General features: G+C 31.7%; 17 protein-coding genes, 1 long non-coding RNA gene, 1 other non-coding gene and 1 pseudogene across 28 annotated transcripts; 10 read left to right on the forward strand and 10 right to left on the reverse strand.

The window, feature by feature from the left end:
- The first annotated feature begins 3,310 nt into the window (after positions 1 to 3,310).
- LOC126657456 (U-box domain-containing protein 29-like) lies at positions 3,311 to 4,566 on the forward strand. The gene has a single exon (XM_050352149.2). The coding sequence runs from the start codon at positions 3,371 to 3,373 to the stop codon at positions 4,460 to 4,462; it is 1,092 nt and encodes a 363-aa protein (XP_050208106.1). The 5' UTR covers positions 3,311 to 3,370; the 3' UTR covers positions 4,463 to 4,566.
- Positions 4,567 to 6,904: 2,338 nt separating this feature from the next.
- LOC126657514 (protein MITOFERRINLIKE 1, chloroplastic-like) lies at positions 6,905 to 8,355 on the reverse strand (annotated as a pseudogene).
- A 140-nt stretch (positions 8,356 to 8,495) lies between these two features.
- On the forward strand, positions 8,496 to 11,224 carry LOC126657446 (L-type lectin-domain containing receptor kinase S.6). Its single transcript, XM_050352138.2, has one exon. The coding sequence runs from the start codon at positions 8,965 to 8,967 to the stop codon at positions 11,071 to 11,073; it is 2,109 nt and encodes a 702-aa protein (XP_050208095.1). The 5' UTR covers positions 8,496 to 8,964; the 3' UTR covers positions 11,074 to 11,224.
- Positions 11,225 to 11,409: 185 nt separating this feature from the next.
- Positions 11,410 to 20,402, forward strand: LOC126657359 (receptor-like protein EIX2). 4 transcript variants are annotated; one of them, XM_050352066.2, is made up of 9 exons: positions 11,411 to 11,582; positions 12,517 to 12,635; positions 12,722 to 13,020; positions 13,285 to 13,506; positions 13,581 to 13,705; positions 14,135 to 14,320; positions 14,619 to 15,572; positions 17,698 to 17,900; positions 18,033 to 20,402. In XM_050352066.2, the coding sequence occupies exons 2-9, from the start codon at positions 12,540 to 12,542 to the stop codon at positions 20,196 to 20,198; spliced, it is 4,251 nt and encodes a 1,416-aa protein (XP_050208023.1). In that variant the 5' UTR covers positions 11,411 to 11,582; positions 12,517 to 12,539; the 3' UTR covers positions 20,199 to 20,402. The 4 variants fall into 4 exon arrangements, with proteins under 4 accessions (XP_050208017.1, XP_050208023.1, XP_050207999.1 ...); XM_050352060.2 differs by having other exon boundaries at positions 11,410 to 11,582; positions 13,584 to 13,705; positions 17,698 to 20,402; XM_050352042.2 differs by having other exon boundaries at positions 12,485 to 12,635; positions 17,698 to 20,402.
- A 2,099-nt stretch (positions 20,403 to 22,501) lies between these two features.
- On the forward strand, positions 22,502 to 26,993 carry LOC126675511 (uncharacterized). Its single transcript, XM_056104369.1, has 6 exons — positions 22,502 to 22,690; positions 23,598 to 23,683; positions 24,664 to 25,761; positions 25,852 to 26,073; positions 26,172 to 26,296; positions 26,393 to 26,993. The coding sequence occupies exons 1-6, from the start codon at positions 22,688 to 22,690 to the stop codon at positions 26,602 to 26,604; spliced, it is 1,746 nt and encodes a 581-aa protein (XP_055960344.1). The 5' UTR covers positions 22,502 to 22,687; the 3' UTR covers positions 26,605 to 26,993.
- Positions 26,994 to 31,065: 4,072 nt separating this feature from the next.
- LOC126657490 (nuclear speckle RNA-binding protein B) lies at positions 31,066 to 32,259 on the reverse strand. The gene has a single exon (XM_050352191.2). The coding sequence runs from the start codon at positions 32,127 to 32,129 to the stop codon at positions 31,353 to 31,355; it is 777 nt and encodes a 258-aa protein (XP_050208148.1). The 5' UTR covers positions 32,130 to 32,259; the 3' UTR covers positions 31,066 to 31,352.
- Positions 32,260 to 46,133: 13,874 nt separating this feature from the next.
- On the reverse strand, positions 46,134 to 47,077 carry LOC130015011 (uncharacterized). The gene is made up of 2 exons (XR_008790009.1): positions 46,837 to 47,077; positions 46,134 to 46,745 (listed from the first exon to the last, which is right to left on the reverse strand). It is a non-coding gene; the product is annotated as an uncharacterized LOC130015011 (long non-coding RNA).
- Positions 47,078 to 51,315: 4,238 nt separating this feature from the next.
- Positions 51,316 to 52,779, forward strand: LOC126657464 (dof zinc finger protein DOF3.5). Its single transcript, XM_050352158.2, has one exon. The coding sequence runs from the start codon at positions 51,499 to 51,501 to the stop codon at positions 52,411 to 52,413; it is 915 nt and encodes a 304-aa protein (XP_050208115.1). The 5' UTR covers positions 51,316 to 51,498; the 3' UTR covers positions 52,414 to 52,779.
- Positions 52,780 to 60,103: 7,324 nt separating this feature from the next.
- LOC126657499 (uncharacterized) lies at positions 60,104 to 72,848 on the reverse strand. 5 transcript variants are annotated; one of them, XR_007633354.2, is made up of 12 exons: positions 72,568 to 72,843; positions 72,401 to 72,466; positions 70,406 to 70,486; positions 70,239 to 70,292; positions 70,088 to 70,156; positions 69,032 to 69,094; positions 68,749 to 68,831; positions 68,564 to 68,629; positions 68,370 to 68,467; positions 63,279 to 64,233; positions 61,252 to 63,191; positions 60,104 to 61,170 (listed from the first exon to the last, which is right to left on the reverse strand). XR_007633354.2 is itself a non-coding variant. In XM_050352200.2 (9 exons), the coding sequence occupies exons 1-9, from the start codon at positions 72,808 to 72,810 to the stop codon at positions 68,425 to 68,427; spliced, it is 768 nt and encodes a 255-aa protein (XP_050208157.1). In that variant the 5' UTR covers positions 72,811 to 72,848; the 3' UTR covers positions 68,103 to 68,424. The 5 variants fall into 5 exon arrangements, 1 of the variants encoding a protein (XP_050208157.1); XR_007633353.2 differs by having other exon boundaries at positions 60,104 to 63,191; XR_008790010.1 differs by lacking the exons at positions 61,252 to 63,191; positions 63,279 to 64,233 and having other exon boundaries at positions 72,568 to 72,844.
- LOC126657408 (LRR receptor-like serine/threonine-protein kinase RGI2) lies at positions 60,998 to 64,528 on the forward strand. 2 transcript variants are annotated; one of them, XM_050352094.2, is made up of 3 exons: positions 61,112 to 61,219; positions 61,320 to 63,803; positions 63,929 to 64,528. In XM_050352094.2, the coding sequence occupies exons 1-3, from the start codon at positions 61,147 to 61,149 to the stop codon at positions 64,375 to 64,377; spliced, it is 3,006 nt and encodes a 1,001-aa protein (XP_050208051.1). In that variant the 5' UTR covers positions 61,112 to 61,146; the 3' UTR covers positions 64,378 to 64,528. The 2 variants fall into 2 exon arrangements, with proteins under 2 accessions (XP_050208044.1, XP_050208051.1); XM_050352087.1 differs by having other exon boundaries at positions 60,998 to 63,803.
- A 10,466-nt stretch (positions 72,849 to 83,314) lies between the features above and the next one.
- On the forward strand, positions 83,315 to 86,609 carry LOC126666114 (glycolipid transfer protein 3). Its single transcript, XM_050359070.2, has 6 exons — positions 83,315 to 83,632; positions 83,731 to 83,786; positions 84,060 to 84,190; positions 85,848 to 85,983; positions 86,063 to 86,206; positions 86,423 to 86,609. Exons 1-6 carry the CDS (start codon positions 83,470 to 83,472, stop codon positions 86,456 to 86,458), a joined length of 666 nt encoding a protein of 221 aa, XP_050215027.1. The 5' UTR covers positions 83,315 to 83,469; the 3' UTR covers positions 86,459 to 86,609.
- A 51-nt stretch (positions 86,610 to 86,660) lies between these two features.
- LOC126666113 (endoglucanase 21-like) lies at positions 86,661 to 90,707 on the reverse strand. Its single transcript, XM_056104371.1, has 6 exons — positions 90,078 to 90,707; positions 89,633 to 89,958; positions 88,799 to 89,254; positions 88,581 to 88,713; positions 88,319 to 88,494; positions 86,661 to 87,130 (listed from the first exon to the last, which is right to left on the reverse strand). Exons 1-6 carry the CDS (start codon positions 90,415 to 90,417, stop codon positions 86,762 to 86,764), a joined length of 1,800 nt encoding a protein of 599 aa, XP_055960346.1. The 5' UTR covers positions 90,418 to 90,707; the 3' UTR covers positions 86,661 to 86,761.
- Positions 90,708 to 92,637: 1,930 nt separating this feature from the next.
- LOC126678959 (BURP domain-containing protein 5-like) lies at positions 92,638 to 94,837 on the reverse strand. The gene is made up of 3 exons (XM_050373883.2): positions 94,664 to 94,837; positions 94,469 to 94,571; positions 92,638 to 93,998 (listed from the first exon to the last, which is right to left on the reverse strand). The coding sequence occupies exons 1-3, from the start codon at positions 94,700 to 94,702 to the stop codon at positions 93,226 to 93,228; spliced, it is 915 nt and encodes a 304-aa protein (XP_050229840.1). The 5' UTR covers positions 94,703 to 94,837; the 3' UTR covers positions 92,638 to 93,225.
- Positions 94,838 to 95,857: 1,020 nt separating this feature from the next.
- LOC126664746 (uncharacterized protein C57A10.07) lies at positions 95,858 to 99,467 on the forward strand. Its single transcript, XM_050357283.2, has 3 exons — positions 95,858 to 96,882; positions 98,477 to 98,601; positions 98,844 to 99,467. Exons 1-3 carry the CDS (start codon positions 96,297 to 96,299, stop codon positions 99,168 to 99,170), a joined length of 1,038 nt encoding a protein of 345 aa, XP_050213240.1. The 5' UTR covers positions 95,858 to 96,296; the 3' UTR covers positions 99,171 to 99,467.
- A 1,227-nt stretch (positions 99,468 to 100,694) lies between these two features.
- LOC126666326 (pathogen-related protein) lies at positions 100,695 to 102,168 on the reverse strand. The gene is made up of 4 exons (XM_050359343.2): positions 101,970 to 102,168; positions 101,521 to 101,653; positions 101,148 to 101,449; positions 100,695 to 101,009 (listed from the first exon to the last, which is right to left on the reverse strand). Exons 1-4 carry the CDS (start codon positions 102,108 to 102,110, stop codon positions 100,860 to 100,862), a joined length of 726 nt encoding a protein of 241 aa, XP_050215300.1. The 5' UTR covers positions 102,111 to 102,168; the 3' UTR covers positions 100,695 to 100,859.
- Positions 102,169 to 106,546: 4,378 nt separating this feature from the next.
- LOC126666384 (small nucleolar RNA Z221/R21b) lies at positions 106,547 to 106,635 on the reverse strand. The gene has a single exon (XR_007637887.1). It is a non-coding gene; the product is annotated as a small nucleolar RNA Z221/R21b (small nucleolar RNA).
- An 800-nt stretch (positions 106,636 to 107,435) lies between these two features.
- LOC126664912 (protein LAZ1 homolog 1) lies at positions 107,436 to 112,633 on the reverse strand. Of its 2 annotated transcripts, none has more exons than XM_050357534.2 (9): positions 112,381 to 112,633; positions 111,334 to 111,729; positions 111,121 to 111,177; positions 110,121 to 110,229; positions 109,854 to 110,038; positions 109,673 to 109,761; positions 109,145 to 109,400; positions 108,187 to 108,432; positions 107,436 to 108,097 (listed from the first exon to the last, which is right to left on the reverse strand). In XM_050357534.2, the coding sequence occupies exons 2-9, from the start codon at positions 111,547 to 111,549 to the stop codon at positions 107,801 to 107,803; spliced, it is 1,455 nt and encodes a 484-aa protein (XP_050213491.1). In that variant the 5' UTR covers positions 111,550 to 111,729; positions 112,381 to 112,633; the 3' UTR covers positions 107,436 to 107,800. The 2 variants fall into 2 exon arrangements, with proteins under 2 accessions (XP_050213491.1, XP_050213490.1); XM_050357533.2 differs by lacking the exon at positions 112,381 to 112,633 and adding an exon at positions 112,266 to 112,372.
- A 1,845-nt stretch (positions 112,634 to 114,478) lies between these two features.
- Positions 114,479 to 117,376, forward strand: LOC126665168 (putative UDP-glucuronate:xylan alpha-glucuronosyltransferase 3). The gene is made up of 4 exons (XM_050357880.2): positions 114,479 to 114,701; positions 114,846 to 115,091; positions 115,203 to 115,831; positions 116,162 to 117,376. Exons 1-4 carry the CDS (start codon positions 114,616 to 114,618, stop codon positions 117,193 to 117,195), a joined length of 1,995 nt encoding a protein of 664 aa, XP_050213837.1. The 5' UTR covers positions 114,479 to 114,615; the 3' UTR covers positions 117,196 to 117,376.
- A 556-nt stretch (positions 117,377 to 117,932) lies between these two features.
- LOC126686622 (uncharacterized) lies at positions 117,933 to 120,621 on the forward strand. Its single transcript, XM_050380761.2, has 5 exons — positions 117,933 to 118,390; positions 118,635 to 118,702; positions 118,792 to 118,967; positions 119,580 to 119,688; positions 119,945 to 120,621. The coding sequence occupies exons 1-5, from the start codon at positions 118,129 to 118,131 to the stop codon at positions 120,251 to 120,253; spliced, it is 924 nt and encodes a 307-aa protein (XP_050236718.1). The 5' UTR covers positions 117,933 to 118,128; the 3' UTR covers positions 120,254 to 120,621.
- A 97-nt stretch (positions 120,622 to 120,718) lies between these two features.
- On the reverse strand, positions 120,719 to 126,300 carry LOC126686618 (vacuolar protein sorting-associated protein 45 homolog). Its single transcript, XM_050380753.2, has 13 exons — positions 126,034 to 126,300; positions 125,704 to 125,908; positions 125,535 to 125,614; positions 125,174 to 125,401; positions 124,674 to 124,799; positions 124,493 to 124,573; positions 124,256 to 124,397; positions 123,964 to 124,142; positions 123,579 to 123,734; positions 122,978 to 123,085; positions 122,738 to 122,859; positions 121,593 to 121,724; positions 120,719 to 121,312 (listed from the first exon to the last, which is right to left on the reverse strand). Exons 1-13 carry the CDS (start codon positions 126,121 to 126,123, stop codon positions 121,252 to 121,254), a joined length of 1,710 nt encoding a protein of 569 aa, XP_050236710.1. The 5' UTR covers positions 126,124 to 126,300; the 3' UTR covers positions 120,719 to 121,251.
- Positions 126,301 to 133,414: the final 7,114 nt, after the last annotated feature.

Consider the following 133,414-nt stretch of genomic DNA (forward strand, 5'->3'; position numbering starts at 1 on the left):
CTAGGTCAGGGTATAAACGAAATAAAGACTAAAGGTGGGGTTTTTTTAAGTAATTAAGCCTTCTTTTTAATTAGTAGTAGATTGTGATTATAATTTTCGAGCAAAAATAGAGAATCAAGAGAAATAGAAAATTTACTAATTTTTCGGTCTCAAAACAATAGTTCATTTTTTTGTTGTCCCAAATATTGTCCATATTCTTTGTAATTCACAATTTAAAGTGTTGATTTTTTTTCATGTTACTCTTATTTAAAAATTACTATCATTTATAGAAAAAATAAAGATAAAGTTATAAAAAAATTAGAACATTAATTGTGTTTTTTAAACTGCGTGAAAAGGAGATAATGTACTACTGTTTTGGAACATTACTTGTTGCATTTAGTTTTAACAAAAAAACTAAGAAACAATTAATATGTATTAATTTATAAATATTTTTTACTAAATTAAACCTATATTAATATTTGTTTACATTTATAATTATTAATTTTATTTGTTTATTGTCTTCTATCAATAAATTAATAAAGGGCAAATATAAAAAAAAAATTAATGTTTTTATAATATTCTAAAATGATAAATATTATGGACCAATTTTTTTTCCTGATGCAATAAATATTATGACGGAGGCAGCCACACTCATCCTGATCCCATCTAGTTTCGCTCATGATTATAATTATTTAAAATTAAAAGAGAGACATTATCAATCATCAGCATCAATTTCTGTTAAATATTATTGTATACTTTTTTTTCTGTCACTACAATAACAAGCTTGGACACCATTGACCAAACTTTAATTTGTTTTATCATTCCAAAATTTTCAATTTTTAATCTTCCTTATCAATGTACGTGAGCTGAAATTGTTTGTTAAAATACTAGCAATGCCACTTTATTCCCTTTTCCTAAGCCTAATTATTTGATCTATTTTTCTTTTCTTTTCTCTTTTGTTTAAACAGATTTTGGTAATGCCTTAATTATGACGGTCCAAACAATCGGGTGGCTCTTTTTAGTCCTTAAAAGTTTAGATCATTTGATAGGAAAGAGATTGGGCCTTCTGTTGGGTATCTGAATCCGTCGGAAGACATTCCCTTTGGGCCTATTACAGTTTCCTAGTCTTTCCCAATAAAGCAAAAGGAAAGATAAGACATAGACTGGGCTAGGTGGATTGTATATGAGTGGTGATATTCATGATTTTATTCGAGAAATTCAAGAACGTGATTAAATTAATAAAATTTATAAAATTTGTAATTTTTTGTGACATTATCTCTAATTTATATAATGTCTCAAATAAATGTACCAACTTTTATTTTGTATTAAATCGATATACATGTTCATAATCCAATATAATTTACATAAATGAAAACTATTTTTCTATATAATTTGTTGAGGTAGAAGTCGTTTTTAAATTGCCATCTCAGCAAAATTACATCGGAGTATAAACTGATGTATCAATGTGACACTAATTTTTTTTATTTGTATATATATTCAAGATGTTTTATAAGTTATTGATTAATTAAAATAAAAACGCATATAATTGGTAAATTTATATTACATTATCTCTAATAATTTTGGTTCATGAAGATGCTAATTAACTAAGCTAAAACCAAATATATATGAGCTATAGTTCAAACGGTATAAACGTAAACAACAGACTGCTAGGTCGTAGGTTCAAATCTTTTCAAAAACAACTCCTCTCTAATTATTAAAAAAGAAACAAATATTATAAATATCTTTGAAGAAACTTTGAGACTTAATATTGGCACCCACTTTTATAATCAAGATATAACCAAATTGTTGAATACAAAAAATATCATCCTTGTTAACGAGTTCTTTTTCTTCTTCTACGGGATTAATAAAGATTAAAATAGAATTTTATTTTTATAAGGTAATTTATGTTATTTTTTTAAATTCAGATACATTTATTTACCTGTTATGTTTATTTTAAAAAATGTCATCCTAACTTGTACAATAACTCAGTCAGCGTTTATTATAAAAAACAATTCACCCTAAAACAATTAGGTAAAGAAAATGATTAGGAAGATTTGTGGTGGCACATGTTATTAGGTTTGACTCTCTATATAATATGATCACAGCTAACAAATAGTCCACCAGTGGCCGGCTTATATGACTCACTTAAGTGAACGGTCCAAAGTGACTGGTTTATTTTAAATTATGAAAGCTAGTTAGCAGACTATTATTAATATCATTCATGAATTGAACAGTTGTTCTATTAAATTTATTTAAATTGGGCTCACTCGTTGTTTAAGCACTCTATACCGATTTGAAGCAATAAATGATGGCATAAAAACAGAGTTTGAACGAGTTGTAGAATAGTGGTTGCAGAGTTATAGATTGATAGGATAGGAGTAAAAGCAAATATAAATTGCAACTCAGCAAAGTTAAGAGTTAAGAGTCAAGAGTCAGGAATGCCGTGTTCGCAATTTCATGTTGTATGCATTTCAAACTTCCACACAAAGACCCTTTTTTTGTTCAAACTTTCATGTTTACCACCAATTTACTACACATAGGAGTCAATTAGTATATGATTGAGCTGTATATATTAATATTCCGAACAAAATACTTAAATGATTTATTTGATGGTCTTATTTTTTTTATATTTGGGAAAGAGAAAGCGTATGTGAGAGGATTTAACCCCATGATCTAGTAGAATTTCTACCTAGCGCTTATACTATTTGAGTTATAGCTCATTAGTTAACTAAAGGGCTATTTTATCAAATTATGTCTGAATAATTATTTTATTGATGAAACTCAGTAATTATAATTTGGCCTAATTACAACAAAAATCAAGATTCAACAATTATTTTAATTTGATCTTATGTTTTAATGTTTTCTATTTTTTTTCATAATTCTATATTCAATATTTACGTAAACTATTGATGTTAATATTTACATTCATGTTTTATAAAAATTTAGCATTTTTATTATTTTCTTTTACGTAAACTATTGATGTGATATTAAGTATTTTATAAATTAGTGACGAGTTATAATTAATGTTATTGTAAAATATCAAATCTAAACATAATTAATATTTTTCTACTTTATACGTTGTCTGTTTAAACTAAATAATTACTTTTAAATTATTATCTATAGCTATTAATAATAACAATAATAATATATTAATTTAATAAATAATTGAGTGAAATAAATTAGAAGAAAACATTTGTTTTGTGTTTATACATAATTAAAGAAATAAAACCGCGTTTGACTCACTGACCCAACCAAACAACTTTTGCCGGTTCAAAACGACGTCACGTCATCTCCCTTTGACTCTTTCCCCCTACAAAACCCACCTCTCTCTCTTTCCCTCTCACTAAACCATTTATTTTCTCTGTGTTGTGTAGTTTCTGAAAGAAAAAAAATGGGAAGAAACGAACTGTATATTACAGTACCAAAGCTTTTCCGTTGCCCAATCTCTCTCGACGTTATGAAATCTCCGGTCAGTCTCACCACCGGCGTCACTTATGATCGCTCCAGCATCCAGCACTGGCTCGACTCCGGTCACGACACATGTCCTGCCACTATGCAAGTCCTTTCCTCCAAAGACTTCATCCCTAATCTCACGCTCCACCGTATCATCAACCTCTGGCACCACAGCAGCCATCTCACTCCTTCTCCTCCTCCGCCGCCGGCGCCGTCGGAGAAGCAAGTCGGAGTTTGGATTGAAGATATTAAGAGTCAAAATTTGGGATCGATGATCAAAATTGTCGACTTCTTGAATTATTCCGATGAGAATAAACGATTTTTAGCCGGTTTTGATTATTTTATTGAGGAATTGATTCTGATTCTGAGCAAAAGCATCGGAGAATTAGATATTAAATATTTGGAGCTGATTGTTAGGGTTTTGGATTTAATTTTGGTTCAAAATGTAGCAAAGGAAAACCTACAAAAATTAACCAACAAAAACTGCTTAAACTCTCTTCTTTTCGTCCTCAAAACTGGAAATTCAACTTCAAACGACGCCGTTTTATCCTTACTAATCTCGCTAGCATCAACAACTCGGTCTGTCAAATCACAACTCATCCAGCTAAAACTCGTCGAAATCATATCAAAAATTCTCTCAAGCCAAAACGCTGCCGTTTCTTCAATATCAGAAAAGTCGTTGAAGCTGTTATCAATTGTGTCGACGAGCGCAGAAGGACGGTTAGCGATACGCGAGGACGAGAAATGCGTGGGGTGTATAGTAGAAAGACTAATGAAAGTGTCCAAAACGGCGACGGAGCATGGACTAACGGTGTTATGGAGCATGTGCTGCGTGTATAAAGATGAAAAAGTAACGGAGAAAGCCGTTACGGTTAAAGGGTTAACCAAGATTTTGTTAGTAATGCAAAGTGATCAATGTGATGGGCATGTGGTTAGGAGGATGTGTGTTGATTTGGTTAAGGTTTTGAGAGTTGATAGCGGTGGTGTTATGCGTTATGAAACTAAAACTACACATATTATGCCTTGTTAATTACCATGCTAATTAGATTAGCCTTGTTGTTAATTACCAGTTAACATGTACACATAGATACAAAACAGAATAGGAAAAGGAAATGAAATTCTTTTTGTTTTAAATTTTTCTATCTTGTTGTTGATGTTAAGATATCATTTACTTGATGAAACTAATTTACACAATTGTTTGAGATGATCATGTTCTAATTTTGTGTTTATAATTTGTTTCCCCTTTTTGTTGCTTAATAAGTTGATAAAAAGGAAAAAAAGATTTGGAAAAACTAAGCAACGAAAGTAGCGATGTTCTTTTCTTATAATAACTTTATGCTCGCTAGTTTGAAGTACGATTTGTACAACTATAGTGATTTTGATGTTAGGTCGAAATTATTATTATACTCAAACATTTAACTTTTTGATATTTTAATTTGATAATACATCATAGTTAATCGTTTATTTGAAAGAAATTGAACTTGATGAGATCAAACAATGAGTCCAGTCTAAGAAAAATGTGCACCACTATCTATATTTAGGTAAAGAAAGACAAAAAAAGTAATATTGGATAATTGGATTACTAGTAATAGATTGAAATTAATGACAAATGTATCTTTGAAAAGAGAAAGTATATTCTTCGAGATACTCGTTTTGGGGGCAATTGAAAATGTCAAAATTCGGCAATAGTTGTAGGGAAGGGGAATAGCACTAAGCAAATTTGCATATAATTTCCCCTTTGTATTTTTCGGACGGACCCTATAGTCCAAACTACACCAAAACTGCAGCCATTGTTTACTTTTTAGTATTTTCTTGGTAGAAGGTCCGAGAAAAATTCTTTAAAGTTATTCTAAAATAGAACTTAAGCCCTTTTATTATAAAATCCCTAGATGTTTTAAAACGGTATAAACAAGCTACAAAGTTAAACATCTTCAAAAATTAGTTGTTAACATGCTTATGTGAAAATAATTAACCATTTAATAATAGGTCATTAAAATTTTGATATGGACTTGTCAAATCAACTAATAAAACAATTATGTGAAAAAAATTGTTGCCGAGGAGAAAGAAGTTAGGACTGCTGCAAAAGTTGACTGCGTTAAAGGCGGCAAGGCTAGTGCAACAATATCGAGGGCTTATAAAATAAAAAAGGGTTTAAGTGCTCTTTCATAAAAATTGAAGGGCTCTTTAATACGTCTACCTATTTTCTTTATGACAAAGAGTTTATATGAATATAAATTTAGGCCCAGTTGTCCATAAGCTTATATTGGGTGTGTGAGCTGTGCAAGTGTGGATCTTTTGAAATTTCTCGAAACATATACATTATGTTTTGGTGCATCATAATGAACCTAGGGCACATACTGTCTTATGTAAGGTGGGAATGATTCAACTGGACCATTTGAGGCTTGAAAGTGACTGTAGAATCGCATTCTCTTCAAAAATAGATTTTGGGTTGAGATTCTTGAAGAAAACAGGACATTGCTCCTAGCTATGGCTTTGTACATTCTATGTGATCAACTACAACTAAAAAAGAATCTATAGGATTAGTTCCGTGACTGCAACGCAAGAGTAATCATCAAATAATCTAATAAGTAACGGTGGCTTCATCTATCGTTTTACTGCGATAAACAAGCATCCTCGCTGATTTGGAAGTTATCAGGGCAAGTTGCTGCTGCATTTTGACAGGGCAAGTTGCTGCTGCTTTACCCCATACGGATTTCCATAAGCACACTTATGTTAGTGTTAAAGGTCAAGATTATAAGCTCCAATCCAATAGATTGCATACAGGGCAGAAGGGCAAGGCAGGCAGCAATTGTTCCCTACACATTCCTACGTCATTTTCTCCTTTTAATCGCCTGATTTGTGACCCTTCTTCAGTCACTCGCTGTTTTCTATGTCTCCCGCCCCACCTCTTTTCATTTTCTGGTTATACCACCATTTTGCATCTACAGATGCAGGAAGCTCTCAGCTTTTACAAGTTCATGAAATTTTTCCCAAAGCCTAATTATACATGCTTGTACAAATGCAATAATATTTAATCTGTCTGTTCAGGGAGCTAAAATTTCGATAGGGCGGATATATGTAAGGACGCTTTGCAATTTTTTCCAAAAGAGAACTGAAACCTAGCAGTAGAGGATGATCAAAACCATTACAGATCACAAGTCAAATTTTCCTCCTTACTAAAACAACTCTTTTTGCAATTAGGTTCAGTTAATGTCTTGTTTGCAGCTCAGGCTCAACCTGATCATTTAAATTGGGAACTAAAAACTATACGAACGCAATTATACAACAAACAAAGTTTAGTCAATGTTATACAACTGCCAGTCTGCTGCAGTACCATGACAATGTTGGACGCAGAAGAAATACAACCAGTGTATCAATGAACAATGTGATGGAAAAATTATTACTATAACTTTATAAAAGCACATACATGTGAGAGCCAGTTATGATATAAACATCAAAATTTCACAACCCAAGTTAGAAATGTCATTTTTGTTCAACAAATAATTATTTCATACAAATAATAAATTTCTAACACAACAACTTGGGAGTTTATTTCTCTAGAATGTATACAAATTAACAAAAATTACCAGCAACTCATTCAAATAAAGCCAGATAATAAAGGATAAGAATGATTAGGCACCTAATCCACCATTTGAAGTCAAGAATCAAGAAGACTCGCGCAACTCATTCTACTTCAAATACTGATGCAAAAGAGTAAGCCTAGCAATCTCAAAAGCAAAGTAACCCAATGCTGAAAAACAAGCACTATGAATAACTCTAGGTCCCATTCCTCTAGTAAACCCAACCCAACCCAACCCTCCTCCTTCAAAATCTGCTTCACAGTTGAAGAACCCCAGTATACATGGCAGCTGATACCTTATCCAAAACCTCCTTATTCACCTGAGTCATCAATCTAGTTTTAACCACATCAAGTGGTGTAGTTATAGAAGCCGAAATCGCACCGGCCAACGCACCACAACGTATACTCTCAATTGGCTGCAAATAATTCTTATCAGTCTTGACCAAAACAGCAGCTTTCAGATACTCAAATGAAGAATAACTCAGCACACCAGCATGTAAATTTCTCAACAAAGTAGCAGAATAACCAGCATAAAGACTCAAAACACCATCTTTTTCCAAGATTTTTAACAAAACTTCCCATGATCTTCCTTGAGCACCAGCCTGCATTCTTTGTGTGATCAATTCTTTAGGCACCATAATAGCTGATGACACAATGTTACCCATTGCACCGGCAGTAGGACGGATAATCAAAGATGGGTAGTTTTCAAATTTGGATAAAATAGACTTCCCAAATTCACAAGTACCAAAATACAAAGCTGATGAAGTTGTAGAGCCAACAATCACAGCTGATACGCCACTGTAAAACCCTAAAATACCCTTATGTTGAAATGTTTTAACAATGGCATCGATTGTACTGCTGTAAATCTGGGAAGCCTCTTTTGTCTGCATCTTTGTTTTGATAGTGTCAAGCGGGTGTAAACACACGTAAGTAAATGCGCCGGCTATACCACCGCCTCCAGCGTCGATGAGTGCTCTCTCGAAAACTGAGAGGTTTTTTTATTAGAGTTTGAACCTTTGGACTGTTTCTTGAAGTGGGTTTGATCCATTTGGAGAAACCGGGGGCGGATTCAGGAGCTGAATAGAGAATTTGAAGCAAATGGATGGGTTTTGACGATGCAGGTTTTGGTGGGGTTTTGAGTGGTGTTAAAGTGATTGGTGAAGTCAGATTGAATTACAGAATGGTAGTGGTAATGTGGATCTGGTGCTGGTAGACCTAATGATGCACACAGATTAGCCTCCATTGTCATAGAGTAAGTTCTTCTCAATTTTGGCTATCTCTGCTGCTGTTGCGGTTCATCCAACACGGGAAGACTTTCGTGTGGTCGAGTGTAAAGAGTATTCAAATTCACCCCCCTCAACTTGCCTAGAAATATCATAAAGGTCTAAATTCGCAAAATCGGATCATTTTTACCCTGAATTTGATAAAACCGGACCGGTTTCACCCTTTTGCCAAAAAAGAGAGTTTATTTCACTATCATCAGGGGTGCGAGTGGGGGAGGGAATTTGATACGATTCGGCCAAATTAAGGGTAAAAATGATCCATTTCTGCAAATGTGGACTTTTTGATATTGTATGACAAGTTGAGGGGGTGAAATGATGCTTTGTTCAAAGAGTATCAGAATCAGACTCTACTAAGCGACGTCGTTCATTTTAGTTTGAGACGGAAACGGTGTCGTTTTAAGAAGAGCAGGGTGAGATGCTAGTTTACTAACAAACCGTCCATTTTCCCTCCAAATGTCTCAAATAAACAAGAAATCCAATTCTGGGTTGTTATTTCTTCCAAGAAATCTAAATAACATCCTCTGATTCTTTCAAGGATTACATATTAAAAAAAAAAAAAAAAAATCAAATCTTGGGTTCTTTATTTCAAGAAATCTCTTCTAAAACCCTAATTCATTAAAGATTATCTATACCCATTAACCAAGCTTTAATCTTTTCCATCCTCATGCAATGCAATTTCTTAATTCATCATTCTTTTGGGTTCAGATCTTTGTCTTCTTTAACATCAGTTACTATTTACTCGCAAACCCTACTTTGACATCAAACAACGTAACTCTTTACGAAGATGCACATTTTAGAAACAACGCCATTAGTCTCACTCAAGAACACGGCTGCTCACCTCCTCCGCCGTCTTCTTCTTCTTCTCCTACTACAACTTTCTTATTCTCTGATCCTTCTACATATTCTGGCGTTGGCAGAGCTTTTTATCTATACCCAATTAGGTTTCTTGATTCAACCACAAGTCTACCCGCTTCTTTTTCTTGCAAATTCTCATTCTCCATCATCAAATCCCCGCTTTGTTCTTTTGGTGATGGTTTGGCTTTCTTGATCACTTCCAATGCTCAGTCATTTAGTCTCTCTAATGGCTATATGGGCCTTCCCGGACCGGCTTTAAACCCTCAAGATTCTTTCATTGCTGTTGAATTTGATACGAATTATGACCCTTTTCTGTCTGATGTGAGTGGTGATCATATTGGTATTGATGTTAATACGGTTGCTTCTTTTGCTTCTGTTGATGCCTTGTCTAATGGGATTGATCTTAGAAGTGAGAAGCAAATGTTTGCTTGGATTGAGTATATGGATAATGTTAAGTTGATTCAGATTTGGGTTAGTTATTTTCCAACTAGGCCTTTACATCCTATTCTTGAAGCTAGGGTTGATTTATCTGAGAATTTTAAAGAGTTTATGCATATTGGTTTTACTGCCTCTAATGGGCAAGGCTCTGCTGTTCATCTTATTGATCATTGGAGATTTCGAACTTATTGGTCTTCTCCTTCTGGTAATAATGTTGAAGCAACTCAAGAAGGGGATTGTTTTATGTGTTATTTTCAGGATCCAAATGATGATGGTAACCCTATTAAGCTTGCTGCCAGGAAAAATAAAATGAAGGAGATAGCTTTGGGTTTAGGAGGTTTAGCTGCATTTATACTATCCATTGCTTTAATAATGGCTATCATCTTTTTCTTTGTGATAAAAAAGGAAAATGGATGTGGCTTGAGATATAAAGAAGGCCAGTTTTTGAGACATAAAGGAGGACCAACTAGATTCTCAATCTTTGAGATTAAGGCGGCTACAATGGGATTTCATAAAAACAGAATTATTGGCACAGGAGCTTCGGCTGTAGTTTATAAAGGGTCTCTTCCTAATACAGGAACAGTGGCAGTTAAAAGGTTTAAGAATGCAGAGATCGAATGTTGTCGAAATCCATTCATAACCGAGTTTGCAACAATCGTAGGTTGTTTGAAGCATAACAACTTGGTTCAGCTTCAAGGATGGTGCTGTGAAGAAGGAGAATTAGTCTTGGTTTATGAGTATTTGTCTAATGGTAGCCTTGCCAAATTTCTTCACAGTAATAACAGCAGCTCTGCTTATTTCCTGTCATGGAAACAAAGGATGAATGTAGTTGTTGGAGTTGCGTCTGCTCTTTCGTATCTACACGAAGAATGCAATCGACAGATAATTCATAGAGATGTCAAGACTTGTAATATAATGCTTGATGAAGAATTCAATGCTAAACTTGGAGATTTTGGTTTAGCAGAAATTTATGAACATAATTCTTTAGCAAGAGAAGCTACTATACCAGCAGGAACAATGGGCTATCTAGCTCCTGAATATGTTTATTCTGGCATACCATCTGTGAAAACTGATGTTTATAGCTTTGGTGTAGTGGTGCTAGAACTTGGCACAGGCAAAATGGCTGTGGATGATGATGGAACCGTGCTCGGCGATTGGGTTTGGGGGTTTTGGGAGCAAGGGAAGCTGATTGAAGCTGGTGATTCCAAGCTAAAAGGGAAGTTTAGTAAAGCAGAGATGCAAAGAATGCTGCTGGTGGGACTTTGCTGTGTGCATCCAAATCATGTGGAGAGACCTACAGTTAAGGAGGCTATTAAGATACTTAAAGGTGAAGCACCACTTCCTGTTCTGCCATCAAAAAAACCAAAAGTTGGGTTTCAGTATATTTTGCCTGAAGATTCTGATCCAAGGTTTGGTGGAGATCATAGTCCTGGTACTGATGATGTTTCTTGGATGACACCCAGAAGTCATTTTGGCTTTGATTAACTCAGAATTGCCAATGTCTTCTAATATGTGTAGAAATTTTGTGATTTTCATGAAGGATTTTGGGTTTGTAATATAATGAGGCATATTCTTGATGCCTGGAAAAAGTTTGTAATTGTTGTAAGAGCAAAGGTTTATATATTTTGTATTTTGTCTAAATAAAGAAAAACAGTCAAAACCAAAGTTGTTTCCATTAGACTAAAGTAGAGAAATTTTTAGACATGGTCAAAGGAGAAAATAGGCAGTAAAAACTTTTAAACTCTGATTGGTTGAAACTGGTTTTACTGCTACATGGCATTTGCATAGGGAGTGAGGTTTAATGCATGAAGAAGAATGAAAAAAAATGATCGGAGGAGAGATATGAATTATGAGTGTACATATGTGGTGCTTTTATCTCACTTCCATTTTCATTTACTACTAACTTTGCTGGTCGATTAGGTTCAGAAAATACAACAACTTTGCTGGTTGGTTGATCAGTTTTTCTGGGCTCATTTTCTAGTTCAGCTATCAAGGTGAAGCTTTTTTAACCTTTTTGTGTTTGGTTTCTCTGAAAATACTGAAAAACTCAGGAAAGTTCGCAACTTTTTTCTTTTTTTAAGATACCCAGTTGAGAAACTTTGCTATTCAGCATCAGTAGGTAGAAAAACCTCAACTCAAGCTTTTGCATTGCATCATTGCTTGCAGTGCTTTTGTTAGTCTTTTTTCTTTTATTTTCTGGGTCAGAAATTATTTGAAACTGAGTTAATAAATTACCTCCTTAGCTTTTTTTGGGTTAATGTCGTGCATGGTGTTACACTCAGCTCTAAAATTGTAGGGAAGTATAACCTTAGTTGCAAAAGTTTCTAGTTTAGGGTTTATCTTGCAATGTTGTGCATTTGTCTTCTTTACCTCTGATTTCTTAACATAATTTAAAACATTTATTTATTATGAATTGAAGATCTTATTTGATCAGAAACCTTTGGGGCTTCTCCTCTTTAAGATATGTTCATATGATCAATTTAATGATGACTTGATTGTGGCTCGTTGCAGAACAGTTTCTTTGATCTAATAGTAAACAAGTGTAATGAATATAACAAGATAAAAGAAAAAAAAATAGTAAAAGCCTTTGTATTATGCATTCAACACTGTAACTGAATTTTTTTGGGTCATTTAGTTGGTTCTTGAGAAGCTACTCTGTATGAACATCGACGAGAACATAATGTATAACATTGAATCAATTTTGTTTTGAGCCACATTTTTATGTCTGGAAATCCGCAATCTACCAAGTGGCTTGTGTCCTGTTATTTAATATATATTTTGTACATTTCTTTCAGACATCTTTCTCATGTTCTGTTACTTTTTCGTTTTCTGTTCTTTTACATTTTAAACTGTCTTTCTGGATTAAAATTCATGGACAAAGTTGTTGGGGTTGCAGAAAATGTGCCATTCCTGATATTAGTATTGCAGGTCCACAAAAATCTACTTGCAAAATGGTCAAGTCTGTCCTGTGCAAGAGCAGTAATGGCTTGACGAATCTCCAATCAAATCAACCCACAAGCTTGTGGAATTTGAACATCTTAAAGCAGGTAACAAATTCATGTTCCTCTCCGTGGTTCTATAGACCATGTATACCATTTCTCAGTTCACTAAGGTCTAGTTTCTTATTAAACAGGAGGATGATAAGTCCTGCAGAAAGCGTGGGAGCCCTCGAAATTTGATTCCACAGATTCAAGTTCTGAAGAGGCACAAATCTCAGTTGTATTGTAAAATGACTGAATCGAATAGTGCATATTCCTCATTGGATCAAAAGAAGAATGTGCATATTCACCGTAAACCTGGAAGACCGAGAAAAGTTAACTCAAATGATGATCAAAACAACAAAAAGTGTGTGGACAGACACGTGCAAACACCCAACATGGTTAATCAAAGTTTTAATGTTATTTCAGGACCAATAAGTCATCCAATCTGGAAGTAAGACTCTGTAGTACTTCTTTTTACTTGTCCAATTTGGCAAAGACTAAATACACTTGAAAAATGTTTTCTTACACTCTCTTCACGTGTTAATCAAAAGATAGAAAATACACTGTAGGGGAGTGTAAGAAACTATTAGTGGAGTGTATATAGTCTTTTCCGTCCAATTTAAATGAAAAGGTCTTGTTTGGAGCTTTTTATTTTTGCTTAACTGGAATAAACTATTTCTTTACTTGTTGAAGCTATTCCTTTTCTTCTTGACAGAGGAAGCATTTGTGTTTGTGGTGAAAATATTGGCATAGTAGAGCAACTTGCGGCTCACATTTCAACCAAAGCAAGTGTAAAAGTGTTTGAGATGGCACACCAGCTACCAAAATTACTTCATGCAGAAATGCTTCCCAGGAAAGATGTATGGCCTGCCAGTCTTGATGATTGTCCTCATACCGATGATATTATCGATCTGTACATTTTTCCGATGCATGGAAGGTGATTTTCATTTCGTCCTTTGGACCTCTCAGTTTCCTATCATTTAGATCTAATATATATTTCATTTATCACAGAAGTGAGAGAGCATTTCATGGCCTGCTAAACGAATTGACAGAAAATAACCTTGTTCTGAAAGCCTTTTTTGACAACGTTCCAATCTTTGTCTTTAGTTCCCTTCAATTTACATCCCGCTACTGGAGTGAGTACACGCATTCTTTCTTGTTATTTAATTAAGTAATTAATGTAAATGTAGGCTATTTTGATATAAGAAGCTCAATTTTCATTTTCTTGTGTAATTGAGATTTTAGATACTGTGGTAGATGTTCAATTATAAAACTCTTTGGCTAAGTATTTGCAGACTTGCTATTGACTATATATGTTCAAAAATTTCTTCATAATTATCTATAACCAGAAAACAAGGGGAGAAATATATTGATATAGTGTTCGAAGATATAAACACTTAAAAAAAATCACGAAGGTGTTCATATTTTAATCGATAAATTAAGTGTCATTTAGGGCATCTAAATTACAATTGAATTAGTATGGTTTGACCTAGCTAGAGTGTCAATGTTAATGAAGTGAATTCTTATATTACTTTTCCTTGCTAATTTATGCTGGCCAACTGCAGGAAAAACTTCTGGGAAGCCTTATTTATGGGCTGTGTTTGTGGGGAAAAATGCTTTCTTTCCACATGAACAGGAGGAACATAATCTTTTAAGTAACTCGAATTGCACTGTGTCCTTGAATCTTGGAAATGAACTGCAGCCTGTTACTGACGATCAGAGAACCGTTTCAAAGAATGGGGGTTCTAAAGGTAGTTCTCACCAAATTTGTTCTTTATAATAGTATGTTGTGTATGTCCAAAAATCTAAATTATTATGTCTTTGAATTTTGGAGTACAATGGAAATGAGAAGAGCTTAAGGTTTGTTTCTTGATATAATGTGCTAATTATGGCTGCTTCATGATTCTTATAGAGAAATTAAAAAACCCGACCTAATTGGCAGAAAAATAAATAACAGTTCCTGTAAAATGTATAGTTGCAGATTGTTTACTGGAACTACAGAATGTACCGTTTTCATTTCTGACATGATTTTTTCTCGACGAGAAACAGAGTATAGGGAAAAGATAGATAAAGTGGAGAATACAGCATCGATTTCCAAAAACAGTGAAAGCATTTTTACGGAAGAAGCTCCATGTGCTTTGGTTGGGAAATCGATTGAGCAGCCAACTGAAAGAGCGGTAAATGCAGGCCGCCTTACTGAAGAGGGAATTTGTGGAAGTACTGCTGATACCACCAGGCATGATGCTGATGCAACAGAAAGAACTGCTGTGGAAACACATGTTGAAAGAGAAAGCATGGAAATGATTGAAGAAGAGACTTATAGGAAGAATCCTGTCAATTCAGATTTTCCCGCATCTTCTCTGGCTAGCTTACTAGGAAATGTTTCAAAACCTGCTCCGCAATTGTGTAATCAAGAACATGTTGCATATAGCCCAGATAGAGCATGCAGTGAGAGCCTAAATGCATCGGTTCTTAACATAGCGAGTACTTTTGATGATCTAATGAGCATAGATGACATCGGATCAGCAAATCATCGTGTGGACTTCGTGAATTCTTATTCTGTACAACCAAGATATGCTCCAATTCTTGATGCCATCTTGGCCAAGTATGGTGACATTGCTCGAGATTTTCCTATCAGCTGCCGTAAAATTCTCACTTCTGCATTAGAGAGTGTTTGTGAAGCTATTCTGGATTTGAAAGCTGTAAGTTTTGTTGAGCTTCAGAGAAGTCACCTTCACTGCCTGTATTCTGTCATAATTGACGCGGAGTTTATGAAGCTGGATGTACAGTGGCTTCGCAAACGATATCTGGAACTCGCGGATGCAGTTGATACTAAGGAATACGAGAATATGCAAACTAGCATAAAAGCAGTTGAAAAAAATATTGCTGGTAAGAAAGCAACTCTGTCACTGAAGAAGACGGAGATGTCAAAGCTGCAATCGGAGATTGAGGCACTAGAAACTGAAGTTGCCGAAGGAGAAGCAAAGAGTGAAAGCCTAAAAGGTACAGTTGCAAATATTAAATCAAAAGTTAATCAGTTCCAGCATAATTCATTAGCACATGGGTTGCTTTAGTTCTTGTTGGTTTGAATGATTTAGCACTAATAGTTTTTCCCTAGTAAAGCTTTCATCATCATTTTAAGTTGTCACTTTTTGTGTTTGTTGTGGTCTTGTTTAATGCACAAGAGACCGCTTCATGAGCTACTACTAGTCAACTATGATCATCAAGTAACTCCACTCACTCGTTTACCCCGGAAAAAAAGAATTGACTTAAAAAGACCAAGTAATTTGCATTTGTTGAGGTCTATTAAACTAAATTACGATGGCTACCTATTTACTTATTACCTAAGTTGACTTGAGAATCTGGAAACATGTACATTTTATAAAAAAGATATTGGCATGTCTTTTTCCTTGCCAACATTATAGGTCCCAAAGCCTTTATGGTGACTCTGTTTTCCCTTTATGTTATCTATTAGATGAAGTTACCATGGAATTTCCCCTTTCATGAGGTTTGTCCGGTTCGATTGTGTGAAAAGAGCAGAGTTTACATTGGAATTTCTTTCTCCGACTTTCCTTCCCTTTTCTCTGCCTTAGAGTAGAGTGTGTGAAAGGAGTTGGACCCAATAGAAGGAAAGTAAACGCACATGAACTAAGTCTATTTAGAAAACCATTTACACGGTGCATCGTGCAAAAACCGAACTGAACCAACAAATTTGGTTCAGTTTGGTTTGATATTATAAATAAATTTTGATTTTTTTTTTTTGGTTCGGTTTTTGACATAGAATATTATAGTTAGGTTTTAGTGCAAATAGAACCGAAAAATCAACCGACCGATGAGTTTGGTTCGGTTTGATTTGAAAAGAGTGAAGGTTCAAAAAAAACCCCTAAACTTGACACGAAGTATCAAATAAGCCCAACTTCGCAAAAGTGGATCAAATCAACCAGAACTATGCAAAAACGTATCAAATACCCCCTTCCCCACTCTCACCTTAGAGAGTGAACACACTATCCGGTTTTTGGTGGTTTTAAATGATTAAAAGACTAAAATAGTTCTTAATATTTATTTTATTTACAAAATTTACATTTAATTATTTTTTTAAAACCTATTATTTTCTTTGTGATTTCAAAAGTTTAAAAATTACACTAATTTTTAATAAAAATATAGGAACCGTTTGTAATTTTAACCTCCTATTATTTTCCGGCCACCTCCTCGTCTCCGGAGGCGGCAGACCCATCGCCTCCAGAGACGGCAGTAAACAAGCAGACCCATCTGGGTCTGCCTTGTAACAGACCCTTTGAAACGGCAGATCCAGGGTCTGCTTTGAGATGGGTCTGCCTCGTAAACAGCAGACCCAGATGGGTCTGCCTTCTCCGGTGAAAGACAGACCCATCTGGGTCTGTCGCCTCGATGTAACAGACATTGGGTCTGCTTTGGAAACGTGGTGCGGGAGTAGCCGGAATTTTTGGTCGGTGGTGGTGGAGTTGCCAGAGGTTGATTGTGAAAGAAGAAGATTAGGATTAATTAATTAGGATTAGTTGTTAATTAGAAAAATTAAATTAATAATGAGAATAATTAACTTTAATTAGGAAAAAGGATAGAAAAAGCCCTCAATTTTGTGTTAATTAGATTTTAAATTACAAAAGATTAATTAATGTCTTAATTAAGATTAATTAGAGATAATTAGGATTAATTTTTAAAATTAGACTATTTCACTCTCTTTTTCGGTCAAAAGGGTGAAACCGATCCGGTTTTGCATAGTTGTGGGGTGAATTGATCCGGTTTTGCGAGGTTGGACTTATTTGATACTTCGTGCCAAGTTCAGGGGGTAAATTGAACCTTCACTCGATTTGAAAATTTTAATTCCTTAGAATTTTAGTTCGGTTTGATTTGAAGAAAAGTAACAGTTTGTTTCTATTCAATTCGGTTTGAATGGAATGCACACCCTTAGCCATGTTTGCCTTTAAAATATGTCATCAGTGTTTTAACCAGCCAATTTTCATCACTATGGTGATGATAGATGAGTTTTCCCTTCAGCTTCTCTATGCTCTTGTTGTGTTCTTGTTAATGCACAAAAAGCCAGCTTTTGGATTCAATCCAGGAGCTGAAAATAGCAATATTTTGTGCGTAGAGAGGGAAAAAACCGCACTGCTGAACATCAAATATGAGCTTATTGACGACAACGGTTATCTTGCTTCTTGGAGCAATGAAGGAAAATATAGAGATTGCTGTAAATGGAGAGGCATCACTTGCAGCAACTTGACAGGACATGTCACGGCGCTTGATCTTTGTTTCGGGACAGGCCTGTCCAATTTCAAGCCGCTGACAGGTAAGGTGAGTGATTCACTTCTTGAATTGAAACATCTTACTTATTTGGATTTAAGTAGTAATCATTTTGGAGGCAGTCGATTCCCTAATAAAAACGATGATTCCCTCGCTAAGCTACGCTACTTGAATCTCTTCCAGGCTAATTTTTCCGGCACCATTTCTTCTATAGTCAGGAATCTCTCCAGCTTAGAATCTCTTGATCTGAGTTATAACTATCTTCTGATCGACAATGGCGATTTCGAATGGGTCTCTCGTATTTCTTCTTTGACTTCCATTAATCTAAAAGGTAATCCTCTTTTAAATCCAAATTCCTGGTTGCAAATTATTAACAAGCTTCCTCACCTGGAAAACTTGACTTTGTCTTCTTGCTTTTCTGGAAATGAACTTCCTTTGTATCTGTCTCCTGTCAACTCTTCTTCGTCTCTTACAGTTCTTGACATTTCTCATAATAACTTCGCCATTCCGTCGATACAGCCATGGCTGGCTAACATTAGTCAGAATTTAATGCATCTTGACCTTGCTTTCAATACGCTTTTAGAAAGTTCTACTCTAGAGTTTATCGGAGATATGACTTCTCTGCGAGGTCTTCATCTTGCTAATACTTCGCTTGTCGGTGGAATTCCGAGATCCATCGGTAACATTTCTGGGCTGAGTTATTTAGACATGTCAAAGAACAATCTCGACGTAGAGATTTCTGGGTTTATAAAAAATTTGTCTGGGTGCGCAGCAAAATCATTACAGCATTTGTCCTTGGCTTACAATGAATTAACAGGTTCGTTACCTGATCTCAGTTTATTTTCGTCGTTGAAAAGGTTGTACCTTGGAAACAACAGATTGAACGGTAGTATTGATAAAAGTATTGGAGGACTGTACCAGCTAGAACGTTTGTTACTGCAATGGAATTCATTGAACGGTGTCGTTTCCGAAGAGCATATCTCGAATCTGACCAATCTAAAGGATTTGTTGCTATCTGGTAATTCTCTTACTTGGAATGTAAGCCTCGATTGGGTTCCTCCGTTTCGTTTAGGTATCATACATCTTCAGTCCTGCAAATTAGGACCACATTTTCCGAATTGGCTTCAAAGTCAAAAAGGTTATTATGAGCTTGATATTTCTGATAATGGAATCTCTGAGTCTATTCCAGAATGGTTTTGGGACTTGTCTTGTTCATCGTTTTACTTGAATCTCTCATATAATCTATTCTCTGGATCATTTCCTAATGGTTTTCTGCATTTTCACAATCTACTGTTCTTGAATTTGGCTAGCAACAATTTTTCTGGCCAACTTCCAACATCCATAGGATCGATTTCTAGACTTGAAACACTAAATGTAGCAGGCAATGTTTTTTCTGGAGAGTTACCTTTGTCTCTTAGAAATTGCACTATGTTGAGATTTCTCGACCTGAGCAGTAACAGGTTTTCCGGAAACATACCGGTTTGGATTGGAGAAACCCTTTTATCTCTGCAATTTCTTAGCCTACAGTCTAATCATTTCCAAGGAAGCTTACCCTTGCAACTGTGCCGATTAACGAATGTTCAAATCTTGGATCTTTCTGCAAACAATATTAATGGAACCATGCCGCATTGCCTTGGGAATTTGAAAGCGATGATCGATGGGGATTTGACAGGAACAATCTTTCATTCGTATTCTTGGTTTGATGGTTCTTCAACTCACAGAAATTATTATACTGACAAGGCATTGGTTCTTTGGAAGGGAAAGAAGTATGATTATGATAAAAATCTTGGACTTTTGAGAGTAATAGATTTTTCAGGAAATAATATAGGAGGAGAGATTCCAAGTGAAATATCAATCCTGACTGGGCTCAAACAATTGAACTTGTCGAATAACAAGTTGACAGGCGCAATCCCGTCAAAGATCGGTTTTCTGAAGCAATTGGAGGCACTTGATCTGTCTCGAAATCAGATATCAGGCCGAATTCCGGCTAGTATGGCTGGTTTGCATTTTCTGAATACGTTGAACTTGTCATTGAATGCTTTGTCAGGAAGAATTCCATCAAGCACTCAGCTTCAGAGCTTCAACGTAAACTCATTTGCTGGAAATCCTGCACTTTGTGGGTTGCCACTCTTGTCGAAAAGCCCTGAAGACGATAATGTTGAAGTTCCGGCAAGCGATGAAGAAGATGAGGATGAATGGAGGAAATGGTTTTATGCGGGTATGGGAATTGGATTCACTCTTTGCTTTTGTGGAGTTTCAGGGACAGTAGTGTTTTGCCGTTTCCAGGTGATTGACAAATTGATGCATTGGGTTGATGTGACCATTGCAGTGTACCGGAGAAGATTGTGACAGAAAACGGGTTCAAACTTTTTCTTTTTTGCAAATTTCAACATATTTTTTTATTATGTGTTTATGTAGTTTAGATTTATTTATTTCTGATTGGTTTGTTCATGTCGGACTTTTGTGAGTCTTTCAGCCAACGAGCAGATAATTTGTTGTAGTTTACCTAGTCAACAATATTTAGAAAAAAACAAGAAATTACTGTTTTTTCTTCGGACATAGACCTACTCTAGATTAATTGTTAGCGGAGGTTAACGGGAATTAGTAAATATTTTTTTAAAGTTAAATCAGACAAGTTACCGACCTCATGCATATCGAAGGACTTGGCATAAATGCACAAGAAACTACTGTTTACAAATGAATTAATAATATAAAAGATATTGTTTATTAATTTCTGTCTAGTGATTCAACTATTATTTGAGTGGGTGTTTGCAATATTGAAATAAAAAAAATGGATAGTTTGATCATTGTATAATATGAAAATTACCGGTGTGATATTAATAAAAAGGCTAAATGTATAATTCTGATCCTAGTGTTTGACTTGATTTTTAATTTGGATTTTAATAACGTTATCAAAAAAATGAAAAAAATGGACCCTCTTTTAAGGGATTTATTTTTCATTGTTACTCATGTTAACTTGGACATTGTGTGACATATACGCCGTATTGACAGATGGTCCAATTTGTAAATTTTTTTATAACAATAAGTTCCAAATTGAAAAAAATCACTCATGTTACTAGTGCTTGTATGCCATGTCGTCCATGTTGGTAGAGAAAACGATGAAAAAAATATGTTAAAAGAGGGTCTATTTTGTCATTTTTAATAACGTTAGATATCACTTTTAAACAACAAAATTATTAAGGTAAGTTAAAAATCCGAGTTTAACATAAAAGTCAAAATCGTACATTTTGCCAATAAAAAAATATATACTATTTTTGTTATAACTAATTATTAAAAAAAATAATTTAAGCGAATTTTATTCGATAAATAACTTAAGCGAAGTTTGAAAGGTTAAATAAGGATAAATTTAGTTTTATTTGGTTCACACTAATAACTTAGTTTGATTTTGTTCAAGCCTATGTGCGCTCCGATAACAATACAAAATTTTGATATATTCAAAAGTAAAATTGTATGCCTAAAAATAACATGCATTTACAGAATTTCTAACTTTTATGATATTGTTTTTAATGATTAAAATAACAGTCTTAGCATGAAATTTCTGTATAAAAATTCTTGCAAGACTAACCTATTTTTAAAAAGAAATATATATAAAAATAATGTAAATAACTTAAATTAAAAAGTGACATAAAAATAAAAATAATTTTAAAAATATTAACTTTGTTTTACTTAAAATTATCAACATTGCCCGCTGACAAATTGTCACCACTGACCATGTTGTAACATCGATACCGATTGTTTAATCTTAGATACTAATTGTCGTAACCGGTTAATAGTTATGTGATATGTTAAAAAGAGTTGTGCGAGAGCTACATTTTCCTTCTTTTCTTCAATTAAAAATGTATAATATGAAATGCCAAAACTTTTATGAAAATTTCATAAAAGTCCAAACTTTTCAATTTTATCAAATTTGTCATGAAACGCATGATTTCGTTTCAATTTTGTCCAATTATGTAATTTTACTCATGTTGGCGCCTACGTGGCGCTGATGTGGCATATGCCACACATCAGTGCCACATAAGTAAAATTGTGTAGTTGGACAAAATTGAAACGAAATCATGCGTTTCAGGACAAATTGGATAAAATTGAAAGATTTGGATTTGTGAAACTTTCATAAAAGGTTTGGCCCTTTTTAGTTATTTGGCCAATTTTTAAAGATATAAACATGTGTGATATTATTTTGAGCAAATTACTAACGAGACCCTTCATATATATCATAATTAACAGTTTAATATCATTTATTTTAAAATCATTATTAGTAGTTCTTCACTTTAAGACTTTCAGTTACGTTAACTATTAGGCCCTTTTGTTAGTTTAAGATACCAAAAAGTTAATGGAATTAAAAGTGAGGTACCAAATTATTAAATTAAAAGTGAGAGATCAAATTGTTAACAAAATTAAAACTGGAATACTAAAATGTTTGAAAGTAAGTGCCGAAGGCCTAATAGTTAACAAAAAGTGAGGAACTATTAAATAAAATTTTAAAATAAAAAATATAAAACCGTCAATTATGATATAACTGAGGGGTTTTAGAATAATTTGCTCTATTATTTTCATAAACATTTATAGGAATTTTTGTTTTTTTGAAATCATTTATAGGAATTTTTAGTTTTTTGAACAAAAATTAATCTTTATTAACCCTAAACAAAACACAAATAAAGAAATCGTCACATTATTTTTCTTCTCGAACATCTCCCCAGCTCCCCCCTTTGGTTTCAGTTCTGCATTCAACTCCAAACTATTTAGAATTTCTTGTCATCTTCTTCTGGGTCCTGCTTGCTCCTTCAATTTATGATCCAAAAGTTCCGTCTTTTTTGCTAATGGTTCGTTCCCCTTTTCTTTTCTTGGTGTAGGCTAATTTGATTTTACCCAAAATTTAATCCCTTTAGATATATGCTTTTTAACGTTCTAGCTTCATGGTTTAGTGTAAACTCGTTGGGCGATCTAAAATTTCATGATTTGAGGAGATTGCATGTCATTATATGGATTTAATTTAATCTTGACCTAAGGAGGCGAGTGATTTTGCTAGCTTCTTAATGTGATAGTTGTACAATTTTCTGTAGAATTAGATAAAATTTATGATTTAAGTGATGCAAAATGACACTGCTTGCGAGATTGTTTAGGGTCGGTTTGGTTCAATAAAAATTTCATAATTTTTATGGAATTTAATTGAATTTCTACAAGATATTTGCTTGGTGAATTTTTACACTTTAAATTTGCATTTACACTCCAAATACAATATTCAGTTTATTTCATTTTATCTAAAATTATTTTCATATTTAAAATTCGGAATATCAAACTTAAGAATTCATTTTTAAATGATTTTTCATTTAGAAATTAAATTAAATTAAATGAATTTTATACTAGAATTGAACCAAACAGGCCCTTAGTAATTTTGTTGATCTTGTATTTGTCATTAATCTGACAAGGGATCAATCTGGGCTGTGTTTGATGTGAGCACCATACCACCAATAGTCTAAGTAGCACGGACACGGACAAGGGGAAACGGACACTTGGGCACAGACGCGGTGAATGGTGTTATTTTGGTGTCCGAAACGTTTCCGAAACGGGTCACATTAATTGAATAAAGTGTCCGTGCTACCTACCCAATAGTTTGTATTTGAATATTTTAGAAATTTACAAACAAGCTGAAGTAACTGTGTATTTTTACGTGTCTGACTTTTTAGAAGGTGCGAACATGCTGTAATGACTATGTAATTGGCAGTGCAGGTGACTGTTTGTCAGACTTGTGGTGATGAAGGATTTACAAATGCGTTGATTTTTTGTGATGAATGTCAAGTTTATGCTGTGCATCGGTAAGTAATTGTCCATTTGATCTATCTGTGATGTTAGCTAAGATTTTGGAACTAATGACATCCTTAATTTGAGATTGGCATAAAATTACCTCCTCACAATTGTTATAGTTAGAATCATAACTTCGCATGACCTTTAAAATAGCGCGGAAAGGCTCCATTACTTGGTTCTTTGTGCTTAATCTTATGTGTATGCTTGAGCGCAGTGACGGACACATACCTTTCCTTCTTGGGGTCCAAATTAAAAATACAAAAATATATAATACATTTCTAAATAAAAAGATATAAATTAATGATATTCTGTTTATGAAATTTATAAATTAATATAAATATATCATAATTCTTTATATATTATAATGCTATACTCTAAACAATCCTGGTATTCATCAAACCAAGATGTAATAAATTTACGTTTTTGAGCCGCAACTGTCCTTTAAGGAAATTTATGGTAACGCAGTTGATATGAACCTTTTAACAAATAAATTCTAGGAACCTGTCATTCTTTTATAAAATCTTTTTCATACCTAAAAAGAAAAATTCATACAAATAAATTATGTTAGTTCTAGAGAACTTTTTCTTTTGGAATTAAATAAACTAATTAGTTTTGTTTAATTAAACTTCATAGAGAATTTGTAATTTCTTGATTTATTTTTAGTATTTTTTGAATCAATAGGTTATTAGAAGCTATAATTTGGTATTATTTTGATAATCAACATGTTAACAAATTTATTGAAGTGTCCGCTACATATGATTCTGCCCCTAAATATATAATGGAGGGTGGGCCAGGTTTGTGTTAATTTTGAGTGAGGATCTCAACAATGATGATTCAACAAAGCCTTAAACCCAACTTAATCGGGTCAGATATATTAATTCTTCTTTTCTAATCTGCACGATTGTGCCTCAATAATAATGGCTAAATGTTTTTCTCCACCTGCTGCTATGATAAGTTTGTACTTGATAGTTTTCTCTTTTTTGTTCTCCAGCTACTGCTTGGCTGTACTGCCAGAAACTTTTGATGAGTATGTGGTGTGGCTCTGTGCTGATTGTGAATCTGACTTCTCAAAGTTGTCGTCTCATGGCAAGCTTGACCTCTTAGAAGTTGGAGGAAAGGACTCTGAAAGTTCCGAAAGTGTTGAAGTGAAGAAGATAAATCTTGTTAAGAGTTCTAGCAAGAAATCTAAGCGAAGAAAGATTTTTAGTAGGAAGAAGTCCAAGAGAAGAAAGATTGGTACTTGCTCATTGACTAAATCAAATGTTCCAGATCCAACAAAGAGCTCATCTGTTCACCTTCACGGTGTGGAATGCACAAAGACTAATGAGAATGATCAGGAGTCTGGAAGACAAGATAAATTAGTTGACTGTGGCTCTGATGAAGCAGTTGAGTCTATTGAGAGTGAAACTTCTAAAGTGTGTCTCGATGTCATCAAACCTCTTCTTGAAGTGGAGAAGAGAGATCTTGTTAAGAGTCCTAGGAAGATATCTAAGAAAAGAAAGATTTTTAAGAGTTTTAGCAAGAAGTCTAAGAGAAGAAAGATTGGTAATTCCTCATTAACTAAATCAAAGGTTCCAGATCCTGCAAAGAGCTCCTCTGTTCAGCTTCACGGTGAGGAATTCACAAAAGCTATTGAGAAAGATCAGGAGTCTGGAAAACAAGATAGATTAGATGACTGCAACTCTAATGAAGCAGTCGAGTCTATTCAAAGTAAAAACGCTAAACTGTGTCTTGATGCCGTTCAACCTCTTGAGATGAATTGCTCTGATGATGGACGGAAGGATGAGAGCCATGACAGAAGACTGAACAGTCTGGATGAGGGCCATGTCAGTGAAGAGGCTGACTGTATTATGGATAAAAGTACTCTTGGGGCTATACCTCTGGAGGAAAAGCTTGACGAAATAAGGAATGATGTGAATGAAGTCTGCGTCTCTGGGGAGACCAAAAGCTCGAATAGTTTAAGTGAGCACAGCTTTCATGAAGAGGCTAAGCCTCTAAATAATAATTTTCAGATAGTTATTTCTTATGAACCAAATTTTACGGAGTACAGTTCTGTCCATGCACAGCCGATACAAGAACCAATTTGGAGGTAAGATGTTTCTGTTTCTCCCATCTGTCTTCTAGAACCATTGGGTGAGTTATTATTTGATGTATAAATGTTTGTTTGCGTGATTAACAGGGGTAGCTTCTGCATGTCGGAAAAAAATGATTGTATTATGGTTGGACTTGTTGCTCATGTCTCTAAGCTAGCATGCCTTAAAGTCAGTGAAGAAGCGAAATCAATGCCGACTTCACTTTCACCAGAATTGCTTCCTAGGTTGACTGTGTGGCCTAAAGGTTTTGGAAAGTCGGGGCCAACCGATGAAAGTATCGCTCTTTATTTTTTTCCAGTCAGTGACAGGTTTGTTTTTGATTGAAGTCTGAAGGTTATGCACTAGTTTTTATCTTTATTTTTGGTGTTTGGTTCCATTTAATGATCATCTTTTTGTTTTGTGTTAGGAACGAAAAGGTTTTTGATCGGCTAGTAAATGACATGATTCAACAAGACCTTGCGATGAGAGTTATCGTTCAAAATGCAGAACTCCTAGTATTCTCTTCTACGATATTGCCAATGGAATTTTGGAGTAAGGCCAGATGATCATCTGTTGAAAAGCTACCTGCACCTAAGGATTGATATTTAAATAACATGAGTTGAATCTCCTGTTTAAATTGATTTGCAGGGTTCCAGGCAAAATTTTATTTGTGGGGAGTATTCAAAGGAAAGCGGCCTCCACAAGAAACTGCAGCAGTTGATGCTATACCTGAAACGGAAAGACACCCTTTAAAGGTGTTAACGTGGGATAGACAGAGTCCGGTGAGCCCTTTAAGCAATGGTAGTAATGATTTTGGATCAGTACATTCCTCACTCAGTTCATCAAAATCGCCTCTTTAGTTAGGCGTAACCTTTTTTTTACCAGTGTAGTAAGTTTGGGACAGATGAGTATGAGCCTGTTCTGCAAAATAGTTTTACCGGGTTCTCTACTCTTTGTTGTCCCTTTAACTCCCAACCACTCTTTGCTGGAAACAGTGTTTTAAAGACCAAACCAGTGGCCAAACCAGTGTTGCCGCTAGTTGAACCGGACAGTTGGCCTGCCCCTGTTCAATTGGTTGAACTGGCCGATCCGGTTTGGTTCTTCAATCACTGGCTGGAGATGCTAAGCCAGGGAAACAGGGACGACTTGTTATAGAATAGGCTTTAGGAAATAAATTATACTGTCACTAAAGAGCTACTAAGAAAATTGTAAAGTTGATCATCATAAATTCAAGGCCTTGTTTTTCTCATTTTACCGTTTGAATTCTCATGTACCAGCAGGTAATTTCTCTCTATTTAGCATACAAAAGAAAAGGGGTAATTAAAGCATTTACTTTGAACTCTTTAAAATAAGAGCAAATTACTTAGAGGCCCCTGAGATATATCATAATTAACAGTTTGGTACTCTTTATTTCAAATGTCTATTTAATAGTCACTCAATTTTAGTTTCGTTAACTGAGAGATCCTTCTATTAATTTGAGGGACTAAATTGTTTAACAGATTGAAATCCGGGTACTAAATTGTTTAAAAGTCAGAGACCAAATTGTTTAATAAAATTAAAAGTGAGGGACCAAATCGTTCACAAAACTAAAGGTGAGGAACCAGGTCGTTTGAAAATAAGTGTTGAAATAACAGAGGACTTAATAGTTAACGAAATTAAAATTGAGGGACCATTAAGTAGACTTATAACAAGGGGTATCAAACTGTTAATTATGGTATAGCTCAGGGATCTTAGCGTAATTTGCTCTTAAAAAAATTTAACTTTTATTTTAGAGAGTTTAGCACTAAAATAGAAATTCAATGTACTCTATATAATATAATTTTAAATAGAGAGTAAATTTAACTTTCTATTTTGATCTATATTTCATCTCTCTTTAATATAATTTTAAATTAGAATACTTGGATTATATTTTTAATTTTTTAAAATATTTTTTAACTTTTTTTAGCATAAAACATAAAAGGACTAATTACATATGAAATCACCACCTTTACATGGAATTTTAAAAATAACACGGTTCTTAACACGTGTCATTCTAGGATACTATCTTTCATTTTTTTCAAAAACGACACCGACAATTAGTGGCATTTTTGCTGACGTGGCATGACACGTGACACTCCCATCGGGTGTCCAAGCCAGCGAGATTTTATCTAAAAATATGTTCATGTTGTTTTTTTGAAAAGAAATGAAAGGTGATGTCTTGAATTGACACGTTTTAAAATTCTTGTTATTTTTGAGATTTCGTGTAAAGGTTGAAACATGGCCAAATATGTAAAAAAAGTTGAAACACCCAAAACATCCTACAGCTATTAAAATTTAATTAAAATAAAAATAAAAAACCAAACCAAATCAATCCATTCGAAAAATACTCACCTGAGAAGACGACGAGCTTGGTTGTTTTCTCATGTGAGAAGATGACCGGAGGCGGCAGTTCGGTTGTAGTGAGTGGTTCGGGTTGGCGGTCGTTGGTAAATAAGTTGACCGGTGAGTTGAGTTTGATTGAGTGTGATTTAATTTTGGTTTGGTTTAATTCTTTTAAGTGGTATTTTGGGTGTTTCAATTTTTTTTGACATTAAATGACGTGTCAACTGACATGTGGCGCCTCAATGTTTTTTTTTATAAATCACAGCCACCAAAAAATAAAGTATAGTTTCGTCCACAAGGACGGTGAATGGCGCCTCCATAAATGTCAGAGGGTTTAGTGACTGTTTGGAAAGTATAGGAAATTTAGTGAAGTTTAGGGTAAAGGTTGAGGGGGATGGGTGATTATTAGCCAGTTTAGTGGTTCATATAATATACCGGCGCCGATTTGATTTTTAAAAGACTGATAAGTGATTCCTTGATAAGTAGTATGGATTTTTTAAAACCGTAAATAGAATACAAAAAGTTGATAAACAAATACATAGCGTTAGTGAAGATTTAACAAATACATTGCGTTAGTGAAGATTTAACAAATACATAGCGTTAATTTTTCACAACAAACATATCGGAAGTTCAGTTATAACCTGAAATTGAGATTATGATCAGATACCATCATGCAAACAACGCCAAATAAAGATTGTAATTTTTTGATAAGCAGTATGATGACAATGGAATCTATGAGATGTAGTATAACAATAAATGCAGGTGAAAAATATGAGATAATTACTCTTTGAAAAACTTACCATATTGACATAGTCATTACTCATTACCTTTAAATTTACCATTCAAGTAAAAAACTAAATTGATTGTTTCCAACTTGTCAGGCTGACATAACTTGCAAATAATTATGAATTTATTTTATTTTTAGTCATGCCAACCAAAATCTAGTTTCAGTCTTCAATAAATTCGAACTTTCACAACTTGATCAGTATAAATAATGTAAGTTTTTTGTTCTTATTTAACCACTCCCACCCATACGGCTTTTTCAATAAACAAGTAAAAAAGTATGCAAAGACCATTGTAAACAATTTAATTAACTTTAGTGAAAATTTAAATTTGGATTTATCTTTGACTATAATAGAACTCGGAGGAAAAATTATGTTTTGAAACTCTAGGTTTAGAGCACCAAGTCTTTGTCTTTTTAGGACGGTCCTTCAAATTAAAGGTTTTGTCCTAGTCAACGCTTGAACATAAAATGTTCTTTTATTTAGAAAATGACTTTAATATTCTAGAATCATAGCAGCACCATTTAATAATATCCTAAAAAAATTTGGCCCTTTCCTATAATAGTCATATATCCATTAGTTATATGAGTTGTATATCAGATTAATAGTTTAATAATTTTCGATTGTATATAAATAATTTAATGATTCATTAATTTTAAAGCGCACACTATATATTGAACTTTTTAATCGATCATCTTTAAAAATTAAACTGCTGAAGTCGACGATTACCAGTTATTTAATCGACATGATTTCTTTCATATATCATGCAACAATTAAATTTAGGATAACCATAATTTAAAAATTTATTATCTTTAATTTTTATTATCTTTTACCGACATCTCGTGTCATCATACAAAATTATAATATATATTTATAATGTAGACAATAAATAAATAGATACAAATGAACAAAATGGTACACCGTTTTATTAACGATCGTAAAGGTTGGCGACATATCATTTAACTTTAGCGACATATTTGAATCCGTCGCTAAAGTTGAATGATTAAAAGGGTTTAACGACACCACATTTAGCGACACCATATTTACCTATGGCAGAAAATAATTTTCCAATGAAATTTAGCCTTTCGGCGACAGAAAAATCTGTTGCTAAAATGCTGAATTCTAGTAGTGATAGGTCATGGTGATGAAGAAATGACCATTTACAAAGAGTACAAAGGACATTAAATGTTAAGAAGGGAACAATTACCATCTTTGATTCATTATCACATTTTTGAGAAATTTCCAATAATATAGAATATTAGTTTAATTTGTTGGGATCAAGTGATCAACGTGCGCAACTAAACTTGGCTACATATGAGCCTTACAGTTGCAGTAAAATGTGAAGACAAAGATACTAAAGCCTTTCTTGATTTTAGATCCATTTTATGTGATGCTCACATTGCCAATTACATTCCATCCAACTCGAAGGAGACCTTAAAAGATAAATAATTATATAACGCAACCGGTTGACATCATTTGTGAAAGAAACGAATGAGACGTTTATAATATTAGGATTTAATAATAAAATAATAAATAATATTTAAATGCTCTATTATCGCGAACATTCATTTACTTGTTGTGAAAATGATGTCGCATAACTGTTGTGTAAAATAATCATTCTTAAAAGAGATTACTATGTGGCTGTGAAATTTGTGACGATGTTATAAATTTATGACGGAATTATAAAAATTTAGGAATAAGGGTCATATATGCCCCTAACGGTTGGCTCAAGATCATTTTTATAGTTTGAAAAGATGCAAATATGCCTCTAACGTTTTTAAATGGATTCATTCGGCCCTTACATTTAATACGGTTAGAGGCATAAACGTTAGTGGCCTAATTGAGCCCATTTAAAACGTTAGGGGCATATTTTCATCTTTCCGAATCATGAGGACATAAGTCATGTCAAGGATATATATGACCATTTTTCCAAAAAATATAACGGATAACAGAACTGTGACATAAAATGCTATCACAACATTTGTGATGGCAGTTTGTTTACAGAACGGAAATTCTATCACAAATTTATTAATAATTAATGGTTCATATATAGTAATTAAATTTCGGATTTCAACACCACAAAAATTATGACATTTAGTTTTCAGAAAACAACACATTGATAAGAAATGCAAGAGGCATACATTGTGATTGCAAGAGAAAGTGAAAGTCAACAAGAAATTTAAATGAACCAAAATGTAATTTTTTTTTTCAATCTTTGAATTACATGCCATAAGGTTACATGACAAAAGAATGGTATCCGCAAAAAAAATAAAAATAGGCCATTTGATATATATAATATACAGCAAATACGGCTCCATCATATGACCCACCAAATTAAAAACAAGAAACATGATGCCATTAACAAGTTTCCAACTTGCCAACCGGCCCCCCAAAAAATTTAAATTTTCAAATATACCCTATTCTCCACCGTCAAATTGTCTAATTGCATACCTCTAAATTAAAGATCAAAAATCAAAGATGTTACCAAAATTATTGAAAAGCTCCATAGAAGCCGGAGATGGAAAAGCAGTCGCCGTCAAACGAGGAGAAAAGAAATTAGTTGAAGGACTTGGCATGAAACTGCCTTCTAAAAAGCTTCTATTACCATGAACAACAGGGCTCAAATCATGAAGAAAGCTCAACATATTTGGATCAGAAGGTATTACCGGCGAGAAATAGTTAGGAGATATCGGAGGAAGTGAAGCCGGAGCTGGAGATAGAATTCCGGGAAACAAATTACTATTATTATTTAACGACGATCTTTCCATTACTTGACTCATTTCAATCCCTTCGAAAAATCCCATATCTTCATCGCCAAGCTTCATTTTATCCTTCGGTGACGACTTTGCTTTCTCCATTGTTGCGTATCTGGCCGCCGGCGAAACTGCACCGCCGTAATCATTGTTAAAAGGGTTATTATAGTTATTGTTAGCTGTAGTAGTAGCAGTGGAATTTGAAGTTGCTGCTGATGAAGATGATGAGCCCGTGAGACGCTGAACTAAGTTCATGAAGTCATTAGGGTTCGTATGGATAACTTTCGGTGAAACCGTGTAAATTATGACCGGTGGCCGTAGCTGAGTTTGCGGCTGATTTTGGTTTTGATATTGTTGTTGTTGTGACTGCGGTGCGACCGGTGGTTTTCTGATCTTGTGTGAATCTTTACGGACTTTGAGAGCCGGTGGTCTTGGACCTTGAAGTTCTTTTCTTGGAGATCTGGTCACCGGAAAGTCATATGGATCCATTTTATTTTTATTAATTTCAACGAAGAAGATGATAAGATTGGAGAGAAGAGGAGAATAAAAGCATAATATTGTTGTTTTGTATGTGAATATTTTGTTGAGTGAGTTTATAAAGAGAAGTAGTTTTGAGACAGAACAAGTCAAAGTTAATTAAAAGGGTTAGATTCATGGATTAGATTAGTAAAATTTAAATTATGTTCTATTTTCTCTTGCAAAAGTGACGTTTTTAAGGCAACTTCCTTTTGGGTCCCTCAACTTTTATGTTTTTTTTTTTTCATTTGGTTCATCTAATTTAAATTTTATTTTGTTAGGTCTTTAAAAGTGATTAAACTAATAATGTAACGCATTTCCTTTTATAAATGCATTTCTTAATAAATTTAAAAAATTAAAAATGATTTTAAAAAAAGAAGATGAAGTTATTTCAATAGATTGTAGATTTTTTATGAAAAGATTTTTATTTTTATTTTACTCTAATCAAATAAATTCAAATAAATTATAAAGATAGATTAAATTAATTTAGAATAACAAGATAATAATTCAAGAGACAAATACCGTTTTTTTGTAAAGATATTATTTTAAATTTCTTTGTTTAAAGCTTTGTAATGCCTTTTAAACTTTAAAGTTAAATTTATTTTATTTAATTAATTAAATAATTTAGTTTAATACTCTATAAAGTAATGTCACATAAAATCAAAGTAATTAACATTTAATTATTCGATAGTCTTATTTGTATTCTCTTTATATTTTTGTTAAATAGTTAAATATTATAAAACAAAAACTAAAGGAGTCAATAAAATTAAAGTTCGGAGACATATTTATAGCTAAAAAATATAATACTACTAGTTTAATTTTATAATTTAACAGAATGATTTGTTTGTAACACACGAGATGAATTAATTTAATATAAATAACAAAATTGGAGGACCTAATTATAAAATGTAAGAACTCAAGGTCCTTTTATGGATTTTGCCTTCTTCTTTTTTTGATAATAAAGAAATGGCCGGTTTCGTGGTGTTATGTATGTTTGAACATGTCCCAGTAGGCCAATATTCATAAGTTTCATTATTGAAGGTTATTATGTGGAAAAGTCATATGCCACGTAATTCGAGGGATGGTGAGGTAGGATATACACGTAAGCATTATCTGTGAGTAATTATGGTTCTTTTGTGGTATCAAAGTGTTGCTAGATTTGTGGTGCTTTGTATATTTTTGTAGTTTGGGTTCATAATGAAACTTTACATGATTGAACTAATGAGTGTGCGACTTTTTTGTGATATAGATGGTGGGTGTGAGTACTCATGAGCCTTATGCAATATTATATATATGCGCGTTTTGCTCTGGTTTTATTGAGGCCGCTATCACTTTTGTCAATCATATCATTATATTGTGATCTCGTATATCGAATTAAAAAAATAAAAATTTTTAAATATAATTGAGATATTTAATATTTGTGATTAAATTAAAGAAACAGATATGATTTATAGATTTGTTTAATATTTCCCTTTAAAAAAATAAGAAATGTTATTATAGTAAAAAATAAGAGGTAATGTCATAAAAATTCACCAACTTACATGTTTCTCATTTTAATCACCCCATTTAAAAATCGTCATTTTCATACATCAACTAACATTTTTTTCCAAATCCATACACTGTTCAAAAATCCGACAAAAATTGCTGACGTATCACTATTTGGTTCGTTATGGCATGTCATTATTCGGTTGTCAACTCGGCAATTTTCATCGAATTTCTGAACGGTGTATAAAATTGATAGTTCGTATATGAAAATGACAATTTTTAAACTGCGTGATTAAAATGAAAAAATGTGTAAAGTTGGTGAATTTTTATGACAATAACCCTAAAAAAATGTGAAAATCTACTATAACAAGTAAAAAAGCAAGAACGGAAATCTCATTATCATTCATTTTCTTGTATTATTTAAAAAATGTAAAAATAGTCGGATAATAATTTTTTAAAACCTCATAAAACATTTCATAAAACATAAATTTGATTAAATCAACACAATTCACAAATTACAGATAGAAAAGTTAACCTAAGTTTCAAATCTAAACCTATAATTGATTAAAATATAAATAATCAAATAGATTATTTTATGATATTATAGCTTTATAATTTAATAATTAATTTGAAAATAAGATTTTATATTTAAAATATTATTATAGCATCATTCTAATTATTGCTGAATTATATTAATTATAAATATTAACTTTTAAAGTAGAATGGTGTGTTTGATCTAATTGTTAGAATTATATGGCGAATATTGTTTAATAAAATTATATAGTTGACTATACCTTATGGAATCAAATCGATTTATTTATGAGGAAAAAAAACCTCCATAGCCTACCTATATTGTCGATTTTATATTATGAAGCTTCATTTTTATAACTTATAGTTGGAATATTTTAATTTTAATATTTTAAATGAATTGCAATTTTTTTTCTTTTCAATTAAGTCTTAAAAGTAAATTTAATTGTTTTATCTTCTAAATAAACGTATTATAAAGTCAAAAATAGAATTGAATATTTTGGTCAGAATTAAAATGCTATTACGGTCGTGAACACCATTAGAATGAACATCATGTAAAATACTCAATTATTTTTGCCAATAATATAAATTTCCTTTGAATAATAAAGGATTGTATGTTATGTTCTGAAAAAAAAAACAAATTGTTTCCTTATAATGTGTTACATTATAATCAAAATGAAACTGAATAGTAATTACAAAATAACAATGGAGTTGCAAAAATATATGAATTGAGTGCAACTAAAAAACAAAGTAACTAATCAATAGCAATGATTAGACAAGTTAGATATTACAAAATATTATAAGCTAATTCCAAAATGAGAAGTCAAATTTTGCAATGGGAAATATGAATTTAAAAAATTAGAATTTGGTGACCGGCACAAAATCCATTTTGCATAGGTACATATACTAATAGGGTAAGGAATCAAACAATGGAGTTTGAACTCTTTATGAAATGGCTCTTCTAGCTTCTTGACTTAGTGGGGCAGAGTTTCATGCATTATAGTAGGATTACATGTAAATTAATGCATATGCGCATAATCGCATTGTATTTTTTTAATATTATTAATATGGATACTTTCAAAATGAAATATAAATTTTAGTGTGTTACACTTCAAACAAATTGGTTTATTTTAATCTATATTTTTAACTTTAATAATTTAAAATACAAACTATTAATTAATAGTTCGAAATATTAAGTAATTTTTTGATAAAAATTATGGATATAGATTACAAAAAGTATATTATCATATCACTATTCTAGCGTCCATAAGAATATAATTTTATATAAAAATATATAAAAGTAATAATAAATTAAGCTGAAATTATAAAAATACGACATAAAAGAAATGAGAGAATGAAATAAGAAAGTAGATGAAAAGTAGAGGTCAGTGAAATTTTTTTAATTAAGCTGAATTATTTGATTTGTTTTGATTAATCCGTCAAAGGTTTTTTAGTTAAGTCGATTAGTTTGGTCGTTTCAACTAGAGTTAAAAAAAATTTAAAAATTCAGTTAGATATAATTATTTCTAATAAATATTTCCATCTATTGAACATTAATCGACTAATTCGTCCTCTTTTAATTCTTCGCTTAGACATCCTTATATGGTCAGATAGCTAGCTGTTCTTTCCTTGCTCATCGGAGCATTATTCCAACTGTTGACACAGGTTGTATTCATTTACAGGGAGATAGAAACTAGCGACTACATTCTTATGCATTGCTCGTTTGCTAGTTCAGTTTGAAACTTGAGTGTCTCAAAAATTGACTTATTTTGGGTTATACCTCGTTGTCTTGAAGATTTCATCCAGTGTTGACGTGGTTTGATTCATAACAATCCCTATTCGATTTGTGGTTAAGTTTATGGATTCTTATGATTTCGAACCTTTAAAAAAATAGGAATTTGCGTAGTTTTCAGAGAAAGAGCACTTCAGTTGAAGAGGTTGTTTTCAATAGTTTTACTATGGCTTCAAATTTTTATAAGTACTCGAATCTATGATTCTTCTTTTCTAATTTGAAGTTGTTTAAAAATTCGGATTGTATTTTACTTGGATGATTTTGCTTTAAGTCGTTTTTATTTATGAATGTTGGCTTGCCATTTCTTGTGGGTTATTTTATACAATTTGCATTTATTCACAGAACATATTATAATTTTAAAATTTTAGATGTTTCATTTTTCTTTTTCAATTACTTTGTTTAAATTTTTTTAAAAATGATAAAACAAAACAAAACAATTTTTATTTTTAGTTTAAATCGATTGGTTTTTAAGTGAATGTTCACTCCTAGTCAAAGGTGGCAGCATAAAGCCAAATGTACCCGATTGTGAGTGTCAAGTTGAGCTGAAATAGTAACCCATTTTGAAAAGGTTACTAATTGATAGAGAAAATGTTGACTTTAGGTTTTGGCAGTCAATAGCTACCTCAAATTACATTTGGATAGGATCATCCTCGAACCCATTTTTTTTGGAGTGGTACGAAAATGTCTAATTTTTCTAACTTTTAAAAATTTATCTTTTAAAATCGCAAGCTTACTCCAATTTAACTAACTTGCTAGAACTTACCCAATTTTTAAAAGTTAGTTTAATATTTTTAAGTTAAATTGTGAATTGTTTTTATTGTAATTTATATCATTCAACTAAATATAAAATTTAGCGTCCTGATTTTCTGTTCCACATTAATAGATAGTACTATTTTATTTTGGCTTAAATGTATAAAAAATCACAAACTTTCGCGTGTTTTGAGAATTTAACATGAACTTTTAATTTTGGCATAAAAATACACGAACTATCTGATTTTTGCAATAATAACACGAACATCATTTTGGGCATAAAACGACACTGTTTCTCCCCTAAAACGGCACTGTTTTTGCCTTAAAACGACATCATTTTTTGAAAAAAAATGCAAGTTTGGTCTTATATGCAAAAATTTGATAGTTCATGTATTTTTACGCCAAAATTAAAAGTTCATGTTAAATACCAAAAATACGCGAAAGTTGGTGATTTTTTGTGCATTTAAGCCTTTTATTTTTAAAATTATAGGCGGTAATATATCATGTGAATGTTTAATTATCATATATGCTTTTATTAAAACTCTAAGACATAAATGAGTTGGTAAAATGCTCTTTTAACTTAAGTGAGATCGCGGGTTCGAACCGTAGTCAAATATGCAGCCGTTTAAAACTTGGTGGCAGGGCTTTGCTTCCCGCAAGACACCTACCCGGTTTGAGGGGATTAGTCTGAATATGGAAGGCTTAAAGGTGCCGTTCCATAATTGGAACCCGTTCATGACACCTCATGATCAGATCAATATATACTCTTATTAATTATGAATCAATGTATTAAAAACAACATCAACGACAATAATTACAAGACCAAATTACTTGCTAGCAAAACAACTCTATAATTTATCGTTTGTTATGGTAAGACAATCAATGAATCAAACTGCGCAATTGTTAACACGTGATATTTATTTTTTGACAAATAATTTGGATTGGTTTTCATACTTTTCAAAATTTTATTTCTGTAACTGTTTTATTTCCTTTTAATGAAGGATTGGCGATTTAAAAAAGACAAAATTATTATTATAATAAATAAGAGTAGGTATGGTAAATTTTTATAAATTAATTTATTTATATGAATGATTGTTTAATGTTTTATTATAAATTGTAGCTGTCTATCAATTTAGAAAGAGGAAAGTAATTTATTTATAAATAAAATTTCATGTCTCTTAAACTATTAACTATTTTCTTCTTTATTAAACAAAAGTCTTGTTAGTTTCTGCACATAATTTAATTTTTCTACCAGTGTTCAGCTGTCATTTTCCCGAATTATACAAAATAAATTGTATTAATTACTGAAAATGCATACATTTAAAGCCACCAAGTTGAAGCCATCTCAAGTAGACATGGTCTTAGTTAGTGTCAATTAATCCTAGTTGGAAATGAGAAAATTAGATCTATAATTAAATTAGGAGAGATTCTTAGGTAGATTCGGTCTAACACGTCATCTATGGACTAAGCCTATCACATAATGACACGTCATTAAAATGATGACAATTTTGTAAATTTATTTATTACTTATTTACACATTTGGATAGTAATATTACAAGATTACCATCATTTTAATGATATATCATTATATAATAGGCTTAATCCATGAATGACGTGGTAGACCGAGTCTACCTAAGAATTTTTCTTAAACCAGTGACTTATATATATATATATATATATAAAAGAAAACTCAATATGATCACATCACTACATATATAACCAGACTTGGACAAAGAAAAATGTCAAAAGACTTGAAAATTATCATATGGAGACAGAGTCTATAGAAGTTGCCAATTGAAAAGGAAGAGGATGTAAATTGATAAAATAAATTTAGACTCTTAACTTATTTTTGTAACAAAACAATCCACAGCTGAAAAGTTCATAAAACAAAAACTTAAAGTAAAGATTTATCCAATTTTATCAAAATATTTAGTATATTATTAACTCATGATTGTTATAGCAATTTATTCCTTCTTTCTTTTCAATTGACGCTTTGAGTATAATTAATATAAATTATTAATTGCTGAACTAAATATTTAAAATTATTTTGTTGATGATATGTTTTAATCTTCTGTTTCATTTTTTTCTTATTTTTTTGAACTTTTTAAAGAGGTTCTTCATTTAATGCTGCGGTGACCGTAATTTTATTACAAGAAATTTGATTGACTAATAGTATGGTCCATTCTTAGATCCATGCGTCAATTAATGTTTCTAAAAGGGGAGAAAGTCTCAAAACTCAAAAGAATGTGTCTCTACCAATGTTGTCAAAACCGACACGGTGACTGAACCGGTGACGATAGAGGATTAAGGGTTTAAGGTTCAACCGGGGTTCGACCGGGGTTCAACCGGAATTAAATCCGTACTACAAAAATAAATTAAATACTATTTATATTTGATTATACATTAAATATTTAAGAAAGAAGAAATTATAAAGACATCAAATGTCGTTATATTATATAAATGTAAAATTTGTACATAAAATATGAAGTAGTCTAATGGTTCCTTAGGTGGCAAATAGGAGTAATTGAGCTGGGTTCGAATCCTAATAGGTTAAATTTGTTCCTTTATTTTTTTTATAAGAACATTGTCATGCTTCTGAATTAACCGGCCGAACCGGTACCGGATTTTCCGGTTTAACCGTTCCAAAATGACGGTTAACCGGTCGGTTTAACATAAAAACACCGGTTCTCTTAATTTAAGGGTAATTGGTGTTGCCCGAACCGGTGACCTGACCGGTTCGCGGGTTTTCAGGTCGAACCAGCCGGTCCGGTTCGGGTTTGACAACCATGGTCTCTACAGCTAGGGGTGTAAATGAACCGAGCCGTTCGCGAGCAGCTCGGTGTTCGGCTCGACAAGAGCTCGGTTCATGTTCGTTCGTATTCTAAACGAACCGAGTTTGAACATGATTTTATGTTCGTTAATATAAACGAGCCGAACATGAACATAGTGGTGTTCGGCTCGTTTATGTTTGCGAACAGCTCGAATAAGAGTTCATGAACAAGCTCGTGAACGAGCTCGACTAAGAGTTCGTAAACAAGTTCGTGAACGAGCTCGTATATAGTTCACGAACAAGCTCGTTTAGAAACTCGATTAGGTGTTCGTGAACTAATTCATATCTAGATTAATTTGTATAATTATGTTTCTAATTTATTCAGCTCATAGTCGTGAACGAGTTCGATTAGATTGTTTTTTATTTATTCAGCTCATATTCGTGTTTGTTCGTTTAAAAGTTCGTGTTCGTTCGTTTATCCGCTAAACGAGCGGGCTCACGAACGAGCTCGTTTAGTACTTATCGAGTTCGTTCGCGAGCTTGTTCGTGAACGAGCTCGTTTAGTACTTATCGAGCTCGTTCGTGAACTTGTTCGTTTAGCGGCTAAACGAACGAACACGAGCTGGACACGAACCGAACATGAACACTATAAAATTTAAACAAACCGAACATGAACACTCTGTTCAAAGCTCGACTGAACATGAACCGAACATGAACACCTTGTTCGCTAAACGAGCCGAACATGAACACTATAAAATTTAAACAAACCGAACATGAACACTCTGTTCAAAGCTCGACTGAACATGAACCGAACATGAACACCTTGTTCGCTAAACGAGCCGAACATGAACACTCCAAAGCTCGGCTCGGCTCGGTTCATTTACACCCCTATTACAGCCTAGCCACAGATTCTAGCCCTTACTTGTTTCTTCATGGGAATTAAATAAGACTCGTCATTCATAAAAGGACTATATCTAACACTCGCTATGTTACAAATTAAAAAACAGTTTAACTAATAGTTAAACTAAAATAAAAGATAAACAGTTTAAAATAAAAAAAATAAATTTATAAAAAAAATACCAATCATGCACTTCTTTTAAGGTAATAAATAATAATAATAATTTTACTATTATTATTATTATTATTTTTTAATACATTACGTTATATAATTAATAGAATATAATTTATTTATTTAGTAATAATCGACATTCTGTAATTTGAGGTTGACAGTTGATACAGAAAAAAAATTAAATTATGCATCTATATTTTGTTTGAAAGAAAAAATAGTAAATTAAAGTATGAATTTTTAAGTAAAATAAACAAAAAAATGACTGTAAATTAAGAAGATAAGGGTTGTGTTTAACTCTTTCATATCTAAAAAAATAGAAAAATAAAGCAAGCATTTATAAAAAAATTAGTTGAAAACACCTCAATTTAGGTTGGCTTATAAAAGTTGAGAAGTATTGAGAAAGATTTCTCAACCCTCTAAAACCTTTTAAAAAAAAATCTCAAACGAAGATTGAAATTTTTCAAGTCTGTCAACTTTTATTGATTCTTCTCAACTAAACAGAGTTTTAAAGTTTAAAATAATTACAGATGTAATTATTGGATTAAACAATTTTATCTAAACAGGTACTAATATTTTTTTTTGTGACGAGAACTCACTCTACTGAGTCGAAACTCAATATCATTGTCAAATTCCGGGATGTGGACCGCCCGCAAGCCCACATACCTGATAATTCCGTGCTATTATGGCCAGCAATCCAACTTCAACCACTCCATATTAAGAAAGGGCGTAGCCGGGTTTCGAACCCACGACCTTTGGCGTCCAGATGGCTGAGGCTTAGACCACTAGATCAAACCCATGGGAGCGTACTTATATTTTTTAGTTCAAAGTATCTGCAAAAATAAGTATTTTAATATTTTGCCAGAACTTTTTTCCTAAACATTTTTTATACTTCTTGGATACGTCGCCCTAAATTTTTGTCATTCTTCCTTTATCCATTTTCTTTTTGAAAAAACAGTTTCTTCATGTTTTGTTTGAAATCTAAAATAGCAGTTTTTTCATTTGATTTTTAGGACGGTGGATAAAATCTACCTGAAATTTCTCATTCTGTGGGTTTTATAAAATATCAGCTACTTTGTACGAGATAGTTATTGATTCAATTTTGACAAAGATATAAAGAAATTGTTGTTGATATTTTTATAAAGGAAGCTCAACAGACCAGAGGCCAGAAATCTATGAACCTTATAGGATTGGATTGACGAAAGAAACCGGTATCATATATATTTACAATCACAAGGACACAACAAAATTGGGAAAAAAAAACATGATAATAAAACTTCCATTGTGAATGATACATCGAAGGCCTTCCCCTTTGGCTTTGAGCATGAGTTCAAATGCCTTATTGATCTTCGAAAATGGGACGGAACGTCTCTAGTTCAAGCTCCTTTACAACGCAATGTCACAAGTCTTTTCGGATTTCTATTTCTGGCAGATTATTAACTATTTAGTTTACCTTCTTTTTCACAATTGAAGGAAGGTCCGAACGAGGCTTGTAGTCTCCGAAGGAGGTGCCTTTGTCATTCAGGAAATTCATGGGGTGAGCTTCCTTGTGTGGCACTCCAACCAGAATAGTTACTCTCAGATTTCAGTTTCTTTAGCAAACTATCAAAAATTGGAATCTGAAATGAAAAGCATTAGGTTCAGAAACATACATCGTGTACACATTCAAATACATAGATCATTGCGTCTATATTTCCAAAACCATTCCCAGATTTTAGTTCATAGGATTGTTTAATGATTAATTTTCATTTCATTCTTTTTAAACATAAAATAAGCCAACAAAGAACCTGTCTCCCCCAAGATTGTTAATATAGTATGTTCCTATGAATTGCAATCTGATTGGTGAATTAATTAGACTATTCGTATATTCTATAATCTCTCAATTTGCAATTGAATAACAAAAGAATAGCAGTTTTCTGGGGTTTTTTTTCATTATTATTTTCTCATATTTTAGGAGGATTAAAGGACGTCACTCCTACCCTCGTGGTAACTCGAACTCAGAACCTATCAATTTTATGAGAGGCGCTAACACCACTTGAGTTAAACCATCTCATAAATTTTTAAATTCAATTATAGTTTTAGTATTTTAAAAAATCAATATTTCATACAATATGTATTTGATTTTTTAACGTTTGGAGGAAAAAAGAACTCACGACCTTCGTAAAATGCTGCCCAACACTTGTACAATTTAAATTATAGTGGGTACATGTATTTAATTAGTTATACTTTAATTCTATAGAATTGATTATACTTATTTTAATGTTCAACAAAATTAATAGAGCTTCTAAATAAATTTCAAAAAGTACAGTTTATTTTGTTATTATAAGAAAATGTTTTAGATAGTTTTAAAGTATTATTTGAGTATAAGATTAGTTGTAAAGAGAATTTTTTTTACCTATATAAGTTCCAAGAAATAAAAATATTAAATATTTTCGAGAGATCAAATTTATAAATTTTAGAGATAAAATATATATCCTCTGGCCAAAAATAATAGTCATATTTTAAAAACCACACATATTCATAAATGTAATAATTATAGTTAAAATATGGGTGGTGCTATTTTCAGAGTAAAATTTAATAAGGACAGAGCAAATCTTTTTGTTATGACAAATTCACTCTTATTTATGATGAATCTATATCTCTCTTATTTATAAAAGAAAGATAATTTTGCAAAAATATGAAATTTTGCTCTGTCTCTATCAATTCTTGCTCTGAAAATAGAGCCACCCTTAAAATATTATAGTTTTCTAATTATATCCTTCATTATTAATAAATGAGACTGTATACAACAACTAAAAGCATGACGATAAGTAAACACAATAATGTACTAATAATTGTCAAAATCAATAAGTTGTAACTATTTCTATGATTGAAAAAATCAACAAATAAGTTTTTATTAAAATGAGTTTTTTAAATATTTTATTTAATAATATTTAGATTAAAATAGTGTAATAAATAAAGATAATATAGGAATAAGTAAATACAAAGATAAAGTGAACTAGTATTTTGGGATGGATGCAAGTGCTAAATGAGATTATTATTCTGGGATGGAGAGAGTATAAATTTTAAAGAAATAATTTTTAAAAGAGATATAAAATTTATAAATTAATTTAATGATAAAAAATTAAAAAATTAATTAGAATTAAGACTAAATTGAAAATGTTTAATTGATCCCTATACTATAAGTATTTTTACGTAACTAGTTAGGAATAAATAAATAAATATTATAAGTAGTCCTTACACTATTATTTTTACTAGCTTTAGATCCTTATATGGTTAGAGTAAGTTAACAGACTAGTTAACACATATTTCATATTACTTTTAATTATTAAAAATAACTCCATATTACACTAAATAAAATTAAAAAAATTCAATATTACGACTTAGTTAATATTACAAAAATATGAAATAACGACTTTATAAATGCATTATATTTTTATTTTATACAATACACGAACTTATTGTATAAATGGTTTATAGATTATAAATAATTGTAAAAAAAACTATCTATAAAAATTATAAAACAATATATATATATATATATATATATATATGATCATAATTAAAAAAATCATTTAAAATTATGGAATGTTTAATTGTATAATGTATTTTTTTATAATAAAAGTGACTTATCTAATTTATAAATGAGTAGATAAATGCAGTAAAAATAAGAAAAATTATATATTAAAAAAATTGAAATTATTATTTTTAAATAATTATTTTGATGTGATAATTTTTAATCATGTTATTTAGTAGCTTGACTTGTTTTGAGTTTGTTGATATTTTCATATTTTTATTTGAAAATCACGTATTAAATAAAGTCATTTGTTTAAACTACTAAATAAAGTAATAATATTTACCATCAAAATAATTATCTAAATGCTAATATCAAAAAAAGTAATGCCAATCCAATTATAAACTCGATATTCATTTTATTAAAAAAAATTATACTACTAAATAAATATTGTTTTACAATTTAAGCATTCTAAAATTTTAATTATTTTATATTTAATTTTTATAAAATATATTGTTGTTTTTAAATTTTGCACCCCTACTTTTTTATTTTTAAATAATCATTTATATTTTATAAACTAATAAAATGTGGTCACATTTTGTATAAAAAAATAATACAATGCATTTAATATATATGTCATGTTTAGATCCCTCTATTATTAACTAGACCTGGTTATGGGATTGGGTACTCGCGCATGACGAATTTGGACAATAATTTTTCATTCCACTCCGGCCAGAATCTGAACTCGGAAAAAGCTTGCTATTTTATGGGCGGGTTTGAACTTTTATTTTTTTATAATTTGCATATAAGCCCGTCTAAAACCGTTCTTAACCTACAAAAATATAGTGTGAGAGCTGGATTTAGATAAGAAATATAAAATCTGAACCGAATTTGAATTTGTATAAACATTAAAAAGTCTGGCGGAACCAGCCCAATCTGAGCCCATGAACATCTCAACTATTAACGAGAGACCATAAGGTATTATTATTTCTTTTAATTGGTCCCTCTGAGATGAAATTATTTTTAACCATTAATGACATCGAACATGAGTAAATGGGTGTGTTATTCCATGTGGCTATTTTATCATTTAAAAATCGATTAGATAAATAAAACAGTGAGTAATTAATAACAAAATAAGGTCTAAGGGTTTTATAAAATAAAACGTAATAGTAGATGGACTTAATAAGGGTTTTGCCAAAGGGATAAGGATAATAGACAAATTCAAATTCAAACTCAAATTCAAATCTAAATGAAACTCAAATTCAAATGCAAGTTCAAGTTCAATAAGCTCTATATATTAACTTTCACATTCTAGAAATAAAATAGCGCAACACAAGAACAAATCTGAACCGTCGTGAAATAATGGTAAGTTCCCATTCATCCTCAAAATCCAAATATAGGATTTGCCGGAAGATTCAGAACCGCAGAAGGTTCCGTCTCCGGAAGGGAAAAAGTCCCGGCAGCCGGACACAAAGAAATTCAATGGACAACATGAAGATTATGTATAACAGATTTACACGGCATAGCTCTTACACAAATCACAATTTATGGTTTCATCGGAATGATGTTGAGATTGAGACCAGTTTTCATAGTCAAAAAATTGTTACGCTTGATCAAAGCGGCGACGTTTTATGGTATGAAGTCGATGAAGAAGGGACGTTGTATTATCCAAATATTTGTAATAGTAATGATGAAGATATTAATCGGTATCCGCCTCCTGCCCCGGATGATGTTGGTGATCGTCATAGCAGAAATGTTGTAAGGGATTCCGGTTCTCCTTGCTACAGTCAGAATAGCCCTGTTTACGGTCCTGTGCATTTACCGATTGGTTTTGTAGCCGACCCGCTAATAGGAAAACCAAATGATGAGAAATTAGGGGGTGGAGAGATCATAGACCCTTGATTTATCATTATTAATTTACATTAACGCCTAGTTAATTAATTACGTCCTGTAATATGTCAAATTAAAATAGAAATACCTCTTTTTTAAATAATCTGTACTGTTTTTCTCTTATTCTTCTTTTGACACATAAATTTTACTCCTTAAGTTAATTATAACTCTTGTGCGAGGAGTTAAAAGACAGACAAGAAATTTCCTTATATAAACATGACAAGATTAAGAAATTTCCTTATATAAACAGTTGGCTTCAATCCTTTATGTTGCATTTCTTGAAATAATTCATTGTATAGCTTATAACATTTGCCTTGATGCCCCGAGAATTATAGGTAAACTCAGTAGGCTCTTTTCCGTACTCGATCATCAAATCAAAGACCTCATAAGCTTCTCTGACATTTTAACTGCTCGTTTCCTAAAACATTTGCTGTGTTCGTTACAAAGAGAAGTGAATAAATCACCCTTACGGTTCCCATCCCCCAATCCCCATCCTCCTATATATGCAACTCAACAGCACAACTTGTTTCGTGGATTTTGCATATTGAACGTTACGAAAGCGAGCATCCCCTTGAACCCCACTTATAGTCATTTTATCAAACACTTTGAGTGCCTTTCCATCCAGCCACATACCTTTAGCCAAAGTTCTAAAAGTAACCAAATCAGGCTCAAAACCCGTCTTCATAATTTCACCAAACACACAAAACCCACATTCTACTACCTCCAAATTGCAACAACAATTAATCACTACGAGTGTACATAAGTGAGGGCTAACACCAGCATGATTCATCTTGCTGTATAGAGAAAACACAACTCAATCAGATTTCAGCTTAGAAATTGAGCCTAACACATGATTCAAAGTACTAATCGAAGGAATGAGTTTACCTGAATTGCGCTGATTCCTGACTTTTAATTCAAATTGGATAGGACTCAACAAGGTCTTTATAAAGGGACTGCTTTCAAGTTCAGAATTTACTGAAGAGCATTGAGAAGGGTTAACGAATAAAGGGGAAAGAGTGTGAGGAGGTTTAGTTATTTTTGACAAAAATTGCAGCCCTTGGACGACGTTTTTACCCAAATACTTGCTTGCCATATTTAAGTATCACTATTTAACAGCAGAACAAAATAGATCAAAAGCTAGAGGAAAGTAATTTACTTTTAAAAATGTACGAGTAATTAACCTTTATTATTTTATATTTTTTAATATTCTCAAAAATTATTAATTTTAGATAAAAAAAAAAGAAAAAAATTAATAAGTTTAAATATAGGGGTTTTTCAGAAACTACCTGGAAAAAATATCTACAACATGCTGGCAATAAATTAAAATTTATGGAATATAAAAAATTATAAAAATACTGGATTGAAAAAAAAAAACTAGAACGAAACTGAAATTAAACCAGATTATTTTTAGTTTAATTTTATCTTATTTTTAATAATTCAGTAAAATGAAATAACATAAAAAAAGTGGACTACTATTTACCGCTCTAAATTACTACCCACCGCCCAACTTTTTACCAAAATACCCTTAAACCATTTTCAGTTTTTTTAAAAAAAAATTCAATCCTCTCAATTCAATTAAAAATCCAACGAATATCCAAGCGAATTAACAAAAAAAATGTCAAAATCGACTAGAGATAAAGGACGGAACCTCCGATAAATAATCGGTTCTTATTTATTTAATATTTTTTTTTTAAATTTTTTTAAATGGGCCATCGCCCTCAGATGGTGATGGCCCATAGGGACCATCGCCTTGATTTGGCGATGGCCCATAAGAGCCATCTCCTGAGATGGCCCTTTATGCCATCTTCTATAGGGCCATCGCCAAATCAAGGCGATTATTAGAGGTTACCGTCCTCTATTTTTAGGTGATTTTGATATTTTTATTATAAATTTGCTCGGTTATTTGTCGGGTTTTTAGTTGAGTTGAGAGGATTGAGTTTTTTTTTAATTGAAAATGGCTTAGGGATATTTTGGTAAAAAGTTGGGCGGTGGGTAGTAATTTTGGACGGCGAATAGTAAAACCTAAAAAAAAGCACTTAATATACACTTACTACATATTTAAAGTAATACTATTAAAAGGGCTAAAAAGTCGAGACCTTTTTTGGGTGATTAATATATTACTCCTTCCGTTCCAAATTGATGGGCACTATTTCAAGTTTTTTTGTCCAAATTATAGGCACTAAATATTTACTTTAACAAGTAATTGTCAAATATACAGTCATTAATTATAGAGAATATATTGGAAACACAATAAAAATCACAAAAAGACAAAAATTACCACTATATTAAATGAGGGCAAGTATGATATTTTTTCATATATTAACTCATTTTATCTAAAATTCATAAATTTCTTAATACCCGTTTTTGTCCTAAACTGTCTATCAATTTGGGACGAAGGGAGTATAATTATAAGGGGTAATTATTATTTTTATGAGTTTAAGTCAGAAATACTATCTTTTATGAGTTTCAAAAAATTAGTATTCCTCCCTCACATTTATATTATATAATTGGCACCATCTTATAAATGAGTGTTTTAGTTAAAGAAAACTAAAGTGAATGGGGAACAATAATATTTTTAGAATTTATAAAAGAGACAGCAATTCAGACTTAAATTCATATGGGTAATAATAAATAATCTCTTATAGCAATACATTATCGATGCAGTTTAGGGTCGTCTCAAGTGATCTTCCTGCACAAACAGAAAAATTCAAAAGGTCATAAGCTGGTGTTGTCTAAAAGTCACTCCAATATTTAAATTAGTAAGGGTTCTTTTATAAATTTATGAATGTACAATGTAATTGGATCTGAAAATACATTACCTTTCCAATTAAGCATATGTCGAATGGTATTGATAAGTCTTATTGGCAAATGGTGTATAACTTCTCAGAAACTAATTTTTATCCCATGTTCTTCTATAGTTGTGACATACGTATCAGACCGCGATAGCCGATATAATTTACACGTAATGGAAGGAAGAGTAGGTGCACATCGTATCTAGTTTTTTCTTCATGCGAGGTATGAAGCCATTAGAAAGAATCCTATTAGGGCGAGCCATGAATAGCTTAGACGATTTATAGCTCGCTTTAGATTTGGAATTTGTGAGGAGGTTGGTATCTATTGTTATAATCTAATTTAAATGTTTTTAGGTTTAACTTTTCCATTACAATAGTAAACGAACATGGTTAAACTATATGTAAGATAAGCATACAATTAATTCATTACCCATCATTATTTCATGTTATAAACCCAACTTAAAGTTGCAAAATAGGTAGAGTTATGTAAAAACATCATATATGCACATGTATAAAATTGATTTGGATAGAGGTAGGACGCAAATGAACACACACAAAAAAACATGATCATTTCAATTGGCGTTATAGCATTTAGTGTAAAAGAGGCGTATTGATACCAAATAACTATAAGAAAACAAATTCATCATTTTTTTTTTAAGAAAACAAGTTGTAGAAGCGACAATCACACAACTTATAAAATTTGCATTGTGAATAGTACATTTAAATTTAAATTTAAATTGATTATTGATTATATATTAATAATTAATAAATATACTTATTTTTTGGATTCATTTTAATGAATCTTTTTTTAATTGATAATTTTATTTTTATTTTCATATATAATATAAATATTTCACATTTTTTTATAAAATTATTTGTAAAGCCATAAGTTAGAGGGTTAAAAATAAAATTTATAAATAAATTAGGAGAAAGAAGTAATTAAGTAAAATTACTGATTTTAATTTTAAATCATAATTAATAGTCAATTGCGTGAAATGTAATGATTATATCTAAGGGAAAAAGAAAAAGATTTGACCATGAAATTGAGGTATTCATTAACGGAAACCGAGAATGACGTGTAACCATAATAAGCCGCAATCTGAGATCAAGACAGTAATCACCGTAGATGATGCATAAGAATTAAGTCAAGCTATTGAATGGAGAAATAACGTGCCACGTATGTGCATTATGCACGTGCAGAGCAACATGCTCTACAACGTTAAACACTGATTAGTTTTATGATCCCGATAATACCCAAAGAAAACGAGTAAAGTACACTGTATTTAGTTCCATTGTTCATGCAATATCATTACGATAATGCCGACTACTTATATTAATATGCATTTCTTTATTTTTTATGATTTACCAAAGAACCCATCGTTAATTTAATTAATTATAACTCAATTACCTAGTTTTCTCTAATTATTAAATTGCAAAACAAAATAAAATGAAAAACAGATTCTTCCTCCATCCGATCTAATTGAAAAAGTTAAGAGCAGATTACCTTAAAACTTTTTGCATATGTTTGATATAATTTATATTTTATTCTCTCTTATTTAAAATCAAACGATATGGTCTCTCACTTTTAATTATGTCTACAATTTAATCCATTCGTCTTTTTTTGTTAGTCAATTAAGTCAAAAGATTTAGGGATAAATTAATTGCAAACTTAAGGAACGAAATCGTAGTAAAAAAACAAAAATGGGGGACCAAATTGTGTTTTTTAATTAATTTTATTTATTTATTCCTTGACTCGGTTGACTAACACCGAAAATGGACGGAAACAAAAACGAGGGAGCAAATCGTTTGATTTTCAAATAAAAAGGAACAAAATCTGAATTATGACATATATAGGAAGTTTCAGAGTAATTTGTTCGAAAATTAAATAAATATTTATCAATTATAATTTTTATGGTTTACTATTTGAATGTAATTAATATTAAATGTTAAATTATTATTCAAATTCTTAAATTTTTCACTTAAGATATAACTATCGATATTTTAATTCTTTGCCCTAAACAAAAATATAGAAAATTGGGAAGTTGGTGAATTGAAGAAAATGACAACTTAGAAGCATTGACTTGTGAAGCTCAATCAAAACATCCAAATTAAGAAACGCCACATGAAACCAAATAAAGCCTCCCTATAACGTTCATTCCGCCTATCAAACAGTAGACTCCCACACACCCACAACAATATTACTAATCATCTCCATCACCATATATCAAAAATTCTTACATTATATGTGTGGCAAATTCTTTCAATGTTTGACTTATTTATGTAAAAAATATTATTTAATATTTTTTAAATAATTATTCAGTACTTATCAACATCGAAATTTTCAAAATCAGTATACAATAGATGTCTCACCTTGTCTTATCCTAATTCCGCTACTATACTATATAATTTCGACTCGATAAAACTATAATGGACTATATTTTTTCTACCAAACTGTATATATACCGTATATAAATAATTTATCATGTCTTGTTCATTATTGATATAAATTACATTAAACTCATTCGTCAGTCAAATAATTATTAGTAAAGAATAGAATATATTGAAGTATTAATTTATGTACGTAGTACATTCACACTTGCACCCACTCGATTTCTTGATCCTGACGGCTCGCAACCGCCCACGTTTTATACCCTAATCCCATCCCTACTTACCCCCTCCATCTTACACACTCTTCCACTTAACTCTCCCCTCTTCTCTTCATCTTTTCCTTCTCACAAATTCTCTTACACACAAAATGTTCAGCCTTGATCATCACCAAACGATGTCGTTGCAGTGTTCTGATCACAACCCTATACCTTTGCCCACGATGGATCAAAGAAAATGGAGAACTGCCTCGTCGACTCATGTCGAACTTGCTCCCAATTGTCCTCGCTGTGCTTCTGCTAATACCAAATTCTGTTATTACAATAATTACAGCTTGTCTCAGCCTAGATATTTTTGTAAAGGTTGTAGACGGTACTGGACTAAAGGTGGCTCGTTAAGAAACGTTCCGGTAGGCGGCGGGTGCCGGAAAAGTCGCCGAGCTAGATCTTCCGCTCGTGGTGGGATGAATTATTACGGCAAGGGTAATAGTAATGGCTATCTGAATAGTGGTTCTTGTTCTTCCAGCGGAGATTCTATGATTCAAGAAAATAGTGGTTCGGAAATTGATTTAGCTGTTGTTTTCGCCAAGTTCTTGAATCAAGAATCGAGTTTAGAAGTTCCTGATGAGCCTAGTGATCAAGAATTGGTTAGTGTAACCGATTCTTTAGGTACTCCTGACAGTGTTAGCCTGACAAATCATCAGATTCAAGAATCTAATGATTTATTATTAGAAAGATTGCTTGTAGCAGAGGATCAAGATCAGCACCAAGAAAGCATTCAAGAACTGATAATGGAAAATCAAGAATTCGGATTGCCGAATTTGCTTGGTGATGATGAATTAGTTCAAGATGCTTTGTGGTCTGAAGCTGAAACATCAATGGCCGATGTTTCTTGGCAATTATCGGCTCACGATCAGGTACAACAACCACAATTTAATTCACTCTCAGTGGATGATCAGCTAAAGATTTCTGATCATTTTATGAGTGATTATAGTTCTTGGAGTTCGTTCGATCTCTCGACGTCGTCGACGGGAATTGAGGTTTTCTCAGGAGTACCTTTTAATTAGATCTTGATTTTATTTCTATTTTTGTATACTATATAATCTATTTTCTCTTTGGAGAAAATTCATTATTATGGCTAGGTCCCCATGAAAATAGTCATGGCATATAGATAATACAATAAAAATGATGGGAAATTCTTACCTTATATACTTTATCTATGAATTTAAACCAATCAGATGTTGAAAAACAAAGAATTAGTGAAAATGTATAATATTTCTACATCTTATTGGTTAATTCATGAATAAAATAGGGAGCAGGTTTAGATAATAAATTCCCTAAAATGATATATACACATATACTCTCTCTGTTGTATTATTTTTCAATTTGGTTTTGACCAAAGATTGCAATATTGATATTTAATTTCATTTCTATTTCCGGATATCTATGAGCTAGCAGTAATATGAGTAAAATGGGGTTGGATTATTTCATTTTCATAGAAGATTTGAAGAAGATCTTCAATTGAGATAAGAGTTGGAAGTAGTCTATTCGTTGATGATGATATATATATGGCTATGGCATGCCTTGGCGTTTTCACATGTCATATCTCTTCATCATCATATGCTATTTCTTGGTGCATAAATGAGTTCTATCAGTATTGCTATGTATCACCACTTTACGTCTATGCCAAAAATAAGCGTCCATTTATAAACATGAAAAAAAGTAAAGTTTAATAACAAAATAAATTTAAATTTTTATATACTATTGTTATTTTATCAATTTTTTTTACTTTTATAATAAAATCCTAATCTGAACATTTTGATGTATTTTAGTTATTTTTTCAATTTTTTTATCTTAATACCATACTTATTGAATTTATTTGACTTTTCCGACCAATTTTAGTCCAATTTTTTTTTCTTCCACCACCGAGAGAATTAGAGAATTTTAAATTATAGTTTAACATCATTTTAATTTCTTTTAATACTAGAAGTTAAATGTTAAAATTTTAAAAAATAAATTATACTACTTACAGAGTTAATTTATAAATTCAACTAAAAATTTAAAACAATTAAATTGGTTAAAACAAATTTGGATATAATTGCAACAAAATAATGAAAGATTTTTTCAATTTTTTTTAAGTCGAATGATATTCTTTCGACTTAATCAATTATAGAAATTCATTCAACTCTTTTAAAATTTAAAATATATTATATTAGTTACATGAATTTATTTATATAATTCATCACTTTATCAACTATTAGCTCATAATCTAGCTCAAAATTTCAAATTTTCAATTCACTAAATTATTTTGTATGGTGTTTTATTTTGTATTGTCTTTAATCCTATCTCTGAAAAAAAAACCATCAGTTAATCATTTTATCTATACAATTCATAAATTTATTTATATAAAATATTAAAATATATTAAATAAATTGTGTTAATTTAAAGAGCAAATTTCCCTAAGACCCCTCACGTTTGCCATAATTCACAGTTTGGTATCTTTTATTAGAAAATCAAACGATTTATTACCTCAGTTTTGATTTTTTAAACTATAAGATCCTTTTGTTAGTTTTGTTAATAATTTAATATTTATTTTCAAACAATTTGGTACCTCAGTTTCAATTATATATGTAAACGATTTGGTACCTCAGTTTTAATTATGTTAATGATTTGATATCTCATTCTCAAACAATTTGCAAACGATTTGGTACCTCACGTTTCATTCCGTTAACGATTTGATACCTATATTTAATATTATAGTTTACAAAATCAAAACTGAGGTACCAAATCATTTGATTTTCAAATAAAAGGTACCAAACTGTACATTATGATAAACGTGAGGTGTCTTAGAGTAATTTGTTCTAATTTAAACTATAAAATAATAGAAGTATTTATGAGTCTCCATTAAAAATAATTAATATAGAAACATTTATGATAAGTAAAATAAATAAATAATTCTCATAATTAAAATAAAAAATAAATAAAAAATAAAAAATATTTCTTCTATAAATAAATAAACTATAAGAGTATAACTTATAATTTTTCTTTAGAAATAAAAAATTTGAAAATGAAAAAGTTTAATAGTATATCATAGCCTATTCAAAAAAAAAGTACATCATAGCGGTTCTTATAGTTATGAATTTTAATATTTATATTTTTATAAATAAAAGAAAGTGTCCTAACAAACAATCCTAAACTATTTTAAAATGATTGGGCTATTGAAAAGAATAAAAATTGGCCCAACTCTTAAATTTTGAAGATAACTTAATTCAAAGAAACATGTTTGTTCCTGCAAAAAAATGTTTGTTCATTTTCTAAGACGTTAGGGGCATATTTGAACCTTTTTGTACGTTGAGGGCTTATTTGATCCTAATGTCAAACCTTAAGGGCATAAATGACCCTTTTCCCTTTCTAAAAATATAGATCCGCCCTTAAATATTTTTTAGGCACAAAACACCCTCGTAGTTTTTAAATTGAACAAAAAAGCACTTTCGCCCATGACTTTGACTGACTGCCGTTAACTTGCTGACGTGGCAGTAGAAAAAAGATTCAAAATACCTTTTATTTTAAAATACTTGCCAATTTTATATTTGTATTTTTTTTATTATTTCACCCTCTTCTTACTAATTAACTCCAATATTTTTTTATTAAAATCAATTAAAAATTGTATCACGTCACCCGACCCTCCAGAACAAACGACCGTCGACACACTAAATTAACTTTTTTTTTCAATTAAAAAGATTTTAAAAAAGACCTCCGCGGGCCGAAGGTTGTGGGCTGTTCTCAAGTAAGAACAGCCATGACCTCAGGTCACCGGAGGTGCTTTTTTTAATTTTTATAATTGAAAAGGAAAAAGTTAATTCTAGTGTGCCGACGGTCGTTTATTTCGGAAGGATAGGGTGACGATGGTTAATTGATTTTAATAAAAAAATTAATTAGAGTTAATTAAGAAGAAGAGAGTGGAATGATGTAAAATAACTTGTAAATATAAAATTAGTAAGTATTTTAAAAATTAAGGGTATTTTTGAACTTTTTTCTATTGCCACGTCGGCAAGTTAACGACAGTCAGTCAATGGATGAAAGAGATTTTTTGTTCAATTTAAAAACTGTGAGGGTTTTTTGTGTCCAAAAAAAATTTCAGTCTTGATATGAATTTTTAAAGAAATTTTGAAGGTTTTTTGTACCTTATGCAAAAAAGAACATGTTTTTTTTTTCCGATGACAATCGACAGTCATGGGTACATAAAATATGTGTAGCAGGGTATATGACAGTAGTCATTGGTTTTCAAGCGGAGAAAGGGTGTCCGCTCCATCTCTAGTTTTGTCTCTGCTCGTATATATGTTTATTTAAACATTTAGTTCTATATATATAAATCACTTAACATACATTTTTATTTTGGCTTAAGCATTCAAACATACTCTATCTTTTCAGTTTTTTTTCTTATATGGCCATATCTTTTAAAATTTTCAATTTTGGCCCATTTTTCAATTTTTAGTTTCAATTGTAACTAAATGTCCAAATTGGAGCGGGTAAAAGTTCAAATAAATCTTTCATATTACTTTATTTTTAAAATTTATTATGATAGAAATACAAATTGAAAAAAATATAAAGTGATATAAGAAATATATTTGAATTTTTCTTCCATTCAAATTTGGACAAATAGCTGTAATTGAAAGTGAAAATTAAAAAAAAAAAAACTAAAATTAAAAAATTTGAAAGATTTAGCCATAAACGAAAAAAAATATATTTTTGAATGATTAAACCTTTTATTTTTGCATTGGTTTTTGGCGAGACTTGATAAAAAAAATTATATTTCAAAAATGCCATTCTCCTCAAACTGAATAATTGGAGACTTGTGAATCTCGGATGAGCTGACGAAGATGCATATTCTAGTCTCCGGACTAGCTGTATTCTTATCTCGGTAAATATGTTTGAAGTGTGCCGGTTATTGTTTGACTTAGTGATATTATATGTCGGTGAAATTACTTCGCCCCTATGATGTGTTATCACTACCTTATCAATACTTTAAAAAGATTTGTCGAAAGTTTTTGTAAAAATACTATACTTCGTACTTTACTTGTAAAAATATTCATGTTTTGAAATTTTATTATTTTTTTACTCTTCTATTTAATTTTCTAAATCCATAAAAGAATTATTTAATTTATTTTTCAAAAATCATTTGAAACCGTCACAATTTCTTTTTAGAAATTATTTTTAAAAATAGTTACAAACTGTGTTTTTAGAAATTATTTAAAACTACTTAAAATAGTTTGAAAGTATTTAAAATCATTTGAAATTTTTCTAAAAATGTTTTAGAAACAATTGCTAACTGTACCATTTTAGAAAACGTTTAAAATAATTTTTAAGAAAACACATTGAAATAGTATTTGGAGCAGAATATTAAAGTGTAAGAGTAAAAAATATTTAAATTTTGTAAATATTTTTGTAAACATTCCTTTTGTTTATAATCGCTTGAGTGATGTATGGATGGGGTAGGTACTCCATCTAATCTAATATGAAGAGTTTTTTTTTTTTGTTTTCCTAATATCAAGAGTTTGTTTGGAATGTTTGTCTAAATTGCAAGAGTACAATTGCATATAACAGTTATTTGGTCCAACATTTTGATTCAACATTTTAGACCTCATTTGCTTTGCGGTAAATTCATTAAATAAGTCTAATTTTTTGAGAAATAATTTTTTTTTATTTAGTACATTTTTATCAATCTATTTTCTGAAAAGTTGAAGGGCTGACTTTCTTTTAATTAGGGAAATAACTTCCTTAACAAAACTTAAATAAGTTCTACTTTTCTAATTAAATTGATTAAAATATAAATTATATATCTATATTTAATTAGTGAAAATAATATTATCTTTTAATTTTAATTAACTAAAAATAAAATACAACTTTCCGAGAAGTTATCAACTGAACCAAATATTGAAATATTCATTTCCTCCAAACTAACTTCCTCAACAATTAACTTTCTAAAAAATTCTAGAATCATACACTTTTGAATCATATGAGACCTTAATATCAAGACTTTTATCTATAACATCTCATCATTTTATTAAAAAAAAGTCATTTATGCTCTTAAGATTTGACTCGAATATCAAGTAAACCCTAAATGTCCTATGTTTCTAAAGTTTTGATAATTGTGAGAGAGGAGAGTGCTTGTCAGAGAAATCAAACCCACGATCTAACAGTTTGCTACCTAGTGCTTATATTATTTGAGATGGGTTTTTTTATTAACAATGGACAAGATAAAAATTAAAGAGGAATAGAAAGTACACCAAAATTCTTTGAAAATGCTTAATGATTTGAAATCCCATCCTTTCCCCTTAATAGAAGCAGGCAGCTGGCCCCTAACGCACTCCACTATTTAGGACATGTTTTTTTCTTTTGAAGTTCAATAGCTTAATCCTTTCATTCTACTTACCCACCAATTGATCTATCTATTTAATAAAAAAAATTATATATACTTTGCCCATGACATCCTCTGTGAACATATTCAATAACATTATAATGTGTATTTGTTTTTTAAGTAAATAAATTACATTATTGATATTATTTCTCTTCTCTAAACACATTAGCTTCCAAATAAAAAAATAGAAAATTATCCTCTATTCCTCATTATTTAAAACTTTTACAAAAATACCTTTTTTACTTCTAATCTACCGACGACTTACCAATAGTCTACTAATAAACTATTAAAAAGAGGCATTTTTGCAAAAATTTCAAAAAAAAATAAGGTATATTTGAGAAAAAAACCCATAAAAAATCAACATCCAACAATCAACTTTTACAATAAAAGATATTTTTTTTGAGAAATACAATAAAAGATATTAACAGTAAGCAAACATAATAACTATTTTTGTAATTTTTTTTTATTTATCCACTGTAATATTATTAAATATAGTTATTAATTCTTATTTTTTACATATTTTAATAAATAGCAAGAATTACTAGTGCATTAGTAAATTTTCAATAAAAATAATATAAAATATTAATTTAAAGATTGCTATTTATTAGAAATGGATAAGAATTTTAGAATAAAAATAAAATAAAAAAATAGACAACTCTATTTAGATGTCGGGTGTTTAATTTAAATTTGCAGTGCTTTTTTATTATTAATCAATTATTATGGTTATTTATTTTAATCTTATTCTTATCTAATGTATTTTTTCAACCTTTTAAATTTGTCGGCCAGACAATGACTCATCATGTTCAGCAAATGTGGTCCGAAAAATTATATTATCCAACAATCAGAATTACATTACCTTCATATCAACAGTATGACCTTCAGTTCACCTAAGATCAACAATATTGAAAATTAATAACTCCATAATCACATTATGTTTTTAGAACCACATAATTATGTATTTATGATGGGACAATCAATAATTAGATTAATCAACTGCAACTCTTAATAGTTAATAGCAACTCTAATTGATTATGACCCTGACATGAATTGACTATCTAATTAAAGTATTTCTACTCAAATTTTAAATTTATACTACCAAGTAGTCCATTATTTCCCCTGAAATCATTTCCTACTTGTAAAAAATTCTAGCTCATAGAAAGAATATAAAATTGTAGCAAATTGTGTGTAGATTTTCACCCAGACCATGTCTTTCTCATTTTTTTTATTTCGATTTATAATCATATAATCTGACTTTTAAAAGAAATTCCACCATCCATTTTATAGTTTCTCCGTCAAAATGTATTTGCCAAATCATTTACGTTAGGAGCATATACAGATTTGATATAAAAGTTGCAAAATGAACAAAGATGATTTTTTTGTTGTATCATTTAAAAGTTAGTCTTAACACTTACAAATTAAAACAAAAAACAACTTTGAAAAAGAGACACGAGAACTATACATAAAAAAAAAGATTAGAATTCTTTGAAGTTCACTTCAATATGAGAGGCAAGTTAGAGAAATCGACACCGTTCTTTCATCAATGAAAGGTATAGATCAAATTAAGTTAATTCAAGCTCTTTTGATCTCACCTATATTTTGTAAAAAAGAATGTAGATTTACGTACCTCTCAAGATGAAGTGAACTTGAGAGGATTCGATTCAGAAAAAAGAAAAGGTAGTGAAGAAGGTGAGGAAATGGCAATTCTTCTACAACTCTTTTATTATTACTCCTTTACACCAAAACCATTGCCACGAAGGACCCTTTCTTCCTTTAGTAATCCATCTTTTTCATCAATGACATATATCTTTGGGCCAATGTGGGCCTAACTTGAATGGCTAAGGCGTCTATAAGTGCATCGAGAGGTTGTGGATTCGAACCACGCCTCGGTAACTAACATCAATTTAAAAATGAACAATCATTTTGTCACAGCAACTTAAAATTGAATGATTTTTTTTTTATTTATGTAATTCTTTTTCAGATAAAATAAAGGAAGAATTACTATCACTGGTATGCTATATCAAACTTATATAGTTTTCTTTGTATTTTAAAAATCGTTTTTCTCCTATGTTTTCAAAGAGGACTTTTTTTTTTGTAATATTTAGGTATTAGACAATTGAAATATCTGATGTTGTATATTAACTGAAACCCCAAGGAAATTATAAATTATTCAATAATATACTATATCAGTAAAAAAAATTGTAAACTACAGAAACATTAATTTTAACCAAGGATGATAGTAGTTATCGATAAAATAAATACAGAAATATCAGTTGTAATTTACATTAAAAAGTTTGATCTTGTGTCATCTTCACAAGAGATTTCTAATTTAAATTTGAGTCGGAGCAAGTTCAAAATATTACTAATAAAGAAAATACATAGTTTGATGTGTTATAAATTAAATAATTTACCTTAAGCTACACATAGAAGTGTGTTTTTCAATTAATGACAAGATACTTTGTGAGCTATTGCTTTCCAGCAAAAACTTCCAAATACAATTGCATAATGCAATAACATCATTTTTGCAAACCGGACTCTTCTGTTTGTCCTCTTTCTTCCATATTTTCATTTAGCATCTTATCCTCATCCCTCACCACACCCCCAAATTCACATGGCCTCAATTTTTTATTTCCAACTAAATATTTTTCTTCTCATCCATTATAATTATATTTATGCAAAAAAAGGTCGTACTTTTCACCTTTATAGCAATTTAAACACATCTTTTAAAACATGGTACCAAGATGCTCAACCTTTAATTTCTAGATACTTTAGCCCCAAAGCATTATCCGGAGTTTTCATTCATTAAAAACCGTCAAAAAAAGCGTCGTTTGGTGACAAAAATGTCAAGAAATAAGGTTTGATTTTATGTGCTATGCATTAGAAGGCGTACTTAAATCGCTATAAAGGTGAAATATAAGGGTGTTTTTTGCAATTACCACTTATAATTATGAGTATTGACTGAAAAACATTAAAAATAAAAAATGAAAGACCACATTTTCACATTTGTTGCCACAGTAAACATACAAAGCAAGACTTGCCCAATCTATCCTAACATTCTTTAAACAAAAAGTATTGGTGCTATTTATGTAAAGGTGAAGCATTTCATCAATTATGAAAGTAAATATGGATGAAAGCAAGGGTATTTCAGTACCACAGTTTCATAAAAAGAAAAGTTTATGAAACTGAGATTTGCTATAATTAAATGAGCAGTAGAAAGAGAGTACCAACCTCATGTCATGATGTCAAGCAATGCAATCACTATTTTTCTCTTGTTGCTTAACATCTCTCTTTTTCCAGCCATTTCTGCTTTAAACCAAGAAGGTCATTCTTTACTTTCATGGCTTTCAACTTTCAATTCTTCTCTGTCAGCTAACGTTTTCGCTTCATGGGATCCGAGCCACCAAAATCCCTGCAACTGGAAGTTTGTGAAATGTTCAACAAATGGTTTTGTTTCGCAAGTAAGAATCGACAATATTAGTATTCCTACCACCTTCCCCACTCAGTTCTATTCCCTTAACCATCTTACTACTCTTATTCTTTCCAATGGAAATCTGACAGGCGAAATTCCAGCTTCTATTGCGAATCTTTCGTCGCTGATCAACTTGGACCTTAGTTTCAATGCTTTAACAGGAAATATCCCAGCAGAGATCGGAAGGCTGTTTCAATTGCAGTCGCTTTCGTTGAATACGAATATGCTACATGGTGAGCTTCCTAGAGAAATAGGAAACTGTTCGGAGCTTAGACAGCTTGAACTATTTGATAACGAGCTCTCTGGAAATATTCCGGCAGAAATAGGCCAGTTGATTGCTCTGGAGATCTTTCGTGCCGGTGGAAACCAAGGACTTCATGGTGAAATCCCAATGCAGGTATCAAACTGTAAAGGACTGCTGTATTTGGGTCTTGCAGACACTGGGATTTCAGGGCAGATTCCGAGTAGTATAGGAGAACTGAAGTATCTCAAGACGCTTTCAGTTTATACAGCTAATCTCAGTGGTAATATCCCGGCAGAAATTGGTAATTGCTCAGCCTTAGAAGATCTTTTTCTGTATGAAAACCGACTTTCAGGCAACATTCCTGAAGAATTGGCTTCATTGACAAATCTCAAGAGGCTGTTGCTATGGCAGAATAACCTCACTGGGCACATGCCTGAAGTCCTAGGAAAATGTACAGATTTGGAAGTTATTGATCTCTCCATGAATTCTCTAACCGGTGTGGTTCCTGTGTCCCTAGCCAATTTAGTAGCATTGGAGGAGCTTCTTTTGTCTGATAATTACCTTTCAGGAGAAATTCCACCTTTTGTTGGAAACTTTTCTGGTCTAAAGCAGCTTGAGCTGGATAATAACAACTTCTCCGGTGAGATTCCAGCCACCATTGGGCAACTAACGGAGCTTTCACTTTTCTTTGCCTGGCAGAACCAGCTCCATGGAAGCATACCTGCTGAGCTAGCCAACTGCAAGAAACTTCAAGCATTAGATCTTTCTCACAACTTCCTCACAGGGTCAGTTCCACATTCTCTCTTTCATCTCAAGAACTTAACCCAGTTGCTGTTGTTATCAAATGGACATTCAGGTGAACTTCCATCTGATATTGGCAATTGCATTGGTTTGGTCCGTTTGCGACTAGGATCAAACAACTTTAGTGGTCAAATTCCATCAGAAATAGGGTTCCTGCAAAACTTGAGCTTCCTTGAATTGTCAGATAATCAATTTACTGGAGAAATCCCTCGAGAAATCGGCAACTGCACTCAACTAGAAATGGTTGATTTGCATGGAAATAGGCTCCAAGGCGTCATCCCCACAACTCTCGATTCTCTTCTTAATTTAAATGTGTTAGACCTTTCAAACAACAGTATAACAGGCATCATCCCTGAGAATTTAGGAAAGCTAACATCAATCAATAAATTAGTAATCAGTGAAAACCATATTACTGGTTTGATTCCCAAGTCACTTGGTTTATGTAGGGATCTGCAGCTGTTGGATATTAGCAGCAACAGACTCACGGGTCCAATCCCGAATGAGATTGGTCAGTTGCAAGGATTAGATATCCTTTTGAATTTGAGTAGGAATTCTCTAACAACTTCAATTCCAGAAAGCTTTTCAAACCTCTCCAAACTTGCCAACCTCGACCTCTCTCATAACGAACTCACAGGAGCACTTACAGTATTGGGTAGTCTTGACAATCTTGTTTCGTTAGATGTCTCCAACAACAAATTCTCAGGTCTGCTTCCTGATACCAAGTTCTTCCATGATCTTCCAGAAACTGCATATTCTAGTAATTCTGAGCTATGCGTAAACAGAAACAAGTGCAATTTAAGTGGAAATCATCATGGCAAGAACACTCGAAACCTTGTCCTGTGTACTCTTCTCAGTTTAACTGTCACATTATTGGTTGTGCTTGTGGGTGTACTTATATTCATCAAAATTCGTCAACCTGCATTTGAAAGAGATGATGAAGAAAACATGCAGTGGGATTTCACCCCATTTCAAAAGCTTAACTTTTCAGTCAACGATATCATACCAAGGCTCTCAGATTCAAACATCATTGGTAAAGGTTGTTCGGGAATGGTTTATCGTGTTGAGACTCCACTGAGACAAGTTGTTGCAGTAAAAAAGCTATGGCCTGTCAAGAATGGAGAGGCAGCAGACAGAGACTGGTTTACAGCAGAAGTTACAACGCTTGGATCAATCAGACATAAAAATATAGTTAGGCTTCTGGGATGTTGTAACAATGGAAAAACCAAACTGCTGCTGTTTGACTATATCAGCAATGGGAGCTTGGCTGGATTACTTCACGAAAAGAAGGTATTCTTGGATTGGGATGCAAGATATAATATCATACTAGGAGCAGCTCATGGCCTGGAATATCTTCATCATGATTGTACTCCTCCAATTGTGCATCGTGACATCAAGGCGAATAATATATTGGTAGGGCCACAATTTGAAGCTTTTCTTGCAGATTTTGGACTCGCCAAGCTCATTGATACTGCAGAATCTTCGGAAGTTTCCAAGACAATCGCCGGTTCTTATGGATACATAGCTCCAGGTGAGTATATGCATCTCCATACTTCAGAAATTACTGTAGTAAATTTTTTAAAGTTGCGAAAATGCAGAATGTAAACTGCTTCCAATCTTTATAGTGTACATCGTTAACTATTTTCCGAAATGCAGAATATGGATACAGTTTCAGAATCACAGAGAGGAGTGATGTGTACAGCTATGGTGTAGTTCTTCTAGAAGTGTTAACAGGAAAAGAACCAACAGATAACCGGATTCCTGAAGGTGCACACATTGTCACTTGGGTTAACAAGGAACTTCGAGAAAGAAGAAAAGAATTCACGACAATTCTAGACCAGCAGCTCCTGCTTCGATCAGGCACACAACTTCAAGAAATGCTTCAGGTGCTTGGAGTGGCCCTCCTCTGTGTGAACCCTTTGCCAGAGGACCGACCAACAATGAAAGATGTAACAGCAATGCTGAAGGAGATCAGACATGAAAATGAGGATTTAGAAAAATCACATTGTCATAATAACAAAGCAGCAGCTTCCAATTCAAAAGCAACAGTTCATTCTTCTAGTTTCTCTAGATCATCTGAACCTCTAATTAGATCACCCTCCTGAGTCAATAATTCCACATAATCAGGCACATTAGTTCATTGATTATTTTTTAAAGCAACAGAAAAAATTGTATAGATTGATAAATGTTGTAGTAGTAGGACTTTGAGAATCCGTGTCTTCTACACTAATTTGAGAATGGTTTCCCTTCAGTTCAGGAAGTGTTCTTCATATCCCGTAGTAATTTCTGGCTAAACTAAAGAACAGGTATTCACCTCTGGGATACCAGTTCTGCCAAAGTGAAATAGTATAGATTTAAAAGAAAAAAAATGACAGTCTAATTTATTCCCTTCTCTACAAGTCAGAACATAGAAAACTGCTAAGATTTGCAAATACCCCACAAACTCGGACCAAAATACCATCTAGTTGCTAAGCAACATATATTTCCACAAGTCAAAAGAAAGAACAAACTTAACTTTTCTGTCAAAATATAGTAAACTACAAAGCACACCTAGAGAATTTATGTACAAGAATCATCTTGCATCATTAATCCTACCTAGACCAAGATACTATCCTAAAAGCGTGTTGGTGAGTAACTAAAATGTCTACAAACTGTAGTTTTAACAATCCAGCAAGCTAGTTCCATCAAAAGAATTGGTCACACAAAGTAAATAATTATCACAAAATGCTACAGTACAGACATATCAATCAAAAAGCTCTGTCATCCGACGCAGTGATCAAATTGAGGGCCAAGAGAAAAAGACAATTAGGTTTTGAGCCTAATAGCTGTCTGCAGAGAGCTGGGCCAGTGCAAAAAGTATTAGTGATGACAACAAAATTGTTGTTGGCATGAAGCTAAAATAAATCATGAAAATTATGGAGATGCAAAAGGACCACCAATTCCCTAAGAAGACACATCCAACATCAATTTCAGAAAAGATTTAGAAATCTAATACTCCATGTTCTTGAAAGGATACATTGCTTCTAGTCATGTCATATCGAACAATCTAAGGCCCACAGAGAGTTTAAAGTTTAAACCCCCCCATCATCAAGCTCTAATGGCCAACAAAGCAAGCAACCATCAATACAAGTTATCAGTTTTATGGTAATAAAACTTTTAACTCAACAAATTCACACCTTAATATTATATTCTACATCTAGTTAAAAATATCTTGGTATGAGCCAGTAACAATTCAAGGAAAAAATTGCCATCTTTTTTTTCTACTGGACAAATCATGGTTCTTATGCTTGTTATAGTAACATTACAATGCTAATCAGGATAAGATTTATTTATTCAATGATAAGAATGCATGACCATAATTGAACTTCTGAAACCGTACAAAAGTTGGCCTCTTCCTCTTAACCTTCGTATCCATTCTATAAAATATTGTCATTAACCAACTGCTGCCCTTTTTTAATGCCAAAAGTCCCATGCTATACTTATTACTGACACTTCATGAACAGCTTATTAAATTGACATTGGAGAATATTGAACAAAATTCTTTATAGTATAAAACAAATTTCCCAAAAGAGTTAAGAGGAAATGTATTACTAAATTAGAATTATGTGGTGGCTTCTGCATTACTGTCACAGAACTATAGGTAAGTTTAAAATCCTAGAGAAAATGCATTACTAAAGAAACTAAGCTGAATTTTAAAGTTATTTAGGCTAATAGTTACTTATCTCATTTTAACAATGACGACTTTACAGCACTATAAAAAAACATCCTTTGATTGTGTGTTGTTTCATTACATTCCTCGAGACAATTAGGTTTTTGAGCCTAGGTTTTCTTTTTTCTGTTTTATCTTTTTATATCTCTGTTAAAAAAAAAAAACTTTACAGCACTATAGTGTTCTCTAAATTCTGCCCATCAACAGGCAATATCTGTATGGTAACATGAATTCCAGTAAAGGATTATCCTAGTCCTTGAACTTGTAGGACGGGTTCATATAAAATAAACTTACTCTATTTTGGTATTTAGTCCGTAACTCTCCAAAATAAGTCAAACTACATCCAATCTTGTCTTTTTGAAGCGCGTAAAAAACAACCGTGAAGATATTAAATACAAATATATTGAAATTGATGTAAGACATTAAACAGATCATACAAACATGTTGAAATTGACATAAACATTGAGCAAAAATATATTTTGTGGTTGTTCTTCATAACACGTTGAGATTGACATAGAATATTAAATAACATATTTACGGTTGCTTTTGATGCGCTATAAAAATTACATGAGTGTATGCAATTGACCTCATTTTAGAGAGTTTCAGAGTAAGTTATCAAAATAGGTTAAGTTTGACTTATATGAGCCTTACTTATAAGTTTAAGAACTGTGATGACCCTTTACTCACGTGAATTCTATATGCAGTTAACAACATGAGTATAGCATCACATGACAAGCTAATGAATTAAATTAAATTGATCTTTCACGGTGAAGATATTAAGGCTTATAATAAAGTTACTCGATTTGAGAGGTTAAGTAAAAAAACGGTGAAGATTTTAAGGCTTATAATAAAGTTACTCTATTTGAGAGGTTAAGTAAAAAAATAGAAGTACTCAAACCCATGCATGATGGAAGTACATTAGCAAGTCACTCGCTCATAATAAGAAAAGACTGCAATGAGGAAACAAAATAGGGAGAGAATAAACTAGTAAATTGACACGAACTAATTCGAACAAACAAACTTAATCAGCAGATTTAACTTGAGATGAAGCACATATGGGTCCCATTGATTAATCACTGAAAGTTAAAGGCCACTCTCTTTAATAATTTATCACGCACCTTTTGTATTTCATATATAGTAAATCAAAATCTAATTAAAGCACCCACCATGAAAAAGCAACAATCATGCAGTGCAAATACATTAAATATCTTTCTAAAGTTTATATAATTCAGCATTATGCAAATACTTAGTACCACCATCTACTGAAAGAAAACATGAAATTTCAAAGCATGCTCACATCGAGCATAAAGCAAAATGCAGCAGAAAAATCTCAATGCATTCGGCTTTAAGGCAATGTGCTTTCAGAACTAGTAATGTTGTATACCAAAAAAACAAAAAGTGAAAAGAAAATCTTCAAATGAATAATGTCAAAGTTTCTTATATATCTTAACGACATCTTTTAAATCTAACTATACAATCAGAATATTGTAACATATATGAGAGGACACAGTTTTGATACTCATCAATTATGAATTTATGGAGGTTCACTTTCTTTACTGGTTTAAGAAAGGATATAATTATAAAGTTTTTTGAGTTTCGAAAATGCTTTCAGAAACAGGAACAAAATGTCAAAACGTAGAACTTGACAAGTTTCCACGCTACATAGATACACTTGATAACCTTATCTCCTAGTGTACCCACATAGAAAGTACATGGCATTATTGGAATAGAACATCATTAACCTTAGAACTATATATGGAGAGAACATAACTGTTTCTATTTTAAAATCCAAATTTACAACTATCATTGTCAATGGGATCTACCTTACCTTATATATATGATTGACTTACTTTATATGTAATTAGCTGTACACATTAGCTTTCCTTTATTAGCTTGATTGTAATTGCTGTAAATATATGCACAGCTGTGATTCCATATAAGGAATTCCCATGTATAGCTACAAGATTTCTATTTAATGGAATTCTTAATAAGTGAGAAGATATTCAGTCAATCAATTTTGTCAATCATTTCATATAAGGCATTTTCTGGTTGCTGTTTAATACCCTTTTTCAAAATAGCATGCACATAGAATAAATTATAGAGCTTGCATTACAAAAAAAATAGACTTTAAAATAATGTGCTATATTTATACGAATGCAGAAATACTTCCTCACCAAAAGATTAGTTTACAAAGAAAATGAAACACTCGTGTGTTAAACTACCCCCATTCTCTGGTGCCCTGGGATAAATCCCAAACAATGAATTAATTACAAAAAGTAATTAATTACAACATGAGAACATTTAAAAGGATTTGGCAGCCAAATTTACATTATAGAAATTTCAGAATGGATAATAATTCTGTCATGAACTATGAAATGTCTAATATACCTGAGAAAGAAATCAAGACTGGAAGATTTATGATCTTGAGACCAAACTTAGAAGGTTACAGCCCTGCTTCAGGATGCCACTTTATGCTGCATCCAATACTTTTGGCAAAAAGGAACAATTACATAGAGCATTAATCATAACAGGCTGAAACTTTAAAACATCTTATGCAGGAAAGGATCACAAATGCAGACTACCTTGGTTTCTGAACTGGTGAGACTGGCTGGCTACTAAGAACGCAATCTATTGCCAGACTTAAGTCCCTAAAAACAGAAGTGCTTAAGCAAATTAATAAGTGCCCACTGTACACATGCATGAATAAATCCTCACATTTATTATTTGAAATTTACTTCAAAGGAAATTCAAAACCAAAGCTACCAACCTGCCTGTGACAGGAACATTATTACTGGGTCGGGAATCATCAAACTGGCCATGATACACCAGCTCAAATGGCCTCCGACCATCCTGAAATATTAAAGCAAGTTAGCACCAAAAATAAAAAAGTTGAATCAAATATTTCGCTAACTGCGTTTTCTGTAACATGGTTTATATAACTGAACTCTTAATTCTATAAGTGAAAAGTACAGTGAGGAAGGGCAAAATACACTAAAATGGTGTTTCCTGCTTGAAGGCCTAAATGAAGTACTTAAAAATGTCATGAGCACCTTTTTAAACAAGAAAAACTCTGGCGTGCAAACTGCTCCAAAATTTTGAGCAACTTCTTGTGACTGCAATTGAGCAACATTAAGTTATTAACTAGTTAAAGACATACAAATCTTAGAAGGCAATGAGTTTTGGAACAAAGAGTTGTATTATCATGTTCAATGTAGGATCATGATACCATAATCCCTAAAAAAATATTAGGATAATAAGCAAAGAATTTACTTTTTGCAGATAAATCAATTTTTAGATTGTTCATACTCTCAAGATAGATCAGGATAAGATAAAAATAGCGAGTGTATCCTTCATAAAATGTCAATATGTTTCAGCTGGATTAAGGGGCTCTGAAAGTGAAGTCATGAATTTCAATTTCAGTTATTTACACAGACATTTTTGAACTTTCCAGATTAAAGCCTACCACAGTGAACAAAAAAACGGGTGTTTATCATAATTTATTATTCACTTCTATACTTGTTTAGATTTGCCACCACTTGGTCCACTCCAGGCACTCTCAGAACCAAATTTGAGGTAAATATTGAAATATCAGTAGGAAAAATTAATATTCTATCAGAGACATAGAACTGAAACGGTAGAATGTAGCTCAACTTCCAACCCTCCAGGGTCCTAGCCTATCATCTTGCCCTTACTTAGCAGCTTGATGGCAGCTATCTTACTCTGTTTTGAAAGGGAAGTAATTTGCAAAGTTGTTTCTCCTTATACGAAAAAAGGAAGATTACATTCTAAAATTAGAACTGGCTATTATGGCTTTCAATCTCGAAGAAAAGGTCTGTTGCATTTTTTAGAGTATTATCTAGCATGGAATTATTACTTACTTTTTTCTCTAAAAAGGAAATTGCTTATGTCAAACAATTTCGAATAAAATTTCTTCTACCAATGAGATTACCAAATCAGAAACTAAATTTGATACAGTTCTTTAGTTGTCTTCTTCTCTCTTTTGACTTCACCTTTTGGAAACATAGTGGAGTTGTATTAAAAGAGAGAAGCTTGGGGGAAAAGAAAATTTAATCTGAAGGCTCAGTTTGAATATTTTACTAGCATACCTCATCATATAGGTAAGGAAATGGGTACTTAAATAATTTGGCATCTTCTGCCATGAACTGTGGTCCATCCTGTGAAGAACATTTCCAGTTTGCACAAATCATACAATGGCTTCAAAACAGCTCTAATGTCAAACAATGGAGTCATTAGAACCTGAGGGTGAGTAGCCACAGAATTTGAAGAAATGGCAACAACTGCAAGTCCTTTCTGCAGCATAGCACAAAAAGTTTAGATATGTTAATTCTAAATACAGTTTTTAAGTTATTGAAATTCCAACAAGATAATGAAGAAGCTCATGAGAAGGAAATGGATTTACCTACCTTCATATAAAAATTTGAAAGCTTGACTAGAACCTTCTTCAAGTGTATAACAAACGGACAGTGATTGCAAATAAACAAAACCTGCACCAACACAACCTTATCAGAAATCAAGCATCTACAATTTGTCTTACCATGTGGCAATATCAGAAAGTTATGCCTACACATTAAATATGCATTAACTCTAAATTCATCAAAGATTTTCATCAGGTAGAACTTCAAAGTTTTATTTCACTTGACGGTTCAAGTCTTAAAACTTCCTTCACTGCTCATTATATCAGGTAAATTAAAATTTATTTCCTCTTTTGACAAGTTACCATATACAGTTAATTTTAAAGTGGGCAGTCAGGAGGTCAATTTAGAATTAACCTTTCTGCTACTCATTCATCTCAATCAGGCTAACGAGTAGTGACTATATAGTATTCAGTAGCTCCCTTCTTAAACTGGACAATTATGAAGGCAAGCAAAAAAGCCAAATAATATGCTGTTTAATCTTGGGCAGATAGAAATTCAAAAACTATATTCTTGACAGGATTAGAGAACTTCAGAATAATTGATATTACATATCTCAATATGTTGGACACCCTACATATGAGGGATTGAACTTTCTAATGGATATAAAAAGTGGTTGAGATTATTCATTCATCCTTCGCATGTACCTATGGTTGAGATTATGTTTCCTAGGAGCATAATGGATCCTAGGAATATTCTACCTATGTTTGAATTACTGGACAAGTGCGGATACAAGATAATCATTTGCAGCCCTAAGCTCTAGGCAATCATCACCACTTTTTACTCTGAATACATATGAGAAGAAAAAGATTTTGAAGTGTCAATATTCTTACATGGTTGTGGCTTTGTACCAGAAGGTCCAGATCTTGACTAGAAAATACATCAAAATGCCGTGCCTAAGATTGAACTCAAGAAGACTGGGAAAGAGTGCTCAAATTAGCTACAAGAAATTGTTGAGATGGAAATGAAACAGACAGTTTTACGTGAACATGAAAATTCCACTGACTTGCAAGGAAAGCTCCAAAAAAGGGTGATTAGTTCGGCTATGATGTAAATTAATGAATGTTCAGTTCTTACAAAATAAGAAACAACAGGCAAGAATATCCATATAAAAGGAGAATGAAAGATATGATTATCTAATTCAACCCAGCAAGACAAGAATAATTTGAGAGAAGTTCCTCTTCTAATATTTAGACGGACTGAAGTTCCTATTAAGACCATTGAGCCATTTCACTAAGTGCTTTTTTAAGGAGAGAAAAAAAGGTCACTACAGTAACAAATATTACCACCTGCAAATTTTGGAATGACACTTCAATATCACAACATTATGGCTATGACCGCAATCTAACACCCTCACCAGCTAAAAATTACAAGCCCTTTCAAATTTTATTAAGTATTTGATTAACTCGAATAAATGAAAATGACAATGTCCATCAGAGACATCAACAGATAAAACTTTTGACCACATTAGTGCACATTCATATTTATAGACCAACAAAAAGGGCATATCTAGTTCTGCTGCAAAGGCAGGACAGAGAAAGCAACCCACACAAAAGTATCGCATGCTTCCTTCAATGTTGTGTCCTTTAAACCAAAACTCTGAGACTGATCCTCTCCCTCGGACTTCATTATAACCCAATATGATCGATAGGTGATAACCTTATATGTACATTTTACATCCAATAAAAATCACTAGCTGGGTTTAAACTTAAACACATTTAACCGCACAATAGCTTAGCTAATAGGCTCATTGGTATTCACTATAAAATGATGTTTCACAAGAGCTTGCAAAAATCCAACACTAAACCGTCAAGCCACGAGTAAAGCAAAAGCACAAAAAAATAATTAAAAACAAAAAAACAAAAGAAGAAAATAAGTACAAAATTTGGCCATTTAAAAACCAAAATCAAACACCACCACCAAAAAAGCATAAACGTTTTATTTATAAACTAATCAAACAAGTAAGAAGATAAAGGAATAACTGACCAGTAAAGCAGGATGCGACTCAAAATCTTCAAGTTCCCATATTTTCCCAGTTAAAGGCTCTGGCAACTATATTTATAATTCACAACAGAAACACCAGCCAAACTCACAGATCAATAACAAATTAACAAAACAATTTCAAAGAATCATCAACAAAAACGTGAACTAACCTGGAAATTAGGAGCTCTAAAGCCTAGAGAGACACCATTAGACTCAGTTCTAGCAGCTCTAACTACAAGCTTTCTAGCAGCTACATTTTTGTTCTTTCTGCATCCGGGTTGCGGAGGATTGAAACCCGTGTTCGAGGATAACCATGCTGTACTGGGTTTTGGTAACGCGCGTTGTAGAGGCAGTAAACGTGCGCCTCTTGCTAAGCCCGTAGCTACATTCGTGCTCAGAGCAGTGGCAGCCATTCTTTGTTTAGAAATCAGAAATAAAATGCTGTCTGGGTCTCAACTCTCAACTAAAATATGAGTCTAAAATCTCGGCCTCGCTTCACTGGGCTAGGTCATCAACAATATTCAGCTTTAACGGGCCCAATGAATTGGGATTTCTCTATGGTATTAGGCTTTTACTTTAAAGCACGAGTTGCGAGAAAGATAGATTTTCGGATGTATATGCAGTAAACGCTCTAATAGTTTATATTTAATAAATTAATAATTTTAATAATTAATATAAAATTGAGGGAACCAATTACGTTCCACGTTGGATAATTAATAATTCTATTATTTAATAATTAATAAAATTTAAAATATATTCTATATGAATATTAATTATTAGAGAGTTTTTTTTAAAGATATATATTATATATGAAATATAAAAATGTTATCCAACACTTAATTTAATTATTTACTAAAATAAAAGACTTCTCATATATCTAGTACAAAAAAATATTAAAAATTATTTTACTTTATGAATATAGTTTTTTGATAATTATTTTTTAGTTTAATATAAAATTAATATTTTTTAAACTGAATAAAAAATTATTTTTTCGGATTGAGTGATTGTGAAGTGTGTTTAGTTGGCTTTTATATAATATAATACTAATATTACGGGTGAAAATGCTTTAAAATATATTAAGATAATGTTAAATAAATTCAAAAATTATACTTTTTCCCAATTTAATCACGAACTTTAAACGCCTCAATTGTATGCAGGAAGTTGCATTTTTTTTTCTCAATTCGATACATATTCTAATGTGACACTCATTTATTGGTATAGTTTTACTGAGGTGGACACTATTTTTGTCCGCCATGTCAACATATTATGATCTTATGCATCGAATTGAGAAAAAAATGAAAATTCTTTCATACAATTAGGACATTTCAAAATTCGTGATTAAATTGAGAAAATATGTATATTTTATAGTTTTAATAGTTTTTAATACAAAATTCAATAAATTAATAATTTTAATAATTAATAAAATTTTAATTTACCGTATATATTAATTATTAGAGAATCGACTGTATATATATATTTAAAAGAAGATTGAGAAAATTGATTAATAGCCAAATATCACTTTCTCGGCAATGCTAAACTAGATATCAATGACTAATCGTAATAATCCATAAACAGATTAAAGAAACATAGCAGGTGTCTCTTTGCATGGGATTGGATACTTTGAGGATCCCTCGTTATTTTAGAATCAATTGCATTCACACCTTTCTACGTTTGTTTTTAGTCTCCTAATCTATTTGTTGAAAAAAGTTTATATATAAAATTATTTAATCTCACTGTATTATTAGATGATATTGTATTTAATAATATAAAAGTAATAGTTGATTTTATATATGAATTATACGGTAAATAAAATCTATTCATAGCTTAACTTTAACCCCATAACTACAACTGTTTTTGTTTTTCTTTTATCAGCAAAACTTATAATTTCGTCGCTAAGGGTTTTGCGACGAATTAATTCCGTCGCCCCTTGCATCGCCTCAAAGAGTTCGCCTATTTGAAATGGCAACCATTTTGATAATTAATCTCCTCTGGGATAACAATTCGTCGCTATTTATAGATGGCGGACACTATTTCATCGCTGAAAATTGCCACTTTTGTCGCTATTATACAAACTAACAGAGACCAAAAATTACATTTCGTCGCCAATGCTAAAATTACAGGGAAAAAAATTAATAGCATTTTGTACGCAAATTTGAACAGCAATCCCCCATTATTTTATAATGAATTATAATAAAAAGAATAACTTTACAAAAATATTTGTATCAATTAAACTTGTAAACTCTAGTGCTAATAAATCCTGCATGTATGCCACAACTGTCACTGACTTGGTCTCTAACACTGTTTCCAGAAAATGATCGGTCTCGTGTACATTATCTAAGATACAATAAAATTCCAAAACTTGTAAACTCTTACCAGAAGAGTAGGAGCCTCAACCTATTAGCACATTATCTAAAGATATAATAAAATTGTTAATAGATGTTAATAGTGACAATATATTATTAAAAGACGACTAGAAAAAAGAACGATGCAAACGTTAATATCGACTACTCATTAGTATAAATTCCAAAACACTGCCAAGTAGATGTTGTCTCCAGATTTTGAGATGAACTTACAGTGAAGGAACATACTATGAAATTTGCCAAATCCATCATATAGATTCACTATTTAATAAAATAATAGGATTGTATAACAAATTCATCTGTGTATATTTTGTGCAACTTCAAGATTGCAAAAACAATGTCTAAATCCATTAACATTAATTTTAAATAAATAAATCTAACTTTTGTTGATTACATATTAGGTTGATTTCTATTAATATTGGTTAAGTGAGATATAATTAATATCATCATTGTTTCTAATTTTTTTACTGGAAATAAGAATTAAAAAGAAAGAAGGAAGTTTTGATTTGAAGTGTATATAATTTTACCAATTAAATATAACTCAAATAGTATAAACGTTAAGCAGCAAACTAGTAGGTCGTGAATTCAAATTCTCCCACAACTCCATAACACTCCCCCTTCCCAATCATTAAAAAAAGTGTATCTAATTTTGTGGCACAATATGTTATCTAGATAGTCTACGATTTTTTATTTTATTTTTAACGAATATATAATATTTGAATTTAAAATTTAGAGATTCAAAAAAACTTATGCACACTAATTAATATACCTTGCTTTCTAAATAAAAATAAGTATTTAATATAACTGTTGTTGTTTGTTTAATAAGCCGATGAGTGTTTATACCATTAAAATATTTAATAGTAGAAATTAAATAAACATCAAAACTTTTAATATTATGAATATGTTATTAATTTATTGTCCAAATGACGTGATACAACTGTCAGAGATGAAGTTAGGATAAGGTCAGGCTGTATTGAGCCCTACCTCAAACTTCTCTTAAAAAATTGTCTTTAAAATAATTTAATTTATTTATTTATTTTATAAAAATGCTCTACTAATTCAAATTTAATAAAAATGTATTTTTAGTGTATATTCTTTTATTAATATAATATATTAATATCTTTAATTAAATTATGTGCTAGCTTAAATTACGGTCTAACTTTGTTAGTGAGAACCGTTGATCGAATAATCACTCAATAAGAATCACAATAAGAATAAAGACAAACAGCATCTTCTAATGTTAAGTTAGTGATTATATAAAATGATAGGGTTTGACTCGTTCTATATGATATCATTTCTTTGTATACTATATTCACTATAAACAATAGAGAAAATGAGGTCAAGAGTTATTGAGTACTTAATTTAAACTTAATTTGTTGTATTTTAACATATTAATTAGGTTATTTAAGGACACCATCGTAACTAATGTCATGCATGACCTGTCACATATATTATATACATTATGATTCACGAAATATATATAAAGAGAAATTCTTTAAGGTGACACTATTTTCATAGCAGAAACTACTAAGGTCAGAATAAAAAAAAAATCATTTTGACTTAACTATCCTTCTTTAATTTAAGTCTATCTTTTTTCCTTTATTTTATTTTTCTTTCAAAAATATTCCAACTACAGTAATTTAAATAGAAAAAACCCCTAAAACAATACATTTAACTAATGATAATTCTCTTTCTATCTATTCATAATACAAATTTACTTTCTATTCTTTTAATAATTTAAAATATTTTATTGAATTATTTAAAATATTTTTTTTTCTTTTTAAGTTAGTTGGGATATTTTTGAAAGATAAAATAGAATAAAAGAAAAGAGGTTAGACAAATTAAGAAAAGATAGTTTTGTCGGAATGAAAGAATTTACTCCGACTCTAGTAATTTCTACTCTGGAAAAAGCGCCACCCATTTTTTAATCTAGTTAGCTTGAAAATATAATTTGTTTTACATTTATTCTAATAATGGACTAATTAATATGGTATATACAAAATGGTACATTTTAAATGATTAAAAAAAGCTCAAGATCTCTCTTATTTTCTACAAAAAAACAAATTCTTATTTATATCAAAAAAATTATAGATTTCTCTCACAAAACAGTACTCCTATTACTTTTAAATTATGAAGAAGATTCATATAAAAGTTGTTCTTGATAGAACTAGTCATCTAGATATCACTACAAGAAAAAAGCTCATTAGCGATCGGAAAACCGGTCCCTAAGAACATAAATTCAGTCGCTATTAGCTATTAGCGACCAAAATATTCCGGTCGCCAGTGGACGCTATAAGCCTCGGCCCTAATTAGGGATTTCGCCTCATCTGTCCTTCTCCAATTTCTAAGAGTTGGAGTAATTAGGTTAGATTAGGAAGATTGGGTTTGAGTTGATGGCTGGCGATTTTATGAAAAACTGAGATGGGAGGAAGATTGGGTTAGAGTTTGAATTAACTGATGACTAGAGCGAGATTTTTGAAATTCGGAGCGAGAATTTTGAGAGTTGGAGCGAGATGTGAGAGTTGGAGGGAAATTTTTGCCGAAGCAAAAAATTATTTTGCCTAAAAAGAAAAGGGCGCAATGATTCCCGCCGCATTATTTTCAGTTTGCGACCGGAATTATTTTTTAAGGGAAAGGAAATAATTACGGTCTTCAAATTTTAATTTTCATATGAAATTAAACGACCGGATATATTTCCGGTCGCTACTAGTGACTTACTGCGACCGAAAATTTTGCCTTTCGCAAAAATTTGGTCGTTAATGAACGTTTTTCTTGTAGTGGTTGTCAAATATATATTATGTTAAGTACTTTACCAGTAAGGTTAAAAGTAAAATAAATATAAATACGTTAAATTTTTTTTAATATTTTTTTGATATTTTTTTTGGATTATTATTTGTTTGTCGTTCATTTTTTTAGTTGTGCTATTAATGTCGCTTTACGTATTTCACACGTAGTTCGTAATGTGACATCGATTTATATTATATAATTCATTAACAAATTTCAAAATTCGTGTTATAATTTGCAACCCTATAGTTTAGTTGTTCTAATTTATCAAAAAAATAAAAACCGGTAACTGACATTGATAAATTTCAAAATTCGCGTGTTGTAATTGCAAATCACGTTAAAGTTCGTGATTTAATTTATTATTAATTCTATATAGTATTCATAAATTTTAAATATAAACTTATAAACCAAGTAAAATTTCAAAACAGAATATAATTTTAGATATTGATTTCGATCTAATTAAATCTAACACGTATTATTTCCAAGTTATACAAAGTTTGTGTATAACATTGACTTTACATATATATTTACCAGCAAAATCTTGGTAATATCAGCCATGTGATAATTCAGGTAATGCGCAGTTTAAATCCTAATTTGGTTTTATTTAAGGTAAACTGTCTCCAGATTGATTACAAAATAAAGATTACATTTATTGTAATAAAACAATTTAAAAAAAGGCTACCGTCAATGGTAATAGTAAATTACTGACGGCGGCCGAAGAGGAAATAGAAAAAAAATTCCGACGGCGCGTCGCTTTGGGTGAAATTAAATTATATTTTAATTTTTTTTGCTATAAGATATATAATTGAAATATATTACATTGAATATAATTATTTTATTAAATCTTGCCAAATATTTAGTTTATTTTAAATTAAATTACTTAACTTTTTATTATAAATTAATTTTTTTAATTTACCATAGTTAAATTTAATGATTAAACTAAAAAAGTCATATTTAATAACTTATAAACATTTTTTATAGTGTAACTCTTCAAATTTTATAGCCATAAAACTTCTAAAATTATGTTAATTAAAATTTTAAAATACAGTTTATTTCATAATTTATCAATATTAATAATAAGTCAAAACTCTTAAAAATTTATAACTTATAAAATAAATAAAACTCTTTAAATTTCATAATTATCACCTTTTATTATAACTAGTGATATTTTTAAAGGATCATTTCTAAACTATCTTACATTTAGAAAGTAATTACAGTGATTTTGGACATGTTTGCCTAATTTTTTCCGCTACCATATTTAGCAAAATAATCTCAAACATGATATTTTTTTAATTAGGGCTTCATTCTCGTTTTCTATCATTTTCTTTCACACACAACCGTCTCTCTCATTTTCTTTTCTCATTCCTCTCAAATCTCTCTCTTCCTCTCAAATCTACAAATACCAAAAACCACCGCCTCTCATATCTACGAGAACAACATTCATCGTTATCGTCTTTTGTTAATGTTCTCATCGTCATCGTATTTTTCCGGTGGATATCGCTGTCTTCTTTTTTCCGCCTTTTAATTTTTTTGTGATTGTTTAGATTTTTTGTACACATGTTATTTTAGATTTCATTTTCACATAATTGTTATATTCTTCATATATATCTATCATTATTTTAAATCTCATGTTACTATCTTATATTCTAATTTATTTTGATGTTACAGATTTTGAACACAACGAATTAATTTATGGTTCTTTTAGAAAAAATACATTATAAATGTAATAAGTGTTGGTGTATTTACTAAAAAAAGTCATAAAAATTACCATAAAAACACCACAAAAAATACCAAAAAATCGATAAAAGAAAGACATTAAACAAAAAAATTTAAAAAAATATTTTTAAAATTAAAAATTAAATAAGGTTATTTTGGTAAAGAAAAAAGATATGAAATAAAAAAAAGGGTCTAAAAATCATATAGTGCGGTAATTAAGTTGCAAAAGATAGTATCATAAACAAATTTCTCTATTTTTAATTGATGTAGTTAGAATATTAAAAATTTAATGAAACTGATAACTCTTTTTGTGATATATTCTCTTTTAGTTACATAACATACAACTAAAGTCATTTACCTTTAATCCTAAAGCGTAGATGAATTGGTAACGTGCTCTCTTGGTTTAAGTGAGGTTGCGATTTCGAACCATATTCATGTATGCAGCCGTTTAAAACTTCGGGTCAGAGCTGTATCATCCGCCAAAAATCTATCCGGCACGAGTGAGATTAGTTTGAATATGAAAGGTTTAAAAATGTTAGTTTTATAATGGGAACACATTCGAAACATCTCATGATCATTGCCAAAAAAAAAAGCCATTTACCTTTATCTGAAACATCACGATATTTATCAACTAAATTTAGAAGAATATGTTTTTGGGATCATCAAATGTTGATACTGCCATATCAATTTTTAGATTAAATTAGTAAGGAGCACATTAAGTTGTTTAATACGTAAAACTTTATAAAGAAATTGTACTATAAACTTTATTATTTTATTGGATAATTATGATAATTAAATTCTTAAGAGCTTGTTTAATTTTACTTTTTATTGGAATATTATAAAATTGTTAAATAAGATAATTGGTAGGGGCGGAACTAGGAAGAGCGTGTGGTGGGTAGTTGCCCATCTTATAATTCTATATTTCTTTAATAAATATTAATATGTAATTAAATACTATAGTTTTTACACTTTAAAATATAATGTTTGCCTACCTTAATTTTTTTATTTTACCAATTCTATTCATTTTGTACAATTTTGTTCATTCTATAAACGAAGTCTAAGTCCGCCATTGATGATTGGTGTGTATCGAAGGAAAATGGAGGAAATTTAGGAGATTGTTTATGCATTAATTAGAGAAGGTTATTAGAAGCATCTCTTATAATGTAAGAACTTATCAAGATAAGCATGTCAACTAATGTAAGCACATATCAAGTTCAAGATAGGGCGGTGTGATTCATCCCAACATGTATGGGTTATGACTGCATAACTACCAACCAATAATGTTAATAGTTTAGTACTACTTTCTTTAATAAGTCTTCTATAATTCTTCTATATTTCCTCTATATACTATAATTTGTAGTCTTTAAAGACATTAGGGATGATCAAACGAATTTGAAACATTAGATAATAATCATATTAATTTGAAATATTACGGTGGTAATTTAATTTCAGCTAATTGAAATCCTCTCTAAAAACTAAATAGGGAATAATTTAGCTATTTTTCATATTAAATTAGCAATATTTTGCCAAAAATTAAATAGATAAATTACATTATGATACAATTCTATCCTAATTAATACTCTAATTATAATATAATGATTAATTAAATATTAATTAATTAATGACTATAAACTTTTTATTTAATAATAAATTATAAAGGATTATTCGGTAAATTTATTTCTCCTCCTTCCATCCGTGCTTTTATATATGGTATATATATCTAATAAGAACAAATTTATTAATGAATGATGGAAATTGACTTTTGGCGGAGACCTGCAAGATAAAATACAGTTTGTAAATGGTGATAGATTGATAGTTTTTCAATTCAATTGAGAGAAAATTTAATTTTAGTTTTTTGATATTTCTCTTGGCATTTATAACCACAGCTTCCGGTATCTCTCTTGGCATTTGTAACAATAGCTTCCCTCCACTATAAGTGAGGCTATGAATATAATTGCGTGACGGTCCCACGATCCAAAAAAATTCATATTTTAAACTTTTATATAGAAATAGAATGCGAAATCGTACATACAGTAACACAATATCATATTTGCGGAGATGAATTTCATTAAAACTAGACGTCCTTTGTTGACAAAGAAAATTGTATTTATAAGTGTTGTTTAATCAAAGCACAATAACATATAAAAAAATTGAGCAAATTACGTTGAGGTCTCTGAAATATATCATAATTAATAGTTTGATATCTTTTATTTTAAAAGTTTATTTAATAGTTTTTCAGTTTTTTCTGTTAACAGAGAAACCCTTCCGTTAATTTGAGGGATTAAACCGTTTAACGGAACTCAAACTGAAGTACCAAATCGTTTAAAAGTGAGGTACCAAACTGTTTAATAAAATTAAAAGTGAAAGACCAAATTGTTCACGAAATTAAAAGTGAGGTATTAAATAGTTTTAAAATAAATGTCAAAATAACGGAGGAGTCCAATAGTTAACAGAATTGAAACTGAGAGATCATTAAGTATACTTTTAAAATAAAAGATAGTAAACTGTTAATTATAATATACTTAAAATTTCATGATAAGTTGGTTGATGCCCTTGATTGTCAAACAGCTGACCGAATTCTATCATTTGATCATTAGCATTCATTTCATTCTATCTAGAAAAAATGAGCCGAATTTCAAGGTAGGATTAAGTGTATCCATCGATAAGTATCTTTATAGATTACTAAATTTATCAATAGATATATATTTGAGACCTAACACATGTCTCGATCAACAAGAGAATTATGCTTTCAATTGATATGCTAAGAATATTTAGGACATAATAATTTAGACGAAATAAATTTATTGATTTATAATTATAATTTATTTGCCAAATGTATCATAACATTAAATTTTATCAGTTTAATATATATATATATATATTTTTTTAAGAAACTCGGACTTAATATTGATAAAATAAAGGCTAAATCATCCAAAAATTACTCCCCATTTTTTACTTTTTTTATTTATATTCTCCCCTTTTAAAATCCTCAATTTTAACATATTTCTCAAATTTCAGTTTAACTATAGCTATTTATTTAAATTAGAGCGGAGAATGGTTCAAATATACTCTATATATTTCTTCACATTTTAATTTTTTATGGTAAAAATGCAGATTGGAATAATATAAAGCAGATATATATGAATTTAATATTGATGAAATGAAAGGGATGCATGTTTTGATAAAATTAAAATTACAAAAACTCAAACTCTATAAATGAAAGTATAAATATATTTTTGCATTGGTGACAAGTTGTATTTGTATACACGTATTAACGCAAAAATATACTTTTAATAAAAATAAAAAATATAGAGATTCAATCTGTAAAAATACAGAAATTTAATGTTAAAAAAGAATTACATACATGAACCCAAACTGAGTAATGTCTTATAGATTTTTCCTTCGAATTCCTTTACTCCTTTTAACACAAACGAAGAAAATAAGTGAAATCCGTTATCCTTTCCTATATTGTTAAAAAATGATTATTTTTTTACTTGTGCTTTTAATTTAAATGAATTTTATAAAATTTAGTTAGAAATAAAAATAAAGATGTTTGATATACTTAAAATATTCTTTTTTTTTCAAATACTTAAAATATTCTTAATTTTTATAGAATTAGTCATACTTGTGACAAAAAATTATAAACTAAATTGATTATCTGTAAATAAAATAATAGAAAAAAAGTATTTAAAAAGAGAACTTAATTGACTGCACTAAATCTCACCTTCTATAATTATGATAAAATTATAATATAAATTTTCGTCAAGTAAACGAAATTACATAATGTATGTTGTAACGAAGGCAATATAATATGCATGTACAGTACTGGAAATAAGTTATTGAAAAAAAAGCAGACAATGATCTTAAATGAATGGTTGAGATCAACCCCAAAGCTCAGCAAAAAACCTATAAAAATTCTACACTTGTTATAAAAAATTAAAATGATAGGTACGTTAGATAACTCCAAGGTCAAATTTAATGTCAACATCAGTGTCTTACAGAAGAAAAATAATTTTATAAAAACAAAATCTGATGCAAATCTTATAATTATATAGAGATTAGAGCTGGAATTTAATTAAGTGAAGCTACATCTTATCCAATTATAAACTTGTGTTTAGACTGCCATTGGATCAAACTCTTTGTTTCTTGCAAGTCTAAACAATATATTACTGTATATATTGAGACAGAGAGAAAAACAAGAAGAAAGTTTAGATGAAGAGGAAAAGAGAAATGGAGAAAGAATCAGAGTTAAAATCCGGCATTGAAGAGCTGAGCTTGTTGATTCAGCTTAAGAGTATTCATGAGACTGATGATGGTGCTTATTTACCAACAAGGCCTTTTTTATATCTCTGCAATTTGCTTATTCAGCTTCTTGGTCAGTTTTTTTTCTTCTATTATTATATCAACTTTTTATATAGTTTCAGTCTGAGCATGATTGATGAATTTGTTGGCTTTCTGTGTTTTGTTATGAAGATAAAATAGGCCCGACAATGGCGGTTCTCAGACAAGACATCTACCAAAATGTTCAGGTAAAGAGTTGATGAAAATTCCAAAGCTGAGTTTTTATCTTTTTTCATCACTCAGTTTCTTGACTTTTGTTTCTGTTTTATGACTTAAACACCCTCGCATGACATTGCTTTTTTGCCTCCATTCTCTTGATCAGACTGGACTTTTTTGTCATCTGTCATTTGATAGTAATCACTTCCAAACTCGACATCTTACCATCCTGAAAACGACCCGTATTTTGTCATATTATATGCTAAATAATTGAACATTTGGTTTGTTTGTTATGTTGTCCACAGAGATTAGAGATGCAATGTGATTCTGATCCATCTTTATATTCAAATTTAGTTGAGATTTTGAAGAAAGAGTATACTGATGGCAATGCAAGAACGGGTGCAAGCTCTAGTAAAGCCTTTGTTTGGCTTACCAGGTACCAGACATGCCTCTAACTTTAGTTTATACTGCCTTTCATATTAAATAAACAAAATTTCATTGTTAATTAGCAGTGAATTAATCCGGTTAAGGGATCCAGCGTACCAATTTTTATTTTATGTTTTAATAATTTGGTTCCAAAACCTCAATTCTTTTTAAAATGGTATCAAAAAAAATTATCCTTTATTAACCCCAAGCGCATATGAGTTGATAAGGCGCTCTTCTAATTTAAGTGAGGTTACGGGTTTGAATCATACTCACGTATGCAGCCGTTTAAAACTTGGGGCCTGAGTTTTGCCTTCCGAAAGGGACCTACCCGGCTCGACTGGAAATTAGTCTAGATGTGTAAGATTTAAGATGTCGTTTTATAGTTGGAATCCGTTCAGGACATCTCATACTCAAACAAAAGAAATTATCTTTTATTTCAAATCGAAGAAGACGCCATGTCAGATGGCGACTGACATGACCATTGACACGGTAGTATATTCAAAGAATATTCTTAATTCGGTTACCATATCAAATTAAAAAGTAATCTGAAATCAAAATTAAATTTTGGGTACTATTGAAATATATAGGCTTATCCTCAGAAAACACCCCAACTTTTAGCCTCAATTCGTTTGCACCCTTATTTTGTAAAATCTCTAATTTTGTCCAAATTTTCACCTTTTGTCTTTCAATTGCACCCTTAAAGTACTTTATTTTTAATCCATATTCTAAATAATCCTCAATATTTTCCCTAAAAAATATTTCAAAAACTACTAAATATCACATCAACTTTTATTCAACCTTATCGTTTTAGTTGCGCAAAATTAATTTTTTTAACAAAAACAAAAAAATCAATGAAAAATCGTGGTATTCTTGAAGGAAGAACAATCCCGATCTGGAATAGCCCAGATCTGGGATGTTCTTCCTTCAAGAACAGCCTCGGGGTTGTTCTTCTCAAGGAAGAACAGCTAGGGCTGTTGAAGAACACCCTGGGCTGTTGTTCTTCCTTGAGCCACCGTCAGATTTTTTTTTTAAATTAAATTTAAATTGAAAATAATATAAAATTTAATTAAATTAATTTTGCGGTGAGATATGGTTCGATTTAAAATTTAAATTTAATTTTATATTTTAAAAAGTAATTTTTAAATTTTTTATTGATTTATATTTAGTACGAAATTTATTAACTTTTAAAATTTTAGTGAATGTGGATTTTTTGTTTAAATTTTAACATCGGGGACCATCTAAAATATGGATTAAAATATAAAGTATTGATTTGAATTTTTTTAGTGAAAAGAGATCAATTTAGTACTTTAAGGATGCAATTGAAAAACAAAAAGTGGAATTGAAGATTTTCCAAGATGAGGGTGCAAACAAATTAGGGCTAAAAGGTGAGGGTTTTTTTTAGAGGATAAGCCAACTATATATATGGAGAAAGTTCGATACCGCTCGTTCACCATATTAGATCGAAAAATGATAAGCTACCATTGCCTGAAATAAAAATAGAAATCTTGGTACCATTTCAATTCAAAATAAAGTTTTGACTAAATTGAAACATATGGCAAAAGTTTGACACTACTTAGATTTTAATCCATTAATTATCACATCCTTTGTGTTTTGCCCTTCTTCAATTATTGTGTTATTGTGCTTTTAATTTACTTTTGTTTCCTCAGATCATTGGATTTTACAGCTGCTTTATTACAAAGATTAGTGATGGATCCTGGTGAGGAAATGGAGCAAGCGGTGGAAGATTGTTACAGTATCACCTTAAAGCCATGGCATGGATGGATTTCATACGCTGCGTTTAAAGTATTGTTACTATTTTATTAAATTAGCATTACACTAATTTAGCTTAAATTTTGAATTAATTAGATACTTTGTATTGCAGATAGCTCTTAAATTAATTCCTGATACCAAAACCTTACTTAATCTCCTTAAGCCAAAAGATGAAACCTGTGATGAACTTGCACAAGATGTGGAAACATTTCTTTCGTTACTTGCACCAATTCTTGAAGAGAATCACTCCGTTATAGTAAGCCCCTGAGCTATACCGAACGGAAATTTATCTAGTCTTACGTTTCAGAAATGAAACTGCTTCTGCAACTCTGAAACACTATATTTACAAGATTACTCTTGTAAAAATACCGTTTCACCCGCTTTCAGTTTCGTATTTTTCAATCAGCGTTTCCGTATTATAAATTCATCGCTGTCTTTTAGTTTGTTGATTAACTGTTTCCAATTTTTGCAGACACATTACAGGTTGGATAAAATGAAGTCTACTTAAAGAAGGCAAAAAACGTGTAGAAACTTCTTCTCACAAATATCACAATCCTGAAGATGACTTTTAGTTCTTCTTTTATAATAGATTACCTAAAACCTCATTTTCTTTCCATGTAAATATGACTTTTTGGTGTGAAATGAGCTAAGTTTCTTTTCTTCAAGCATCTAATGGATATATTAATGTTCATATTTAACAAGCCTACATATTCTTGAAAGTTTTGAGCTTAAAAAATGTCAAGAATTTGCAATTCTTGACCAAACAGTTACACTTAGCATTCAGAATCTGTAATCTCTGTTCCTTTCACTTTCAAGGAGAATCAATCTTTTGAAAAATTCCATTTGGGTCTATGCCTAAACTAAAGACATTTGAGTCATGAAGGGCCACAAGTGCTGCAACTAGACCTGCATTGCTAGCTAGACTTGGTTGAGTGAACCGTGGTTGATCTCTTTCGTTGAGGAAATTTTCAAAGTTATCCGGTCCTGAAACCATGGCACCATAGAGGATATTAGGGTTTTGATCTTTAGACTGCAACCATCTTTCTCCCTCTTGACAACTGTAGCTTCGACCGTCCCACGGGATCGAGGCAGCCCGGTGATGAACATGGGTCGGATAATGGTTTCCGAACCCAACCATGTAGCTCATTTTTCTAGGATTATCTCCTAAAATATAATTTACCTGAAAAATGAAATGGAGTTGAAAAAATAATAGGAACAATGCCAGGACCTCTGTGGTAGCACGAAAATGGAAATATCCAAACGGAAACAACTATAGAGTTTTAGAGTTTCAAAAACATTTTACAGAAATGAAATGCCAAAACATAAGAATGGAGAAATTTTTATGTAACATAGAAGAATATCTAAGGGTAATTGATTCTGACCATCACTATTTTTTCAAAAAAATTTATTTTAGTCATTGAAGAATTATTTTTTTCATTTCGATCATTAAACTTTAATCTTTTTTCACCGGGAGGTATTCTGGCCTCTTTTTGCAAACGTGGCTCTCTTTTATCATTAGAACTTTCCATGTCATTTATTTTTGACAAATCAGCGAGCCATGTCAGCCTAATATTTTATTGAATTGTTTCCACCGTGGCCATTCACTGATCATTAACCCTTCCACAAAATAATGGGTTAATTTTTTTTTCTTTTTTGACATTTAATCTTCTTCCTTTCCTCATCGGCTCATCTCGTTAACCCTAGTATAATTCCTTCTTCACTTCAAACCAGCGAGCAGTAGCAGTAAAGTGAATTTGACGATTTACTGTCACCAAAGGGCGCGAGGTCGTCGTCTACCATTGAAGGAAAGGAAGATTTGCGACATGGAAGCATCAATTGAAGCCATGGTTTTCGCTGGCTCCATCGTGTTAGTGGAATAAGAGGCCCCAAATATTGTAAGTTGTTGCTAATTTTGTGGTTTATAAACCTGTTATTAGTTTTTGCGGTAAATTAGGGCTAAGTTAAAAATTAGGAAGGTTATTAAGGAGATTAAAGAAGAATTATAAATGTTTCATCACCTGGGTTTTTGTTTTTGAAAATTAGGGTTCTTTGAAAATTAGGAATTGGGGAACAAATTTGCCCGTTATTCAACTTTGTACAGTGGGACACTGTGGAATTAAATATTAGGCAGACATGATTTGCTGATCTGTCAAAAATAAATGACATGGAAAGTTCTGATGATAAAAGAGAGCCACGTTTACAAAAAGAGGCCAGAATACCTCCCTATGAAAAAAAATTGAAGTTTAATGATTGAAATGAAAATAAAAATTCTTCAATGACTGAAATGAAATTTTCTGAAAGTATAGTGATGGTCAGGATCAATTACCCGAATATCTAATGTTCAATATTTTGTTGCATTATGCTATACCTGAGACCTGGCGAAATTTCTCAACATTTCAAGGGAAAAGTCATCAGAATTGCATTTGATTCCTGATCTTAGTTGAAGTTCAAGATAGTCACTATATAGTTTAGAGAGGAAAGATGCTGTTGCAGCAAACTTGATCGGTCCATCATGATCATCAGGATTTAAGAGTATTAGTCCACCTGAATCAAGAAATTGATTACACAGGACATCATAAAAAAATAAAAGGAAACTTTGCTTGGTCATGGAATTTCAATTCTATATATACCTGATGTTCGATCAAATGATTCCTGCGAAAGATAAGAACAGATGAGTAAATTTGTGGCATTTGATGAAGATCCTAATCCTTCTCCAAACGGAAAACCCAGATCGCGAAAGTATAGAATTCTCGCCATCAGAATCTGCATATTGATTGCTCAATCAATAGTATCCATACACACCTATTATAATTCTGATACAAAATTTTGTTTTGTTTTAAGAGTTTACCAGATTAGCAGTAAGCTTGTTGTTCCAAGAGAAAATTCCTTTCTCAGACATTGTTTCCTCTTCCTCTGCTGCTCGAAAATGATCCATAGCATACTGTAGATAAGAATTATTCCCAGTAGCAAAGAACAACCAAGTTCCTCCCCAGAGCAGTTCATCTTTGAAACCCGATGAGCTATAAAACATTCTTGCCTGTCCTCCACAAGTTTCAGAACTCGTATAAGTTCCTTGTCCATGATCCATATCATTCTTAGTTGAAGCCTTAAACAAAATCTCGGCTGTTTCGACTAGTTGTTTCGAGTAAGCATTATCTTCTTCAAACACTATTGATGCTGCTGATAATGCTGCCACGATTTCTCCTGCTAGATCAGAAGCTGTGCTATTACAAGATGAAACAGGCCTTGTATAGCTCATATCTTCAGGTCTTTGCCAGCAATTTCTATCATTATCACCTCCAACCTATACTTTCAACATAGAATTAATGATTCATTAACTTTCCAATTAAGGCCACTTAAGAATATTATAAAGGCAAAATGACTTAATATATCCAAAACTATAACGAATTTGGTAAATATATATGACTAAAAAAAATTGTAAGTTTGAACAGCAGCTTTATTATATTCGAACAACAAATAAAAAAGATGAAGATTCTAACTTATAAAAATAAACTTTATTTTAGTCCCTGACCTTATTTTATAGTAAATTAGTCCATAACTGGAGAAAATTTCATAGAAATCATGAATTTTCTTTCTAAAATATATGTTACAGTTAAACTATTCATCTTTTTCATTTAGTGTTTGAATATAATAGAATCAAAATGTAAAATTATCATGAAACTTGGATGTAAACGTATCTTGCCTGAGAATATATTGTAATGGAATCTGAACTCGAATTTGGTGGAACAAAAACCTGAAGCAAATAATCACTTCCCCACCTGATAATGTCCTTAACATGATCAAGTTCACCTATTTCAGAATATTTCTGATGATACTCGATCACAGTCCAACTTAAGAGGGTAATGGTGTAAGCCGTTGTGAAACTGAACTTGATATTATTGCCAGAATCATAGAAGCCACCCACAAGGCCACCAGGTACAGAGTCTCCATCCTGCAATCCCGAATCTCCTCTGAATTTCACAGGACTATTGCTGGGATAATTTCCAGCTGCATAAGCAAACATTTTAATGAATCATATCAACCTGAAAATAATTTGGTACGGAAACTTTAGTAATGCAATTTTGGTCAGTTGAGCTAAAAAGAAAATAAAGCACAGAAAACATTACATTTCTGGGCGTCAAAGAACAAGAGAGCCTGGCTCAGAGCAAGTGTCAGATTCTTGGACCTTCCATGGCGCTGATTCTTGTGAGGCAAGAAATGTACTAATAAAACGATAGCTACTATGAGCAAAACTACGGTGACTGAAATGCAAAGAAATCGATTGAAGTACTTTTTATCAGAAATAAGAAGCTCGTATTCGAAAGATTTAGAGTAGGGAGAAGGAAGGGAATCATAGTTAGAGTTGGTTTTCCATTGGCTAGCTGAAGGAAGAAGCCTTCCTGCTTGGGAAATTGAGTGAACATACTCTACAGGATTATGATTTACACCTGAACTTGAACTTGACATGGATGTTGAAGTTTTGATTTTGACGGAAAATGGAAATAGAAAGTAGATTAAATTATCAGGTCATCTGTTGCTGCTGTATAAAAATAAGAAGAGAAATGAATTGCATGCTGAGGAGAGACTAGGAATATGTTGGTGGAAGGATTAGGAACATCGAAGAATAACAGTTTAACGGATTTTACAATGCAATTCATTTTGTATTTTGTCCGTATAGGAAACTTCTTACTGCTAGAAGAAACTAAGGGGCCAAAATATTTTTTATATATAATATATAAAATTAAAAATTTAATGAAAATAAGGGAGTCAATTGTAATATTTTTCTAAATGACATGACAATATTCTAAAAAAATTACTTAACCGGTTAAAGTTTAGAAAACGAAGAATCTCATAGTATATCTAATCATGCCCTTCCTTGAATTGAATGAAAAGAAAAGCTCTTACACATATTTTTATTAGTAAAATAACTTTATACATCTATAATTATGATCAAGTTAATTAAAATATTTCTAGAAAATAATTTCTGCAGTCTGATTCGTCAATTTTATTAATTTTGATAATTACATCTAAATAGTAAATAAAACAATAAAGGTTCTAATAAATACTCCCTCCGTCCCACTCTAATTGACAAAATATGGAGTTTTTGGTGTCCCATTCTAATTGACAAAACTAACTTAACTATAATTTTTTTCTTTAACTTTCCATCTTTACCCTCATTTAAATTTAAACTTTTTATGGAAAAATGGTGAATATTTAATGAGAATTTGACTAACATACTAATAGTATTAATTAGCTCCATTATCAATAGAGGGGTATAGAAGTAACTATCTATGTCATTTATTAGTTTGTATTGGTTATTGTAATTTAGTTATTTTGTCAATTAGAGTGGAACGGAGGGAGCAGTTGTTACCATAACTTATTTTTCTGATAAATTAGTTCATCGAAGATAAAGTCATTAGATTTAAGAAATTATATAATTAATTTTATGAAATTTGTATGTTATTTTAACTTATTTTTATTACTGCAACAAAGCTATGACTTTTTTTTTTCTAAATATAGACTAAATTTATAAAATAACTGAAGGTATTAAATTATATTTCAGTTTTATAGTTAAACTCTTCGTCTTTTTTATTTTCTGCTTAAATATAATTATTGTGACCTGCAAAATTGACGTACGGGGCTATAATACTTTTACATATAAATTTAATTTTATCATAGATCCCTTCCTAGGTTAGAATCTCCCTGGAAGATAAATGTAAAACAAGAAAGTTAGAAGTAACTTAATTAAAGAAATAGGTAGGCTTGCCCTGCCTGTCTTATGCGTTGGATTGAAAAACTGCGCTAGCTCTCTAGTTCAGCAGTTAATGCTGAACTTCCATAGAAATAATTTGACATAGATTGAATATTAATATAGTGTATGGTTGAATTAAATTCTTGATATTCATTTAAACTCTTCTGTTTTTGAGTTTAATATTTTAAAAAGTAAATACATTTATCTATCGAGAAATTCTTAAATATAATCAATCATATTATAACACAATATTAAAATGATGAAAATAATTAACTTTTTTCACACATTTTATGATATATTGTAATATGATTAGCTACAGATGAGGTGGGGGAACATAAAAATTGTTTTTATATATATCTATAATCTTTATTTACTTATAAGGTATAATCACCAAAAAGACCCCCACCTTTTAGCTTCTTTTCAAATGTACTCTGACATTGCAATTTTGTCAGTTGCACCTTAATTCACACCTTTAGTTTTCAATTCCACTCTTAAGTACTAAATTCATGATCTCTTTTTCATTTGAAAAAAGTTAAAATAAGTCATCCATTTTTAACTTTTTATATGGAAAAGAGTTCAAACGAGTACTTTATAAGGGTTTTTATGAATTTTTCCCGAGTGAAAAAAAGTCCAATTTGATTTTGAGGGTGGAATTGAAACCCAAAAATTAGGGTGCAACTGACAAAATTGCAACGTCAGGGTGCAACTGAAAAAGGGGTTAAAAGGTGAGGGTTTTTTTGATGATTAAGCCTATTTATAACCATGATAAACCGGGAACATAGAAAATTACCATATTACTCCTTAAATGAGTACTATTTTTTTTAGTTGGAAAGGGAGAGCGCATATGGAAGGAAGTGAACCCACGATTTAACATATTGTTGTCCCGTTATTATACACTAACATGAATTTCAAAACGGAAATGACCGACAGATCAGTACAAAAATAAACTATAACTGTACTAATGACACAATAATACATCACTTAGTTTCATCACAAGGTTACATTTTTTGTCACGGGATACTATAGCAAATTTCTCTTAGTTATAAACTTTTTTTCAATTCCACCCCGACGTTGAAAATTTGTCAATTCTACCCACTTTTGAATTTCCGTTTTCAATTGTACCCCAATATTTTAATTTTTGTTAATTTTTTTACTTAAATGATGAAATCATTCAATTAATTAAGTCTAAACATGAAATTAATTTTTTTTTTATTTAAAAAATTACAAATAAGTCCTTTATTTTTAAAAACTAACTAAAACCCATAATCAAATTAACACTAATTTAAATTCTTAATTAATTTAACTAAATTTAAATAAATTTTAAAAATATACAATCAATATATGCGAGACATGGAGAATGTTTTAAACAAATTTCCAAATGCAAAAGACGTTAATTTAATTTTTCAGGGTACAATTGAAACACAAAAATGCAAAATAGGGTAAAATTGACAAATTTTCAACGTCAGGGTATGATTGAAAAGAGGCTAAAAGGTCGGGGTTTTTTTAAGACATTAGGCCTTAAATTAAACAGGTACCCAAACAATTGTATCAGTATTAAGGAAGTGACATATTGGAGATCCTCCTGGCTTCATATTAAGGACTTGAAAGGCAAGATGATCAGAGTTCCAAGCTGATGTATCAAAATGACAGACAACAATTGCTTTTGCTTTTGATCCATCGTCGCCCACCATCGGAACCATATAAGCCTTCGTGGCGCTAATTGCATGGCAATAAAATACCGCATATTTGTATCTCAGCTTGTGACATACTATTTGCTTGTCTCCTATCATTTTGATATCCTTTAAAATTGTATACTCCTGCTTCTTATTTTCTTCTTCTACCTCGTTTGAAAATGCCGTAATGTTTGAGCCGAGTTTGGCGGTGACGAAATCTACTAGCGATTCAAAAGAAGTAGCACAGTATTTGTCTTCTCCTAAAACGTTTGGTGCTTCGCATTGTTTAATTGTTTGTTTTATAATATGAGCTTCTTCTGAAGTTGGTTTTATTGAAAAATAATCCAAAATTTGCTGTGTTTTTTTGGTTGAAAAGGGTATGGATTCAGCAATTTGATGAGGCAAAAATTTGGATTCTTTTATGGATTTAGTGAAAATAAGTTTCATCCTTTGATTAGGATGAAGGTGATTGTATAAAAAGTATGTGATAGTGTCATTGTGCATAATATCATTTCCGGAGAATGTTTTCAATTTTGAAATTCGATATCCAATTCCATAGGTTGCTCTAAATCCTTCATTTCCATCCATAATAAGCTTTACTTCAGCAAAACTACTTATATTTCCTGCAGTTTCCAGCAAATTAATTAACACCAAGTTACTGTGTTACATGAATCTTACTTGCAAAAAGCACATACTACTAGAATAAACCGGATTCCAGATATTTTAGACAGGAAAACAGCCAAATTCGTCATGAATTTTCGCTTGTGAAAAAATTCGTCGGGAAAGCATGACTCATTTTGAACACTTATCCTGTGAATTCAGGACTGACATGCGGTTAATTAGCAACAGAAACTATGTCGGTGATTTTTGGCGCCTTCTTAATTTGCCGACGAATTCTGTCAAAAATTGTTAGAATCTACATCTGTTGAGATCGATTCTATCACGAATTAAACAATTAGTGAATGATTTTAAATCCGTCGGAAACTTCTGTTGGTAATTCGTTGTTTTCTAGCAGGACATAATTCGTAACTACATATAATTATAGTATATAGTGTAAAAGAAAAAAAGAAAAAGGAGAAGATGCAATACTAACCAGTAGGCTGCAAAAGTTCTTGAAGAGCTTTTGGCAATGGAGTGTTGGGCAACTTGGATTTCCAGTACATCTCTTCTGGCAGAGCACCATTACTAGAAAAAAGCTGCAATTAAGTTTATGATCAAAGCAATTAATTTTGATTTCCCTTATTTAATCAAACCAAAGACATGAAATTATATGGTCAAGAATTCTCACCAAGCTTAAAGTAAAAATGAGAATCAGATGAAACTCCATATGTATTAATTAATCAATTCCAGCACATACAAATATACTACCAAAGCTAGTATATATAAAAAATAAATAATTAGGAAGACTCTTCACTCTGTTATATGTCGGTAGTTAAGCTATGTTTGGTTTGTAAAATAGACAAAAATTAAAGTTACATGTTGACTTAAAATGTCAAGTAATGCGGCTCATATCATATCATAAAATTATCTTGTGGCTCGTCATGTTTCAGAAGATGTATAAAATTAAAGTCACGATAATGTATGGAAGACTTGATTTATGGACCTCACAAAAATGTTGCTATTCTGATGCGAAATTTTTAGACGAATAAATTTATATTTTTTACATAAATAATTAAATATAAATTTATTTATCTAATTTATTATGACTTGCTTCCTTTTGCCAACTACCTTCTATGATGAACTCGATCGTTTGCCTAGTAATTAGCACTTGAATTTTTTGTGTTGTTGCTATGGAAAATGCCACACTGGGAATTTATTGATAATTAAACTTGTGCATAACTCACACTTAATAATTTTAATTAATTAAAGACGTCATTTTTTATTTTTGAATAAATTAACTCTCAAATTACATAAATGAACGAATTTAGACCGATAATCCATTTTAAAAAATTGGTCTAATTATTTAAAAAAACCTCACCTTAAACTTTTTTTTCGTTTATACCCTGACCTTGTAAAAAAGTCATTTCTATCAACTTTGGGTTTTAGGTTTCATCTCTACCCAATATAATAATATAATTGACAATTTAATGAATTAAAGGATGAAAAATTTAAAAACAATTAAATAAAAGGTTATACATGCGTCTAATTAGTATATAAATATAAATTAAAGGATTATTTTAAACTTTTTTCAAGTGAAAAGAAGCAATTTTATAACTTTTGGTTAGAGATGAAACCTAAAAACTCAAAATTGGGTACAGATAACTTTTTTACAAGGTTAGGGTATAAACGAAAAAAAAGTTTAAGGTGGATTTTTTTTAAGTAATTAAGCCTAAAAATTAGTTAACACAATAACAAAGAGCGTTGTTCCTAATTGATCTAAAAATAAAAATTATTGTGCTTAATTGATCATAACAGACAATTTTAGTGATAAAAATGATCATTTTATTTTAAGGAAAGGCACAGTGATATTTGATTGGGCTAAGAGTGAAAAAACACCCTTATTGTAAAAGTTGAATTAGAGATCCCTGGACTTATTTGGGCTTTCATTTTACCCTCTTCAACATATCAGCAATTCAAGATCAATCAGGTTTTTGACTTTACGCACATTTGGTGAGTTCTTCTCTCTATTTGTCTTCACGCAAAGTGCCAACTTTGTAATTGATCCGGTGAAATTGGGCTCTGTAATTCTGTTTTTCTTGTAAAATTGAATTATACACACAATCCCACTTCTTAATTCTTCAAATTCTTATCTGGGTACGTGTTTAAATTGATCACATTTGGTTAAATCAATCTGGGTTTACATTGCATTGCATTGAGTTTATTTTGTATGATCCCACTACTTTATCTTTACATACGTCAAATTTCCCATCTGGGTATGCTGATTTCCTGTTACATCTCAGCTAATAAGCTGAATCTGTTTTATGATGAATATATATGCTAATAGTCCCAAGTCCTTCACTGCATACCCTAGAGGTGATTTTGATTTAGAATCAGGAACTGTCAAGGGACTCAGGAAGTCCAAAAAATCCTCACTTAACCCCTTCAAAATGATCAAATCTCTAGCTAACAGGATACAGTATTATTACAAGCTGCACCCTCTTGTTATGTTTGTCGTTTCCCTGTCTTTCGGAATCACGATTCTAGTTGTTTTAGCTCTGTATGAGAGCAGATATCGAACAGCCAATAGCTATCCGAAGTTGGTTATGGCTAAAAATGACTACCCTTTTGCTAAGCTTAAGAATCTTGTAATGGTTGCTGGGCATTCGGTGTACACCAGTAGTAGTTGCGAAAAAGTTGATAAGGAGGATTCATGGTTTTTGGAGCCGTATCAGAAGAATCCTGGTCAGGCTGCTACTTTTGTTACACATATACAAGAGGGAGTTGAGATTGTTGCTAAGGATGATGAAGCTTTACTTTTGTTTAGTGGGGGTGAGACTCGAAAAGATGCTGGTCCACGCAGTGAAGCACAGAGTTATTGGACTGTTGCTGAATCTAAAGGATGGTTTGGTGAGTAATTGCTTCTCTCATTATGTGTTGATATTATCATGTCTTACTTTGAATCAAAATTGTTTATAGACTTGTGACTGATCTATGTTTGAATCATTTAAGATCTAAACTAGGAAGCCATTTACCAGGGAGAATGTTATTTTGTTTGTTGTTTGTCTGACTTTTTCTTTTTCACTCATTATACCTAAATACATGTTTTAGTTATGCATGGAAGGTTGTTACTTCACTGTGTCGCATTTGTGAATCTCCATCTCGTTGTGGTATTTAGCATTAACCTTATGTATTTTGAAGTCAAGTGGAGAGCATTAATCCAAAATATTAAACTGGACTTTTACAAACCCATTATCAAGTTGAAACAGACAAATCATACTTTTTTTCTATATCTGGAAATAAATTGTTTGCCATTTAGTTTCTGCTTATGCTGAAAGGAACTCGAATGAAAATTCTATGACTTGGGGGCAAAAGAACTCCTAGACCATTGTGCAATTTAGTCTTTGACTTGGGGGCAAAAGAAGTACTTACTTTGATATGACTTTTTAAAAGGTTCCATTAAGCGTGGATGAATCTCAAGGAATAACTCAATGATGCTATCTTTTGTTTCCCAGTTCCCACTATCCAATTGCATCTGCTGTACTGCTAGTCTAAGTTGTACATTAATCGAAAATCAGTCCCCTGTCTTTGTACTGACAAATCTTTTCATCACTCTGACATTATTTTCTCGCACATGTTGTTTCTTATGATGTGTGAGATCAAATTGTTGGCTACTTGCTAAACATTTAGGAAGATTTGTAATTGTGCAACAACTAGATTAATTTGCAACGAGTGACTGTTTGAATGACTAGGAGGTAACTTAGATCTTGAATGTGTGAAAGTACTTTAGAGTCAGGTTAAGCGAAATTGTGCTAGAATAATATTAAGTCTGTGGTTTTAATGAAATTGACTTAACTTGGACCATACCATCTGGTGATATTGGATTCACAGGGTCTTTCTATTTCATTACAAGCATCTGTTTTCAGAAAAGGTTACACTGTTTCATTCAAAGTTCTTTTATTGACGAATGAGTAGTTTCCTGGCTTGCAAATCTAGACATTCTTTTGCAGCACAAAATCAGAAAAGGCTCTTGAATGAATTAGCAATTGTTAGTTGCATCTCAAGGAACTTTTTGTTTTATATATTTACTTGCATCTTCTGCACGCTAGTCTAGGTAGTACACTACTTAAAACTTAGTCATCGGTTCTTTTAGTAACAGTTCTTTCTGTTATTGTAAACTGACCTTAATTTCTCGCACACATTGTAGCTTATGACTTGTAAGAGTTCATCATTGTTTACCAGATAACAGTTATTTTTTTCGTTACTGAACGTTTAGCAAGATTTGTAATTGCACAACAGTTAGGCTTATGTGCAATGCAGATCTATTTTGAATGCATAGAATGTTCTGTGGTCTTATAAGTGTTTCAGAATAAGGTTAAATGAAACTGTGCTAGAATAACATCAAGGAGCTGGATTTAAAACATCGAGCAGGTACTGCTGCAGCCAAGCTATTTTGATGGATTCTTTGGTTCTAGATTCTGATTTTCAATTGTGAAATTGTCAGGCAATGGTGAAAGTGTCAGATGGAGGGCATTGACAGAAGAACATGCAAGGGATAGCTTTGAGAATCTTCTGTTTAGCGTGTGCCGGTTCCGAGAACTTACGGGCACATATCCTCAAAATATAACTGTAAGTCTTTTGCTTTCAACTGTACCAACGAATATGTATCTCTTAAATCAAAAGAGAAACAACCGTAGAAACCTCTATCAGCATACCAACAGATGCCGATTATAGGTTAATAGCACCGACAGTTGAGAGATCTTAAATTTGAATTCTTTTTATATTTTTAAAAAAAATTAAGTTCAGCATCTTAATTTTTTTTTTCTTGTGATGTCAAACTTTGGTTCTAAATTCATGAATTCCGATGTCAGGTTGTAAGTTATGATTTTAAGAAAGACAGATTTGCGAACTTGCATCGCTCTGCGATTGGCTTTCCAGAGTCGAGATTCTTTTACTCTGGTACCCCAACTACATCAACTTCCAAGGAACCTGCTTTAAAGGGTGAGGCATTGGTGAAAGCTCAATTTCTAGATGATCCATATGGATGTCGAGGTTCACTTTGGCGTAAAAAGCTCGGCCGTGATCCTTTTCATCGATCAATACCTTATCCTAATGGCTGTCCTGAAATTGAGGGCTTATTCAGATATTGTGGAGCAGCAGTTTATCCAGGTTTTCTTCCTTGGGTTCAGCAGTACTAACTTTTATTTTTTCGTTTAAACCCATGGTATAGGTATAGGACTAGAAAAAAATAGAGAATTGTCTTCTTTTCGGCATGTTAATTTTATTTATAAGAAACATCAATGTTTCCTTATATGAACAATTGAGCTTAGGAAGACAAAATCATGGCAAACTTTGCAATGGGAGATGCCTGAAATTGATTTAGTTGTAGTGCTAAATGATAAAAAAGTTTCGAGCAAGTTACTCTCAAATCCTTACAATGTACTTCTCTTATTTACAAATCAAACAATATAGTTATCCACTTTTATTTTCGTTAATGTTTTAGTCATTTTATTCAGTTTTGGTGGTAGTCAATTAAGTTAAGAGACTTAATTAATAAAAATTAAAGTTCAATTAAGTCTTTAATTTATATTTTTAATATGTATAAATAAAAATAATATTTTTATGAAATTTAATGATTTAATGAATCCAATTTAATTTTTTAATATTTATTACCGTTTTAATTTTTTGAATTTTTTTTATCTTTTTAGTTTTAAAAAATAAATGAAGTGAGAACATTAAAAAAATAAAAAAAAATAAGTGTGAGAAAAGTAAAATAAATTAAATTGAATTTTTTAAGCCATTGAATCTCATTAAAAAACTAATTGTTATTTATACTTGTGTTAAAAATCAATAGGATTAAATGAAAACTAAATTTTGTTAGCTAAGTTTTTTTTTTTAGCTAAGTTTTACTAACACCAAAATAGGCAGAATGACTAAAATGTTAATGAAAATAAAAATAAATGACTCTATCATTTGACCTTTAAATAAGGTGAACCAAAATGTGAATTATAGTGTATAAAAAGTCTGAGAGTAATTTGCTCAAATGTTTTTAGTGAAATAAACGAGAGAAAATTGGACATTTGACATTATTGTAAGAACAATTAAGCATGGAATATTGAAAAGGACAGACCCAAGGTCTATGTTGACTCTTCAAAGAGTAATGAAGCATGGAATATTGAAAAGTAGTACATTGCATTAGTGAGATGAGTGGACTATATTAGTTGAAGGGTGATATTCATGAGAAATACATTTATCGTGTGACACGTGTCAATAAAAAATGTCATAACCAATCTATAAATATCACATTAATTATTTATATTTTAGCTATAATTAATATGATATTTATTAATTGGTTATGACATTTACTATTAACACGTGTCACACGATAAATGTATGGTTCATAATCCTATGTGGCGAACTTGATTCACACAAAAATTTCTTGATATGTAGGGGGCTATATATTTGATTCAAATCAAACCGTGCTGGAATTTTGAGTTTCTTTCTTATCAAAATTGAACCTATTTTATTAGAATTTCAAATATTTTTGGTTTGGTATATTAAAAGTGAACTATATCTTTTTAAGTTTTAAAATTGATTTCAATTTATCAACTAGGTTCGGTTAGTATGCCATAAAATCAATTTCCTAATGTAAAAGAATGATAGCTTTTGTGGTTTATGGTCAGAAAAGCCTGCCCTATGGCATCCACACCATTTATCCAATATATCAAAGTAAGGATTGATTTGTTTTGTAAAATTAAGAAATACATAAGGTGATACATATTAGACTTTTATTTCATAGAAACAAGCATTATTATTGTTTCACATATTGTCTCATAACTGTGTGAAAACAAGGGGGTTTCTTGAACAAGATAAGTTTGTAATTTATGCTACCCTGTGCCTTGCAAGAAAGGGCAGGTTGAAGCCGAATCTGTACCGGTTGAACCGTCATCTGAGCCACCACCCTTCATCAGACCTCCGACCAATTCCCCGCCATTCATAAAGAACTCTACCTTCACAATTTTCATGTTTTCATCCACCTAATTTTCCAAAAAAAACAAAACACACTCATGATTCATGCACATATATATAGAAAAAAGAAAAAGATCGTTGATGTGTATGTTTCGGCATTTCGCTTCTGTTAGCATTTCTGTTTCCGTGCTACAAGGATGTAGTACCTGAAAAATAGCCATCCCAAAGAGTTCGACCATTTCCCCTGTGGGAGCATAGCCCTTGAAAGGTCCTTCCATGAAACCCCAGTGTCTGAACTTGTAAACAATAACAGGAGGGCCTGAATAAACCTGCAGGATTTCCAAAGCAAATCCTCTCGGGAAAGCTGTCGTAAAAGCAACATGAGCCGTATCCACAGTTTCCTTATCAGGATCGTAGGCTCGAAACTTCACCGGCAAAGAAGTCTGCAGAAAGGTATTGTAGCCTCCACCAAGCTTCATCTTTTCTGCCACAGTTATAGGTTTTTTCCCTGCAACCAGAAAAACTCAGTTTAAAACCTTTTACTGATTGCAAATGGAAATCGAATCTTAATTAGTTTACCATTTAGACTAAAAGTGTAATTCTTCGGATCAAGTGATTTGTAGTCATCAAAGGAAGTTTTGTGGAACAGTTCCATTTCCCATGTCTTCACCAGGTTCTGCACCTTCTCTTCTAGCGAACCGGAAGGCCATATCTTTGCAAAAAAAAGGAAAAGTTCTTTTCAGTCGTTTTTCAGTCACCGACCGTAGAGCTAAAAAAGTGAATAACTCCCGTATTTATTTAAGTTTTGTTATCATAATACCAAAAAAGTTAGTAGTGCATGCAAAAAAACATAGTACTGAACATAAATCAAAATGGTAACCATTAAAATTTATTTTTGGTCTTGCTACTAGTTCGGAGATTAAAAAATTACTAAAAACACTCGTTTGAAACATTTATAAGAATTTAAACCATGGTATAATATTTTCTAAAAGAAATTGTAGGAACAAATGTAAATACACACAAATTACCTTAGTTCGGCCTTCTTCGAAGAGTTTATTGACAACGTCATAATTTGGAGCGCCGCCAAATCTCCATTTGGTGTTTTTTTCTTCTTCTCCGGTGAAGTAAGAACGATATTTATCTTCCTCCACAACTGGACTAATTGCCATTTTATCTTAAGTAAGAAGTTCAGTTTGAATATTTCTTGCTGTAGAAGGATGTATGTATTTATAGGCAAAAGAAGGATGGTCCAAATCAAATGCACTCAACTTATAATGTTAAATTCTAGCCATAGTCAAGTCAGCATCTGCTAAAATAAGTAGGGAAAATCCGTCGAGATATTTCGCTGGGTCCTTAAATATAAACTTATTTTATTAGTCTCTTATTAATCATTACAAGGATGAAATTGTCACAAAAAATTATACACCTATTAACACATATTTCACGTTATTAATAAGCAATGACTAAAGCAAGTTGAGTGAAATCTCTTTTGCTTGTTCAATAATATTGGAATATTGTCAGTCTTCTCTTTTGGCGTGATTTTATATCACTATTTTGACGTGATTTTATATCACTTTTTTGGCGTGAGTTTTCATTATTATTTTGGCGTAATATTATATTATAATTTTGACACTATTCTTTTACGTAATGAAATTATCATTTTTAGGAATTATATTCAATATTTTTTCTTTTGAAACATTAACCGCAACGATAATTTTTTCCTACAATCAAATGGAATGCATTGGTTTAAAATTGAACAAAGGATCATTTTACCCTCCGAACTTGGCGCAAAGTATCAAAAACGTCCAAATTAGCAAAACAAGATCACTTTTACCTTGAACTTGTCAAATTTGGTACAAAAACCCCCCTCCCCACTCTCACTTAAGAGAGTGAGATACACTCTCCGGGTTTAATAGTGGTTTTGATTTTTAAGGTGGTTTTTAATAAAAAAAAAAGGTTTAAAATGGTCCCAATATTTTTAAAACATTTTAAATTAATACCTAATAATTAAAAAAAACAAATTTAATCCCTTTAATTAAAAATTTTATATAGTAAAATTTAACCCCTAAATTTTATATATATGACAAATTAACTCCCAAACTCAATTTTTAACAAAAAGATTATAGTTATTTCATGGAAAAACACATATTACTTATATTTAATTACTTGATAATTTATTAAAGTAGTCATCAATAAGTAGTAAAATAATATAAGACTTTATGGCAACAGTTTATTTGTATATATTTAATGGTTTTTCAATAGTTACTTTATTTTTGTTTATTTTATCTATTTTACTGTTAGATGAAAATGATTTCATCTAACGGTGAAAAATAGATAAAATAACCTTTAATTTGTTAACAGTAATAAAGTAGCTATAGAAGATGCATTGGCAAGTTGGCAGAATAACTTGATTTTGGCAGGAGTTTGGCTTTTTTAATTATGGCCGAAGTATTCAGATTTCAAATGTTGATAAAGGAGCTGTTATTCACAGACTATCATCATTACATGACATCAGGAGTTCTTCTTTTAATGATGATAGATATATTTGGGTGATAGCTTTTTTTGATACGTTGTTACTATAATTGGGTGACCCATTGGTGGTTAAATAAGCCCTTGTGGATGACTGTTTTTGCAGTATCATCATTTTTTTTAGACTGGTTCACTCAGCCTGTTGAGGAGTCACATATTTTTGTAATTCTGATAATTCTATCAATGAAGATTAGCCTTTGGTAAAAAAAAACAAAAACAAAATCCGAAACGCCTATAGTTTGTTTGTTATTTTTTCTTCAGTTGTCGTCAATGATTTAATTTTTCCATTAACAATAGTCATCTCTTTTTTATATTTATTTTAATTTTGAAAATTCAATAAATAACCAAATTTTTTTCATTTTATTATTTTTCATTTTATTATTGATGAATTAAAATTTATCGAAGATCAAATAAAATTCATTGCAAATTAAGAATTTGAGACAGATTAAGATCTTTCAACAACAAAAAAGAAATCGCTTATTTATGAATATAATAGTTTTTTTACTGTTGTTTTCTATTATTTGTTGGCCAAACCCATATTTGGGTCCCTACATTATAACCTTTTTTCAGAATAGGTCCCTACACTAAAAAAGTTTAAAAAATTTCCTTACATTATCAAAAAGATTTATTTTAAGTCCCTTGGTCATGACGAGTTAACGGAACGCAAACTCCGTTAAAAAGAAAACAAAATACCGGCATATAATAGCTTATGTGGCAAATAATACATAATTATTAAATAAAAATGATATTAAGTAGACCCAGTTTTATTACACATCACTCATTCCATATCTTTTCTTCTTTTCTACGAGATATCTTCTTCTTCTTCATTAAAATTTTCTTGACAGATGTTGAAAATTGCGTCGTCGTTTGGCTTCATTTGCTAATTTGGCTCTGAGTTCATGTCATGGAGGATCGGAATAAGGTTGTGGGTATTAAGGATCAGTTTGCTAAGATAAGTGCTGCTGATGGCGTTGGTGTTCGGGTGAGGGTTTTATGTAACTTTGTCATCTCCGCCATCTGCGCCTGTTTCTTTTGGGATTTTTAGCGGCGGCGGTGGAGGTGGTGTGCCTGAGAGCACTCTGGTGCCACCTGATCACTCTCCATTTTCTCTTCTCTGCGCCTCATTTATCACTGTCTAACTCCCATTTCCCCCTCTCATAAACTAATCACTATTGCTCCTCATTACCCCATCATAACCACTATTGATCCTCATTGATATATGATTTATATGAGTAATAATAGTTAATCTGGGAAAGGGTTCATATTTGTTAGATGGGAGAATATTTGATTGTATGAATGCAACTGCTTTTGTTTTTGAAAATGGAATCGGTTTATTCTGTAATTTCTACTTCTTCTGGTTTCATATGCTTATCTTCTAATTCATATGCTTATTGTAATTACATGTTTATGGCTAAGATTTGGTGTGAGTCTTGCTGGGTAATTAAAATTGTGTATTTGTGAAATGACTTCTTTAGATTATGATTGGAAGTTTGGCAGCGTGGTGGAGAAAATAAAGTTATCTGGTTTAGGGTGTTTGATGGAAGGAGATGAAATGATATCAGAAAAGGGATTAATGGAAAAAAGTAGAAAAAGATCCTTAAAGGTATTTTAGATATTTTTAAGTACTAATGAGGTGGCATATATTTAACAATTCACCAAACAGTTAAATAAAACCAGTCTCATAGTAAATCACGTGTATTTCACTTTCTGACGGATATTAACAGAAGGACCCAAATTAAAAAGTTTCTGATAGTGCAAGGAAAAATATTACACTTTTTTAATGTAGGGACTTATTTTAGAAAAACGTTATAGTGCAGGGATCCATATATGTGTTTGGCCTTATTTGTTATATTTTTTTTATAAAAGATTCGTTGTCCTTTCTTTATATAATGTAAAGGGTTTGTCAGGTGGTTGAATTAGACGGTATGACTATAGGCATTGAAAAATTTAACAGAGGACTATTGGCAAACAGTTGATAGTTCAACTTTTCTTAAATTTTATTTTTTTTAATATATTTTATTATATATGTTTCTCATAAAATTATATATATAATTAATAAATATATTATTATTTTCAACCCTCAATTAAAACTACAACCCCTCACCTTATGTCTCCACCAATGTCTAGGCCTGAATTGACAGCATTGCTTATACCATCGGGAAAGTTGAAATTTAAGACTTTTTACAATTCTAATAAAAAACACAAGTATTTTTATAAATTTAACTTAAACTTAGCCAATTCAAGATCCACCAAAATTCCAAAATCTAAGCATTATCTATCCAGGGCTACGTTTATCTTTCTAAAGCTAAAACCTAATCTCTTAGTTCTATTTCAATAAATTGATCCTTATAAGTAACATGTTGGATCTTTTTAATATGGTTTGCAGTGTAATTTAGGGACTTTAAGTGTTGTTTGAAGCGATCCTTTCATTTGCTAAATATCATTTAGTAATTACAGTCAAATCGTTGAAGTAGATTTGACAGATTAAATAGAAATACTTGAATAATGAATATAAATGGTACCACACCGTTAAATTTCTTTCTTAGATTCTATTTCATTTATTTCCTCATTAAAATTGATTGATATTTGAATTCCAACCAAAATCATCAAAACCAAATCAACAGAACCAAACCAAAAATTATGGTTTAGAATATGAAAAGGTCTACATCGGATTAGACATTTCAACGGTGGTTGGCAAAGAATCGTCACCACCCACGTAATTACTTGTGCTCAATAAGCTACGGTTGAATATAAGAGTTCTTAAGTCAGTTCTTTCCTCCTAATAAAAAATATCTAAACTGCAGTTTATAGTTATTTATATTTGGCTAAAAAGAGATCTAATTATGAACTGGACCAACAATGAAAACAAACAAGGAAGAACCATCAGAAACCAAATTTGTATCCTCAAAGCAAAAGAAATTTGCTAATTTGGTCCGCATCATGGTTCGGGTCATAAAGACCCACATCACTTGGTTCCTCCTTGGATTCAAAACCATTTACTTTTCCTTTTTTGCATCAAAATAAATACTACAGAATGGATTTCAATGAAGCAAAAACTGATCCGAAGAGAAAAGGAGGGCTCAGATATATATATAAAATGGGTAAATAGTAGATTATCAGCACAGATAAATCAGAGTGGTGCATGACTAGTTCTCATCACCGCCCCCAGACAACAAATCAGTTTTGCAAGCTTCAAATTAGAACAAATAAAATTATGAATTTTTTAAAAAAAATGATACTAATGAAAAGATAAGGAAACAGAGATGGAAAACTGAAATCTATTCTTAGAATAAGATTAAGAAGATGGCGATAGCCACTATATATACAATAACAAACAACGCATCTCAGAAACCCTAATTTTTGCTCAGCTTCGCCTCCTTCATTTCCTTTTTGACGTTGTTGCCCCTCTTTTATCTCTTTTTCGACGTTTTTGCCCTTCTTCTTGAATAAAGCCTTTTGTTGTGTCATGTGTGCTAAAGCCCAACTTTTAAAATTTATTAATATATCTTAATAACTTCAAAAATTTGTTTGAAAATAATCAACTAATTCATTCATTTAAAATACTTTTTCCGTCCCAATAGAGTTGTTTATTTTGTTATTATCACATATTTTAAAAAAACAAAATTAATATTATGAATTTTTATAATTTTTTATCTGCTTTTCTTAATGTACCCTTATATTATGTAGCCTTCACTTTCAATTTCGTTATAAATATTACTCTATTAGCAGATTTTAAATAAGAGCAACATAAAAAATAAATTAAATAATTATAATTTTTTAAAAATAGATAAGAGTTTAATTTTTTATATAAAAATAGATAATTTTATTGAGACGGAAGGAGTAGTTTTTTCTCATCGTAAACGCAATTGAAAAGTTTATTGCAACGTCAACTTATTTAAAGGTAGAAATAACAAAACAAAGTCTTTGAATACCCAAGTAAAAAAGAAGGGCAGAATTTCGTGGGATTGAGTTCAAACGTATAAATCATCATATTGTTGAATATACAATAGAATTGTTTTCTCAAATCCAAGAGTTGAAGAGTGTTACTATATCTAAAACACCTATACATTTATAGTAAGATTTAAGTCAGCTTCCATTGTCGAACATCTCTGTAGTATCTTCTCTGGTGCGTTTTATCAGTTAGAAATATATCAAAGATTGAGCATGTCCCCAAATTCGTCACCCTTGATAACAAATGAGGAACTGGGACAAGGAAATTGTGGATATTAACACTCACCAACAACGTTGATGTTGTTGTCTTTCAAACCGAAACCAATGATGAATCCAAATCGCCATTTGAATTTTACTCCAAATATGCAGCATCAAAATATCATCTGCCGGTTCTTGACCTTGATACAGAAGATTTCGGTTGATTATGAGGTCTCTTACTATTAGTCAACCCGCTGTCACTGACACTCCCTTCAATAAGGTTAGCGTGCGCTTCAGAAAATTCCCCCGTCCATGAATTCAAGGGTACAAGATAATTGTCATCCTTTGAGTTCCTTTTCCGCTCCTCGTGGCGTTTCATATTTTCAGAGATCTGATGGAAGGTTCTATTTATTTTTGCTATTCCCCTTTCCACCGGCTCCACAACGTGTGAAACTGTGTACTTCATGTCATCAACAATCTGGAAGCATGGCAAAGAACATGTCAGCATACAGGGAAATATGAAGAAAGCAAGTGGGGCAATGGTGTGCCAGTGCCATAGTATCTCACAATTTCACCGCTACCGACGACCACATCACGAACACTCTGGGGGAAATTCAATCGCTTTTCTCGCTCATCATGACGAGCTAGTCCTATCTTACTGTAGCTTTCACAATCATGGACCTCCTCGGGATCTAATGGTGATCCTAGAGATGCATAGTCAGCCATCACAGCTACATTGCGAACACATCTCTCTCCACGCTTGTATGGAACAGCAGGGAACACATAAAGATGCACTACAGCTGCGATACCCATCTGTTTCAACAAATTTAAAACCAGCAACTTCAATTTTTAGAGATAAGACGACATATTTTCATAATATATGTTTCACCAGAAATAACAGTGTATAAATAACTTAAACATATTGGGCAAACTTAATGCACCAATGCTTCTTTTTTTTGTGTTGATGCGTATATTTACAAGAAAATGTTTCCTCTTAAATAATATAACTAGACATTGCATGGTTGTATTAGTTCCACAAATGAGATTCATCTAAAAGGAACAACAGTAATTAGATGGACAGTCATAAATGAATTAATGATCCACATTTCAACGACAATTACTCACACTGCTCAAGTGCCCAGTAAGAAAAATCTTTCAACATTCAGTTTCAGGACAACATAACTAATCAGGCTTTTTCATGCAACTTGAAATGGACATTGGGTTTAAAGACTTACTAAAGTAAATAAAATAACTAATATGACAATAAAATCACATCAGAACTCCTTTTTTCCAAATAAGTATGTTTAGTATTCTCCTGCGCACACTCCCACTAAATCAGCTGATGAAATTATAAAAAATCACTTGCAGACAGGATAAGCCTCTAGAAAATTATCACGCATGACTAAATGGTATGATATACTTATGAAATTTAAATAAAAATTCAAATGAAAATATGCTCAGAGAAAAGGAAATAAATTTGGTTTATTCTGCCACAAAATTCAGGTATGGATAGTTAGCTACAGACCTCTATACAGATGATGTAGTCTTGAACACGTGTTTTCAGTTCCTGAGCTAAAGACCCTCTGAAAGCTCCCATTGAGAAAAGAAAAGCAACAGCAATACCTTGCCACCATGTCAGGAAAACTATCGACTTAAAAGTCAGAAACTTGGCCAATGGTTTAATCGGTGCTAACTTGTCTTTAATGACAGAATAAAGCTGTACAAGGCAATAAAGGGCCCAAGTTTGACTGAAATTAAGAACAACCGCAAGGTATGGATAGCTGCAAGTAAGTCAAATTTATGTCACACATAAATTCACAAACAGAACTACAATCAAAAAATTAATAAATAAAGTTAGCTTCATTTGATATCATTTAACATGTTGTGAGAGAAGAGAAGGGAATCCTAGTGAAACGCAATAAAGCCTGCAAGACCTAGTAATCTAGTATTCTGGTTGCCCACATATGCAGCAATGCAAGTATGGTTAGAAATAAAATAAAATAATCAAAATGTACCTTTTAAGGTGCAGACAAAGGTACGAAAGAGAACTTACCCATATCTCCAGTCAAATTTTCCTTCTCCATAAACCCCAAAAGCCTGAAGAACCATTGCTAATAGTGCACAGATCATCTTCAATATCATCTGGACAGTTTATCTTTCATAAGCATTTAGCACTTTAAAGGGCCAATTTCAAACAAAGAAAAAAATATTGATTTAGAAAAGGCACAACATACATATTGCACAATGCCAACTTTCACTGCATAATAGAAGTCAGGACCAAGTTGCCAATCCCTCAAAAAACAGTTCAATGGAAAGGGATGCTCCACAACTCCATATGAATATGACTCCTCCAAAAGAGGCATACTAGAAGTGATTACGCTCTGACTTTCCATAAACTCAATTGTACTTTCCTCCCCTCCTTAAAGAAGAAAAGTTAATTGTCAGAACAAGGGGTATGAAAATCTACAGAATGAAAAAAATAAAACAACAAATGGAAATACCTAAGCAGGCTATCAGATATCTCTCAAAGCAATACAATGCAAAAGCTTCATAACAGTCCCTAATTGCTTCACAGTTGAATGCAGAACTGGAATCCAACAATGATAAAAACTGCCCAAGAAAAATTCATCAAAAAATTACATAATTCCTACACAGAAAGGATGTGGATTATGATCTATAATACTCTACACAAACATTAATCCCAAAACTTGTATGGCGCTGGTCTATCACATGACATGTAAAAAAAGTTTCCCCAGAAAACATTCTACAATTAATTTTGTAATTTCCTATTATGATCTACAATATCATAAGCAAGCATCAACCTGAATACTTGCATGGAATTGGTCTACCATATTTAAAGTATTTCCAGTGGAACTGCTCAAGCCCCACAAGCAAGACACCTTAATCTAATCATTTGATTAGTAGCATACTAATACAATCTCTCCAGCTTCAATGTAATGATCTCTGAAAGCAACTTCATAATTAATGCTAAAAACCATTGCTTACTGGTTAGGAAATGTGAATGCCCCCTGCCCACAACCGAAAACAGGCACACCAATACACCCCTAAGACATGATTAGCCATATTTCTGAGTTCTGAATCAACCAATGCATTAGCTATACATCTAAGTTCTGATTCAATTCAAATTCTTTGGTAACATCTTGAACAATCTACTAGCTAACAATGTGGAGAGCAACTACTTCAAAGGATAAAACTAATCTGTAAATTTTCAAATAGCATAGTGCGAAATAAAAAGCCATCCTTGACCAATTACAATCATACAAAATGATCCATTTGGCACAAAAAGAGCACATGTATTACTTCAGCACAGGGTTAAAAAAAGCTACAAATTGCGCAGTAGAGTCCACAAGTTACAAATTGGCGCAAGAAAATCAATCACATTAAAGTAGAGTCTACAAAGATCCTAAAGATATTTCAAGGTTGAGAAAAACACAAACAGGGAGGAAAGGGAAGGAAATAAGATAGATTGTTCTGTCATACCGATTCAAGAGCGTAAACAGGAACCATCAGAATGAGTCCAATAAGAAATTTTTGCTCCTGAAAATTTGAATTTATGCTATTAGTTACAATTTCATGGTCACAAACAGAACAACCTTAAAGTACATAAACGAATTTTAAGCGTAGCCCAATAATTAAATACAATCAAACAAAGCCTAGAAACTTAAAGCTACACAACGAAGTATGAGAACAAACCTCAGGCTGATTATAAGCAGCTAAATGCTCAAATATAAGGTACATGGATAGGAAAATAGCAACGATCACAAATATGCTAGCACTGAAGATCGGCCAGCTGATATTTCCAACCAACTCTGCATCCAAATATGACGTCCACACTTCCACCGAACTCCTTGTGGACTGAACCAGAGTAAAAAGAAAAAACAAAGAATAAAAAGATCCCCTCCATCCCATGGAGCAGGACTACAAATCGAGCACTACTATAGTCAGAAAAAATGGCTGGCTTAATAATCGTCAAGTACGCAACCACTTCAAAGAAATCGTATTATTGCTCGAGCATGCTGCATCCACCCAAAATGAATACATTTGTTGTTTTCTATCCAAGGTGTTTGATTGATCTTTCTAACCACTCAGCTGCAACAGTTAAAAAGTAAAACCACCTTCAGTTTCTTGCCATAGAAAAGTCTAACAACCAGTCAATACAGAACTATTGGCTAATTGACCAATACAAAACAGTAAAACAAAAACCTTATTTCAATCTGAACAGCGTTATTAATAATACTGAACCATTTAATACATCATGCCCATCATTACTAAATTCAAATAGACTATCTTAGCACAAAAGGCTTCATATAGAATACAAAAAGAATACACGGGGATTACATTTTTAATCAAAAGACTCAACAACTGCTAAACCCATAAGCGTATCAATCCAAATTTTTCCTACCTTTACAAAACATTTACTTACAATACAATACAACCTCATTCTATGCATCAATGTCATTTCAAAGAAAAAAGTGGCATATACCGAACCCTAAAGGGGCATGATTGTATAATTAAAATAAACCTACATTGCCAATGAAAGAATGCTATAAAACAATTACAAAGTTTAGATAATCAATTAGAAGGAAAAAATGAGGTTCAAATGTCTGAATAATTAGGGTTTATACCAGGTTGTCGTTGTCAAAATTTTCTAGGGAAAATCTGAGATTGTTTGGATGAAATTTTCTTGAGAAAGTAATTTTTGAAATAAAAAGAAGGAAAAGGAAACTGGTTTTTGCTTACCAAAGCAAAACTAGAATATCATAGAAGTTTGTTTCTTGTAAAAGAGGAAAGGTTAATTTCACGGTGAGGCTGCGTATACGACAATCACAGGCGAAGTGTTAACCGTTCGATTGCAATCGTTTGTGGTTATGGGCCCCGCGGATAGGCGATAGTCGGTTGGGTTTAATTTTGTTTTTTTGATCAGGTGTTGATGCGTGGTGGTAGTAGTGGTGATTAGTGGCAGTGACGATGGCGGTTCTTGACGGGCTGTGGTGTTTTAGGATAAAAAAAAATTATATCTAATTTATTTTATTTTTAATGTGTAATCTGACTTGGCTGTAAGCTGAATATCCACGTAGGCAGTAACCGGTAGGTTAAGGAAGTTGAGGGAGTAACTACTGATATTTACCTAGCAGCCAACTCAAAACGGGTCAAGCTTTTTACCATACCAGAAGCAAATGTATTCGACGTCGAAGTCAAAAAAAATGAAATCGGTTTTTTTTTTTAAAAAAAAATATACCTATTTAAATGTTTATTAGAAAATATACATCTGATTTATTTCATTTATTTTCCATAATTAAAAAAATATCATTTATTTTCTTATCTCACACCATACAAAAAAAATTAAATTTTAACCCGGCAATTTTTAATCATATAAAGTGTTGTCATACAAAGTTCTTCTGTATTTTAGCAACGCATTATTTTTTTATGTTTTAACCGCAGTGTGCCTATTTATAATTTAGCCACACATATTTCATAAAATTTCATATATTGTTTAACATGATTTTTTATTATTACTTACGAGAACCATTTGAGAAAAAGTGAAACGATATAAATTTTGTGAAAGTAAATAAATATCTTTGAAATATATATATAAAACAAATTGAAATGAGAATTATGAAACTTTATAAAACTAATTGAAATTAGAATCGTATTAAAACAATTTGAATTAAAATGAAATCTGCAAAAACAAATGAAAATGTATAACTATAAACTAATTGAAGCTTCTCTTTTTCAAAAAAAAAAAATTCCTCGAAAAGTTGAATCTATGAAAAAAAGGAGAATAAAAGGATAAAATACCGAGAGAATCGATGATATGTAAATTATAGTTAAAAATAAAAAAAAAGTATGCTTTTGTAATTACTCCAAATTGGTTTAGGGTGAACTATACGTCGTTCGGCTTTTTTAGAACAAACATTATATCGTTTAACTTTTTTTTATCTTTCTAGACAAAACGACATTGTCGTTTGACTATTTTTTTCAAAAATAATTATTCAATCATTTTAAAAATAAAAATTCAACACTCAATGGTCTCGGAATGATAATTGAACAATCGCCCCACTTCACCCTATTCTAGTTCCACTACTAAGAGCATCTCCAATGCACTCTCTAAATATATCAAACTTTTTAATTTAGAGAGTTTCATGCAAAATTTGAAATCCAATGGACTCTCCATAATTTAAATTTAAAGAAGAGAGTGAGTTTGGCTCTCCACATGTGGAGAGTCAAATTCACTCTCTACTTCTTATCTTTTCAATAAAATTTCAAATTCAAAATATATAGACTATCTTTTTATTTTTAAAAATATGTGTTTTGGTTTTATTTTAATATAAAAAATTATAGAAATAAAAATTACAATAAAAAAATAAATATAATAATTAAATAAATTAATATTTATTGAATAAAACGTTATATTTAGAGAGTCTATTGTAGTAAAATTAAAAAATATGCTATTTATATGCAAGATACTCTCTATTTTATAAAATATGCTCTTTAAAATAGAGAGTATCATTGGGGATGCTCTAAATGTATTAAAAATTAAAGTGATACTAGAACCGGGGTTGTTGTTGGTGTAAAATTCAATCTGTTGAACTGATTCAATAATCAATTAGATTATTAAATAAAATATTATATAAATATATAAATTAAAAATGAATTGGCAAGACTCAAGAGGATATTATTAATTTTATATAATAAATTATAAAATCCAATAAATTAATAATTTTAGTAAATAGATTTTTACTCATCGTGCATGTTAATTGTGAAAGAATTTACTGGATAATAATTACGCCTTAAGAAACTGTATTGACGTCTCTCAAAAAAAAAAAAAAACTGTATTGACTTAAAATCAAAAATTAAAATTAATTTTCGCAGCTTCTGCTACCGCCACTGCTGCTTCTGCTTCTTCATCTACTTGGGTTTCAATTAAAAAAACATATTCAGAGATCATGAAATGAAAGCAAAGCAGTGAAGAAGATGAGAGAATTATCATCATCATCTTCATCATCATTATCGTCCCCTATAGCTGCAGTAGAACCAAGACACCGACTCTCTTCTTCACTGTCAGTTACTCTTCTTTTTCAATCACTAAGATCTACTTCTTACTCTATGCTTTACTAAATCAGTCTTCTCTTTTATTTCATTTTATTGAATTTTATGCGACTTTAATTTGCTGAATAATGTGTTTATTATGATTTATGGCGCAGAGAGGAGACTAATAATAATAGTAATGGCAGTAACAGTAATAGAAGGAAGTTGTTGTTAAGGGAGAAGGGTTTCAGAGATGTTGAAAAGGCAATTTCAGGTTCTTTCCAGTACAGGAATTTCAACTGCAAGATTTATAAGCTGAAATTTCTTGTGCTTCTGGTAATTGCTTTCGGAACTTTGTTCACTTTCTTTCACTCTCCAGCTGTTTACATTGCAGATCACCGTTCCGCGTCTCGGTCTACTAGGTATATTTATTTGTTTACCTTCAATTTTATGATGTGGATGTATTTCGGAAGTCGAGAAAATGCGATACTCTAGTCGAATGTGTGTTGTAAGTGTATGTGTTTTGTATGCAGATCGAGTTACCTGTGGATAAAAGAGGATGCTTATGATACTCGTTATGTCTCAACTGCGGATGTCGACTGGGATCAGATTACTGATATTATAGATATGCTTAATGATACTAGTGATTATCAGGGCATTGCATTGTTGAACTTTAATGACAGTGAGATTGGTAGTTGGAATCAGCTGTTACCTGATATTGAGCATGTTGTTCTACACCTTGACCCTGTTGGAATGGATGTTACATGGGAATCTCTGTATCCAGAATGGATAGATGAAGAAGAGGATTTTGAGGTTCCTACTTGTCCTTTGCTGCCTAAGCTTAAAGTTCCTGGGAAACCTCGTATTGATGTTATTGCCGTTAAGCTTCCATGTGATAAGGCGGGAAGATGGTCGAGGGATGTGGCTCGTCTGCATCTGCAGCTTGCAGCAGCAAGTCTTGCTGGTTCTGGTAAAAGTTATCATCCGGTTCGTGTACTTCTGGTTAGCGACTGCTTCCCAACTCCAAATCTGTTTACTTGCAAGGAACTCGTTTTGCATGAAGGGAATTTATGGCTGTACGAACCCAAACTCAATAGGTTGCGAGAATTGGCACAGCTCCCTGTAGGATCCTGTGAACTTGCAGTTCCTCTCAAGGCTAAAGGTCAGATTTCAAGTTTTTATGTGCTGTTTATCTTTCTCATTTCTTCTCTAGTCGTGGTCAGTGCTGAACAAGTTCAAAAGATTGTGTTCCCTTCTGTTTTCATATGCTTCTAGATTATCTTGGTTCAGTGAGTTTAGATTTATTTAGTTGAATATTTTGGTCTAGTGCATTTGCCCTTTGTTAAAATTATTGAAGCTTACATCTGTGAAATGGGATGCCAAGAAGGCGAATCAATTGCTTGAATAATTTTGTATTTTTATGATTCTTATCTGCAAATAGCTTTCATAATGCCAAATGCAAAAGAAGGACTAACTCGATATCTGTCAACAGATAACTTTTACTCAGGAAGAGCAAGCAGAGAAGCATATGCAACAGTCCTGCATTCTGCACACCTCTATGTTTGTGGGGCAATTACTGCTGCTCAGAGTATCCGCATGACTGGTTCAACGCGGGATCTTGTGATACTGGTAGATGAAACCATTAGCGAGTATCATAGAGGGGGATTGGAGGCTGCAGGGTGGAAGCTTCATACAATCCAAAGAATCAGAAACCCCAAAGCTGAACGAGATGCCTACAATGAGTGGAACTATAGCAAATTCCGTCTATGGCAGTTAACAGATTATGACAAGATTATTTTCATTGATGCTGACCTGCTAATACTGAGAAATATTGATTTCTTGTTTGAGATGCCTGAAATAACTGCTATAGGAAATAATGCCACACTCTTCAATTCAGGAATCATGGTAATCGAACCATCAAATTGTACATTCCGGTTGCTTATGGATCACATCAATGAGATAGAGTCATACAATGGAGGAGACCAAGGTTACCTAAACGAAATTTTCACATGGTGGCACCGGATTCCAAAACACATGAACTTCTTGAAACATTACTGGGAGGGAGACGAGGAAGAGAAGAAACAAAAGAAAACTCGTCTTTTTGGAGCCGATCCTCCAATCCTATATGTGATCCACTATCTGGGCACTAAACCATGGTTATGCTTCCGAGATTACGACTGCAACTGGAATGTGGACATTTTGCAGGAGTTTGCCAGTGATGTAGCTCACAAAACATGGTGGAAGGTGCACGACGCTATGCCCGAAAACTTGCATAAGTACTGTTTGCTTAGGTCGAAGCAGAAGGCTGCATTGGAATGGGATAGAAGGGAAGCTGAGAAAGGTAATTACACAAATGGACATTGGAAAATAAAGATTCAAGACAAACGGTTAGAAACTTGCTTTGAAGATTTCTGCTTCTGGGAAAGTATGTTGTGGCATTGGGGTGACAAGAACTGGACAGATAATGCTACTGTTACACTATCACCTCCTGATCAACTTGCCACTGTATCTCTCTCAGCTTTATAGTCCTTTTATTCTTTCATACCTTAAATTTTACATGTAGATGATAAACATGATGCAACATATTGAGACTTGGGTTTAGTTTTTTGTTGGGAAATTGTATTAACACATAGAAGGTCGGATCAATTAAAGTTGGCTAGCTATTGTTTTTGAAATGAAAAATGATCAGTACTATTCTTACTGCTCCTGGGTCTTGTTTAGATGGGTTCATGCATATATTTAGGGGTATAATCGAGTCGAGTCGAGAAAGTGTCAATAGCTCGAGCTCGATTCGGCTCTAAAATCTAAAAGGTAGAAACACGACTAGAACGCGATCGAGTTTCATTTTAGGAATTGACTTTGAATTCCGTAAAATAATTGAAACTCAAGCTCGACCAGGCTCGATTATTTGTATAAATAACAAAAAGTTAAATATGAACGTAAAAATAAAGTTATTATTATAAATATATATAATTATAAAGGATATAATAGAAGTATAAATTGACAAACCATTTGCGAGTTTATGGAGTCGAGTATTTTCATATTCCATTCGGCAATTAACTCGAGTTTGACTCGACATTCCTCAAGTGAATTTTGAATATTTTTCGAGTTGGTTCAAGTGATTCGCAAGTTAGCTCGACTCATTTTCACCTCTACATATATTCATGGATCCCATCCCACCAATCAGTCATGTTGGAGTATTTACTTTGTTCATTTTGGAATTACTCTTTTTGTAAGTAAATTGAAGTCTCCATTTGAGTTACAAAACCACTAAACGATGTCGTATTCCAAGACGCTGTTCTCACTTTTCTTCCACTTGGAACATATTAAGCCGCTTACAGAAATTGCACGAAGTTCCATAATTTTCTCTCAAATCTGCAAACTTTCGAGCTTCCATTATACTAGGATATAAAGGAAAAGAAAGAGAAGATAAGAAGAAGGGAAGCCCAGTTGTGAAGTATGGATTTGGTTTCATGTTGGTATATGGGAATTCCTACAACTTCAATTCCACCCCCCACCAAATTCACCTACTCTTCTTCTCCCTTCAACCTTAACTTCACATTTCCGGTTCATTCTATTTCAGTCAAATCCTTTACTCTTTATGCCAAGAAGACAAATTCACAGCCTGAACCACTACTTAAACCAACCCTAACTGAAGAATTATCATTGCACAATGATGATGAAGAAGACGAGCAGCTTCTTCTTGATGACCTGGATGAAGGTACTTAATGGCCCATTTTCTTTCTTTTGGCTCGCGACAAAAAACAAACACATTATTTTTTATATTTACTTCTTGCTGAAGTAGTACTAGTAAACATTATATTCTTGGTGAAATAACCGAGTTTAGCAACTGTTTATGCAATGAAATGTCTATTAATCCTTTTTAGTGTTGGCCAGGAGTCAAGGTAATATGGTAAAAGATTGAAACTTTTATTTGAGTTCTAAATGTAATCTTCTTTGTTTAGAGGCATTGATTGATGGAGAAGATGAGGATATTGAAGATGACTATCTGGATGATGAAGCAGAACTATATGTCAGTCAAATGCCAGAAATTTGCACAGCATCCTTATTTCATGGCCTGAAATTAGACCATTTGCTCACCCTGTTCCTCTTTTTTTGAAGGTTGGAGATGGAAGCGGAGGAGGTGGAATTTCCCTGGCTGGGACAGGGTGGGACAAAGAAGTGCTAAGAATAGCTGAAGAAGTTTGTAACTCGTTTGATGGCGAGCTCAAAATGTATGCCTTTAGGACATTGCTAAACTCCGCCGTTCAAGTGCGCATTGAAAGGCTTACAAATAAGTAAGCACTGCTTCTCTTTTGATATGCGATTTTGTCCTAAGCGGTGATCAGAGGGGCACGAAAGTTGAGAGAGGTTTCACTTGTCATTCTCTTGGTATATTGTTCGTGCTTAGCCATAGCCATAGCCATAACACAAATGAACTTTTTCATAGGAGTATCAGTATTGTGCTTTGGCCATATTGGTTGTGCCTTTGTCACACTTGAATTTTGAAATTACCTATATAATGCTATTTTCTTAAGTTTTTAATAATAGTCTTGATATTTATTTCTACTAAACCATGAAATCATACCAAAGGGCTGTCTCCGTAATGGAAGTATCATGAAATGGATTTCTTCCAACGTTAGAGGCGATCTCTTGATCTCAAAAAAGCTTTTTCTTTTAAGTTTCTTAGGACTTCAACCTGTTCTTATATCTTACTTTAACAAGTGGAATGACTTGAGATATATTTCTGAATGTGATTGATAGCTTTATTTGTTTAATGATTTCAACTATTTGTGTTCTGCCCTCGTAAGTGGTCATGAAAGTAGTTCTTTGGTAGTGTAATCCTATTAGTTATTCCTTTGCTGTAAGAAGTCGCTTCTTGACTTCTAATTCAGAATGATACATTGTAGGTCTGGCTCTCCTAGTATGGAAGATATTGAAGCCTTCTCTACAGCCTATAGAACACGGCTGGATGAAGCTGAGCTTGCTAAAACAATACCAAATAATCTATCTTTGGAGGTGAATGACCTTTTTAATCCTTTTTTCTTTGCTTGGTGATTATTTTGACATTGCATGTCGCATAGATGGAGTCGCTCCTTTTCATACAAATCACATATACAACTAGCGCTCATATTCTCCAAGCTAACATATGTTTATTTTCGTTTTAGAGCGGGATATGTGATGGTTAATTTCTAAAAGATAAAGCCTGAATGATTTTCTCATAACTTGCTAATTTTGACACTTCTAAGGTCTTGATAGTAGTGTTTCACTTCAGGTATCTTCTCCTGGTGTTGAACGAGTTGTTCGAGTTCCAGACGAGCTAGATCGGTTCAAGGACCGATCTATGTATGTAAAGTATGTCGGTGAAGTATCCGGAACAGAGTCATCTTCAGAAAGTGATGGTGTTTTCAGGCTCATTTCATACGACATTGAAACAGAATGTTGCACTTGGGGTCTGGCAGATGTGAGGATAAATAGAGAAAAGGCTGGGAAGGGAAGACCACTTAACAAAAAGCAAAGAGAGTGGCGCTTGAACACACCCTTTAATTCCCTGCGATTGGTCCGAATATACTCAGAAATTTAAGTATTACCCTCTGCTCAGGCAAACTTCTAGAATCCTTCAGGTGTACTATTCTATGTTGCACGGAAACTTATGGGGTTATACATTTCAGATCCAGAAAGGCTTCTGAAATTCCGAAACATCATCTCTATAGGTAAAGCTATCTCAAGAGTCAAGGGTGTAGTTCTCATTTATGCACCTGTCTGATAACTCCAATATGTACCATAGATATATGTACATGTTTCAATAATTTTTGATATTAAATTTCTGAAGAATCAAATGTTTGATGAAGTGAGGGAAGAAAATGGACAACCATGCACAATTGGTGAATTACATTTTGGAACATATCTATGCTATAAGAGCTTGGTATCCTTCCGATTAGCCGGAATAAAGATTTCAGTCTATTTGTTGAAACTTATACTGCATGAACAAAAAGTTAGCATTTACTTCTCTTTCTAGCCATTGAATTGATGGACGGTAGATCCAAAGTTTAAGCAATGTGTGAATGACTCAAACTTGTATTGAAAATTTGTTTGTTTTTTTCCAACAAGCTAAAGATGGCAAAGCTGCCTAATGTATACAACGACAAAGTACTCACAAGTGTAAAATTTCCTATTTTGGCAGTGAATACATTTTGTTCGAGAACATACAAATTTATGCCTAGTGACTATAGACATCTAGCAATGTGTAATAATTTGGTAAAGCCTTTAGAATTTGACGCTCAAGTGGGTAGGGGAGATGTCAAAGTATGGACTCATTTTTCTGCAAGAAGCTTACGGGTATACGAGGGTTTACGGATAAACGCCTTTCTCAGCTTTTTTCCAGGCTGTAATTTTCAGACAAGAGGTGAATCTAAACATCTGCTCATGCAGTGACCATGGGCTGGTCAGAGTCATGAATCTATCCCAGCAATCTAAAGCACCAGTTCATAACTCTTGGCTGTCTGTGCAGGCCTTCTTGCAAAGCTGTGTACAGATATCTATTTATGCATAGAGTAGCTGCATTTCTAAAGAGCGCAAACTTTAAACCGCATTGGTGCTGTTTCGAGCAATCTTTTGAGCTTCTTCAAGGTCCTTGAGAAATCTGCATTTTTGACAAGAAACTCTCATAAGCATAAAGGATGTCTCGGTTAAGCTAATTCATCATATCATAGCTTCTGCCTTTTCTAATTTTTCTGTTATAACTTATAACAAAAGATTTTTGTAAGAGAAACAAAAATAAAGATCTATAAATTAGGGGGGTGTGAGAATTTGTATATATGGAGTTCAATGCACCAGCAGAGTGGCAACAGAGTAGGAGGCAAGCATAATCCCAATAACACAAATATCCATGAGATCATAACAGTGACAGTCAAAAACTATACCTCTTTGAGTTAAGAACCACAGACCCGCCGAGAATAAAACGAATTCCAGGATTGCTGGCATTTAGCAAAGCAACAGAACGAGATTCCTCATAAGTTGTCCCGCCAACAACAAAAATAACCACATCCTGCGGCCTTCACCCAAAAACAAAAAGTCACGTCATTCAAAATTTTGCCAAATTTAAATTAATTCTCCTTGATATGCAACAAAGTTACCATCATTCCCAAAAGTTGTAGACTTAAACTAGCTACTGAACTCAATTATTCAATAAGCTTTACTAGCAAAAATTAGACAAAAATACTTATTAGCCTTTCAAATTTTGTCAACAAAAAAAAATTACACCCTTGAAATTAAACTCAATAAAATCTGGACTTAAAACTCGTAATAATGCAGAACAGCCCCTTTTTAATGGAAATAAAAATGATTTTAGTATGAATGGATGATTTGCACCGATCTATAATTTTAAGGATCGGATTGCACTAAATTACAGTTTAGAGACATGTATATTTTTTTTTATCAGAGTTTGAGTGCATATTAATATGTGGTAAAAAAAATTAATTGAAAATATATATCCTAATCAAAAGTAATTATCATTTGAAAGGAAATTAGTTTACTAGACACTCATAAGATTGTATTTTTTGGTAATATTACTTTATATATCATAAATAATTTAATTTTAACAGTGAAATTTTGTTGTTATTTGATCCTCTTATATTTTTCCTTATAACTATTAAATTTATTTAAAGTAAATCTAGATTTATTTTTTATTTTGATAAATATTTCACGTATCATATTGATCACATATTTTAAATAACTATTGTAAGAAAAAAAGAATTACACTCTTAATTTTTATTATGATAAAAGGTGTAGATACAATCTTGATTTTTTAATGAAAGAAAACTTATATTCCTAAACTCTTAAGATTACAAAAATGAAGCAAATAAGTCTTTCAGACTAAGTTTGTTTATATTTCCATTAAAGAAACGTTGATTTGTACCCATTTTATAAGTTTAAAGGTTAGGTTGTACCAAGTTGAGTTCAAAGATATAAATATTCTTTCGCAAAAGAGTTAAAATGAGTCAAAGAACAAGGGCACATATGAAGCCACACATGAAAACAAATAGCAAAATTTTATTTGTACACCAACCTTCCCTGTTGATAGTGGTTCCCAACAAAAGAGTAGTCCATGTCTCTCATCCGGCCTTTGATTATGCTTTCCATTGTTTGGAGCAAAAGAGGCTGATGTTGAGTGTATACATTTTCTACCCCCTGAAACAGAAGTGGATTGAATTTCTATTAATTAAATATCGATTCTGAAGAAAAGAACCAGTATATGTGGTGTGTATGACTGTGCATTTGGACAAGCAGTTTATTCTGTAGCCCAGACCTTCAAGCCACGGGCCATATTGCGGGCAATATTGAGAAAATCACGGTTCCCATATAGATCACCAGTTCGCTTATCCACACCTGCTTGCTTCAGAAGGAACTGGACAAGCTGCCATATCATAATAATCAATATATCAAAATTGGCGAATATCTTCCAACATACCAGAAGCCTAGCTGTCACACCCTATATTTTAATGCATAAGCATAATTAAATTAATGTGCCAAATCAACCTAATGCCAGAACCATAAGTCAGTGATAAGTTGATACCAATTTAGTTTCAAGAAAAACTTGGAACAGGTTTCAATACTTTATAAATTCACATTAGCTCCATTGATGTGACTTGTGAGTAATGAGGAGTGGAATAACTAATACACTTGGGTTAAAATATATCTAAACAGAGTCAAGTGAACTGTAAGTCTGTAACAACAAGACCCAATCAAATCAAATACAGAACCAATACATGCATCATTTATCCATTAAAAATATCAATAATACTAATGATAATGATCTTGAAACGAATAATCCAAAGCTAATATATAATAACAAGATTATAAAAGTGCATCAACAGTATGCAAGGCGATAATTCTAGATTGATAATTACCCCAGGCTTGTACTTAGGAGATCGAGAAGCCAGTTTGTTGAAAAGCTGCATTAATTGAACAGGACTCTCCTTCTCATAGCGCAAAGCATATAACATCACCAATCTTAGACAGTCGAAATCAGATACACTTTCATTCTTTAAAAGGTTTGTCACAGCCTGCATAGAAAGATACAAAGAGATGTCATGTTTCGCCACTTATGTCATACAGTCAAATGGGACAGTTCTAAACACCCAATTGTTAGGGAGAATATAACAAAAAATTACAGGGTGAAGCATTGAAGATTCTTCCCACATTTAAAATCAAACAAGCAGAAACATGTTTACGTCTTGGGTACGTTTATATAAATAAAAGAAGAGGCATAAGATTCAAATTCAGCCAGACAACCTCAAAAGCTGCAACTTGCGCACCATTGCATGCCAACTCTTGCTCAGTTTCTGAAACTAACATGAGCTTTCTCTCTTCAACTATTTTGCTCATTTCTGTTACCAATGTCACATGCTTTGAGACATTTCCATGCATTTTCCGGTACTCAGGATAACTATCAACAAACTTGGCCATGTCCTCTGCAGAAATTAAGAGCATTTACACTTTTACTATTAAACGAAGCTATGGGCGATATTAAAACTAACAAATTGCCAAATATTTGTTAATTCTCAGTATTGTAAAATTTACGAACCTATTGTCTGGATGTTTTGGTTACTTTTTGCAGCTTGCTGAAAATCGTCCACCATCTTCTTGATATTCATTCCAATATCTCCAAAGTTCTCATACATGTTAGCTTTAAAGAAAGCATCTTGCTCCGATGACAGCACAACCTCCTACAAGTACAAACAACATGAACATCACACTTCAAATCTACATAAGGAAATGCTTAAATCAGTATATTTGCAGGAATGGGAAAAAAATGATCAACCTGTTGATCTTTTGGAAGATTTCCTACACTTCTCAAATCTACTTTGTTGTCCTGAACACCTATTAATTCATGAACCATTGCCTGCAAAACAAAAGAGAGTGAACATGAAAGTAAACTGTCAGACCAAAATCAACCTAGATGTAGAACAAAAAAAAAACTCACATATCACAGCCGCATGTACCTGATAGGTCCACTGGTTTAGCAGTGGAGTTACAGGATCATCCCTTCGATCAACTATCAGCAACAAAGGAGAAATTTCGGTTCTCCTGAAATCAAAAAGGCCACTTTCCTGCTGGTACATCAATTTCTGTTGCACCACAAAAAATAATAAGACAAAAAGCAATTTCATGTGATATTAAAATTCATGATAGGCATAGCCATAGCCTCAATAGTACCAGCAAGCTATTGTGTCGCTACGCATGAATATGCATAAACCTAAGTGCATATAAATATGAATTATGCCCAGAATGTAGAAAAAGCAGCTTTACAATAATTGCACACAGCATATGCACCGAATGAATTATTATACATACTATGTGTGTCAACATGCAAATATTTGAGATTTGATTTTAAGAGAAAAATCTAGAAATAAGCAAAAATCTGGTACAAAAATCAACATAAGGAAATGCTTATATGCAGCTTAAGTCCACCTAATATAGTTAGCCCAAATTTTTGACTCACTGATGTTTCTTGGGCTATCCTCTTTGCAATATCAGAGGTTCTCTGATATCGAATAACTGGTCTTCGTTTAAGAGCCAAAAAAACAGTGGCAATACCATCAACAACTCTATCACAGAAGAGCTGCAAACCAGGAGGATCCACAACAGCTGGGAGCATAAAGATGTGATTTGCAGGAATATTCAGCGTAAAATGGTAAGGATCACATGCAACAAAATCTGCATAAAATTCCTGCAATAAATGATTAGAATTTTTAAAAATTCAAATTTACATCACCTAAAACTCAAATATCAGAATCCAGGACTAAATGAGTACAAGGTATCAATAATTTTCGACAATAGCAACAACACTGGAGAAAAGTTACCTGAACTTGCTGCACAACTTCCAGCTCGTCGGAATCAGCTAAAATGTGAATCTGGGTATCCTTCAACATATTCGAGAAAACTATAAACCGAAAAAAAAAAAAATCATTTCGTTTGAACTCGTCATTCAAAATAATTTAAGCATTACAATGAAGGGCAGGAGCAGCTTACATAAGTGGTATTCCCCAAAGCGAGGATTGGATAACTGGCGGCGTAAATGGTGAATATTTTGTGATGTGGGACGAAGAAAATAAACAGCTTTAAGATGCGACATGGATTCTTTCTTTGAGATGGGAACCGAATCCACTAATTCTACTAAAAAGACTTCCTTCTGAAGCAGCTCTGATTGTGAATAAACAACGCTTACAATACTCACCTGAACCATATCAATCACAAATCCAATTTCAATCCCCAACAACAACATAATTTCTCATTCTAAACAAATCATGCATACAATTATTACTAAAAAAAGAATTTCAAAGAGAGCTGAAGGTTTATTACCGTTTGGGAATCGAGAATAAGAACTTTCATGCCGGAAATGTCTTGAAGCATACGGTTAATGTAATCCTTAACCGCCGTTACCAGCACCATCTTGCTTGATGATTTTCTGAAAGATTATGATGATGATTATCTGATCAAAGCATATGCTAAAACATTTCAAGCTTTTTGGTGTGATCTTTTTTCTTCTTCACCAGCAGATCTGCGACAAACTGTCTCTACCACCACGCAGCTCAGTTGGTTCCGGAATGAAACGCACAGTTTTGTGAATAAGTTTAAAAATATTGAGTATTTATTTATTTCATTATAACACATAGAAGAGTAATATTTTATCGTTTTATTTATTTATTGGATGAAGGAAAATATTTTAAATTTTAATTTCTTACAAATAAAAAATAACATTAAATGTAAAAATAACATGAAAAAAAACATTCTTTTTCTTAATTTTACATTTATTTTTATTTATAAAAATATTACATTAGAAAAAACATCTGAAACACTTGAAAATACAAGAAAACGCTATCAAAATCTCACCAAAAAAGTTTCCGCTCGCTGAAATTTGGTTGGAATCTGGCAGGAAAATTTTATTGTGCATTGTTGACTGTTGGCTTTTATGAATTAGTGTCCTTTATATTTTGAGTGTTTTTACTGTTTTCGGTATTTTTAATATATTTTCAATGTTTAATTAGTTTTTTGTTTTGTTTTTTGGTGTGTGTTTTTTTTATGTATGTTGTAGTATATTTTTTATATATTTTTTCGATAGTTTTTGTAATATTTTTCTTCAATACCCAATAAATTTCAAACTCTTTCTCGATATTTTTATAATTATTTTTTTTGAAAGTTTTAAAATAATCCTGAAATCAATCTATTATACAAGATAATTTTTAAATTTATTTAAATGTGCAAAAACCAACTAAACACACCATAAACCTAATACTTCCCCCGTTTTGAAATAGTTGTCGCTTTAACCATTTTCACACAAATTAAGAAAGTAAGAAATATGCCTAAATTTATAAGTATTTTTACTAAATTAACCCTTCTTAAATCTTGTTAACATTAATATTTGTGGTATTTTACTTGTATTTTTATATTTTTTTCAATGAATTAATGACGATATATGTGGAAAAATAGGAATAAATGTTTTTTTGAAATTTTAAAATAATAAGTATTATGAAATAAAAAAATATTCCTAAAACGACAATTATTTTAAAAGAGAAGTAGTATATATTAACTTCTTCTTTTTTATGAATAAGAAGTATATATTAAGTGTCAGAGGAAATTAATCATTAACTATTTTTTGAAGCAGGCAAGCTGGAGAGTTTGGATCGAACTTCAACCTTGAGTCATTGAGTGTGTAAGTGAGAGGCTTTGTCTAACAAATAATAAAGTTTAAATATACAAATAAAATTATTTAAATTGAAATGTTCTAAATGAAAAAAAAATTAAGTTTTTTTTTTTTTTTTTATCAGAAGTAAAAATTAATTACGTTAGCATTTTTTTTTTTTGATAATTTGGGGAGGGGGAGCGCTTGTGGGAGGAATCGAACCCACGACCTAGCAGTTTGCTGCTTAGCGCTTATACCATTTGAGTTATAGCTCGTTGGTAATTACGTTAGCATTGGTTGATAGTAAAATCATTGAAATTTTAAAGTGGCTTTAAACAACTGATCTTGCCTTGCTTCACTCCAAATAAAAGCTAAAAAATGTGGTTCAGTTTCTTTCTAGGTGGTCACAAGTTCAATTATTTTGACTGTTTACAGGTTTCCTTCAAGTTAAAGGTATAATTCCCAAGTTTGTTCATGATTAATGAATTATTTAGTAGATAATCTTGTTTAACAACTGTTTACACCAGTCCAAAAATAAACTTTAAGACAATAGGCTGCCAGTTAGAATGGAGCATAGCGGGCTGAATTGGGATTGGGCCCATAATAGCCATTTTTATTATTGTTTTTTTTATTGGCCGAGTCAAAGACTTTTTTTTTTTTTGAAAGAGATGAAAGGCCAAGGCCAGAAGAAGGCTAAAGCGATCTACACATACGGGGTAGAGAAACACCCGCTAAATCATCCATAAAACAGTGAGCAATGTCTTGTGGCATGTTGTCGTAGATGGTCAGGCCCATATTATGATAGAAGCCTTGGCTAGCCATACTATCAGCACTGCGATTTCCTTCACGATGAATGTGACAAATGTGAACTTGCCAGTCTTGATTCAAGATGCATCTGATGGCATTCAACAGGTTGGAATTAGCATTGGTAGGAGACCTGTTCTTGGCGATGGCATCAACAGCAAGCTTGCTGTCCATTTCAAGAATAACGTTGCGGAAGCCTTTGTTCCAAGCGATGTCAAGCCCGTCGAGAGCGCCCCAAAGCTCTGATTGAAGGACTGAACAGTGGCCAATCAGCCTGCTGTAGCCGAAAACCCAGTAGTTGTTTTATTTTTCCTATTATTAGGGGATTTGTCCCTATAAATAGTTATTTTTTCAGATTAATAAAGGCACTACACAAATCAATCAACAAAAACACAATCTCAAAGCTCTGTGCTTTCTATCCACAACCCCTGCGGTTGGTTAACTTAGGAGTAGATGGACATTAATCCCGCTTAGGTTTCTTAACCTCCGGATCGATACTGTTAGATTTAGTTTAGCTGGTTACTTTTGTTTCGTTCGCGGAACACGTTCGCCTTGCGGAACACGTTTGTTTGCGAGACACGTTCGTTTGCGAGACACGTTTGTTTGCGAGACATATTTGTTTGCGAGACAAGTTTGCAAACACCGGAGGAGATCAGCTCATCGAGCCATTTGGCCGATCGGCGGATCATGACTAGTTTGCAAGACCTATTTTGCGAGACCTGATCGACTTGACCGATTAAAGCATCAAACCGAAACAGATCCCAATCATAAATTCAAAGATTCGAGTGGCGGATTATTTCCACGCGAACAACAACTAGTTTAATTGCGTACCTTCAGATTTTGATTATTTAGTGGATTGCATGTTGATATGTATCACGTTCATAACCACCATTACAGTAGTGGGTTATGAATTGTCCTTTTAATTAGCCAATATATTAGGCCTTAGTGGGATAAGTTGATTTACTTCCTATAGTTTAGCTTGATTAGTTATTTCTTAATGCATTATATAAAGTCTGTAATATTATTCAATGGGGATTATGCAGTAAAAAGACTTCTAAACTTTCTGAGATCTTCTAATCTTCTTCTACTTCTAAAATTAATCATATCACATGTATTTACATGGTTGCTCGTACTGTTTTTCACCAAACTTGAACATTTGCCGACAAAATTCGTGGCAGTGAAAATCAGCTTTCTAACTTTGAATTCTCTCCCTCTTTCTTCTTGCACAGACACACGCATGCGCCCACAAAAATTGAAAAAAAAAAAAAACAGTTGCTCACTGTGGGCATAACCATGATTTGACCGGTCAGTGAATTCTAGTCTTGCATCACTGTCACTCCTCCCATAGAATTGTTTTTAGTGTTTACATAGATTAGAAAATAGTCTAACGACGGAGAGAAAAAGAAATTATAATCTTGTTATTCGGGCATTGACTAGTACCTTTCCATGGCTCCTTCATAGCAGTACATGTCAATATTGCTTGTTTTGGAGGTTTAAATTATGGTTTTAATCTGAAAAACAAAACATGCATGAACTATTGCCATTTGCATGCTAGACTGGACCAAGGCCGACTATCAATTGAATTATTGAAAAGAAAAACGGCAGCATGTAGAATACGAGTGGTGGGGACCTGAGCATGGGGATCATTCAGCTTCTCTCATTTTAATACATGAACTATTAATCTTTTACGATTCGAAACACTGAATAATTTTCCGTCAAAAAAATGATGAGAGGGTGCCGGAACAGTTAGTGTCTACATTGCCAAAACTGGGAATTCATATATTAAAAAACACGTTAAAGTTTATGATTGTTAAAGTTTAAAGAATACCTTGTATTGTTATTAACTCTTCTCTTCTTTCCTGTTTTTCTCTTTTTTGAATGAAAAAAAGGCAACCTTATGTGCTCATCTATTATGGAGACGAGACTTGATGTGCAAGATAAGCTCATACAGATACTCGACTTTCGGGTTCGACACGCCCCACAAATTAAGAAAACCACCTAATAAATGAAATTAATAACAAACGAACATGAAAAAGGTATGGAGTTGCAGTTCAAAATTAGCATAATATTTTGTAACTAAATTTCTGGCTTTTGAGAGTGAGAAATTATTATGTGGAGCAGCAGTGTTTGACTGCATTATTAATCCCACTTGATATTGGCCGTTTTAAACTGGTGATCAGTTTTGTCTTATTTTCCCCTAAAGCAGGTGCAACAAAACGTTGAATATAAGAGTATGGAAGCCAAAAAGTGAAGTATGTAGCTAAATCGAACTTTGCTACTTGCGTAGTAGTGGTGACAAAAAATATCAAATCGAACTTTTTCATATTTTTGCATAATTTTTTATGTAATTCAGTTTCATAATTACAAATGTAATTTCTTTTTTCCAAATATGAAATCTGCCACTTATTATAACCGTCTCCACTTATTGCCGCTGCCATCATTCGTCTTTTATTTTTTTTATTTCATTTTCTTTTTTGTTTTGCTGCTTTTTTTTTTATGAATTTACTCCATCGGCGTGTATGACAAATCCAATTTATTATACTATTTTTTTTTTCAGATTATATTAACGATTTTGTGCAACTTATATCTTTTTGTTATGATGATTATGCATTGTTTTGAGTTATATTATGTTAAATCTATATTTTTGTTGTGTTGCATTTTTTTAAATCTGAAGTACTATTTGCTAATTTGTTGATGATGGTGATTTCCAGTCAATATCCGATTGATCATGTTAATTTGTATTGAAATAGAATATTGATAAATTGATTTTAGTTTGATCCAGAACTATAAATAAAATAAAATAAAATAAAATACAGTAAAAAGATATTTATACGTAGAATTGACGAAAAAAACGATATCACGTGTAAAATAGTTAAAAAAGTAAATATGTTGGACATAATTATTATTATTTTTGCAAAAAATTTATGAGCAAAAAAACTGTAAAAAAATGGAATTTAGTATAACTCTTTTTGAAACAAGATTAATATGAAATGTAAACGGTTTGTTAAGGATAAGAAAAAAAATATAACAAATATAGTAAACTGTGTAATTTATCTATAAAAATAACTATATTGCACCAATAAAAACAGAGAGTAACGGGTTAACTAAACCAAAGTCGAACTTTAAACTATGATAAAACCACAATTTTAAAAAGTATACTACATTTGTCCTTAAAAGATAAACTTATTCGACTTATTGAAAATTTAGCTCTTTCATTCATCCCTTTTAATATATTTTTATTAAATAATAATTTAAAACGATTCATAAATACATATAAAAATATTTTTAATGCTAAAATTATTAATTATAATTGTTATCAAAGTCACAGTCGACTTAATAAAGTTAACTAAAACTAATTCAATTGATAATATTTTAGCTACTTATCTATTTAGCTAATTTTTGCAACTGAAAACAAGCCTATAATCTGAAAAAAAAAAAAACTAAAAAAATAATCAATCTATAGGACGTAGGAAGTAATTTATAGAGGCATAATGCAGTTTTTTACATCCATGCACTTGCTTTATTTTTGGTATTGGATCCCTTCACTTCTTTTTATCAATATTAAACTCTTACACTTTTAATATTATAGAGATCAATGTCACTCCGTCATCAAGAGTATCAATGACACTAATTCAAACTGAAAAACTTGATTTATAAATTTAATATCTATAAAAATAAGAGATTAAATTTTAATAAATTTAAAGCAGAAAAAAAAACAAATAAAAGATGTATATCAGTCACACTAACGACGTGTGAAGTACACACATTTCATTTCCGTGATAGAGAGCCCTGATGTCTACAAAATAAAAAGTGTTCAAACTCAATATTGACAAATAAAATAGTATATGAATTTAATGTCAAAAAGTGAATAACTATAGGAATTCAAATATACATTTTTCCATTTATAAGTTAAATAATTACAACATGCATAGTAAAACATAATTAAAAAATACCAGCCAATTGAGTGACGGCTCTTTTGTCACCATTTCCCATTATATCTAATGGAGAAAAGAACTGCAGATTCCTTTCTAAAGTTGTCTCTTCGTTAATTATCCCATGCCCCACTAACCAATAGTAACATCTTCTCTTTTTAACCGAAGAATAAATTTAAAAATGCAATTTCCATTTTATAACAATTTTTTTGGATTCTTCCGTAGCTGGTCAAATTTTTAGCTGAACTTGTGTCAAATTATTTCAAATTGAACATTTGAACTATAATTTTTATTTGAGTATATGAAATAAATTTTATATTGTTACCAACTGAAAAAAAATAATACTCCCTCCGTCCCAATAGAGTTGTCCACTTTGAGAAAATTTTTTGTCCCAAAACTCTTGTCCACTTTCAAAAAGTAACTAACTTGTACATTTAATTTTCCTATATTACCCCTATTTAAAATCCACTAATGGATAAAGTGAAAGTAAATTGCATGTGGACCCTATGTTAAATAGGGGCATTATAAGAAAAATAAATAAAATTTTATAAAATCTATACACAATAATTGCTTTTCTTAAACTGTGTGATAAAGGCAAAGTGGCCAACTCTATTGGAACGGAGGTAGTATTACATATTGAACTTTGTGTGTTTTAACCAGAATTTTAAAAATCAAGCTCCGTCAGTCGGTTTAACAAAAATACAGTGTCATTCATATTTTAGTATAGCTAGAAGTTTATCTATTGTTTAAGTTTCAAATATGTAAATATAAACTGGTGGATGAACCAGTTGAATAGTACAGGGGTATAGAGGTGGATCTGAACTGGTTAACTGATACATGAACATTATTTATAAACCGAGTGTTTATCCCACACAACAGATGTGCCACGTTATTTTTACAACAAGCCAATAATCATTTGCGATAAGGAATCTTTATTTATTGTTTATTTTTTTATCATTAAACATTTGCACATGGCTAACGCCTCATTGGTTTGTTGCACGAATGACGTGGCGCAACCGTTGCGTTATATAATTATTCTTATAAACCAGTCTGCTATATGATGGTTTTTAACGTTAAAAATGTAGAACTAAAATTTAAAACGGTTAACTATTTAACTAGTTAACCATTTGAAATGGTTAGAATTTTTGGTTTTACAGTTTTTAACCATATAACTATAAAAAGAGAGTAATTTTTAAAAAAAAAATTATAGAATTAAATTTTAGGTGTAGTCTATGTACGATTAACCAGTTTATAAATAATTATATATATATATATATAATTATTTATAAACTGGTTAATTAATTTATCGCATTTTTTAAAAATT

Source organism: Mercurialis annua, linkage group LG1-X, assembly GCF_937616625.2.
Source record: "Mercurialis annua linkage group LG1-X, ddMerAnnu1.2, whole genome shotgun sequence".
In the NCBI taxonomy this organism is placed as follows: domain Eukaryota; kingdom Viridiplantae; phylum Streptophyta; class Magnoliopsida; order Malpighiales; family Euphorbiaceae; genus Mercurialis; species Mercurialis annua.

What these genes read in the sequence shown, in the direction of transcription:
- LOC126657456 (XM_050352149.2), top strand. Translation starts at nt 3,371, where the DNA reads ATGGGAAGAAACGAACTGTATATTACAGTACCAAAGCTTTTCCGTTGC.
- LOC126657446 (XM_050352138.2), top strand. Translation starts at nt 8,965, where the DNA reads ATGCAATTTCTTAATTCATCATTCTTTTGGGTTCAGATCTTTGTCTTC.
- LOC126657359 (XM_050352042.2), top strand. Translation starts at nt 12,540, where the DNA reads ATGGTCAAGTCTGTCCTGTGCAAGAGCAGTAATGGCTTGACGAATCTC. An exon ending in ATTTGAACATCTTAAAGCAG is followed by an intron (nt 12,636 to 12,721) that starts GTAACAAATTCA and finishes CTTATTAAACAG; the next exon opens with GAGGATGATAAGTCCTGCAG. An exon ending in AAAGAGTGAAAGCCTAAAAG is followed by an intron (nt 15,573 to 17,697) that starts GTACAGTTGCAA and finishes TTTTGTGCGTAG; the next exon opens with AGAGGGAAAAAACCGCACTG.
- LOC126675511 (XM_056104369.1), top strand. An exon ending in TTTTTTCCAGTCAGTGACAG is followed by an intron (nt 26,074 to 26,171) that starts GTTTGTTTTTGA and finishes GTTTTGTGTTAG; the next exon opens with GAACGAAAAGGTTTTTGATC. An exon ending in ATTGCCAATGGAATTTTGGA is followed by an intron (nt 26,297 to 26,392) that starts GTAAGGCCAGAT and finishes ATTGATTTGCAG; the next exon opens with GGTTCCAGGCAAAATTTTAT.
- LOC126657490 (XM_050352191.2), bottom strand. Translation starts at nt 32,129, where the DNA reads ATGGATCCATATGACTTTCCGGTGACCAGATCTCCAAGAAAAGAACTT.
- LOC126657464 (XM_050352158.2), top strand. Translation starts at nt 51,499, where the DNA reads ATGTTCAGCCTTGATCATCACCAAACGATGTCGTTGCAGTGTTCTGAT.
- LOC126657408 (XM_050352087.1), top strand. Translation starts at nt 60,998, where the DNA reads ATGATGTCAAGCAATGCAATCACTATTTTTCTCTTGTTGCTTAACATC. An exon ending in TTATGGATACATAGCTCCAG is followed by an intron (nt 63,804 to 63,928) that starts GTGAGTATATGC and finishes TCCGAAATGCAG; the next exon opens with AATATGGATACAGTTTCAGA.
- LOC126657499 (XM_050352200.2), bottom strand. Translation starts at nt 72,810, where the DNA reads ATGGCTGCCACTGCTCTGAGCACGAATGTAGCTACGGGCTTAGCAAGA. An exon ending in AGTTTTTCTTGTTTAAAAAG is followed by an intron (nt 68,832 to 69,031) that starts GTGCTCATGACA and finishes TTAATATTTCAG; the next exon opens with GATGGTCGGAGGCCATTTGA. An exon ending in TCACCAGTTCAGAAACCAAG is followed by an intron (nt 68,468 to 68,563) that starts GTAGTCTGCATT and finishes TTTTGCCAAAAG; the next exon opens with TATTGGATGCAGCATAAAGT.
- LOC126666114 (XM_050359070.2), top strand. Translation starts at nt 83,470, where the DNA reads ATGAAGAGGAAAAGAGAAATGGAGAAAGAATCAGAGTTAAAATCCGGC. An exon ending in TTTGCTTATTCAGCTTCTTG is followed by an intron (nt 83,633 to 83,730) that starts GTCAGTTTTTTT and finishes TTTGTTATGAAG; the next exon opens with ATAAAATAGGCCCGACAATG. An exon ending in GCCTTTGTTTGGCTTACCAG is followed by an intron (nt 84,191 to 85,847) that starts GTACCAGACATG and finishes TTGTTTCCTCAG; the next exon opens with ATCATTGGATTTTACAGCTG.
- LOC126666113 (XM_056104371.1), bottom strand. Translation starts at nt 90,417, where the DNA reads ATGTCAAGTTCAAGTTCAGGTGTAAATCATAATCCTGTAGAGTATGTT. An exon ending in GTTCTTTGACGCCCAGAAAT is followed by an intron (nt 89,959 to 90,077) that starts GTAATGTTTTCT and finishes TTGCTTATGCAG; the next exon opens with CTGGAAATTATCCCAGCAAT. An exon ending in ACAAGCTTACTGCTAATCTG is followed by an intron (nt 88,714 to 88,798) that starts GTAAACTCTTAA and finishes ATCAATATGCAG; the next exon opens with ATTCTGATGGCGAGAATTCT.
- LOC126678959 (XM_050373883.2), bottom strand. Translation starts at nt 94,702, where the DNA reads ATGGAGTTTCATCTGATTCTCATTTTTACTTTAAGCTTG. An exon ending in TCATTTTTACTTTAAGCTTG is followed by an intron (nt 94,572 to 94,663) that starts GTGAGAATTCTT and finishes ACTTAATTGCAG; the next exon opens with CTTTTTTCTAGTAATGGTGC. An exon ending in AGAACTTTTGCAGCCTACTG is followed by an intron (nt 93,999 to 94,468) that starts GTTAGTATTGCA and finishes TGGAAACTGCAG; the next exon opens with GAAATATAAGTAGTTTTGCT.
- LOC126664746 (XM_050357283.2), top strand. Translation starts at nt 96,297, where the DNA reads ATGATGAATATATATGCTAATAGTCCCAAGTCCTTCACTGCATACCCT. An exon ending in TGAATCTAAAGGATGGTTTG is followed by an intron (nt 96,883 to 98,476) that starts GTGAGTAATTGC and finishes TGAAATTGTCAG; the next exon opens with GCAATGGTGAAAGTGTCAGA. An exon ending in CATATCCTCAAAATATAACT is followed by an intron (nt 98,602 to 98,843) that starts GTAAGTCTTTTG and finishes TTCCGATGTCAG; the next exon opens with GTTGTAAGTTATGATTTTAA.
- LOC126666326 (XM_050359343.2), bottom strand. Translation starts at nt 102,110, where the DNA reads ATGGCAATTAGTCCAGTTGTGGAGGAAGATAAATATCGTTCTTACTTC. An exon ending in TCGAAGAAGGCCGAACTAAG is followed by an intron (nt 101,654 to 101,969) that starts GTAATTTGTGTG and finishes TTTTTTGCAAAG; the next exon opens with ATATGGCCTTCCGGTTCGCT. An exon ending in TTACACTTTTAGTCTAAATG is followed by an intron (nt 101,450 to 101,520) that starts GTAAACTAATTA and finishes TTCTGGTTGCAG; the next exon opens with GGAAAAAACCTATAACTGTG.
- LOC126664912 (XM_050357534.2), bottom strand. Translation starts at nt 111,549, where the DNA reads ATGGGATGGAGGGGATCTTTTTATTCTTTGTTTTTTCTTTTTACTCTG. An exon ending in CTGTTTACGCTCTTGAATCG is followed by an intron (nt 110,230 to 111,120) that starts GTATGACAGAAC and finishes TTTCTTGGGCAG; the next exon opens with TTTTTATCATTGTTGGATTC. An exon ending in ATATCTGATAGCCTGCTTAG is followed by an intron (nt 110,039 to 110,120) that starts GTATTTCCATTT and finishes TTCTTCTTTAAG; the next exon opens with GAGGGGAGGAAAGTACAATT.
- LOC126665168 (XM_050357880.2), top strand. Translation starts at nt 114,616, where the DNA reads ATGAGAGAATTATCATCATCATCTTCATCATCATTATCGTCCCCTATA. An exon ending in TCCGCGTCTCGGTCTACTAG is followed by an intron (nt 115,092 to 115,202) that starts GTATATTTATTT and finishes TTTTGTATGCAG; the next exon opens with ATCGAGTTACCTGTGGATAA. An exon ending in AGTTCCTCTCAAGGCTAAAG is followed by an intron (nt 115,832 to 116,161) that starts GTCAGATTTCAA and finishes ATCTGTCAACAG; the next exon opens with ATAACTTTTACTCAGGAAGA.
- LOC126686622 (XM_050380761.2), top strand. Translation starts at nt 118,129, where the DNA reads ATGGATTTGGTTTCATGTTGGTATATGGGAATTCCTACAACTTCAATT. An exon ending in TCTTGATGACCTGGATGAAG is followed by an intron (nt 118,391 to 118,634) that starts GTACTTAATGGC and finishes TTCTTTGTTTAG; the next exon opens with AGGCATTGATTGATGGAGAA. An exon ending in ATTGAAAGGCTTACAAATAA is followed by an intron (nt 118,968 to 119,579) that starts GTAAGCACTGCT and finishes GATACATTGTAG; the next exon opens with GTCTGGCTCTCCTAGTATGG.
- LOC126686618 (XM_050380753.2), bottom strand. Translation starts at nt 126,123, where the DNA reads ATGGTGCTGGTAACGGCGGTTAAGGATTACATTAACCGTATGCTTCAA. An exon ending in CTTTGGGGAATACCACTTAT is followed by an intron (nt 125,615 to 125,703) that starts GTAAGCTGCTCC and finishes TTCGGTTTATAG; the next exon opens with TTTTCTCGAATATGTTGAAG. An exon ending in AAGTTGTGCAGCAAGTTCAG is followed by an intron (nt 125,402 to 125,534) that starts GTAACTTTTCTC and finishes CATTTATTGCAG; the next exon opens with GAATTTTATGCAGATTTTGT.